Source organism: Lissotriton helveticus, chromosome 4_1 (genome assembly GCF_964261635.1).
Source record: "Lissotriton helveticus chromosome 4_1, aLisHel1.1, whole genome shotgun sequence".
Taxonomy (NCBI): Eukaryota; Metazoa; Chordata; class Amphibia; order Caudata; family Salamandridae; genus Lissotriton; species Lissotriton helveticus.
Window position 1 is genome coordinate 1,822,217,953 of NC_136063.1, and position 144,179 is coordinate 1,822,362,131.

Sequence of the window (144,179 nt, forward strand, 5' to 3'; positions counted from 1 at the left end):
CCTCGCTCGTGATTGTCAACTTCAAGTTGGCGATCGCGAGCGTGGAAACTGAACCTTCGGTGAGATTTCTCAATGCAGGCGGTCTCATTTCTCATTGTGAGTGGCCACGTATGCTCGCAAACGCTCTCGTTGAGAAACCGTCCATTCGCGTTGAGAAAGCTGGAGCTGGAGTAAAAATATACTAGAGGGGCAGAACGAAAGCAGCTCCCACTTGCGCTGTGCATGGTGACGTTCGCGATGATTGCAAAGTGCGGACAGAGTTTTTTTGCATTTCCTGCGAATGCCGCCCAGGCTTAATCTATACTCAAAATTCTTATAATCATCTCTAAAGATTTCTGCTAGCCTTTCCATAATAAGTATTTTCCAAAGTCGGGTGTGCCATTGGGCCAACACGGGTGCTGCTTTCTTCTACCAGGCAGCAGCAATTGCCTTTTTAGCCACCCGAAGCTAGCCCACATAATTGCCTGGTCTGCCTTTGACTGGTTTTCAAGTCCAGGATCGCTGAGCATCTCTGAGGCCCAGTAGTACTGTGGTCGGTATGGGGTACCCCAGCATGTCTTTTATTTGTGCTAAAATCTCCTCCCAGAATGGTTTAATGGTTGGACAATCCCACCAGATGGAATGGAAGTCCCTTAGCAATCTGCATTCCCTCCAACAGAGGTTGGAGGCCTCTGGGAATATCTTTTTAATTTTGTGGGGTAGAGATATCAATCGAAAAGTGTCTTGTGGTGAGCTTCCCTTAGGTCTAATGAGTGGTTGTTCTTAACAATGTCTTCCCACAGGTGTCTCCACTCTCCCTCTGTGATTTCCCTCCCTAGCATGTGATCCCAGAAGCTGATGTGTTGGGCCGTGGGGAGTGCAGTGTAGAGAGCAGGAGCCCGTATAGGAAGGAACTCACCCCTTTCATAGTTTCCACCCTCCGCACAAAATTGGCGTCAAGTCTCGTGTTACAGCCTCCCTGATCTGTCAGGCGCTGACTGGAGCCTGCCGTATCCAAAGCACCTACTATGACTGTCACGTATGCCCTGAACTACATCTCCCAGAATGCCTGGTGTGGGAGGAGCATCGTCTATAATACCCAGTAAGGTGTGGGCTGAGGTGCGCGTAATCTGCCGTTTGCATTTGGATTCCATAGCATCGAGTCTCACGCTGGTTGCGTGGAGGCTCTCTTTGTTCCTGATACCTAGCGGAGCGGTGTGCCTCTCACCGGTCTTTCCTTGCGCTCTGAGGAAGCGCTGATTTCTCCGCCTCTGGAGAGGCTTCTTTCAGGCGCTGCTGGAAGCGTCATTTCTCGGACTAAGGCACTCGGAAAGGAAGGGGTGTTTGTGTTTCTTTCCCGCCGGGGCTGGAAAATCCCTGTTTGTGTTGATTTCATCGCGCTGAAGGAAGCGCTAATTCAACACAGTGTTTTTGCCTTCAGCCTGGAACTTTCGGGAGGAAATCTTATCGGATTGATATTGGGATTGTTGTTTTGTTTACTTTTCCTAGCGCTGATGGAAGCGCTTCGTTTTCTGGAGACTTCCCTTCTCCTACAGTAAGCCGAACATTTCCTTTGTTCTCGTTTGGGAATAATCTGTGGTGACTGGTTGCTTGAGTGGGAGGTGGATTCCTCCTTAAATTCGTGCTGAAGGAAGCGCTTGCTGTTTAACTGTTTCTACACTCGAGGAGTTGCCTCTCCTCCCTATGGACCCTGAGTTTATTATTTTTTGCTTTACTTTGGCCTCATACTCCGAACTGGCGGAGCACCTTTCTTTGGGCTCGTTCAAATCTCATTCTTGGATGGGAAGGAAGCCCTATTTTGGGAGCTGTGTTTAAGTTGGATTTGGATGAGTGATTACTGGGTATGTATATTGTTAAACTACTTCCCATTTGTGAGTAAGAGCATGTACGTGGAGTGGAACATTAATCTTTGTGGTTTATTGTTGTAGGAAGGCCTTAAGTCAGAAGCTGGAGTCCCTACCTATTAGAAGTACTACTACAGGAGTTTACGGCCAGTGGAAAGGTACTAGTGAGTTCTAGTGAGACCTTATGAGAGTAGTAAGTTTTAAAAGGATATGTATTAAATCTGTATTCTTTTTTTGCAGGTCTCCCGCTTCCCACTGGTCCATTGCTCATCCATATTTTCCCTCGCCTGACTACCTCACTACTCTGAGTTGCTTTTTTCCAGAGTTGGGGAAGTCTGGAGGTGGACCCCTTTTGGCATCACACGGAAACAGAGGAGTGGCTTGACGCTGACATGATCAGTGGGTGCAGGGCGCAGTGTTTGAGTTGGAGATAGTGGAAGTGCTCGGGGGGAGGAGAGAAAGTCCAGCTGGCAGTACTCGAAAGGCAGAATGTTGTGGTTATGGAAAAGATCGGATAATACCAGGCAGCCCCTCTCCCTACAAGCGTCAAATGGTACCGGTCTAGCTGCTGGGAAGAAGTCCGGGTTGAAATGGGTCAGGGTGTAGGGAGAGGGAAACGTTGTCCAGCTTGCCCCCTATTGATGTTGTCCCATACCTTAAGATTAGTCCTGGTGGGGGTACTCAGTTATGCATTTTGAGGTCTATCCTTTCTTGTTTTCCAAAGTACATCCCATATCGTCCTTCCTACTATTGCCCTATCCATGTGGAGCCAATGTTTGACCGATTACCTCATGGACCATTCTGCAATTACCCGGTGTTGTGCTGCCTTATAATAGAGATCAAAGTCGGGCAAAGCACTACCCCCTCCCCGATGGTGCATCTTAGATGATTAAAAGACAGCCGCGCCCTACTGTTCTGCCAAACATAGTGGATGATGAGCGTGCATATTTGGGGAGGTAGTTTTGCTCTAAGTCTATCGGGAGGGCCTGGAACAGGTATAATATTTTTGGAAGTACTGTCATTTTAATTGAATGAAAGCGCCCTAGCCATGAAAAGTATAGTCAAGTCAAGTCAAGTAAAAAAATACTTTATTTCGGCTGTTCATCCATAAAAGCAAGATAAAAGATACATAAATCCAAAGTAACTTATAATTCGAACAAAATTACAAGCACGAGTAGAGCTGTAACAACCAAAGACCAGAATTAATGATATATAATGTTAGTATGCAATAATAGCAGCCGGACTCATGACAGGTATCTGACCAATCCTACAACACTTGCCGAAGAAACCAAGAGTACAATCTATTATACAAATATATAAAAGTGATAAAAATATCACTGGTGCTTCAATCCATATCTAAAAAAATACATATTAAAAAAATAAATAGATAGGGGGCGTGGCTTCGCGGGCTATGATGGTGGACGCAGCCTTCTAGAGCTCCCACCAGCCCGACATCCATCCGTCGATTTATCCTGGCTCCCGGACCCGACCTGCAGCTCACACCTGGGGTGATAGTACCGGACGGCGGGGGGCATCATCCGGTGCAGAGTGTGGCGTTCCCGGGCCCTCGGAAGCGGAGATAGTGGCAGAAGCGGCCTGCGGCCTAGTCCCGGCGAGTGCAGCCGGGGCCTCAATTTTGGCGCCTCCCGGACGGGAGATCTTCGTGCGGGCGGGTCGCACCAACGTATGCTCCTGGCCCGGAGGCCCTGATCGGCGGTGGAGCTGTGGGGGATACATCGGAGCTGTCCCTTGCTAAGCCTGTGACGGCCCGTGCAGCGGGGACGCCTGAAGAGAGCTGCGACCTACACAGAGACCGAGAGACCGGGGCCTCGAGTTTGGAGGCTCCCGGTTACGAGTAGTGGAGTCCGGTGGCGGCCTGGGTGGCGAAGTGGAGGGCCCGGCAGTGCTGTGACCCCCGGAGAGCGACCCTGCCCCATGAGCTTGGCATAGCGCTGCGGCGTTTCCTTGGCCCACGGGCCGGTAGACTGCCAGAAGATCCGGCAGGTGTGACACCCGAGCCCTGGGAGTCCCTGCAGCAGTGCTGATGGTGACGACGAGAGGGAAGTGAGTGATTCCCGGGGCCCATACTGTGCGTGTAGACGAAGGGGCAGGGGGGCTGTGACCCGCAGCTGCAGCGCCCAAGGGCTACCCAGTGCGATTGGACTGTGCAGTGAGGGGGCCCCCAGTAGTCCAGGGCAGGCAGCCGATCGCTGAGTGGCCTGGAGTGGAGCCACGAGGCCCCCCTGTAGAGCAGCGTCCAGACCAGGGGTTCTACAGCGAAGGGACAGGATCCGGCCGAGGCCACGGTGTGCACCTTGGACGGGAGGGCGGAATTGTATAAGGACCCGGGGTGCCCCTCAGCAAAAGACTACGACAGTGTTGGGGAGCTGTGAACCCGTGGGCAGGAGAGACCTTCGAGTGGTGTTACCTTGGTCATTATTGGTGGTGCGGGGTGTCTGCGCTGCGGCAACTTGCTACCACTTTGAAGACAGCTTCCCGGTGCGCCTCAGACATGACCAGGGGCGGAGGGGGCAGCGGGGCCGCCAAACAGGGGCCCATTGATAAATTCACCGAGCCGAGTGGGGGGCCCGGAGCATCTGGTGGCGGTCAAGGGACGGGGCCGGACAATGCAGCGCTCATGGCAGCGATTACTCAATCCAGGGACATGCTGGACGCCAAAATCGGAGCGGTTGGGGCAGACGTGACCCTGCTGTGCCAGGACCTGCGCAATGCGGTGACACGTATCACAGAGGCAGAATCCAGAATTTCGGTTGTGGAGGACGACGTGGGGGCCCTAAAGCAGAAACTGGCGGCAATGGAAAACATCCAAAAAGGCCTTGCGCTCCGAGTGGAGGATGCCGAAGGGCGGGCGCGCAGGAATAACCTTCCCTTTGTGGGCTTTCCCGAAGGATGTGAGAAAGGGAATATGGAACGCTTCTTGTCCCAGTGGCTGGAGAGCTGGCTCCCTCCGGTGCTTCTATCACGCTGTTTCGTGATAGAGCGCGCACATAGAGCCCTGACACAGAAGCCACCTGTGGGGGAGCGGCCGAGGCAGGTGATAGCAAAAATTCTGAATTTCCATGATAGAGACACTATTCTACGAGAAGCGAGGGCGAAGGACTCTCTTCTATTTGAGAATCAGAAGATCATGATCTTTCCGGACTATACTAGAATAGTGCAACAACAACGACACTCATTTCTAGCTGCCAAGGCGAAATTGCGAGGTCTGAAGATCCAATACTCCTTACTTTATCCGGCCCGCCTACGGGTGGTGTTCCAGTCGCGGACCCACTTCTTTGATACCCCGGAGGCGGTCTTTGAATGGATGGATGAGACAGTGATAGTCAGGCCGCATGCCCAGCCAGGCATGAACCCGGGTCAGTCTAGGGACCCATCGCAGGAGCGGGATGACCAGAGTGTCCGGGGCAAGAGGAACAGGAGATCTAGATCGCGGAAGCGCTCCTCTTCTCGCAGTGGAAAACAAGACGGCGCACCTACTGACTCTGCCCACTCCGGAACCGATAACTGAGGAACTTCAGGGGGGGGGCGAGTTTGTCTGCGGATATCACAGGCTCCCACTGGGAGGAGTTGCATAGCTGTGCCTTGCTGAGCTGACAATTGAACACTGCGCTTATGGCCGCCGCTCGCTTTATATACTGGTGATTGTGTGGGGTGGCGGGGTGGGGTTCGGGGTGCTATTATGCAGGGGCTCCTTGCCCCCTATGCGGGTGGGAGTTGGCGGGGGGGGGTTCTTTTGATTGAGTGGGTGGTTGGGATCCATTGGTAGGGTTGGCTTTGGGCGCTCTGTTTTGGGCCCAAGGTTGCCCATGCCACGACAGATACTTCAGAGTTCTATGAGGTATAGGGGTGGGGGGCAGGGGAAGGGGGATAGGGAGTTGAGGGGAATGTTCTGAGGGGGAGTGGGTGGGGGCGTTAGGGGTGGTTGGTGGGGGGTGCACGTGATTTCTAATGCCTTGCTACTGACTGTGCTGTGCGCCTGGGCCTGGTGCTGGGTGCTTTTGTGTTGTGTCCCATTGGATCATGGCTGATGCATCAATTCCGGGGCTCCCCAGGGAGTCCATGCGCATAAGGAGTTGAAATGTTAGAGGGATGCTGGATAAAATCAAGAGGGGGGCGATCTTGAGGTGGGGGAAGAGGGAGGCAGCAGATGTCTTACTGCTACAGGAGACGCACATGATGGGGACGAAAGTGCTTAGCCTGCAGAAATTTGGTTACCAACAGGTTTTCCACGCTGGGTTTTCCAGGGGCTCCAGGGGGGTCGCCATCTTGGTCCATTGCAGGTTGGCTTACATTCATGAGCGGCAGTGGATAGACCAGCAGGGCCGGTACGTTTTTGTTAAAGGAATGGTGGGTACGGAATCCGTTATGTTTGGGAGTATATATGCCCCTCCCCCTTTGCAGGGGTCCCTGGCTGAGAGGTTGTTTGCGGTGTGGGCGGACATCCCAGAGTCCCTAGCAGTGTTGGTAGGAGAGTGGAATGATGTGATGGATGTGTGCATGGACCGTCGGCGACCGCGGGAGACGCTGACTGCTGCTGCCCCTACCCGGCTGAGTGCGATGGTGGAAGGGTTGGGCTGGGTGGATGTTTGGCGACACATGCATGCTAAGGCCCGAGAATATACCTATGTTTCTGCTGTGCATGGTTCCTTCTCACGGCTGGACTATGTTTTTGTGCCCTGTGCGTGTCTGAGTAGAGTGCGGGAGGCGGGTATCCTGCCCAGGGGGTTGTCTGACCATTCCCCGGTGACCGTGGAGGTTGAATTGCATAGGAGGAGACAACCGTTCCGATGGAGGATGTCTTCGTGGCACCTTCAGCAACCTGACTATGTACAGCACATGCGGGGTGCGATAACCCATTATTGGCGAGAAAACCTAGTGGCGAACATGGACGTGACGGTGGTCTGGGAAGCCATGAAGCCCACTTTGAGGGGAATCGACATAGCGTGGTGCGCGGCGGCCCGTCGCCGACGTCGGGAGGCCATAGTTGCGGCAGCGGCGCAGGTGGAAATTCTGGAGCGGCGGTGTCAGGGAGAGGGAGATGATGTGGCGGTGCGGATTCTATAAGAAATTCCAACTCCAATTGGGGTCCCATTACAGGACTGCACTGGAGGCGGCGCGGGAACTAGGTCGGCTGCCAGCTGACTGGCTCCACGCTGAGGTTGTGGTATTTCTGAAGCCGGGTAGGCCCCCTGACCGACATGACTCGTACCGCCCTATATCTCTGCTCAATATCGAAGCTAAACTGCTGGCTAAGGCGTTGGCGAACCGCCTTCTCCCCTACGTAGCTGCTCTGGTCCACCCGGATCAGGCTGGCTTTATGCCGCATAGGGCAACGCGGCACAATATTAGACGGGCGCAGACGGCGGTGGACGCAATGGGGGCCACCGGGGAGCGGGCAGCCCTACTGTTGGCGGATATAGATAGGGCTTTTGAATCTATGAGTTGGACCTATTTATTTGCGCTCCTGCCTCATCTTAATTTAGGCCCGGTGTTTATCTCATACATCAAACTGCTATATACTGATATTACGGCGTACGTGCGTGTTTCCGGAGCGGTGTCGGAGAGGTTTCCAATCGGTCAGGGGACCCGTCAGGGGTGCCCGCTGTCCCCGTATTTATTTGCACTAGCCATGGAGCCCCTGGTCTCTTGGGTACGCATTGACGTGCAGCTACGGAGCTTCGTGTGGGATGGGGTACTCACCGACAGGATCGCGCTCTACGCGGACGACGTCCTCTTCTTCCTCACGGATTTAGATAGATCAGGGCCCCGAGTATTGGAAATCATGCGCATATTTGGCGAGGTGTCGGGCCTCTGTCTTAACCCGCGTAAGTCCACCCTATGGGTGCTGGGTGACGGGGCAGCTGCGGGCTCTTGGGCGTCGGCCTTGCAGGTGGCGGCCGGGGGCATGATGTATCTTGGAGTGTTCCTGTCGGAGTCCGCGGCGATCTCATGGGAGCGCAACGTGATACCGGTGTGGGAGAAGGTCCAGACAGATGTTAAAACATGGTCCCAGATGCCTCTTACCATATATGGTAGGTCCGCGATCTTTAAAATGGTCGCACTTCGGGCGTGGCTTAGCGGGCGAGCATGGCGGACGTGGCTGCCTAAGAGCTCCCGCCGGCCCGCCGTTTATCCTGGCATTATCCTGGCCCTGAACCCCAGAAAGTGCACCACATCCAGGGTAGTGTTGGCGGAGGACACCGGGAACCGTCCGGTGCGGGAGATACCGCGCCGAGACCACCTACGGCTGTGGGGCGAGTGACTGCAGCGAGCGGCCTGGTGCCCGCCGGACAGGCCGGGGCCTCGATTTTGGCATTCCCGACGGGGGGACCTGGCCCGGAGCCGGCGCTGCCGCTCCCAGACCGCGTTCCGGGGCTGTCTGCTACCGGCGGCTCACAGCGGAGTGCCCTGCCTGTCCTGACATTGCCGGTGGCGGGGGCCTGGGCCGGTGGGGGCCCTTGGAGGGGCGGCGGCCTACCTGGCCTTGCTGGAGCCGGGGCCTCGAGTTTGGCGACACCCGAGGACGTTCGCACTGGTGTCCGGACACTCTGCTGCTGTTGTCCCCCACTACTGGCTGGCGCATTACCCTCCGCTGGGACTGGCAGCGGCTCCGTTACCGGTGAGAACTGTGTCCTCCACTCTTGTTGACCGGCGCAGTGGGGGCTGCTGCGAAGAGTTGTGCCAGAGGGGGTCGCGACATACCTTGGACCCTTGACCAGTGATTATCCTCCCAGGGCTTGGCTGGACCTGCAAGTGGTGTGGACGCGGCGAAGGGGCCGGAGCGGCAGGGGTGGCCTGGTGGCCCGAGCGCGGTCGGGACCTTGATTTTCGCAACCTGGGCTGGCCACGATCCGGGGTCCCTTGCTCCTGACGACCTACAGTGGGATCCTCGGCCCTTCCTCGCTGCGACTGGAGGGGGTGTCGGAGGCTCTGCGGCCTGCCGGGCCTTGGTGCAGCCGGGACCTCTGGTTTGGTGGTCCCCACCCGGAGTCACCGGCCCGGATCCATTGCCCTATCCTGCTCCTGTAGTACCTGGGGCGGTGGCTGGAGAGCTGGTAGTTCGCACTGGGGTGGCCCATATCTGCGCCGTGCCAGGAGTACCGGTGGGCGCGAAGACTATTTCCTACACCTTGGCGGGGCAGCATTGCCTGGGGTGCAACCCGATCTGTGGGCCGGTGGTGAGGGACTCTCGGGCGGCCTGGTGTGTTCGAGACGCCTCGGCCGGGGCCTAGCTGGTGGACTATTGCGAGAAGCGGCCCTGATACAGGTGCGTGTCACTGCTCACGGCCGCCATGACGAGGGGCTCGGCTGCCACTAAGACAGGACCCATTGACAAGTTCACCGGCCATGGTGGAGGAGCCGGGGCGGCTAGTGGGAGTCACCCTGCTGGACCGGACAACGCGGCGTTGATGGCGGCCATTACACAGTCCCGCGACATGCTGGATGCGAAAATCGGCGCGGTGGGGGCCGATGTGATGCTGCTGCGTCAGGATCTTCGCAATGCAGTCGCCCGCATTACTGAAACTGAGACCAGGGTCACAGCAGTGGAGGGCGATGTTGGTGCCCTTCAGAAGAAGATTGCCGACATGGAACAGATCCAACGGGGCCTGGCGACTCGTGTGGAGGATGCCGAGGGGCGGGCGAGGCGAAACAACCTGCGCTTCGTTGGCTTTCCGGAGGACTGCGAGAATGGACCTATGGACGCCTTCCTGTCCCGGTGGCTGGAGAGCTGGCTACCTCCGGACTCCCTGTCGCGATGCTTCATAGTGGAGCGTGCCCACCGCGCCCTGACACAGAAGCCGCCAGTCGGGGAGCGGCCTCGCCCGATCATCGCCAGGCTCCTCAACTTCCACGACAGGGACGTCATCCTCCGGGAAGCGCGGTTGAAGGACACCCTGCTGTATGACAATCATAAAATAATGATCTTCCCGGACTATACCAAACTGGTCCACCAACAGCGGCACTCCTTCCTGGCTGCCAAGGCCAAGCTGCGTGGCCTAAAAATTCAATACTCGCTGCTCTACCCGGCCCGCCTTCGGGTGATTTTCAACTCCAAGACCATCTTCTTTGATACACCGGAGGCCGTCTTCAACTGGACCGATGAAACAGTCAGGATTCGACCTCACGTCCAACCGGGGCTGCACTCTGGATCATTGCGTAGCTCGTCTCAGGACAGGAGCAACCCGTCTGGCAAAGGAAAACGTCATCGCAAGTCCCGCTCCCGGCGGAGGTCCCTGTCCCGGGACCCCCTCTTGGGGGACACACAGCCTGATGCGGACCAATCTGATGGAGGCTCCTGATCGCCCGTCATGGGGACTGTCTGCTGGTTGCCTTCTTTATGTGACTATCCCTGGTGGAGGCTGAGCTGTGGTCGATGGGACATACATTGGCTGGTGCAGTATTGCTTTCTTCTTGGCGAATGCCGGGGCCGTCATGGGCTATAACCTTCTGGTGGTGCTATGCTTATGACTCTAATGTGTGTTTGTTGGGGTTCAGGGCACGTACTTTGGGCTGCCTCCTCCCGCTGGGACTGGGTGGTGGTTCTGGGTGTGTCTGATTAGTTAAAGGGGGGACTAGTTGGGATCCATTGGTATGGCTGGCTTTGGGTGCAGTGTTTTGGGCCTGATGTACCGTATACCGCGACAGGTACTTCATTGTTCTTTGAAGTATGGGGGTGGGGGTGGGGGGAACCTGGGTGTTTGGTTGCATGTGGGTTGGGTCGGGATCGGAGGGGTAGTAGGGCTTGGGGCTTCGGGATTTGTGGGGTCTGGGGTTCTGGTTCTGGGGGTGCACGTGGTCTCTGTGTGTTTTGCAACTGTGGGGTCTGGGAGGTGGGCCGGGGGTCGGGGAGTGTGGGGCTGGGAGCATTGTGATCATGGTTGATGTTCCTCACTTGGCGCCCAATGGCGCTTCCATGCGTGTCCTTAGCTGGAATGTACGGGGATTATTGGACAAGATTAAACGGGGAGCGGTGCTTCGATGGGCTAAGAGGGACTTGGCAGATGTGCTCCTTCTTCAAGAAACGCACATGCTAGGTAAAAAAGCCCTGAGCTTGCAGCGCTTTGGCTTCCATCAAGTGTTCCATGCCGGATTTACCAGGGGCTCCAGAGGTGTGGCCATTCTTATTCATAGACGGCTGGCGTATGTACATGAGCGTCAGTGGCTTGACCCCCAGGGCCGTTTTGTCTTTGTACAGGGGAAGGTCGGGGTGGAGCCGGTTGTATTTGGCTGTGTGTATGCCCCCCCCCCCTGCAGTGGGCCTTAGCTGAACGTTTGTTTGCTGTATGGGCCGAGCTCCCCCGCTCCATGGCTGTGATTGGCGGAGACTGGAACGATGTGATGGATGTGGCTTTGGACCGGCAGAGGAGGCCAGGAGTGGCACCTGTATCCTCCCCTACACGGTTGGGGGCTATGGTTGATGGTCTGGGCTGGGTGGATGTGTGGAGGCATTTGCATGCGGGACGGCGGGAGTACACCTTTGTCTCGGCTGTCCATGGCTCCCTTTCACGTTTGGACTGTGTGTTCGTCCCGAGGGCTTTCCTTGACAGAGTGAAGGGGGCAGCAATTCGGCCCCGCGGGCTCTCTGATCATTCCCCAGTGGCGGTACAAATTGACTTGTGCAAAGCACGCTCCCCCTTCCGATGGCGAATGTCCGCGTGGCATCTGCAGCGCCCTGATTATTCCCAACATTTGCGCAGCGCGATCGCCCATTATTGGCAGGACAACCTTACCGAAGGGATGGATGCGGTGACAGTTTGGGAGGCTATGAAACCCACCCTGCGGGGCACAGATATTGCTTGGTGTGCAGCTGCTCGCCGGACTCGACTGGGAGGCATTGCTGCGGCCGCGGAGCGGGTGGAGGAGCTCGAGGCTCGGCACGGCGAGGCACCCGATGATGTGGCACTGCGGCTACTCCTGCAGGCGCAACAGTCTTATTCCTCGGTCCTGTTGGATGAGGCTCGTCAGGCGTGGCTAGCCACCCGTAGTCGGGTCTACCAGTGGGGCGACAAGTCTTGCACCATGCTCCATAGGCTGTGCCAACAGAACCTACAGCCTCTTACGCTGCCGGGCCTTGTTGATGGTGCAGGAGTGGCAATCACAGATCCGGCGGCTCTTGCAACGAGTTTTGCGCGCTATTATGGGCACCAGTATGCCTCTCGGGAGACTCTCTCCCCTGCCATTATCGCAGACTATATTGCTTCGGTTCCCCCATCTGCTGTATCTGATGAGGTACGCGAGGCCCTAGACCTTCCCCTGTCGGCTGAGGAGCTGGGTGATGCACTGGGTCAGTTAAATGTAGGCAAGGCACCGGGGCCGAGCGGTTTCCCCAGCGAATTTTATAAGAAGTTCCATCTGCAGCTCGGGCCGCACTACTTGCGGGCCCTGGAAAAGGCACGAGAGCATGGCCGCCTCCCACCGGACTGGCGTCATGCCGAAATCGTGGTGTTTCTGAAGCCAGGTAGGCCCCCCGATCGCCATGACTCTTATCGCCCCATATCCCTCATCAACTTCGAGGCCAAGCTCCTGGCAAAGGCGCTGGCGAACCGTTTACTCCCACACATTTCGGCCCTTGTCCACCCAGATCAGGCGGGTTTTATGCCGCGCAGGGCAACGAGACACAATATACGACGGGCGCAGGCCGCGATACAGGCGATTGAGTCTTCGGAGGACCCGGCGGCGCTCCTGCTGGCTGATATTGATAGTGCCTTCGATTCGGTCAGCTGGACCTTTCTTTTTACCCTGTTGCCACTGCTGAATCTCGGCCCGGTGTTCCTCTCCTATATCAGGCTGCTCTACACTGAGATCACGGCCTCGGTGCGTATCTCGGGAACGACGTCTGCTCGTTTTCCGGTGTCCAGGGGCACGCGTCAGGGGTGTCCGCTCTCCCCTTACCTCTTCGCACTGGCCATGGAGCCGCTGGCCGCCAGGGTGCGCCGCGAAGAGCTCTACCGTGGCTTCGTCTGGGGTGCGGATCACTCGGACCGCATAGCCTTATATGCGGATGATGTGCTATTTTTCATGACCGACCTGCAGCGTACGGGTCCTCGTGTCCTGGAGTTGATGCAGGAGTTTGGTCGGGCATCGGGGCTCTTCCTTAACCCGCGCAAGTCGACCATGTGGGTGTTGGGGGGTGCCGCAGTGGACTGCCCGTGGGCTGCATCCCTTCAGATGGCAGTTGAAGGTGTGAAGTACCTGGGTGTCTTCCTCTCTGCCTCGCCTGCAGTGGCATGGGACCGGAACATTCTGCCTGTATGGGATCGGGTCCAACTGGACGTCAAGACATGGTCGCGCATGCCACTTAATATCTACGGCCGGTCGGCCATCTTCAAGATGGTGGCTTTGCCCCGTCTGCTATATCAACTGCAGAATCATCCCTTCCAGGTTGACCCGCAGTGGTTCCGTACTGTTGATTCGGTGCTGGGCCGGTTTCTGTGGGCTGGCGGTGCCGCCAGGGTGGCGCTGCGCACATGCTTCCTCTCTACCTACTGCGGCGGCTTGGCGGCCGCGGATATTTTATCTTACTATCAGGCCTCCCATCTCCTTGTACTCAACGAGTGGTGGTATGGCGACCGTAGTGACCCGGCTTATGCCCTTGAGCATTCCCTGATGGGTGGCGCCTCCCTTCACACCCTGTTGTACTCGGCTAGACGGAGGCGACTGCTTCCGCAAGTCACCCAAGTGGTCTTCACTGTCTGGCGGCGGGCCTTGCATCGGGTGGGCTGGTGGGGTCGGCTTACAGCCGAAACCCCGTTGTGGCGAAATGGTCTGTTACCGGCGCTGGCGTCTCTGTCCGGATTTGACGGCTGAGATGCGATTGGGATCTCGTCCCTAGGTCATGTCCTCTCTGGTACTACCCTGAAGTCCTTTCGGGAGCTTAGCTCCGAATTTAGCATGCCCAAGACCCAGTTTTTCCGCTACCTTCAATTCCGCCACGCACTTACCCCAAGTCTGGTGGGCCTGGAACAGCTCCCTGATTTTAGTCCTATCGAAGCTAAACTGTTTATGGGAGACCTGGGTGACAAGAAGGTCTCGCAGATATATCGCTCTCTGGTCACTCACTGTTCCCCTTCACTCGCAGCACTGCGGGCCTCTTGGGAGGCTGATGTAGGTCCACTGGATGATGACGACTGGCGTGAGGCCTTGGAATCTCCCCGAGGTGCTGCTATAGCCATCCGCCTTCGCTTCATCCAGTTCAAATACCTCCACCGGGCGTATTATACTAGACACCGTCTATGGCGGGCAGGCCTTGTCGCGTCTCCCGAATGTCTGCGGTGTGGTTCTGAAGAGGGCACCCTGTTTCATACAGTATGGTCCTGTGAGAGACTGACTCGATTCTGGGCTGGGGTGTGGGACTGCCTATCAGAGGTGTTGGGTTGGGACCTGCCCCGTACCCCCAGGCTGGGCCTTCTTCATGTTCTAGAGAATGTTGGAGGCAATATTTACAAGCGCCATTTGCTGTTGCTGGGGCTGGTGGTGGCGAAGAGAGACCTGGCGCAGGCCTGGAAGAGCGAGCGCGCCCCCCCCCCTCGGGGCTTGGAGGGCGGGACTGGATTTCCTCATGGGTCTAGAACAGCCTGTTTTTGAAGCCCGGGGATGTCCCCGCAAACATTACAAAATCTGGAAACGGTGGGCGGATTACCGGGGCCTGCTCCTTGACCCCCCTGTGGACATTGATGATGCATTACAGCTGGATGTGGATCCCGCACTCTAGGCCGCTGGCCGGCTCCACCTTTGTAGATTGTCCCAAGTTGCTGGACTGTGATCGCGTGCACTGGGTTAGGGTGGGATAAGGGGTGGGTAGCTGTGGGCGGGGCTGGTTGGTGTTTTTGGGATTGGGTGGGGGGGGTAGTTCAATGCCATTTACTGTATAACGATGGGTTCGATGCTGTACTAATGATATGTCTCTTTTTTATCTGTCTTTGACAGTCTCCTCCTGACTGTGGAGGGCTGTGTTGAGCTATGCTTGAACTCATAATAAAATTGGTTATGAAAAAAATGGTCGCACTTCCGCGCCTTTTATATCAGCTGCAGAATCATCCGCACCAGATCGCGTCTCAGTGGTTCCGGCAGGTCAATTCTGTCTTAGGCCGCTTTTTGTGGGCTGGGGGTGCGGCTAGGGTGGCGCTGCGTACCTGCTTCCTATCCACGTATTGTGGTGGTCTTGCTACGTCGGACTTACTGTCCTATTACCATGCCTCCCATTTGCTTGTACTGAATGAATGGTGGTACGGGGACGGTGGAGACCTGGCGTACGCTCTAGAGCGCTCGCTGATGGGGGACAATACGCTGCACACAATCCTATACTCGGCCAGATTGCGGAGGCGGTTGCCATGTGCCACACGAGTGGCTTTTGCGATTTGGCGACAAGCACTGCGTCGCATGGGCTGGTGGGGTAGATTGACGGCGGAGACCCCGTTGTGGAATAACGGGCGGCTCCCCGCGCTGGCCTCCCTAGTGGGGTTTGGCGGATGGGATTCTATCGGGATCTCTTCGCTTGGAAATGTTATGACCGGTGTAACTCTCAAGTCGTTCCAGGAGCTTAGGGACGAATTCCATATGCCCAAGACCCAATTTTTCAGGTACCTGCAGTTTCGCCACGCGCTCGCGCCTAGTCTAGTTGGTTTGGTGTCGCTGCCGGAATTCAGCCCGGTGGAAGCGAAAGTTTTCATGGGAGACCTCGAGGATAAGAAGGTCTCCCGTATCTACCAAACACTGGTCACTCACTGTTCCTCCTCCCTACTCCCGTTGAAGGAAACCTGGGAAAAGGATGTCTGACCCCTGGATGAGGATGACTGGAGGGAGGCCTTGGAGTCCCCGCGTGGGACCGCTATCGCGGTACGACTCCGATTGATCCAATTTAAATATTTGCATAGGGCTTACTATACACGGGAGCGGCTGTGGAAGGCGGGCCTGATTGCGTCCCCAGAGTACCTGCGATGTGGAGTTGAGAGGGGTACTCTGTTGCATACTGTATGGTCTTGTGCTGGCCTATCTAGGTTCTGGAATGGTGTATGGAACTGCCTGTCGGAGGTACTGGGATGGGATCTCCCCCGCACTCATCGCTTGGGCCTTCTCCATATACTCAAGGGTGTGGGAGGGAATATCTACAAACGTCACCTCTTGTTGCTGGGCTTGGTTGTGGCCAAGCGGGACTTGGCATGGAAGAATGAGTGAGCCCTCCCACTGGGCTAGACTATTTTATGGGGCTAGAGCGCCCAGTGTTTGAAGCCAGGGGATGCCCCCGCAAACACTACAAAATTTGGAAAAGGTGGGCCGACTATAGGGATTTGGCTCTGGAGCCTCCAGCGGAACCTGACGATGGTCCGGATTTCGACAATGGACTTCAGGCCTAGGGAGGCGCATGGCGCCTGGCATGATACCAACAGTTACTGGAGGCTTACTGTGATCACGTGCACTGGGTTAGGGAGGGATAAGGGGTGGGTAGAGGGGTTGTTGGGTGGCTGGGGGAGTTGGGGGGGGTCGTTCTTTTTTATTGATTGGGTTTACAAGATGCTGAGCCATGTGTTGATATTTGGCAGTGATCTCCTGACTGTGGAGAGCTGATGCCTTGACCTGATCAATCAATAAAATCTGTTGCGAAAAAAAATAGATAGAAAAGTGGGTTAAAATCAGCACATTAAAAGGAGTATAAGAACATGATTATTTTCATCTCATTCACTAGGTTATTGCTTGGTAATACAAAAGGGAGAATAGAGCCAATAGATGCCGGAAGATCATTTGATCCCCCGCTCTAATCCCTTGATGATTTTTCTGCGAGTACACCACATAGCAAATAGGAATTTTGAGGTTGTGACTACAAAAAGTGGTGAGGTTTCATATTTGAGTAGCCTAAAAACCTCATGATAATTTCTTAACCCTAGATTTCTACACAGCTGATAAACCCACCTCGATCTGGACCTATGGTAGGCAGGACAGAAGAGTATTACATGTAATTCTGTGTCCTCTGTCATAGCACAACCTGGACAGAGAGATTGGGTAGAGCCCTTCCATTTGGTTGTAAATGCACCCAATGGGAGGGTTCTAAATCTAAATTGGATAAATAGTTTTTTTTGCAAAGAACGGTTGGATATCGTCCAGAGATTTTTACAATTTATATTGCTGCTTAACGTCAAGGAACCTTGAAGTCAAGGAGCTAGAAGTCGTACTCCTGACTAGATGGGCAAATTTCAGTTCCTTCATAGCTGTTACTAGGGTTTTTTTCGGAGGGGTGGGGCAGAAATCCGCCGGATTCGACCATAAATTATCAAAGCCTAGAGAAAAACACATACTCCTAACATAGGATAACCAAGGTAAATTTTTGGCTCCCAATTTGCACAGTACATCCCTCAGTTCCTCCCTGTAGTTAATTAACTCTGGCGTACTCCATATATGGCGCCAGAAGAGGAGAGGACGAGAGGCAATGATATCAGAAATAGGACCGATGCCAAGGTCCATCCTAAGCGGAGTCAAGGGCGTGCTCTTTGGCAGCGCAAGCAGCTGTCTAAGGAAGGTGTTCTCTGTTGCCTGTAGTGTTTGAGATGAACAGTGGCCCCAAAGTTCAGCACCATAAAGAGATGCTCCCCTTGCTTGGATTTTATAAATTTCGGCAGGTGGCCCTATCACTTTTTGGGAGCACTTTTTAAATACTTTAAGGATGCCTCCCAAAGACTGAGTTAGCCTCAAATTTGCCTTCGTTATCAGGGATCTCCAGTCCATTGAGTCGTTTAGTGAGATGCCCAGGTAATCAAAGGTGGAGACACGCTCTAGCGGTCTTCCGTCCATTTGGGGGTGTGGGCAGTTCATTGTATTGGCGTGGAAAACCATATATTTGGGTTTTTTGATGTTGATCTCCAGGTTCCTTGGCCTACAGAATGAGTTTAAATCATCTATGGGGATGCAGCGTGTTTTGGATGAGTTTGAGAGGAGCAGCGTGTCGTCAGCAAACATTAGACCTGTTTGCCAGCCTTGGAGAATCTATGTCCTTTACGGTCAAAAGAGTGTCTATTAGACCGTTAAGGAAAAGTGAGAAGAGTGTAGGGGCCAACACACATCCCTGCCTAACCCCTTGCTCCACCGGGAATGGGTCGGTCAGTTCACCCTTTTTTCCAAATCTGACCCTGGCATACGTGCCCGAATGAAGTTGTTTTAAGATTTGGCAAAGATATGCCGGGCCCCCATGTCAAGTAACAAGCCCCATAACTGCTCTCGGTGGACCAAGTCAAATGCGGACTTAAGGTCCACAAAGGTGAGATAGAGACCTTTCCCACCCAAGGTAACAGTCTTCCAATAAATTAATTGAAGTCTGAAGATTTGGTCTATAGTCAATGTTCTGGCCCTAAATCCTACTTGTATGGGGGGTAAGAATGTCAGAGTCATCTATCCATTCCTGCAAGCACCCAGGAAGGACGCAAGCGAAAATCTTTTGGGTGACATCAATGAGGCTAATAGGCCGATAGTTTGCCGGGTCCAAGGGGGACCCTTTTTTGAAGATTGGGATAATCTCAGCACCGAGCCAGGTTGGCGGTAGCTCCATCCCTTGGAGAATTGCATTAAACAACAGCTGTAGGTAAGGGGCCCATACTCCTCGTTCAGATCTGAACAGGTCACCTGGGATCCTGTCCAGACCAGGTGCTTTGTTAGGGAGTAACTTATCCAGTGCCAAGTTTACTTCCAACAGTGTGCAAGGAGGTGGTGTCATGATCATGGGGATTTGTAAAACATCCTTTAGGCCCTCAAGTTCAAATGAGTTCTTGGACCTAGAATAAAGGATTTTAAAATGTGTTCTCCAAGTTTCGTTGGCCAAGTTGGGAGCGATGGCCATGTTACCTTCTGTATGGCCTGTCTTCACAAGGTTCCAAAAGGAACGCATATCTTTGCTATCTAAAGCTTTACGTATCGCTTCTCAGTTTTCAGTTTCCCAGGCTGCCTTCGCCTCACCCAGGATGGATTTGAAGCAAGACCTAGCTATCCTAGTGCCAGGGATATCCTTGTTCTCAACTCTAAGGAGAAGTGTTAGTTTAGCTTCTCTACAGGCCTTATTGAACCATGGATGGTTCGGTTTGGGGTCAGATCTACAGTTGTTGTCATGTGTGTAGAAAAAGTCCACCAGTTTAAGAAACATCTCATGATGGTTATTTTTTATTAGTGTCGGAGATTCTTGGACTTGGTGGTTTCTGGTAATATTAAAAACAAACTCAAGAAAAGGGAAGATCTCAGAGTACAAGGTAGCGAGTTTCTCATCCGAAGCCACCAGAGTACCCCAACGAACTCTTCTGCCTCCTGCGCTTGTAATTAAGGTTAGGGGAATTTGGGTGGAGTGCTCCTGGGGATTCCCAAGCTGGGGAATACACATATCCAGGACTAATGGATTGTGGTCGCTTTCACATCTCGGGTGAACAGCAAAGTCCTGGATTTTAGGTCAAAACTCAACATTGACCGGTATGTAATCAACAATAGAAGCCTGGCCTATTTTGTTAAAGGTTGGATTTCCTGGATTGTCTGCCGGCAGTCGTCCATTGCAGGCCCTTAGTGAGTGGACTAGAGTCAATGAAGTCAATTGAAGGATGAGGGGGGACCACCCCCTAGTCGGGTATGTATTGCCTATCGGGATTGACCAGACTGCATCTTCTTCACTGGTAATACTAGAACTCATACCGTTTAAGGGTTCAAAGTGGCAGTTAAAGTCCCTGCCAATGACTCGATTGACAGGAGCAGAAAATGAAGAAAGGAAATGGGACAGGGAATCTAAAGTCTGGGAGGTTTCCCCCATCTTAACAGGGCGCAAATACACATTTATAATGGCCATCTTATATTGGTCTTTAAATGGGAGTAGGATGCATAATATATCCGGTGAGCCAGTATCTAAAGTTTGTATGGTACACCCTAAATGGGTGGCAATCCAGATGCAAAGTCCACCCGATAGTCTGCCCCTTTGTCCCTGATGTGCTGGTTTGGAGTATGTTACAAAACCTATCCTATGGACTGGGATGGTGGCCCATGTTTCCTGAAAGAGGCATAGCCCATAGTTATCTACAAAGGTTCCCCAATCGGGATGGTCTAACTTAGAGGCTAAGCCTGCTATGTTCCAAGAGAGGAGTTTTAGATTGGATAGGTCGGGTCGATTTGCAGGCAGAGGGATAGGGTTGGCTGCCTCCTTCTCTAATAGCTGACTATGTGGCCCCTCATGCCTACGGAGAATTCCTGTGACATCCCCATGTATACTGGGCAAGTCTTCCAATCTGTTAGAATCTTCTGCAACCATAGTAGCAACCTCAAAGTAGCAAAGGCCTTGCGTGGATATTACACTTTCATTCTGAGGTGCTAAGTGAGTGTCTGTACCTCCAGTGCATTCTGCTTGAGGGTTTAGTCAATCGACAAGGTCCAGACCGCTATATCTATTGCATACTGGGATGTTGAAAAACGAGGGTGAGTCAAAACCCCATGGATAATGCGGCAGAGGGTCAGGCTTGGTTCGATGTTCCCATTTTTTGTAGACACCGCCCATTCTTTCAAGGAGTGGGATAGGGAGATACAAGTAAGCAAGGGGAAGTGACTTTATACCATTTATATCCCTTGTGTGTTCCCATTGTAGGATGTGGTGGACTGCCCCAGAGTCCCTAAAGTTAATCAATACACAATCCCCCTGAGTGTCTTTTTGCTTTGGTCCTATCCAGCTGACTCACCTAGTGAATAGGATTTCACTCTGGATTTGAGGGGGCAATGGTCTAAATTTATTGAGCCAAAAAATAACTTTATTTTTTAGTTCCGGGTATTGCTCAACTTTATATGGAGCTAATTCAGGGATTCCCGCGAGGATAACAGTATAGGGAGCTGATGCAGGAGCGAGGTCTATGCAAGGCAGAGTGGCTTTGGTAGATGGTCTATTTGGGTCTAAATTATTTTCATGTTCTCCTCTATCAGTACTCAGTGTCCTACCCTCTGCAGGCAAGACTAGGGGAGTTACCTCAGACAACTACCCATGGCTATCAGCCCCCTCCCTGTGTACCATTGATGTCCGCGAACGGGCTCCCCCTTTTGTCATTACAGGGTTAGTCACAGTGTGGGGCTCCGCTGGGAGGTTAGAATCTGTGTTAGCTTTTCCAGGAAGAATGGGCTGTTGGGTACTCTGTTGGTGGTTGGGGGCCAGTTCAGATGGCTTCTGTTTACCCAGGGTTTTAAAAAGGGTATCAATTTTGGTTCCCCAAAATTGTAAGCTTTTCTAGGAACTGTCTAAGGATTCCCAACTCACTATTTATGTGTGTTACCAGGTTCTCTCTAACTTCATTTAGAAGCGTGGGTGCCCATATCGGTGGCTCCAAATCTGGGTGACAGCTTCCATTTATAACTTTGTTCTGGGTCATTGTTATTGCTCTCGACGGAGAGCTCACATGCTTCCCACCCTTTTTTTGTTTTCTTTGCGGGCCTTTCCTGTTAGCCCCCCTCAGTGGTTTTGACAGAGGATACAGGATGAGTCCTTTCCGGGAGTTCTAACAAATCAGGGGTAGCAGACAAATCAGGTGACCAAGCTGGACTGAGGGTTCCTGATTCTAAGTCCAGTGAGGGGCATTGGATAGAGGGAGTTAGGGAGAGCCTGCGTTCTGTGCGTTCAATCTCACTAGAGACTGCACCCAGCACCTGCCGTAACATTTTATCAATGGCAGTCGGTTTCGGGTTGGGTGTACGCATCACGGCTTTCTGGCACGTGTTGGGCCTAGAGATTGGAGGTGGGCTCTCTCCCATGCTTTGGCTGAGCCGATTAGTCGACAGAAAGTGCACAAAAAATAATATACTATCTCCCAATTAGAGGCACAAACCACCAAAAGCTACCCAAGTATGCTCCCTCTACAGGGTTTTAGTACATGTCAAGACAGAGATCATTCAAGTGTCCCACCTAACTCAATTATGAAAATTTGTTAGAGGGGTGCCCAGTCCAGTCTCTTTCAGTCTCTGATGGGCGCGGACGGGCCCGTCCTTGGCCCGGGCTTGGCCCGGGCACGCCTGCGCGTGTCCCGCGCCGCGGGAGGTGCAGCGGTGATTTTAAGCGCCTCGGGGCGCTTAGGGGTGACGTCGTCTCTGTGCGCGCCCCAGGGGATGCTGGGTGATGTAGTCCCCGGTTGGTGCAGCGACCCTCGAGTGACCAGCACTTGCGGCGTGGAGGCAAAACAGTCCGCCAAGGTCAGTGAGCACTCAAACTTGTTTCCCTGCAGCGAGTTTGTTAGCAAAAGGAATGTTCCCCCTTAAAAGTATAGTGGTTTCCAGCGCTTGAGGTCTTGTTTTAACTGTAGAAGTATGTTCTAAAAAAACATAAATTACATGTTTTCGTAGTTCAAATTATTCTGTGACTGATTTGCAATTCACAGAAGGTACTTGCATCTGGCCTATTATCCGATCTTCTGATTTCGGAGCTGGCAAAGAACGGGCTCTTGGGTTAATTCCAGCAGATGTCTGTGCCTGTGTTTTCTTGGAAGCATGCTTTTGTCCCCACTGTTTTCAAAACGCCCACTGCAGGCTCTTCTACTCCAAGTAATTATAGCTCAGTCTCTGTGGTATCCTGCTGCTCAGCCGGGATGATTGCATGAGCGAATGTTGGGATGTTGAATGTTGGAGTGCCTGAGTCAGTTCGTGTATGGGCTGAGCCATCAGGGTGGCTGCTCCTGATTGGACTCAACTTCTTTCAGTATACTACATTTGGTACCAGGAGTGGGGTTTTCTACAGCCTGAAAAGATGAGGCTGAAGAAACAAGAACCTACAATCAAGCTAAAGGATTCTTTTTGAAACTTATAAGGAGCACTTCAGTTTAACTGGCACCAATGAGCCCCATCAGTGACCTTTCATCGGTCGTCCACAACTCAACCGTGCCAGTTACAATTTATGTCTACCTGCTCTTCCTGCCAACTACTTGCCTGCAGTTCCTGCTGCCTGCCATTCCAGCCATCTGACTACTAAAGGTGCCAATTCCTGCTGCCTGACCAGAGCTTTAATGGGACAAACAGCCTGATTCATCAAGCTGATTTGCGCTCGCAAAGGGCCAGATTCTGAGAATCTGGCCTTTTGCGAGTGCGATTTTTGCATTTGGGATTCATCATCCCAAATGCAAAAATCTCTATTACCGAAATCGCATATTTGCGAGGAATTGGATTTAAGGAATCTCTAATAGAGATTCCTTAAATGCAATTCATCAACCAATTAGAAATTGCGAAATTGCTATATTTGGTCGCAATTTACCACCAAGTCTGACTTGGTGGTAAATTGCGAAAATAGTGTAAAAAGCACTTTAGTGCATTTTTTTCTTTTGCATGTTACACACACACATGTCCTTTGGACATGTGTGTGCGCAACACCTGTTCAAATGTGCATTTAAGGGGTGCTACAGGGTGTCCTTTGGACACCCCTGGCACCCTTTAAATCGCTATCTTATTTGCGAGTAGCAAATTGCTAATCGCCAATAAGGAATACTCCCCATTCATTCCTATGGGCCTTTTGGCCCATAGGAATGAATGGGGAGTTATTCCTTATTTGCGAATAGCAATTTGCTACTCGCAAATAAGGAATGTGTAGGAATCGCTATTTATTTAGCAATTCCTACATGAATACCGTTTTGCGAGTCCTTAATAGCGATTCGCTATGAATCGCTATTAGGGGCTCGCAAAACGGGTGAATGATGAATCAGGCTGAAAGAGACCAAGAACAGGGGTATGAGGACGAGATCCGGTCAGTGTTTTTTTCATCCTGTTGAGCTTGAGACAACTTTATTTTACAAACTCCTCCTGTCTGCTAACGTGCTGTCTGCAGTTCTTGTGACATCCGTTGCCCTCACTATTGTGGTTTCTTTCTGAGGTTACGGAGCAGGTTGCACAGTGCACAGAATGGGGGAAGAAAATCTGAACTGGTACTTTCAATACCAGCGAAGGAAATCTGAAACAGGAGAAGGTAATCTTCACCGTTTCCTGACTCCTGTCTTCTACCCTTAATTGGAGATTTTACAGAAACTACATCGTCTGTTGCAGTTATCAGGTACTTTTAATTGCATGGGGGACTGTTACCAATGCTTTGGACATTCGCTGTGAGTAAACAGCCATTTTCTTTACATATTTTCACTTTTCCTTCATGTGTGAGCTCTTTTGGCAGTTTAACCGCCATCTACCACATATTCAAAAGTCTCGAGCACACACAGAGCCTGCTCGCGCTCTTACCGTCATTCCTGCTATTTTACGGGTCCTGCTTCATTTCTTTGTGACATCTCCAGCAATTAGAGCTGCGTGGTTACCTCTGGACCCCTGCATGCATCTATGTGCTTGGAGCCACCCTGCCATAATCATGGTTCATGCCTACATCTTGTGTTGCTAGATACCACAAGCTCTGCGGCAATGTTTCCCCTGCATTCCTGTTTCCTTGCCAACCAAGTGTTTTTGCCAACCAAGATACTTTCTTCTGATGTGGCCGGAACGTCGTTGGATTCAATGGATTACTTGTCTCTTCCTTCTTCTGGTTTCTACGTGCCACCATCTTTGCATTTCCAAGCACTCTCTACTTCTTGGCTTCTTCATTCTTTTAAGTCTCGGAGCCGGCATTTGACTATGGATTATATAGACATAATCTAACAGTGCCACATAGAGGTCATCCAGCACCAAGGCACCTGTTTATTACACAATGTCTTCAACAACTTTAAATGTGAATGCTGTTTTTTTTTTTCTTCTCCTCTACATGTCTTTGTTGGTCATCGATCCACCAATGTATAGCAAGGTATTGTGCCATTCCGTTTAACCCCTTGCATGCTGTCGCGATTCTGCGCCTGTGCGGCACATTCCGATCACGGGTGCGGTCATGATGGCCGGGAGCCGTCATCAGCACACGAGCACTCCATGACGGCACCCGGCCGTCATCAGCATGCAAGGGGTTAATGCATCAACTGCACACTACGATGACTACGGTGACCACTTTATTTGTTTTATCTTATTTTTAGGTCTCGTAGAGAGACCTTTTCCGAACGATCCACTTTTTTATGATGAGGATTCTCAATAGTTCACGTGAAATCACGTGACCACAAGCTCCTTCGTGCACGAGCTTGCATTTCCCCACAGGCTTCCCCCTGCCAGCAGCATTTGCCACATCAAAGGCTTCAGCTGCCCCGCCCCCCTGCCGTCACTTATTCACGGCCGCGCCTCGCATTTCCCCACAGGCTTCCCTCCAGCAGCATTTGCCACATCAAAGGCTTCAGCTGCCCCGCCACCCCCCTTCACTTATTCACGGCCACAGGCCGTGCCTTGTTTTCCTTCTTCTTCTCCCAAATAAGGGGGTGCTAATTTTATCAGCAACAAGTAAGTAATCGAGACTATCGGCCTTGCGTTGTCTTCAGTTTACATATTTTCATTTCCAAACCCCTGTGGCCAAATATAAGGTACAGGGAATAACAGCAGGGTTGAGTCATATATTTTGTAATGAAAGTTTCTAGAAAGCAGTATGGAACCTCGTCAGTTCGTCCCGTGATTCACCAGTGTTTTGGCTAAGGTAACAGTATCCCATTTGTTCTTGTCGAGCTCCGGGAAGATTACGACCGGTCAACCTCTTGAAATAACTAACTATGTCATTTCTACGGCTCGAGCAGGGTACATCTGTGTGAATATCTGGAGCCAAAAAGCGTTTTCCAAGAAATGTGGTTATATAAAATGACGCTATTTTCCCTTTCAGAGTCGGGGTGAGGTAGCATGACTTTTATAACACTAGCGGTGCAATGAGACAGTGTTTGACTATTTACAAATGTTTTCCATTTACTTATAAAGAGACGTTGCATAGTATTTTTTTGCAAGGTATGAAAGACGGTATGCATTTGTTCTTGCCGCAGGCAATGTTTGTATTAATTTCATCAGTTTAACATGGCACTAAGGAGTTCACTTTCTCATTTATTATAAGTTTTAACACCACTATTTGTGCAAAGGTAAATTATGATTGTACCTTCGCTTGATAGCGGCTATTGTGAACTCCTTAGTGCCATGTTAAACTGATGTGCCAGCATTTGTAAAATAAAATAGCAGGGTATCCTGTCTTTACCAAAATGAAAAGCACACGTTGTGTGAAAGTTACCATCTAAAAAAAAAAATGTCTGGAGGAATAATACTGGAGTCGCTTTATATTGTTGTCGTCGCAGGTGGGTTTGGGGCTTGTAAGAACACGTCCTTCCGCGTGGTGTGTCTGCTTTCAAAACATTAGTTGTAGTCCGCGAGCTCTGGGAAAAAGACATCCATCTCTAGGCGCGATCTTCGCCCGAGGCCTCTGCGTGTTTTCACACAGGACTGCATGTCCCGAGTGTAGGCGTCGTTTCAGATAACCAGTGTTCCTGGATCCCCTCAAGGCCATTCTTTGGGTGGCTGCATTGGCCCCATGTTTGAAATGTTTCATTTCAAAGCAGAGGCAGGGAGAATCCTCCATAGCTGTTTCATCGGCTTTTTCGTGGTTAAGACCTGATTATGAGTGGCAGAGTGCACAGGACCGTAATTTATTTATTTTTATTTATTTTAACGTTTTGTAGAGCGCCTGGTGACCCGAGGGCATCCCCGCGCTGTAATGATATTGATATCCAGATGGGCAGGGGAGAAGAAGAGGAAGAGAGGGGGAAGTTATTTTGGGAATAGAAGTGTTTTCAGTTTTTTTCTGAAAGTAAGATAGCTGGGTTCCAGTCTGAGGGTACGGGGGAGTGAATTCCATCCTGTGGAAGCTTTCACAGAGAAGCGTCGGCCTCCGGTGCGAGTCTTTTTTTAAATTTGGGGATGTTGGCAAGGTGTTCATTCTCGGACCGCAGGGATCTGGGAGCTATATACGGGGTTACCAGGTTGCTGAGAATCGGAGGGCCAGCTCCATTAATCAGTTTGAAGGCCGTGCACATGGCTTTAAATTCTACCCTTTGGCGAACCGGGAGCCAGTGGAGGGCTTTGATGGCGGGTTTAGCCGACACTCTGGAGGGCAGGTTCATGAGTAGTCGGGCTGCCGCGTTCTGTGTTCGCTGCATTTTAGTCAGGGTGGCCTCTGGGGCTCCCAGGTAAACCATGTTACTGTAGTCCAACCGTGACAGTATTAGCCCTTGGACCAAGAGTTTCCTGGAGGCGGGAGGGAGTAGGGGGAGAATCTTGCGGGTGGTACGCATAAGCCCGAAGCAGGTTCCTGCAGTTTTGGCCGCTTGTGTTTTCATTGAGAGCTCGGGTTCTAGCCAGACTCCTAGGGTTTTAATTTCTTTTTTCGGGGTAGGAATTTCCCCGAGTACGTCTGGCCAGGCTGCTGGGGGGATGGTCACCCATTGCTTCCCCATGAGCACCCCAGGACGAGTGGCTCATTTATGTTTGGTGATGCTATAAAATGTATTTACAGTGAGTAAAGAATATGACCTCTGCAGGAAACAATTTTTTTGTTAATGGGAACAGATGTTGAGCTCACACGTTTCAGTCTGACAGGTAGAACGGTTGTTCTTTCTACCACATCACAGCCAAGTGGAAAGCTTTGAAAATAAAATGAGATTTTAGTTATTTCACCAGTACACACCTTTTGCCTCTGAGACTCTCGGGTCACAGATTTAAAAGTGTAGGCGCGAAATATTCAAAGTCTGTTCTCAAGAGTTTAGAAGACCGCATGTTAAAAGAATGTCATACAGCTTTAAACAACACATAGTAAGGCTAAAGTGATGCTTACTTAATATATTCGTTTTCTTTTGTACTTTTTTTTAACACGATTTACTGGAGTAGTTCACAACACATAGTTTAACCCTTTCCTCTGGGAGTAGATAACTCTGTGTGTATACAGCCAATGGCATCTAAAAACGTGACAGTTCAGGCAGACATCTTGTAGAGCTAGCATATACAATCTATTATCGAACTTGCGACACTGGGACCCCTCTACACTGGCGTCATGCTTTCAGATTCTTGGAAAGCACTTGCCTTGTCCTTAGTCCGATAAGATTCAGCAAAGGTTATTCAGAAATGTTCTGTAATGTTTGACGCATGGTACCACGCTGCTTCTAGCACGTGACCCTGCCCCTCACGTGTGCAATGACTCAGCATCCAGCACTTAATTCTTTAACCCGCCCAGGTCTGTGCATTGACGTCCGTCAATAAAACTGGCTTACTGGATTTGAGGCTTTCTCTTCTGTCATAGGGCTCTGGGCACTTGTCAGTCACCGTGGTATGGGTGGGCAGGGCCTCTCGAGTCTCTATTTCGCTCCAGCCAGGAAGAATCAGTTAGTCTGGCCATGATGCCTGAGCCGATACTCGAACCTGGTTCTCCATCTTGAAGGTAGGCTGCTCTGGCCATTATCCCACACCTGACCGCTGCTCAGTGAACTGTTTACTTCCTGCACTGGCTTCTTGAAAGGCTTACAGCTGCAGTTTCAATTACCATGCTCTTTGCTTCTGTGTTTATTAAGCTTCTGCCACCACAATCTCCTCGTGCTGACCCCTCAGCCAACAGTTGTTTTTTGCGCCTTTGACGCCACTTAATATCCCTGTGCCACCCCTCACCAAGCCACCCCCTCATACCGCTCACCACACTGCTTATTTAAAATTATATTTCTTTGCAGTGTTATATAGCACCAACTTGACCCGAAGGGATCAGAGCGCTTTATATGATCACCAGTTACATTACAGATGGACACTTCCTTTTTCAGGTACAGGGAGATTAGGTGATTTGCACACAATCACAGGATGCTTGAGCCAACGCTGAGATTCGAACATGGTTCCCCAGCTTCACTGTCAGCTGCTTTGGCTGTTACGCCACATCCGGCCGCTGCTCCCTCCTCTCCTGTTCCTCCCTCTTTCCTCCTCCTCATGTGGTCACTCAATCTAGGCACACCTCCCTCATCATTTGCCAATGCTTGTTGTTATTTGGCAAACAGTGGACACACACAATATTTCTAAAAAGTGATAATATAGTATTCAATGCAGCTATGAGCCTTAAAGCAACAGCCTAAGAAAGTATAAGCACAACAATGTTTTTACAGTCTGAAATAACGAATGCTTTTTTATTTCACGGGCACATTTGAGTAAATGCAGGTTTTTGATTATCCCAAGAGTAAGAGGATGTACTGCGGCAGGCGCAAGCGGCTGTCTAAGCATGCACTCGTGCACTAGGACCAGTGTATGCCACATTTGTTGGCACTTCGTCCGGAGCACATTGTTGCTAACGCCCCCCCTACCACAACACTGCTTTTTTATATATATTTTTCTGCAAAATTAGAACCCACACACACTCTGCACCCTCACACACTCTGCACCCTCACACACACTGCACCCTCACACACTGCACCCTCACACACTGCACCCACACACTACACCCCCACACACTCTGCACCCTCACACACTCTACAATGGAACATACACTCCAAATACCACTCGGTGACACATAATTACACTCCACATAATAACACTGCACTCAATGCAACATACACTTCAAATATCACTCAATGCCACATAATTACACAGCACTCAATGCAACAAACACTCCAAATACCACTCAGTGCCACATAATTACACGCCACACAATTACACTCTACTGAATACAACATAACCTCCCCATAATACCACTCAGTGCCACATAATTATATGCAACATAATTACACTGCACTCAATGCTACATACACACCAAATACCACTCAGTGCCAGATAATTACACACCACATAATTACACTCTACTGAATGCAACACACACTCCACACAATACCACTCAGTGCCACATAATTATACTGCACTTATTGCAACATACACTCCAAACAACACCACTCAATGCCATATAATTACACACCACAAAATTACACTCTACTGAATACAACATACACTCCTCGTAATACCACTCAGTGCCACATAATTACACTCAACATAATTACACTATACTCAGTGCACCATAAAGACACTTTATCTGTCTATCTATCGCCCTCACTCTATCTGTCTATCTATCTATCGCACTCATTGTATCACTCTATCTATCGATCGCCCTCACTCTATCTATCTATTGCATCACCACAGCATCACTCAGCACCACCACAGCATCACTCAGGGGCACCACAACATCACTATGCGCTACCACAGCATCACTGAACACCACAGCATTACTCGTAGCCACCACAACATCACTGAGCTCCACCACAGCATCAATCTGTGCAACCATTCAACAACAACTGGTTCAAATCTGTTCTCTCAATGTTTCAAGCTTTATTACAAATGTCACAAAAAGAGGTTAATATTTCACTTCTGTTCTTGGATTTTCGTCACAATAAAATACAATGAACATAATCTTCACAAAAGTTATTTACAAAAGCTATTGCCATTATAAATTACAGTAACTTTTAGTTAAGTATTAATGATTAAAAAAATTAAAAGCCATTGTTATTTGTAATATCAATACATGTAAGTCACGTAAATACGACACATATTGCATTACAAATGCTATAGGTGTCACATTTGCGAGAGTTATAACTATTGGCATTGTAAATGACAAAGCTATTAATTTCGCAATTTTCAAAAACAAAACCTAAATAAAAAATGTGTCATTTACAATACCAATAGCTCTAACTTTCCTAATACGAGACCTATTGCATTGCAAATGCTTGTTTTATTATTGACAATGCTCATATTTTTATATGCTTCTAGGTCATTCTACAATTACATTAATCATTTATCATTTTTCTTAATGGTTAATGTGGCTAGTTAATGCCATATTTTTCACATGAATTTGGTTGCCTCCTCTTAAAGCTAAAGTGCACAATTTTTTTTTACATATTGCATGTACTGTGTGGCATTATCCATACACGTATTGTATTTTACTTTGTACTGGTTTCTATGCATTGGATTTTATAGTGTGGTAGCTTCTTCGCCACACCTAGTTCTCTTTGAAATTTACATTGTCATGTGGCTTGCACCCACATCTACTCTTCAGAAAATTAGATTTTTTTGTTATGTGGCCTGCACCCACATCATCTATTACGTACATTTTGCATTGTTCTGTGTGCTTTGTTCACACTTTCATGTGGTAAACCCACATTTTTGTGCATGTTGCATTTTACATTTTAACGTTGTGCTGTGTGGGTCCCTCCCATATATTCTTCTCTTTTACTTTACCGTACGTTGTTTTATGTGGTTCATCCACATATATTACACATGTTGCATTTTACAAATTTACCTTGTGCTTTGTGGGTCCCTCCCACACCTTCCCCCCCAACCCACTTTTGGGGAAGTTCTATAGTGTAGCTCACCTCTCCATTTCCACCCTTTCCCGCCTTTGTGAGCTTAACACCTGTTTATTTAATGTGTTTCATACCACTGCTGTAGTCTGCTTGTCTGAACGACAGCCATAATTTCCCTATGCTTTTGCTTTACTTGTTCTAGCTACAGCTGTCTTCCACTCTTTCACTGTTCTCTTGCTTCTGTGTTTCATTCTCTCCTTCTCTCCTTCACCTTTTTGCTTAAGCCCTTGTATATTTTTGTGTTTGCCTGGCCAGCTTTCATATCTTTGTACTTGGGTATGTTTGTTATTTATGTGAGGGAGGATGTTGGGTTGTCTTTCTGTGAGATAGGGTGTTGGTGCGTTAGTTATCGTTTTCTTTTCATCTTTTCTTGTTTGCATTTCCTATGTAGCCATCTTTCATTTCCATGCTTTCTTCCAGTGTATTTTCTTCTCTATTTTCTTGCTTATTTTCTGATGTATTTCAATACGTCCTTATTTTCCATTATAAAGGTGGGAGATATGTGGTATCCTGCTGCTCAGCCAGAATGATTGCATGAGAGAATGTTGGGATGTGGAACGTTGGAGTGCCTGAGTCAGTTGGTGTGTGGGCTGAGCAGCAGGATGGCTGCTCCTGGTGGGGCTCTTTCCATGTAACCTGCTACTGAAATAAAACTTCATGGAAAATTACTTGGACTCGACTTCTTTCAGTGTACTACAGTCTCCCTCCATCTTGCTCCAATGAAAGTATTGTAGAAACAGGTACATTCTGCAATAGCCTCCCTTGTGGAATCCAGTTCGATCCCTGAACCCCTAGCTGGGCCTTCGAACACTCAGAACAAAGTGACCATGGATTGAGCTGGTCGATGAACTGCAGTGTATTCTGGGTGGTGACAGCAGTAAGGCTCCTATTCTTCACACCATCTTCCACTGAGTCTGGATGATTCAACGAAATGAGCATGGCATCTGTGGTCCTGGACGTATTTACAGTGTAGAAAACAAGTGGTTAGACAGCAACCTGTTACTCCGCATCTAGTCCTGTAAAGCAAGGCGTGGGTTTTTGTTAAGCCCCACCCTGTTTAACATATAGAAGACCCCTTTGGCCTGTCTGCTCTGATCATACGGGTGCTCAGTGCAAGACCACTCTTACATGCAGCGGGTTGTGCTTTATAAACATTATTAGCATAACATTGTCTAACATTTGCCAGCATTCACAAGGCTACCGATTGTGTAATAATCCTTAACTTTTGCCATCCATTTAATTAATCTTTGGTCATGGAGATGGAAGATCAGCTGCCATACATAGGTCATGACTAAAGGGTGTAGGGTGGGGGGTGGGGCGGTGGGGAAGTGGGGCAGCTCTAAGGTGGGGTTTGGTTTGGGATCAGCACAATATGAGTTAGCACGATTTGTGAGGGGTAGAAACGAGGAACAAGTTGAATATCTGAAGGCAAAATGTTTGTATTTGCAAAACGGTGGTCGAATGAGTGTGGTAAGAGCAAATTTAAGCCCTGAGAGATTTAAAGATGGAAGGAGGATAAGGATTCTTCGTAAGGAGAGGGGGAATTTTAAACCATGAGTTTACGAATTGCAACAGTTAACATCTGTGTTTTAAATGATGAAAATCAGATGCATAAGGCGGCAATTTGGTTTAAATCTTTACGTATAGATTTTCTTTGTGTTCAAGAGACACATATGGAAGGCAGTGGAGCTCGCATCTTGGAACAATTAGGATACAAACTGATGGTGTATACGACACAGGGCTCCCGCACTAGAGGGGTGGCAATCCTCACCCGGAGGAGTGATGTAAAGGTTTTAAGAAAGTCCGCTGACCAATGGGGCCGATGGGTGATGGTTGAATACTCGTTAGGAGGTAATAAATGTACATTATGGTCTCTTTATGGATCAACATGTGATGACCCGGAAATGCTAGAATTTCTAGATTCTAATTTAGCAATGTGGCTCACTCCAAGGATAATTTGCAGGGACTTTATTATCAATGGTCTGGGGGTACAGTGGGGCATCTCAGGAAGCAGATATTTTTGTAGGAAAAGAAGGGTAGGTGTTGCGCTAACAAATCTAGCCATCAATAATGGTTTAACTGATGTATATGCAAAACCTACAGATCCTGGTATTACCCTTTTCTAATCGCACTACTTAAGGCTATTTCAAGATTAGACTATTTTTTTTGTTTCTCACTAGTTTATCTCTAACGTTTAAGATTGAGAGGTACCCTCGGATAATGTCGGACCACAATCCATTAGTTCTTACTGTCAGCTTTTCTGGGGAGGATAGGCAAATCCGGGGGTGGACTTTCGAACGGAGGCTGTTATATGATCCAGAATATGTTTTACACATGAAGGGGTGGATTAAAGAATTTTGGGATTTTAATCGTGGGAGCACAGATGCGGGAATAGTCTGGGTCACTTTTAAAGCGGGGGTCAGAGGGGAAACCACAAGTTATAGTTTGCACCGTTAAGAAGAAGGAGTTACAGCGGGAGGTGGCGATTAGAGATAAGCTAATTAAGCTAGAAGAGGCACTGGCTACTGCTATTAGTACGGGAGGGCCGACTGAAGACATAATACTTCAGATATCTATAAATAAGGCTGAGGCTGCTGGTGAACGCATTGCTGTTAAAGCTGCAGAAATTTATTTGGCAAAAAGGGAGCACTGCCACGAATATAGCGAGCGGGTGGGGCATACTCTGGCCGTAAGAGTTAGACAAAAAACGGCGGCTGGCAAGATATCGGAAATCTTTGATGTTAATAGGAGGATTATAAATGACGTTCAGGCTTTTTTTACCAACATCTTCATTTATCATCAGTTGGCCGATGCAATGTGGTGAAGATGATGTTTTTGCCAAAAATTCTTTATCTGGTTAGGGCAATTCTGGAATTTGAAAAAAATTGGTTTGTTATTTTGGAAAGTATAGTTAGTCGATTTATATGGGCGCACGGGAAAACCAGGTGGGCTCTCTGGTTTATGACCTTACCACGGGAGCGAGGGAGGTTTTCACTTCCTGATTTTCGAAGTTATTATTGGGCTGCAGCTCTCCAATAAATGGGTATATTGTTTGGTACATCTTCTGGGGATTCGGAAGGGGAAACAGAGCTTCCTGATGTATATAAGTTGCTACTGAGGGAGCATGCCGAGAATTGTTTTTTAAATTTACGGAGCCCAGCTACTATAAAAGGACAACATTTAAGACTCTTGCAGCCGCCTTTAAGATTTGGGTGCCATTAAATAGAAAGATTGGTTTGGGGAGACTTAATCACTACACCCAGCTTTACAAAAATCCCACGCTCCAGGAAATCTTCTCAGATGAGGTCATGGCTGTCTGGTCAATGAAGGGGGTCCGGGTGGCGGGGGACCTAATATTGAATGAAGGGTTCCGTAAGTTTGGGGATATTCAGTTGGAGTTTGGGTTGGAAAGGGGTAACTTTTTAAAATACTTACAGTTACGCAGTTTTTTTGGTTAAAAGGTGGGGGGGTTAATGGGATTAGCAGAATTCAAATTTTAGATATTATCAGGGGCAATACCAAGGGCACCATCAGGCTACTGTATGCAGAACTGATAGCATTAAAGCAGGATGATCTAGCTAAGCACGAGAACAAATGGGTGGAACGTGGGGGGGCCACACCAGAGAGGCTCTTAGAGTCTCTAGAATTAGCTCAGACAGTTTTGTGCTCTGCTGGACTTCAAGCTCAACATTTTAAAACTGTTTTTGCGTTATACTATACCCTGGCGAGAATAGAGCAGCGGGGTCAGCTAGCAGGGATTACCTACCCGCGGTGTGGTGCTTCAGCTGCAGATCTCGTCCACATGTTCGCATCCTGCCCACATCTTTAAAATTTGCTAGAGTCCATTACAAAATTTTTAGATCTGCCACTTGGGCTGAAAGTTAAATTAACCCCTGTTCTGGTTTTATCGGGAATCTGCAGTAACGAACGGGAAGATATGGTTTATCAATTTCTTTTTATGGTTATGGCTGTATTACGGATTAGTATCACTTCTGCTTGGCTTGACCCTTCACCCCCCACCTTTCAACAATGGCTCTCACACTTACTTTCAATATATACAATGGAAAGAGCTATCTATGAGTGGGGCGGTGTATCTGGGCCCCCCTATCAAGATGGAAAGATCCACAGGAAATGTAATAATCCAGGTTTATAAATTGAGTCGGAAGGGATGATCTATTCACGGTGGTTTTAGCTCAAATGTTCTTTTTTGAACTTAAATTAGTGCTTCTGCTCGATATATGGCTTCTTTCTGTTTAAAATGTTTCTTTTTCTGTGCTCCATAATCACTTTATGTTAAATTCTGTCTGCTCATTAAGAGGTTTTGTTCTAACCCCCATACCATGAATTTGTTTATGAACTGGTGCTGATCTCCAGTCAAAACTGAATAAATACATTTAAAAAAAAAAAAAAATCTTTGGTCATTTAGTCCTGGCCTCAAGCCCTGTGGGGATGATGTCATTCATACTTGCTCAATCGGCAAAATGCTGTTAGCAAGATCTCCTATTTTTTCCCCCCTATAACTGCACAGCAGTCTCAATGCTATTGGTTTTCTACTTCAGGTCTGCATGGATAAACCTCAGAAGGGTATAGTTTCACGCTCTCCCCCTCTTTCAAGCCTACTTTTTCTAGGGTGTACTTACCTCTACTCTTGTGCCTTTTGCTATATGTAAAAAAAAGTCATCCTTTTAGTTTCCTTTCTCTGTTATAATCCTCTGTGAAGGTGAGGTGGATACAAGAGGGTTTTGTGTGTAACAGCAATGGGGATTCACCTGTTGAGTACATCCTGGAAGTCCGTTTTGAGCATCGCAGCAAGTGCTGCCAGCCGCAGATCAAAGCTGCCATCAGGGGACCACAATCACCAGAGTCCCAAGCGCCAGTGGGAGGCGCCAATGCTTTGTTTCGCACCAGGAGGCGCTCATAAGGTCCCGCGGGCTCCCGCAGTGCAGGACTTGCGCTGGCGTGCCCGGGCCAAGGGCAGGCCCATCTGCACCCGGCCAAGTCTGGAGAAGGCTGGGCAATTTCCTTAACAAAGCTAACACAAGATACTTGGACTTTGGCCCTCAATCCCCAGGTACTGTGGCACTTGTGAGTCGTTCATTTCTACTATAACTGGTGTCCGTGGCATTGCCCAATCTTGCGCCCACATGAGCAAACGTAAGGAAGTTGTGGGGACTTTGGATGCTTTTATTATCGGGGCAGAATCTATGCTCAGTCTTGAGATCGAACTGACTGAGATGTGACTCTCTCTAGGACCTCTACCCTTGACAAGGTGCTCTTCCCTAGGCCCAACCGACCCGGGTGAGGCTTCACAATCTTGCTGCCCTCTCACCACACAAGACCAGCTGCAGTCTTCTCCTGTAATTTATTCTTTTATTTTTTTTTAAATATGTTTATTGCGGAACACATAGAAGACATGATCAGGTAGAACCTCTGGGAAGCACTGAGAGGTGAAATTAGCCACATGCAACATTCAGGATAGTACACAGCCACGTGGCCCACATCCCGGAGGCCGGGCGGCGTAAAGTCGGTAAATGCCACAAATATAACCATAGTCGTTTGCATACAGTACACGTGCATCTCCAGTATCCGCTGGTTTTCATGTATTCCCCCTCCTACGTCCTCCATGGAGCCCTACTCCCATCCTTCTGGATAGATACATTTTTCAATAGAAACACAGTCTAACACAGAACAACAAACAAACCCCCCCCCATACGTGGCATCAGTAATAGAGTACGTGCAAAAGTCAGGTTATCTACTCAAGGCCCGATAAGGTGCAGACATCACATTTAGAAGCAATCCTCTGGGAATCAAGACAAATCACAGGGTTATATTATAGGGAACATTAGTGCGCGCCCAGCAGGGCATTACTCCGGAATAGGGCCCTCCATCTCGCCTCCCACCACATCCTCCTCGGATCCAGACCCCTCAGGGGTGAACAATTCGGCACTAGTGGCATCCGAGTCATCATCGGGCAACCCCTCTGCACACATCATCCTCCAAGCTAGTAAGTCTTCCTGAAGCCTTTCATCGCGGCGCGTGCGCTGCATATGTGTCTCCTCAGCCAGGGACCACTCTCTAGCATCCCTAAGCCACAGGGATACCTCGGGGGCCCTCTGCCCCATCCAAGTAATGGCCATGCGCGGCCTTGCTAACACCAGTAACAACTGTAGAAACTTGTAAGACAAATTCCTCTTTTTGGGCTTGGGTACCAGGGCCAAGAGACAATGAAGCGGGTCCAGGGCAATCCGGAGGCTCGTAACACAGCCAATATGGTCCACCACCTCACTCCAAAAGCTACCGACCTGCGGGCACTCCCAAGCCAAATGGAAGAATCCAGCTCTCTCCGCCCCACACCTAGGCAGTTGTCCCGCCTATCCGCCGAGATGTGATTCAGGGAGACCAGGGTCATGTAGGTGCGATGCACAAAATTAAAGTGGATCAACTTGAACCGTGCATTACATGAGACTTTCCGGGTCAGGAGCCCAATACGTTTGCGCTGTCCCGGCTCCAGAGCCATCCCCAGGTCCACCTCCCAGGCTGCCCAGGACGGCGCGATCGGCGGGGCCGAATCCCGTCGCATGGCTGAGTACAATAAAGAGATCAGCTGCTTTCCTCTACCACACGAAAGGAGGATGTTGAGGGTGTGAGTCAGTGGAGGCGCCTCTGGGAACTGGGGCTAGGTCGTCCTTGCCACCTCCTGGAGTCCCCTGTAGTGCAGGTATTGTCCCCTGTTCAGGTCAAAGGCTTCCGTGGCACGCTCAAAAGACACGAAGGAGTCATCTGGATAGAGGTCTGCCAGAGTCTCACATCCGTCGTCCCGCCATTCCCGGAAGGACACATTCTCCTCCATCCACAGCACCGGGGCCAAGATCCTCACCGGCAGCTCCCTATGAAAGGGGGCCCGCCGCAAAACTTTCTCCACAAATCGCTTCCAGACTCCCGCTGCGTGACTCACCACATAGGGCAGGGCCTCGTTTGCTCCCCTTCCCTGCATCAAAGCCACTCGTAAAGCCTTCTCGTCTGCTCTGCCCGCCAGTAGCTGCAGCTCCCAGTTATCTGTATCTGCGAACCACCTCGCGGCTGGCAGGAGCTGTGCTGCATAATAATAGAGGTCAAACCTCTTGGCCTCCAGGCCTCCCTCCTCCCAACACCGGACCACAGTATGCAGGGCAACTCTACTACGCCCGCCCGCCCAGAGTAGAGATGTGAGCAGCGAGTTGAGCGTGCGAAATATTCACGGAGGGAGCGGGGATAGGGTATTTTGCAGGACGTACAACATGCTAGGCAACATCACCATCTTAGCAACCGCTAACCGCCCCATAAGGGAGAGAGGAAGCGTATTCCAGAAGGACACAGACTGGTGCAGAGAGCGGAGCACCCGTTCAGCGTTGCGGGCCAGCAGGTGTTCATCTGACGAAGCCACTTGAATGCCCAGATATCGGAATGCCCGGATCGGCAGCACATCCCGCCAGCGAGAAAATCAAGGACTTCCCAGGGTTAATGCGCAGCCCGGAGGTCGCGCCAAAGCGGTCCAGCAACCGCATCAAAGCGGGAAGCGAGTCGCTCGGGGAGGTCAAATAGAACAGAGCGTCATCCGCATAGAGGGAGATCACGTTCACGGTATCGCCCACCCTAATGCCCCATTGCGCCATCTCAGCTTGAATGGAGACCGCCAAGGGTTCTATTGCCAGGGCAAATAGGAGCAGCGACAGGGGGGCACCCCTGATGAGTGCCCCTCCCCAAGGACCACTCCTCGGAGCGGGCCGAACCAAGCCGAACTCTAGCCCGGGGCACCCCGTAGAGCACTCGGATCCAATTGCAGAACACTGGCCCTAGCATTGCCATCTGGAGCACCTCCAAGAGAACCCCCAGCTGACCGTGTCAAAGGCCTTAGCCAGGTCAATTGATACCAGTATGTGGGGATCCCCCCTCCCACGCACCTCGTGGAGGATATGGTTCAGACGCTGCAAGTTCATTGCAGTGTTACGACCAGGTATAAACCCACACTGGTACTGATGGACCAAGTGTGCCATGTGTGGGGCTAGGCGAGTGGCCAATAGTCTGGTGAGGATCTTAACGTCTGTATTGATCAGAGTGATAGGCCGGAACGCCGCGGGATCGCAACTGTCTCCGCCCGGTTTCAAGATTATACAGACCTCCCCCTGATTCATGGTGGGCAGAAGAACGCCAGACCCCAGGGCCTCATTATAAACCTGTAAGAGGAGGGGGGGCAGGACATCGCCAAATGAATGGTAGAATTCAGGCGGGAAACCGTCTCCGCCCGGCGCCTTAGCCCGCGGCAGGGCTGCCAACGCAACATTGACCTCCCGGAGCGTCAACGCCGCATCCATTTCTCGGCCGCCTCCTCCGAGAGGGCCTGGAAAGCCAATCCCTGGAGGTAAGGCCGAAAGGAGGCCTCTGTGATCGAGGGGTCAGCCGCATACACAGTCTGCAGGTGGGAGCGGAGGATCTCAAGAATATCAGACTCCGAGTGCACCATACCACCAGCTGGAGCCCATAGGGCAACTATCCGCTCCGGTGCGAATTCACGCCGAAGAATCCAGGCCAGCAGTCGACCAGACTTGTCCCCCTCATGGTGGAGACGCTGTCTATATTGGCCCAAAGTATATTTATCGAGACGGGTAAGAATGTCATGAACAGACACCTGGGCCGCCCTTTCCGCCGCCCGGTCCGAGACGCCAGGATCCGGTAGAGTCTGACAGCACCGGAGTATATCCTCTGCATCCCATAAGTCACAGAGCAATTGCTTCCGGACCCCATATGTAAGGCCCATACAGGCACCGCGTACCACCGCTTTCATGGCCTCCCATTTGGTGGAGTAGGGCAAATCACCACCCTCCCAGTTCAAATCTATATAATCCGTCAGGACATGGTCCTTCCCCACCTGGTCCTGCAGAATGTCCGTTGGCATGCGCCAAGTGCGGGGACGCGCAGCCTGGTCAGCCCATTGCACCATGCACGTCAATGGAGCATGATCCGACAGAAAACGAGCTTGGTGGGTTACCGTCAATGAGAGAGACGCGGCAATATTGGCCACAAGGACGCGGTCCAACCTACTATGGGTGTCATGCGTCGGGGTATAACAAGTATATAGCCTCTGAGTGGGGTGGCCCGTACTCCACACATCCACAGCCCCCAGATTATGCATTACTTCCCTGAGGCGCGCCGTCATGCGCGGCTTCGTGCCAGAACGCAATTAAAATCCCCAAGCCAGAGGAAGGGAGCATCTAGGTCCGAGACAATGAGTTCCTGAAGGTGGGAGAAAAAACCAGGGTCATCGATATTTGGTGCATAAGAATTTAAGAGCAGGAAATCCCTACCATCCAGCTTGATCCGCAGCAGCAGGTACCTGCCTTCAATGTCCGCCTCAACATATTGAACGGCACAGGGAACCCCAGGTGCCACCCAAATTAGGACCCCCCTGGCATAAGTAGAGAAGGAGGAATGGAACATCTGGCCCCTCCATTTCTTGGACAGCCGCTGGGCACCCTCCTCATCTAGGTGGGTCTCTTGGAGACACGCAACAGAGGCCCCATGTCGCTTGAGGAAGGAAAGGACCCTGTGTCTCTTGGTGTAAGTACCCAATCCGCGCACGTTCCAGGTTAAGAATTTAAAACCCATAGTCGGTGATTGCACCCAACCGGGCCATATAATACATACACTGTGATCCGCCATCCCCGGGCCCAAACATTATCTAGGCCGGAAGATCCAGCCCGCCTGACCAGCCACACATAAACCTGAATCACAGTACACTTAATGCCAGCAACAATGCCCGCACCCATTCCAACCCACCCCTCGAAAACCCTCGATCCCAGAACCCCCAAAACATCTCCCCCACCCCCACCCACGAGCAAGATGACAGCAACAACAAAAATGCTACCCTGCCCTCCCCCTGCCGGTGCCAGAACGTACACAGCCACCCCGTTCGAACCACACAACATACACCCACAAACAACCAACCAACACCACCCCCCCCCCCCCTTCCAGCTCCCCATGGGACCCAGACTTGCAGGACAGTCCCTAGGCATGTCTACTGGTATCAGCCCCAGGTCGGGCTCTTCTCCATTCAAACATATACGGTCCCCATCTCGCATACCTCTTTCAATAGGATGCAAGTCCTTCGCTCCACCCAGCCATCCAAGGGCAAATAGTACAGGTCACAAGCATCTCCCACAGACCAGAGACCTAACAAGAGGCCCCCTAAAGCGGAGGACAACAGTCCATAAACTAGACAGTACCTCAAGCCGGAGCCTTCTCCGGCAGTGGCTCGGAAAGGCCAGTCTACGGGATCACGGGAGCCGTAGAGTCTGTACCTGGCACAGTGTCCTGCAGGGTGTCCGGAACCAAGATTTCCTCAGGGGCGGACGCGCCGGGGGACTCCGGACTAGCCACCACCAATGAAGGTCCCAAAAGCAGAGCACCATCTTCTCCCACTGTGACTCGAGGCTCCTCTGAGCCCCCCGATCTAGACCGGCGTCTTCTCCTTCCTCGACGTCGTCGCTGAGGACGGGTCCCCCACGTCTCACGGGGCCCTCCACGCTCACCCAGGGGCAGGTCGTCACCCCTTATCTCCAGCCACTCCCACACCTCCGCCAGGGATTCAAAGATGTGCGCCCGGCCCTGTGAGATCACCTTGAGCTTGGCCGGATACAACAGCATATATTGGAGCTTCATCTCCCGGAACTTTTGCTTAACTCCCAGGTAGGACTTCCGTTGCTCCTGTACCTGTTGAGTGTAGTCAGGATGAATGGATACGCGATATAGTGAGAGTCTCCGCCTCCCTTGCTGCCTTCAAGATGCAGTCCCGGTCTTTATAGTTCAGGATCTTTGCAATCAGCGCCCTTGGGGGTTCACCCGGGCGCGGAGGGGGGACCAGGGCCCTATGTGGAGAAGTGTGGCTCACTGGTTAGAGGAGGCAGACCCTGAAGCAAAGGTCAGACCCGGGACCAGGATTCAATTCCCGACGCGGCAGGGTCTTGAGCCCAAATGTCCACGGACTCGATAATTCTCACTTCGGTGCCTACTTGAATCACGGGTTTGCACTCTGCAACTCTGGGCAATAGCTTGCTTAATCTCCACTACGCCCCCCCCGCGGCGGGATGCCTGGCTTTCACCTTGGGGATGCCCAGTACGGGTTATCTCACAGGGAAAAAGCCAGGACGGGTTCCCATGAGGTGCGTGACCGTCTTCAGTAGGGAGGCCACCTCCCCCTGTAGTTGGGTAATATTACCCTCAGCATCTGAGACCTTATCCGCCACTTTTCGGAGATCCGTCCGCAGTAGATTGACATCTATCGATACAGTCTCTATCTGCCTCTCCAGCGCCGAATGGGAGCCCTGTATAGCCTTCAATATCTCTGCCCGGGAAGGCTCCACCGGCCCATCCGCGCTCTCCTCCTGACCCGTCTGGCGCGTAATCCGTTGCGATGGCAGCCGCGGGGTAGTATACTGCATAATGGTGTTGGGCTCGGTGGACCACGACATCCTATCCTTGTGCGTTGCCATCAGGTAAAAAGTCACATCAACCCCTCCAGTGGATCGTCAAGGATCTCACTCAACCACCGCCGCCCAGGTACCTGCCTCTAGGTCGCTCCTCAAATCACAATGCCAGACGCCAAATCTCAGCTCCAGGCTGCGGCAATACGGGGGGTGCCCGGGCAGGCCAGTATCACCAGTGTTCCAAGCAAGTCCACTCAGCCTCAACCAGGGGCGCAGGGCCGCCTTCTCCCACCAGGGCAGCAGCGACTGTAGGGGCAACAGTCCGCCGCCGCAGAAAGCACCCAAGAGAGGATTGTGGCCCGCAGGATGGTGGGCAGCAATAGCCAGCAGCACACACGTTCTCCGCCGGTCAGGCAGTGGGGCCTGGGGCAATCAGGCCAGCGTAGGAGGCAGGCTCCTCGTGGTGAGCGGGGTTCCCAAATGGCTATCACTCACTCCTATATCCACGGGCGCGATCTAACAACCCCCTAGGGCGCTCTCCAACAATGCGCCTATGATGGTGGTCCAGCACGGGGCAGCGGGCCTCCGGGTGACAAGTCTGTGCGCTGCAGGGAACGACCGCCTCGGTGTAGGGGCAAGATGGCGGCTCAGTGGGGGAGGGGCGCAGATCCGATCGCGTGTGCCTCTTAATGTCTCGTACTCCCCGGCCGCCTCAGGCTCCAGGCCAGCTCCCCAGGGCCCCAGAGGACAAAGGAGATCTCCCCCGAGGGCCGCTCACCCGGCGGGAGGCTCCCGCTCCGATGCGGCGCCTGGGGGAGGGGCGGCCGCCGCGTTTCTCCTCCTCGGAATCAGGACGGGCCCGGGCAGCAGAGGCCGTCCGCAGGTCCACCAGCCGCACACGATCGCCTCCAAGGCGGAGCCCCAGATGGCAGCGAGCTCCGCCGTCCCTCGATCAGCCTCTCGATCACCCGGGAGTGCCACAGGGCCGGTCCGCCCCCGCAACACCGCTCCGGCGCAGGCCGCAGACCCCGGCCTCACGTAGTCAGAGGTCCAGCCCTCAGAGCGCCCGTACCGCCTCAGGGGCAACTCGCGGATGTCTGTCGGTGGTTTTCCGGGAAGGGGGCCGCCCAATATGAGAGGAGCTTCCGGCCCCCGAATCAGGTAAAAAAACAGCCCAGGTAGGATATATATGAAGGATATCTGGGTCCTCATGACGGGAGCAGGCGGAGCTCACGTCCTGTCGGCCATGCTGCTTGGCCACGCCCCCCCTGTAATTTATTCTTCCCCTGCATCTACACTTGTACCTGATGTGGAAGTTTCCCTTTCGAATCCTGTAACCAGGACCAGTGTAGCCACCAGGACATGGACACGGGCTTTTAACCCGTTCGATGCATCGGAAGGCCCCTGGCCTATCACGGTGGGCGTGTGCCGCACCGTGGCGGAATTTCGCCGCGGTAAAAGGGTTAAGCCCCACACCGAGGTAAAGATGAAAGAGCGACCAGTGAGACGAAGAAGGGGTGGGGGCATACAAAAATCTAAACAACAGAAAGGGATCAAAAATTCTGGGGTGGTACAAACCTGTGCAATTAGTACACAAACTGACACTGCTTTTGCTTTTTCTATACCCATATGTAATACTTTGGGGGGGGGGTGTAGCCCTGGACACTGCTTGGGAGACTGTTCTGGGTGTTGCTCTTGCACGGTTTAAGGAACTACTAGACAACAGCCTTGTTCCACTCTTGGGGCGCTTGAAACATTTGGATTCTGTAATGTGTAAACTGGCTGGCGAAAAAGATACATTGCAGCCTGCTATTTTTTTCAGGGTATGGTTTGGGCCCAGATGTTTTTCAATACCTGCAGGCGAGCATAGACCCCAGAGGGAGGCATCTTCAAACATCCGCGAGGAAGTTACTGGAACAGATGTCTGCATCACTGAGTCAGCATTAACTACTGTTCCCCATCAAGTAGTGTCTGATGTTTGCCAGAGTCAAGCTCGAGGGCTTCTTCCTGGTCCCAGTGGTCCCAACATTCCAAAAGGCTCATATGATGCTATCTCCCCCACGATGGACCCAAATGCTAAAGCGCCTGCCCAAACAGTGACTGGGGCGGTTGGGGCCGGAAGGGTCCAACAGGGGTCCAATTAGGGGCTAGTAGCGAAGGTATTGGAGCCGTGTTGAATCCGACCATTAATTTACCCCTAGCTGCACTTCCATTCATTCCATGTCATTATATTAACCGGAGTGCCTGTGAATAAAGCCTGCCAGAAGGAAACACAGTTAGACTTAAGGGACAAGTGTTTATTCTGGCTGGCTAGACATGAGCAGTTTTCCTATGACCGAGCGGGAGAGAGTTCGTAGGGTTGACTGGGTGGACACGAGACCCAAAACAATACAAGGCGACTGTATTGTTATTAACTTTAGTAACCCCCAGACTGCTAGTTTTTTGGCTAGCCATATCCTTCGCCCCCAAATGTGATCCCTACAGGAGCCAGGGCCCAAACTTTGGACTATTCTTATCCACACAGTCGTAATCACCACAGGGCCACTAACATCTGAGCCCCAGTCACCAGGCCCTTAGGGCAATTAATAGTGGCTCCCTACAACAGACCTCTCTTATTTAACATCCTAGTGTCTAATAGGTACAAGGCTCTGGAGGAGGTGGATTGACTGGTTTGGAATGGTGAATTGGATCTGAATAGTGAGCACAGGAGTCAAAGTAGGGAACCAAGGGGTCCTAATAGTGGGCAGATGGTCCAGGCTATACCGTGTGGTGCTAGGGAGGAACCAGGGATCCTGCTTACTGACTTCCAGCAGGGGAATCCACTGTTGGTTGTGCACGATTCCCCACTCTCTGGCACATCAGGCAGTGGCTCGCCTGGGGAAGGAGTGGAAGCTGCCCCTCTGGTTCAGCATGAGAGTACCTTAAGCTCAGATCCTAATAGCCATCTTCCCTCTGGTGAACACTCTATTTCTGACCACAAGTTGAGGATTCTATCCTGGAACATTGCCGGGTTAAAAAACAAACTGGACTCCCCAGATTGGCGGCTCTTTGTGGGTACCCATGGTGTTTGCATGTTTCAGGAAACCTGGGTGAGGGATGGCCTTGTGAGGACGGGGTAAGCAATTTTTAACAACCTCTGGGGGCCTCAGCACCTGGGTTGCCACATACTTGGACTGCTCATTGGACCACTTGAATACCCAGTCTAATGACATCCAGTGCACTATACTTACCTTTCCACCAGGCCTCAAAATTGCCTTTATTAATATTTACTCCCGCCCTGTAAGTATTTGCTACGAATCACAGACCTTTGAGCAATTGAACGCCTTCATCAGTACCGTTCCACCGAATATAAGATTGGTTGTGGGCGGTGACTTTAACTGCCAGTCGAGCCCCTTGTTGTCGCTTCTGTTACAAATTGTAGTGCTGAGGATCGGTTATGGTTAATTCCCGACCCTCAGATTCATGCAATCAAGGCTTGGACACCGCTGGCACTCCAGATCAATGCTGTTACACTAACTTGTTCTTTGAGAGCTTGCAATGGCCATACTAAGTCAGACAGATCAGGGAAGACAACCTTTACTAGACCTGGACACTTTCTCTGCTGGACTATATTCTAGTTGAAGCAAGATCATGGAAATGGGTGGTTGATTTCGCTGTCCCACCACGGCAGGACAGCGAACATAATGCCCTGAGATTGGAGCTACAGCTCCCAAGCAATTCTATGGATACCAGCACCCCCGTAGCTAGCAATCTAATTCTCGCTAATAATAGGAGGAGAACACCTACGGGGGAAACTCAATATTCTTGCCTGGAATGTGCGTGGCTTGCTTAGTAAAGTTAAACGAGGGGCAGTGCTCCATCAGGCAAAGTGGTATGCAGCAGATGTCCTATTGCTCCAGGAAAAACACCTCCTGGGCACGAAGGCCCCTTGCCTAGCCCGGTGTGGATACTCCACAGTTTATCATTCGGGCTTTACACGGGGGCACAGGGGACTGCCATTCTCATTCACCGGTGGGTGCCACTCCAAATCACACGACATTGTCTTGATCTAGGGGGTTGATACACAGTGGTCTCGGGTACCTTGGCCGGAGAACACATTACACTGGGTAGCATGTACGGCCCTCCGCCTCTTGGTCAGACGTTTATAGATAAAATAACGCAGCTTTGGGGGGACCTCCCGGGTGGCCTTATGGTATTGGGTGGCGATTGGAATGATATTATGGGTCCATTGGATAGGTGGCGAGCCCGACAACCTGATACACCCCCGCTACATAACCAAATTGAATGTACTCGCACATACTCTGGAATGTGTGGACACGTGGCGTGCCTTACACCCGACGGACGCTGGATTTTCATACGCGTCATCGGTTCACCCCACTCTTTCACGTCTAGATTATTTATTCCTTCCACATAGGTATATGCACAGGGTGGCACATACATCCATTCTGCCCTATGGCCTATCGGACCACTCGCCGATCCAACTTAAATTGCGACTGCTAACAGGGCCCCCTATAGGTGGCGTATGTCCCCCTGGCTGCTCCGTGATGAGGCATACAGGAAGATGCTAAGTCAGAAAATTACCGATTTCTTCAGATACAATGTCGGATTATGCCAGTCCTCAGTTGTTTTATGAGAAGCGTTAGGGTCAAAATTCTGGGTGCAGATATAAACTACCGCACCGGGGAAAAGCGTTGCGGCTTGGTCCAGGTATATGACCTGGAGACCAGACAGGAATAACTCCAATCCCTTGTGGTGGAAGGCTCTGACACTGCGGCCCGCAGGAATCTGCTTCATGTTCAACAAATGCTCCATCAAGCCCACACGGACTGTGCCAAGGACGCCTAGCTGGCCAACCAGCATAGGATCTACCAATAGGGCGATAAGTCTAGCCAAATGCTTCATAGGCTCTGCCAGACTAGGGTGGCCCCGACGCAGGTATCTCTTCTGCGGTCCCCCGCGGGGGTTGCCTGTGCATCCCCCGAGGCGGTTGTTCTGGCATTCGCTGATTTTTACATGGCTATGTATGAAGCACGGGAGGTTATCTCCAAAACCCTCATAGATGCCTTTTTAGTGGACATCCCTCCCCACCGCCTATCGGATGAGCAGCGTGATGCCCTGGAGGAGCCTATTTCGTTGGAAGAACTGCAGTCGGCTCTCTCCAACATCCACCCTGGCCGTGCGCCGGGCCTGAACGGGTTCCCATGTGACTTCCTGAGACCTCATCTGGAGACTCTGGGGCCTCATTTGCTCGAGGTGATTCATGACACCTCGGAGCAGTATATTCTCCCTCTGAATTGGAGACATGCAGAGGTCGTAGTAATTTCTAAAACCGGGCAGCCCGCCGGACGACCCGAGTTCCTTTTGCCCCATTTCATTGCTAAATTTTGAGCCCAAACTGCTGGGGGAAATCCTGGCGGACCGCCTCCGTACCTGTATACAGGAGCTGGTACACTGGTACACCCTGACCAGTCAGGCTTCATGCCACAGCGCTCTACCAGACATAATATCAGACGAGCTCATTACACGGTGGCGGAGGCTCACCGTCTCGGACGTTCTGAACCAGCCGCCCTGTTGGCCGATATCGAAAAGGCGTTCGATTCATTAAGCTGGATGTACCTTATTAAGTTCTTGGAGGCGGTTAACTTGGGCCCCCAATTCCGGGCCTATGTGCAATTGCTTTATACGCACCTCACTGCATCGGTCCGAGTGGCTGGCCATTGCTCAGCCGCCTTTCCCATTCGGAGAGGCACATGGAAGGGTTGTCCGCTCTCCTCACTGCTGTTCGCACTGGCTATTGAGCCTCTGGCGGTGTGGGTCCGCCTGGACTCTGGCCTATGGGGTTTGGATTGGTCTCCAGAGTGCTCGGATAGGATAGCGCTTTACACGGACGATGCCCTCTTTTTTATGTTGGATCCATGGGTCTCCGGGCCCCGGGTACTGCAGATTCTGAGGGCCTCTGGGGAGACCTCCGGCCTCTGCACTAACTCATCCAAAGCCATTTTGTTTCCAATTTGTGGGGACCAGTGATCCCAAGTTTAGGCCTTGCAGTTTGTGGTTGTTGAGTCAGGCTTCCGGTACCTTGAGGTAGTTATTACAAGGTGCGCAACCGAAGCTTGGTCACGGTATATCGCGCCGTTACTGCCTACAGTTCGGATGAGATGACGGTGTGGTCCCAACTCTCTCTCTCATTATATGGTATATCAGCCATTTTTAAAATGGTGTCTTTGCCTCGCCTGCTCTATAAGCTGCAAATGTACCCCTTTCCAATCCCCCATCCTGGTTTCGTCAAATTAATGCATTACTCAATAGGTTTCTCTGGGGAGGTGGAGCGGTTTGGGTGGCGCTTGGGACCTTTATCTAATCTACCTATTGCGGGGGATAGCGGCGGCAGATGTACAGGCGTATTTTCAGGCATCGCATCTCCTGGTGATAAATGACTGGTGGTATTGCTGTGTAGCGACTCTTCCTGGCCGAAACTCCGTTACTCCACTTTTTGTATAGCTCCTCGTCTCTGACAGAACTCCCCCCCGGCATGTAGGACGGCCATTCAGATCTGGAGGCGAGCGGTCCGACAGATGGGATGGTGGGTCAAACTCACTGGTGCTATGCCTCTTTGGCGCTGCACACACCTCTGGACAGTCGCGCCTCTGGCGGGTTTCCGCAGGTGGGATGACATTGGGATTTCTGTGTTGGTAGACGTAATGCAGGGGTCCACATTCAAATCCTTTCAGCAGCTACAGGCTGATTTTGGCATCCATAAAACGCAATTTCACAGATATTTGCAACTAAGACACGCTATATCCCCTTTGAAAAGGGGCCTCACGAGTCTCCCGGAGTTCCACCCTTTGGAGGGCCGGCTGCTCATGGGGGATCTAGGTGCCCACAAGATCTGTCAAATCTATCAAACACTGACCACACACTCCACGACCACTTTACACCGGACTCGGACGGCGTGCGAAGCAGATGTGCCCACATTGACGAATGATGACTGGGCCGAAGCACTGGCTAGCCCCCGGTACTCTGCTGTCTCCACCTGCTATCGACTGATCCAGTTCAAATATCTTCACAGGGTTTACTTTACACGTTTACGCCTTTACAAGATGGGGGCTATTCAGTCCCCTATGTGCCTCGGATGTGATTCAGAGGAGGGGTTGTCTCTCCACACGGTGTGGACCTGTGTGGCACTACAACACTTCTGGTCGGGCATAAGGTCCTGTTTGGGGAGGGTGCTGGCATGGTGCATTCCTGCAGGCCCCCGATTGATACTCCTACACAGTACCGAGGACATTGGGGGGAACAGATATAAAAGGCATTTATTGTTTTTAGGGCTTGCACTAGCTAAACGCGACATTGCACAACACTGGAAGGCAACACTCCCACCCAGTATAGGTACTTGGAAGAAAGCAATGGATAGGTGTCTGTCTGCTGAAGTTGCAGTATTTCAAGCTAGGGGATGTCCGCAAAAACACAAGAAGATCTGGTCCAGATGGGCCACGTATCGCGGCATAGACCTGTCACTTCTGGAGTCATTGGCTTCCCATGACCCAATAGATAGGTTGGTTGTGAGCAATTCACCGATATAGGATAATGGTGTTGTGGAGAGGTAAAGGAGCAAGACTACACTACGTTTGTATAATGTTGTATAAATGCTGTATGGTGCGTGGTTGGGGGTGGGGGGAGGAGGTTTAGGGTCTCCTGTTCTGCAGACTTCATTGGGGATGTTATACGGTGCCTTGCTAGTGTATATATTGTATCTTCACATGCTTTGATGCTTACTGGGCTTGCCCATATGGTACCTTGAAAAATCAATACAATTTGTTGTTAAAAAAATAATAATAGGAGGAGAATTAGATGGGGGACACTAAAGCAGTCTCCGGATAAGATAGCTGAATTATTCGCTCTGACAATTAAGCCCATCCAGGAAATGGGGTAGATTGCTGGGGAAATGAATTCTTCCTAACATAATGATAGAATAGAGGTGCTGCACACAGAACTAACAACTAGTCTGACTAATATATATTTACTAAGCATGGGCGAAATCTGCGAAATCGCGGTCCGCGAAATCGTGCGAAAGCGAATTCAAGATCCGTATAATTCGTGCGAAATTGCAAATTTTTGTTTTTTGGCGTGATAGCGGGGCTTTTTGCGTGTTCGCGGGGCTTTTTGCGTGTTCGCGGGCCGCTTGCATGGCGAAGTTACCCATACGGTCGTGTATGGGCACAGCACCCTCTGGTTCATCACTGCCACCCTCTGGTTCATCACTGCCACCCTCTGGTTCATCACTGCCACCCTCTGGTTCATCACAGCACCCTCTGGTTCACCACTGACACCCTCTGGTTCACCACTGCCACCCTCTGGTTCACCACTGCCACCCTCTGGTTCACCACTGCCACTCTCTGGTTCATCACTGCCACCCTCTGGTTCACTCCTGCCACCCTCCGGTTCAGCACTCACTATTGCCACACTCTGGTTCATCACAGCACCCTCTGGTTCACCCCTGCTGCCACCCTCTGGTTCAGCACTCACCACTGCCACCCTCTGGTTCATCACAGCACCCTCTGGTTCACCACTGCCACCCTCTGGTTCACCACTACCACCCTCTTGTTCATCACTGCCACCCTCTGGTTCATTACTGCCACCCTCTGGTTCGCCACTGCCACCCTCAGGATCATCACTGCCACCCTCTGGTTCATCACTGCCACCCTCTGGTTCACCACTGCCACCCTCTGGTTCACCACTGCCACCCTCTGGTTCACCACTGCTACCCTCTGGTTCATCACAGCACCCTCTGGTTCATCACTGCCACCCTATGGTTCACCCCTGCCAGCCTCAGGTTCAGCACTCACAACTGCCACCCTCTGGTTCATCACAGCACCCTCCGGTTCACCCCTGCTGCCACCCTCTGGTTCAGCACTCACCACTGCCACCCTCTGGTTCATCACAGCACCCTCTGGTTCACCACTGTCACCCTCTGGTTCACCACTACCACCCTCTGGTTCACCCCTGCCACCCTCAGGTTCAGCACTCACTACTGCCACCCTCTGGTTCATCACAGCACCCTCTGGTTCACCCCTGCTGCTACCCTCTGGTTCACCACTGCCACCCTCTGGTTCACCACAGCCACCCTCTGGTTCATCACAGCACCCTCTGGTTCACCACTGTCATCCACTGGTTCACCACTACCACCCTCTTGTTCACCACTGCCACCCTCTGGTTCATCACTGCCACCCTCTGGTTCATCACTGCCACCCTCTGGTTTACCACTGCTACCCTCTGGTTCACCACTGCCACCCTCTGGTTCATCACAGCACCCTCTGGTTCACCACTGTCACCCTCTGGTTCACCACTACCACCCTCTTGTTCACCACTGCCACCCTCTGGTTCATCACTGCCACCCTCTGGTTCACCCCTGCCACCCTCAGGTTCAGCACTCACTACTGCCACCCTCTGGTTCGCCATTGCCCCCTCAGGATCATCACTGCCACCCTCTGGTTGGTTCATCACTGCCGCCCTTTGGTTCATCACTGCCACCCTTTGGTTCACCACTGCCACCCTCTGGTTCATCACAGCACCCTCTGGTTCACCACTGACACCCTCTGGTTCACCCCTGCCACCCTCAGGTTCAGCACTCACGACTGCCACCCTCTGGTTCATCACAGCACCCTCTGGTTCACCCCTGCTGCCATCCTCTGGTTCAGCACTCACCACTGTCACCCTCTGGTTCATCACAGCACCCTCTGGTTCACCACTGTTACCCTCTGGTTCACCACTACCACCCTCTTGTTCACCACTGCCACCCTCTGGTTCATCGCTGCCACCCTCTGGTTCACCACTGACACCCTCTGGTTCACCCCTGCCACCCTCAGGTTCAGCACTCACCACTGCCACCGTCTGGTTCATCACAGCACCCTCTGGTTCACCCCTGCTGCCACCCTCTGGTTCAGCACTCACCACTGCCACCCTCTGGTTCATCACAGCACCCTCTGGTTCACCACTGCCACCCTCTGGATCATCACTGTCCCCCTCTGGTTCGTCACATCACCCTCTGGTTCAACAGTGCCACCCTCTGGTTCACCACTACCACCTTCTTGTTCACCACTGTAGATTATGGGGGGAAAGCACACCTGCCCAGCCTCAACTGAGATGAATTAATTTGGGGCTGGTTAATGTGTCACTGAATTTGTGCTTCAAGTCTGGCACCTGCTTCCTTAGCTGTAAGTGCTTCCTGTTGCAGTTATTTTTTTTTACAGGAGCATTGTGCCATACTTGTAACTATTCTCCGACCCTGCTTTGAGGGTCAGAGCAGGGTCAGAGAATAGTTGAAAGTAGGCAACTGAACTCTGGAGGGGCCCCTCAGGAAGCACTACAGGGAATGGTTACAAATTAGCTTGATCTTTTGCACCTGCTAAGTGCTTTCAGATTTCCAAAATTCGTTTTTCTGCCATTTCGCGAGATTTGGGGGACGCGAATTCATGCGAAATTGAACTTGCAATCCGCAAATTCGTGCGAATTTGCTGATTTCTTTTTTTTTCGTGTTTGCGCGTTTTTTTGGTTATTCGCGGACCGCTTGCAGCGCACCGACCCCGAGGTTGCCCATGCGGTCGTGTATGGGCGCGGCCATCTTGTTTGCGTGACATGTTTCCATTTCCCGGCGCTAGTTGCATGCTCGCGTCGTATGCGGCGCGCAATTACGTGTTCGTGGGCGTTTTTGCGGGGGAAATATCGCGCTAACTTACCCACGCGGTCCTCTATGGGCGCGGCCATCTTGTTTTTTATTCACTGCTATGGTTTTGGGCATGCTACCTTTCTATCCATCTTACATCTTTGTAATCCTATGTTTTTCTGAACTTTTTTTTGTTTTTTTTTGCTTATTATCTCTCTCTTCAATTTCCTACATCTATATTTTGTGTTTTTTAACTTTTTGTTACTTTATTACCTACTTTATTTTTTCGCTCTCTCTCTTATTTTTTTCACACCTATTCTTCTTTCCTTCTTCTTGTGCCCAGGACCATGGCTAAGGGAGGCGACAAGGGCAAGGGGAAGGGCCCAGCACCCCGTACCCGGCTCCCTTGCGGGCATTTGAGGGGGGAGGAAGTCCAGGCCAGGGAAATCTTCTCTGCGGTGGAGGTGGCCACCTTGATGGTTTTTGTCCAAGTCCACCTCCCTAAGACCGTGGCAGCAGGTGGGCGGATTGCTTCCGGTTACGGCCTCCGGGAGCATCACCAGCTGTGGGAGAAGGTGTGCCGGCACATGTATAAGGAGTCTAAGGTCCGGCGCACCTACCAGCAAGTGACGCACCGGTGGAGTGACATCTTGGACCGGGAGCATGACATGCTCGACCTGCTCGGTGTGGAGATCCCTGGCCTTGGTAAGTAGCTATTTAATAACTACTTTTTTTCCTTCCGCTCTGTTATATTGCTAATCTATTTTTTTCCTGAAGAGTACGAATGCTGCTGATTCGATAACATTGCAGGTAAATTAATGTTTAAATAGCTTCTGTCATTCCAGGTGCTCGCCTGGTTATTGGCGTTGCTACTATGCTTACTTGTTTGTTTGTTAGTGACCCAGCCCCCGGACGTAACAACAACAATTGCCATCGAAAATTTAAGCATTCCAACTGTAAAACAACCTCAGTTAACAATGCAATCGGCGGCTCGCTCTCCCGCGCCAAAACATTATACAGAACAGAAAACTATCTCACACTATTTCTCGAAAACGGTGTTGGGTCCCAAAGAGAACCAATTTGCAACAGAGCATTACCAACCAAGACCCCATACTCTAGTCCCAGCGGACCCAACAGCACAGCAGGCGGTCTGTGATATCGAGAGTGTAAAGCCGCCGTTTGGCCTAAATCAGAGCACCCCAGACAGACTACCCAAGAGAAACAACCAACTCCGCTTTTCAAACCGGAATGGGAGGTCAGAAACTACCTATTCGGTGGGCTTAATAAAGCACACACTAATACCGCATTACAGTTCAAGGGGGAACCATGACATCTTAAACCGGAGTGCAATCCTAAAACTCACCACCTCTTTCGAGACGCTAAAACATGTGGATACAACTCACATACACAGCATTGAATTCAAAATAATTCCCAACACAAATGGGAAAGAAATGACAGTAGTAACATGGCAGGACCCCAAAATTGCCGACGAAGTGTGGCGATACAGAGAAGAGCTTGCCAACTGGGGAATTGAATTACAATTAGTGCCGCCGGAAAGATACCCTGGCCCACTAGCCGCCCGTATGGATAAAAGATCTAAACCAGAAGGCGGAATTCTCCGGGGGGCCGTTGGCGGTATGGCCACCAATAAGGAGGAATGGGCCAATTTACGAATCCTCCATTACGGCCAGACAGGGGGACCCAATGAAAGCCGGAAAATTCTACCCCCAACACAAAATCCATTGGTGGCAGGGAGGAAAGAGGCATGAAAACAGACCTTAAAAGCCTGTTCTTGGAACGTCAATGGCCTAAGGGGCAAAACAAACGAAGCTGAACTAATGTCATTTCTAAAAACTTTCGACATCCTATTATTACAAGAAACCTGGCTAATGGCATCGCAGCAAATAGATGGCTTCAATGAAACCCAACTATTAGCAACTAAAAGTGGCCTATCGGGTAGGGCCGCCGGAGGTCTATCAATCTACCTGTCTACCAGCATCGCTTGGTCATTTGTTAATATCCACACAGGCCAACAATGGATACAGTGTATTAAAACAGATCTGACGCAAGACCCCGGCAAAGGCCTACAAGGGCTCAAGACCTCTCGCCAATGATAATCTTTAACATCTATATTCACCCAGACTCCATGATCAAAGTGGAGAAAATCCTGACCCAAAAGCCCTCATTAAATCCATGCAATCTATCTTCCCGCAGGCCGGGATAGTCGTGTCAGGTGATTTGAACATGTTCTTGTTACAAAGGGACCATATTCTAACCAGGTCTCAAAACAAATGGAAAGGCGGATCAATCCCAAGCCTTGTCACTAATCATCGAAAAAAGGATAAAATCGGCCAACAGTGCGCCTTGATGTTCGCAGAGGTGGGAATGATCGCTTTGAATGGCCGTTTCCCACAAGACCAACCAGCAGCTTCCACCAGAATTGTAAAACAAGCTCACTCAGTTCTGGACTATACCATTGTGGAATTATCGGTCTTGCAATCCATCGTAAATTATAAAATCATCTATAGAACGGAGAGCGACCATAGTGTACAAGCATTTGAACTCAGTCTCCAACATAAAAGGGCCGCAGCATACGAAGTCTTGACCGAACCCCCAAGCCTGTACAATCTCAAGAGACTTGTGTGGAACGGCAATAACATCAAAGAGATAATGATGCACATTTACAACGCCCAAACTGATGCGACTGGAGACGACCCACCATCACCCGTGGACAACTGGGAAAGCCTGATCACAACATTAATAGAAAAATTTGGCAACAAACCTCCCAGCCATCAATCGATCTTGGGCAACGCCCCTCAAGTGTCCCTGGGACGCATAGCATGCAACAAAAGGACTCTAAACCAAGAAATCAGAAAAATACAAGCGACAGCTAAGATAACAGGTGAAGACATAACCAATCAAATATACAAACTAAGGCAAAATTACAAAAAAAAAAAGTATGGTTAGAAAAATCAAAACACCAAACTGGCATCTGGCAATCACTATTAGCATTCAGCAAATCCAACAATAGTGTTACATTTTGGGCAGAAATAAACAAAGTCGCAAATGGAGCTGCTCAGGTCTCCAACGCCTACATACTTGAGGGCGATTGGATACAGTACTTAGAACACACACAATGCAATAACACGCTTGCATGGAGTACAACCCCCCCAGACCCCACACCCAAAAAACAACCAAGATGTGGATCCACAGTTCGAGGTAAACTGGATAACGCCGTCATTGGTCGAAAAAATACTAAAAAACCTAAGACCAAAAGGCGCACCTGGACCGAATGGCTTACCGAATGCCTTGTTTAAACAAGATCGTCAGTACTGGGCGGAACATCTCACCCCCCTATACAACATTGCTTTTCAGTCTGAAAGTATTCCCCAATCATGGAGAGGCAGCATCCTCCATCCAATCTTTAAGGCAGGCTCAAGATCTGATCCAGCTAATTATCGCCTCATAGCGCTCATCGATGTCGAGGCCAAAATCTATGCCTCGAATTTGTTGACGGCCTTAGAAGACTGGGTATGTACGAAAAAAATCCTCCCGATCACTCAGACAGGTGTCAGGCCTGGAACTAACACCCTATGTAACCTGCTGGCGTTAAACCTCTTGGTCGACAAAGCAAGGGAGAAAACTACCAAGCTGTACACGTGTTTTGTCGACTTAAAAGCAGCGTTCCACACAGTCCCGAGGGAGGCCTTATGGCAAAAAATGGCCACTTGGGAGATACAAACAAAGCTGTTGCGGGCAATTACCAACCTATATTCATCCACCTGGGTAAGAATAAAACTAGGGAACGGAGAAAGAATAACTAGAAAAATACCCACCCATGTTGGCCTCAAGCAGGGTTGTGTATTGGCACCAACGCTGTTTAACATCTTCACAGCGGACCTGGATAAGAGCATCGCGGAGACAGAAACTGATCCACCAAAGCTAGCCCAGCACAAAATTAGGAGCATACAGTACGCAGATGACATCGTACTGTGCAGCAAGACCCCGATGGGCCTCCAACGCTCCATCACAAAGCTCCATGATGGAGGAGCCAAGATGGCGGACGGGACGGACATGTAAGCTCCCGGCTCCGCAAGCCATCTGCTTTCGCATCGATATCCTGACATTTATCCTCGCCTACACCGTGCTGAAACGGTGACATGAACGCGCTGTTGCTGATTGCGTTCTTTTGAAGTCTCCACCGGCTGTTTTGGTGCAGAATTCGCAGCGTTTGCCAACCTCCGATGCGGCTCGTGAGACCGGTGCTGATCGCCGCCGCTGGACGCTACGGGACGGAGCTGGTAGGACGAGCTGGGGAGATGCTGTTGGCTGAGGGAGCGTGACCGGTCGCGGCAGTGGACGGAGTAGACCCTTTCCAGTGTAGTGGGACTCTCTCTGCCTACGGAGTGTGTGTTTGCGAGACTGGAGCCCTTCACACGGCGCTTCCATCCACTACGCTGCTCGAGCGCTGGACGGACTCCATCTTGGGGCGCCTCCTCGGCCGCGGTCCGCCCTGCATTCATCAACGGCGAGAAGACTCTCTTTTTGCGCGGCCCCACTGATTGGGGGTCGCGTTTCCATTGGTGGTTCTGACGCTAGTTTTTCTTTGTAACGAAATTGCCCCCCTTCCTCAAATGTGGACTCACTGACGGGGTGATAATGGCGCCTGCCTTTCCCGACGGAGAGATGGCTGCTTCCCTATCCCTAATATGTGATGTCCTGCCTGTCCCCGAGACGGAGGCTGCTCTGAGTGCATCGCCGCGCGGTGCGGACCGGCTAACGTCGCAGAGCGACCTGACTTATGGGGATATCCTGGTTGCCCTTACAGACCTGGGGGCAACATGGTGGCGAACCATCCGAGAGCTGATATGGAAGATTGAGAGAGCTTCGTCTGGCATTACGCGACCGGAGCTGGCTGACCCCCTGCTGCCTCTAACTACTTCTGGAACGGATACAAGGTTGCAGCATGAGAGGGCGGAGGAGCGTTGTGTCCCTGGCAGTAATTTCGGGTGTTTACTTATCGGTGAGGCTATGGTTACAGTGTTTCCTTCCACTTCGAGATCTGTGACTTTGCCTGCGCACTTGCTACCGAGGCTCCGTTTATCGACCGTCCAGTTGATAACCCCCCTCGTTGTTTCTGCCTCTGGAGCCTCTTTCCTACAATGGTGGTGTGTGTGTCATCCTGCGATGGAAGTGGAGTTTATCGGTTTGGACGCTGACATTGTGGTGGACTGGGGACGCTCATTGACTCCTCCTCTGCTTCTTCTTTGTCGAGATCGGCCATCTTGCTCCTTTGTTCTGCCTGAGGAGTGCTTGCGGCGAGGGCCATGTCTGAAGGGATTTTGTCGTTCTGGCCAGGGCTGAAGGTGTTTTCCTCGTTGGCTTTGCTTGATCGGCTGGCGGAGACCAGGATTGAACTGCGTTTTGCTATGTTAATTGCGTTGATTGTGCTGATTTTCCCCACTTAATTTTTAATTGCTACGTCCTGTTCTTTACTCTTGTGGATGGGGCGCCGGGTCTTGTGTTGGCCCGGGATCTGGGTATAACTGATTCTGACCCTCTTTTGGTTCTATGTCATTCGCATTTATGTACACGGCGTAGTAGTTTTATACAGCTGGGGAGTCCGGGAGATCTGATTTTGAGTGGGCTCCTACCCACCTTCCTTTTTCCGGGAGTAGTGGATTAGTTTATTCTTTTCCTACTCCCTATATCTCAAGTGTGAGGGTTTTTCTCTCCTTTTTCTTTCCACTTTTCTTTTTCCTTCTTTCTTTTTCTTGGTCTATATTTCGGGTTCTTTAATGGGCGACAGACACTTTACTGGTGGGGGGGTAGGCCGTAGCCTCCGCATTGGTGTAGGGTGGGGGGTGGGATTTAGTTTTCTTTATTTAGTTTCTATGGGCCTTAATTTTTCTATCCTTCTGCGCTTTCTTACCCTGTTTCTGTTCTGGGTCCACGATAGGGGTTAGTAGGTAGGGGATGGCGCTGTAGGTGGTGCGTACATGCTGGCGGATTATCCTGTTGTTTTACTTTGTACCGCCTTTTTGCCCGAGGTGTTACCTTTTATTGTGGTTTCCAGTGATGATGCAGCATGCCCATGTCGAGAAGTTATTATACGGACTCAGTTCTCCTTAATTCTTATGCTTTATTGATTTCTATTTCGAACGAAAAAACTTTAAAAATTAACCTTATATGCTCCTTTTCCTCGGAGACGTGATCCTATACAGTGTAACGTCCATTGATTGTTGCTATGTTACCTGATGCCGCTGAGGAACTACATTGTTTGCAATTGTGCTTCGACAGTATTGTGGCCAGCCTGATGGTTGTGGGCCCGTATTTGTTCTGATATTCATGCAAAATAAAGGTTTTAAAAAACAAAACAAAAAAAACAAAAAAAACAAAGCTCCATGATTACATCAGCGCACAGGGCCTGCAAATCAATCTAAAAAAACAAAGATCGTCTGCTTCGCCCGGCGATTGGGGAAGAAACCCTTCAAATTGCACATTTCAGGCAATACCATAGAGAAGTCTGCCTCGTACAAATATCTGAGCATAGTGGTCGACTCCAGATGGACCCTGAAAGACCACCAATTGCACAGAAAGGCTCAGGCAAACAAACTACGTTTTGCACTAAACCTACTGAAAATAAAATTGAATTGCCCCTCTAACTCGCACCTGTTGAAGGTAATAGCTGCCAAGTTTCTACCATCTCTAACTTACGGGTCGGAATTGTACAGGTGTAAGGATGCAAACTTCTTGAATACGCAACAGTCAGAGCTGTTCAAACACATTTTCCACATCCGAGGTTTGTATCCCAATCGCAGATTCGCCTGGAATTTGGTCTAACAAATCAGCACCAAGTCAGACAAGCGGCCATTTTAAAAACATGTTGGAAACTGAGAGCAGCTCAAGAAGACACGCTCATGGGTCTGTGTTGGATGGAGATGAATCACCAGAGAAAATCAAAAAATGACTGGAACACAGTACGCATGAATGCCCTGTCAGAACTCAACCTGGAAAAGGCATGGAACACAAACCAAACCATCGCGGCTTTTAAAAAAGTGACTAACGGAGCCGCAAAGCAAAGATCATGGCTATTAGACAAAGCAACAACAGTGAACAAAAAACACGGGTGGATGGTGTTGGCCACGTATGGGAAAATGGAGCCTCAACCTTACTTAGTCAACCATATATCCACGGCCGCCCAAAAGACTCTTCTCAAACTACGGCTGGGTACTTCCACCTTAAAAGAACATACACCAGCATGGAAGCAATCATGGTCGACCACTGACTGCAAACTATGTGGGCAAAAGGAAGAATCATTGTTGCATATATTGTGCATCTGTCCCTCTCTGAAAAATCTGAGACGTTACTTTCTCCTTCACGCATTCCGTTTTTTAAAAATTAGATCATGTCGCTCGGCTGTCATGCTAGCATTGAACAGTCAACAATTGCAGACAGCCTGCAGAGCTGCAAGATTCTGTCAAAAGTCACTGCAGCTAATACAAATTAGTGAGAAACACGATACTAAAGGTCTGAAGCCGGATGCGTGAAGTGTAACGAACCGATCCACCGAACCCCCTTTTACCTCTCACAATCATTTCAATTATATGGATACTTCAAAAGCTTTCCTTTTAATCATTTGAGACTTTGTACTCTTTTTAAATCATGTGTTTTATGTTACAATATTGTAAAGGTTTTAATTAACTAAATACAATAAAATTGTCTTTGTTCTGCTTACTTGTTTGCAACTTTTTAGTCATTTGAGAGCATTACTGCGTAATGCTAGAGACAGTAGACTCAAGTCTAGTTCTTCTTTGTACTCCTGCTGCTGCCACTTTGAAGAGATAGTGGTGGATTGATACGTTGAGTATATTATTTATTACTTGTTATAGGACATTTGTTAGTGGTCTGCAATCATGATGACGGACTGTGTCTGTCACGCGACGTCTCGTGCTGCTGAGTGATGGCAGTCGTAGTAGAACCTTTTTGTTGTTGATGTAGTTAGTGAATTACATAACTTTCCTATTACACGGTCTGCGAATCCTGCAATACTGTACTACTATCTTCCTAGTTGTCCAGATCAGATGCAATTGATGTTAATTTGTTTCCCCGACATAATTTTTATATTGAGTACAAAGAAATCAAATATTTCCCAAAAAACAATCATCCATGTTGTGTTTCTTTATTTCATGATCTCCAGGACCTCCCAGGGGCAAGGCGCCGGCGGCGACAGAGACTCCGGTGGCAGAAGGTGGAGAGGCTCAGTCCCTTCCAGGCTCTTCTGCTGGCCCCAGTAAGTTGTTCTATTGTTAAATTAATACTTATACTTCCCTAACTTTTACAGCTCCTATTCATTACAAACTGGTTCCTAATAATTCTATGTTTTACAAAATAGTCTTTGATCTTCTTCTAATGTAGACTACTTTCTACATTCTTTTTTTTTTTTTAAGTTTCAAAAACCTTTATTCACGTAGTAAGCAGATCACACGACATACAGCCTACAACCCAGAGGCCGGCAGCATATCATAGGTAACAAGGCATCATCATCTGAGCACATCATACACAGCCAATAAGCCGACACCCCGGAGGTCCGGCGGCAGTTAAGTAACATGTTAAGGTAGTATCTCCAGGTTATCCACCGCTTCGGCGGTCTGAGCCCGCCTTACTGCCCAAGCATATAAGTGTTTAATGTTTAGTCAACAATCGCTGCGCCTACCCATCTGAGATGCAGGCCTAAGCTAAAGTCCGATACACAAAAAGACAAACTCTAGCCCCAACAGCCCTCACCCACTTAACTCGCCAGGTAGTAGCCTCTCTATCCCACTATCTTGGAAGTATAGGAACTTACCGCCCCACCTATCACAACTCAGGAGCCAACCCGTTTCCACTCTATATACTGTCTATCAAAAAACAAGCAAGTCAGCGCAGTGCTGCTCTCCCTTCATCTCCACGTCTCTAAATATACACTAGGTTAAATCCCATGGCCCTGCCACCGCCCTCCCTACAGACATTCGTCCGTTCTTTCCATGTTCCACCTAAACTCACTCTTAAGTTCATATAACCACCTCTTTTAAACCCGCCCAATCTCTTCTACGATCAGTCCCTGTCTATTATTACCTCACTCTGTGGTGTCCCCTCCCGGTCCCCCGTGTGCACTCCCTGTCCAACAGTCCCCCCACCCCGAGATAGCTCCTCACTATCCCCAGTGTGCAAGTATGTCTGGTACAGACTCCAAAAATTCTTAGGGCGGCTCGTAGGTACAACATATCTCTTGCCCATCTCCTCTTAGATGGCAACGGTCCCCTCATCCAACGTATAGCAACCACCCGCCTGGCTATTAAGAAGCCCATATCTGCCAGTCGTCGCAGTGCAACCGGAAGTGGCTTGGAGTAACCCAGCAACGCCAGCGCAGGGTTAGCCGGCATCTCAATCTCTAATATCACGCTCATTTCCGAGAACACCTCTTTCCAAAAGTTGTTAACGCCAGGACAGCTCCACGCCATATGCATGAAGTCTGTTTCCTGTGCATGGCAACGCTCACATTCAGCCGAACCCCGAAGCCCATATCTATGAAGTCTCTCTGGTGTGTAATATACACGCTGCAAGTATTTGAAATGTATCAGCCTATGCCTTCCATTGAGAGACAGCTTCCTCGTGTTTGTGCAACAATAGTTCCACATTGCGTCATCTATTGGTATTTGTAAATCGCGCTGCCACTCCATTCTAGCCTTCGAGTCATGCTGTTCCTTTTGTTGCCGTCCTATCTTAAGTAAGTTTGTGACTAGTTTGCGAGGGGTCGCAGTTCTAATCACGTATGTGAGTTCCCGGATTTCCGGTGGTTCTGTGAGATCTGCACCCAAGAGCTCCAGCAGCGCGTTGCGCACCCTGTGAAACTGAAAGCGTAATAGCAGTGTAGCTTCAACGCCCGGGGAAAGGACCTGCTCCCATGTTTTTACCACCCCGTCTGTAAACAGGTCCTCCATCTTTGCAATTCCTAGTTTATGCAATGCATCTATGACACCCTTTTCTTTCAGCGGGGCAAGCCACACCGCCCACTCTATCAGCATATGTGGGGAGTATAGCAGCTCGCAGTTCCTGTCCCGTAGCAGTGCATGCCACGCGTGATTCGTGGTCTTAATCGAGTCTAGCTTACCAACACTGCGATCAGCTGGATAAAACACAGTGGCCGGCAAGGGAGCCGGGTCTGCAAACAAGCGCTCTAGAATCACATGGGGTATATCAGAATTCCCGTGTATCCACGTGTGTAGGTGCGCTGCCTGGGCAACTCTGTAGTATTTCTCCAAGTCCGGTGCACCCAGCCCTCCCATCTCGTAGGGAAGTATTAAAACTTTCCACTGGACTCTGGGCTGTTTACCGCCCCAGGGAAGTTTAATTAGAACCTGGGTCAGGCTTTTGAAAAAGGCCTTGGATAGGACCACTGGGATAGTGTTAAACAGGAATAGGAATCTAGGTAATACTACAATCTTCATGATGGCAATTCGTCCCATTAAGGACAGAGGTAGCTTGCACCATGCATCCACATCGTCGACCAACTTCATAAATGCAACCCCATAATTTTCCCGTATCAAAACGTCGGGGTCCGTATGGAGCTGAATTCCTAAATACCTGACCGGTTCCGTCGTCCACTGTAACGGGTATTCCACATCAAATTGTGATGTCACGGGTGTTAATGGAAACGCAACCGATTTGTGCCAGTTCACCTTCAGCCCTGAACGAGCCCCAAATCTTACTACTCCTCTGAGCACTGAAGAGAGGTTCGTTTCCGGGTTTCGGACATATAACAGCGTGTCATCTGCGTATGTAGAGATACCAATTTGGTATGTTGGAAAGTTTACTCCCTCAAACCTATGGTATTCCCTAATTGCGCACGCCAGTGGTTCTGCCACCAGCCCATACAGTAAGGGCGAAAGGGGACAGCCCTGCCTAGTTCTTCTACTTATCTCAAAAGCTTCCGTAACACGATCACCCATTCGCAGTCTCGCTGTGGGTTTGTAGTATAGTGCCCGATCATCTGCAAAAAAGGTTCCCCCAGTCCCAATTTGCGAAGTACTCTCAGCATGAAGGGCCACTCCACAGAGTCGAAAGCCTTCTCCATGTCGAGGAAAATCGCTAACGCTTTGTTCTCCTGCCTTACGTGTTGCATGGTCCCTAGCACTGTTCGTATATTATAAGTGAGGTTTCTGGCAGGTATAAATCCTGCTTGATCCGGTGCAACCATTCCCGGGATGAGCAACGCCAGGCGCGTGGGCAATACTTTCGCGTACAATTTAGCATCAACATTTATCAGGGAAAGCGGTCTATAAGAGCTACAGGCATTCGAAGGTTTCCCAGGCTTCAGTATAGTGACAAGGAGTAAGGAGTGCCTCCCTCATAGATCTGGGCATTCTACCTTCCACATAGATGTCGTCAAACAGAGTAGATAGATGTGGAACTAGAATATCCTTAAAGGCCTAATAAAAACCAACCGTCAGGCCATCCGCTCCCGGCGCGCTACCAGATCGCATCCCTTCCAGCGCTTCCATAATCTCATCTTTTTGTATGGGCATCATCAAGAATTCTCTTTGGGAGTCAGTCAGCAGGGGCATTTTAATGTAGCTAAGGTAGTCATCTATTTCCTCTTCCACTCGAGAGGATCTGGACCTGTAGAGTCCTGTATAGAAGTCTGGGAATTCCTCGAGAATTCTCGGTTCCCCTGTGAGTGTCCCCTGAGGTCGCCTTTCGTTCCGCATTATTCTAGCCAGCAGAGAGCCGGGCCGGTCTCCCTCGCCATATGTGCTTGCAGTGGCGTACTTGCCCATGTGTTGCACTTCCCTGTCTGCCTCCTCATTATATTCAGTGATTAGCGTCTTAATCTGCTCTGCAGTGTCAGCCGCGGGATCACCCTGCTGTTGTTGTTCCAGGGTCAATAGTTGTGCTTCCAGATGTTTCAGTCTTTGCCTTCTCGCCTTGAGAACACTAGAGTGTTTGGACATTGCTATACCGCGGATATACACTTTAAATGTATCCTACACTGTCTGAAAACTATCAACTGACCCCGTATTGATTTAAAAAAAACTATCTATATTCTCTGCCAGTTCACCTCTAAATACGTTATCCAGTAAGGAGTATGGGGGAAAGCGCCACATAAATGGGGGGATTCTCTTTATCGGTGTCTCCAAGACTAGGAGCAGTGGGGAGTGGTCTGACAGGGTACGCGGTAGTATCGTACACCCCTTAATGTGCTTGACACTAGACCGGGATGTCAGCCAGTAGTCTATCCGTGTATGTGTATCATGGTAGGCTGAATAGTGCGTATATCCGCCCTTCGTCGTGTTTCTATGTCTCCAGATATCAACCATGTCTAGTTTAACAAGTTCCGCTTTCATATGCAAGGCCGCAGCCGCCGGTCGTCTGGGTGGCCCCGCGGACCTGTCCAACCCCGGGTCAAACACTAAATTAAAATCACCCACCCAAATCATACTGGAGCTGACATAAGGCCGGCAATGCGTGGCCAGATCATCATAAAACTCTGGGGAGTTGTAGTTGGGACCATAAACATTAACCATTATAAGGTCGTGTCCCTTGCCTACACACCTGACAATCAAGTACCGGCCTTCTGAGTCAGCCTTGATCATGGACAACTGCAATTTGGATCTAGGGTTCACCCAGACAAGCACTCCCTTGGAATGTGTGGTAAACCCCGCAGCCACACTGTTACCCACCAGCCCCTTAGCCGATAACATCTTGCTTGTAGTAGGGAGGTGCGTTTCTTGAATAAGTGCAACGTCTATGTGGTGTCTGTGCAAATACGTTAGTACCTTCCTGAGCTTGCGATAATCGGTGAGGCCTCTCGCATTCCACGTCAACACTCTCAGAGACTCAGTGGCACCCTCTTCAGTCATACCACTACAATCAGTCATCTCCAAAGTGAGGTACAGTTGTCATCTTTAGGGAGTCTCCGGCTCCTTAGGGCCGCACCCGAGTGGGCATCAGCTAGCAGGACTATTCTTCGAGAATTGGAACTAAGAGGCACATCGTCTGGCACAACAAACAACTTCCCCTTCCCCGAAACAAAACACCCCCACCACCCTCTTCCTTCCCTCCCACAGCAGACCACCCCCAACCTGGCCTGGCAGCTCCCACTCTCTCCCCCCTCCTCCCCCCACCAAAACCATTCTGAGCAACCCCAAATCTGGCCACCCTAAGGACCAGTAGAGCCAAAAGCGCCAGGGCAGGCAGATGCCAGAAAAAAACTCATAACAGTACGGCAATACAGTGTACCTTGCATTCGTTTCAGCACCAATGCCCCCTCAGTGTCTACCAACGTGAGGCGAAGTATGTGCTCAGCGAGTGTCTTAAGGGCATTTCCCGTTGTCCCCCCCCCCCTCCACGGCACCCCCAGCAATATCAATGTTCCATAACCATATACATTATGAGGTAAGGTAAAAACGACGTCTGCAACTAGACTATAAATGTCCCCAGATCGCCTCCTGGCGCATATATAGTGTAAAGATCTCACCCAACCATGGCACCGTAGTCCAGTCGCAGGCTCCGTCATGTCCCGGTGCAGCGCAGCACCGCTCACCGGATCCTTGCGCAGCGAGGACTCAATATTACAACTCTCCCCAGCCTCCCTCAAGTCCAGTATTAAATTAACCTGGGTGTCACTAGTTCAATTATTCCTGTTCATCTAGATGACTGTTCTCATCCTGCTCCTCACTGGGACTTCTCGGGCTATTCCTCCGCTCCTTGGACCACACTTTCAAGGATTTTTGCAGTTCTCTAGGGTCCGTGAAAAAGTGTGAATGTCCTTGTCTATTTATCCTTAGTTTCGCCGGATACAACATAGCATAGTCTAAGCCAAGTTCCCTGAGTTGCTTCTTATATGGGGCGAAATGTCGACGCTCCTCCTGAACTTTCGCAGTGAAATCCGGGTACAAGGAGACATCCATACATTCAAACTGTAGCTTCCCCTTGTCTCTCGCGATCCGCAACGCCGTATCTCGGTCCCTGTAGTTCAGCAATTTCGCTATTATCGGTCTCGGAGGTGCCCCTGCGCGCGGTCGAGGCCCCAACGTTCGATGAGCTCTCTCCACAATAAACATCGGCGAGAAGACGTCATCTGCGAGGAGAGTGACCAAGAGTTTTTCTACAAAGAGTTCCATCTTCCCAGTTTGCGTCGTCTCTGCAATTCCCGTGATGCGTATGTTGGAGCGCCTCGAGCGGGCCTCCAAGTCCTCTGATTTATCCTGTATTACTTGAAGTAGTCTAGTGAACTGTTTGCGGTCTTTGTCCTATTCAGTCTGCGCTTCCTCCACTTTGGTGAGTCATCTCTCAGACATGTCGAGCCGCTCCGCATGTTTGTCCACCCGCTCTGCCATGCGATCCATGCGGTACGTGAGGGCATCAATCTTTGAACCAATAGACGTCATGCTGTCTTGCAGTCCTTTCTCCATCGACACCAGCATGTTCTTTATATCCGCATACAATGAGCCCTCGGGGCCTCTGTCCCTCAGTGGTACCTCAGGTGCCGGAGATTCCGGGGCCTTACTTCTCCGTTGGTCGAATGTTAACTTGGACTGTGTTTTGTCGCCTTTGCCCATGATGGTCAGTCCAGTTCCGAGACGACTCGCCTCCCAACACGTGGACAGTGATGTTTACTACAGGGATACTCCAGTGACCTATTCCGCGCAGACAGGCTCTGCGCCACAGTGTATTTTCCACTCCACAGCGCCCTCTGGGACCAGTCGCTAGTGGACACAGCGCCCCAGGTCACAGTGTGGGACAGTGCAGGCCAAAGAGCGCTTTACCGTATCTCGAGGGTGTGTAGGCCACAACGCTGCTCCCCTTTCGGTCCACCGCTGCTCGAGCGCTGTCAAGGTCGCCCCAACAGGGATCCGGTGCAGCTCCTCCAGGGGTTAATATACAGCCAATTGCCTACGCTGGTTTAGACCTGCTGCTGCAGCTCCAGAGCAGCATTCCCCAGTCCGCCAGTAGCCAGATACTCCCTATGGTTGTCACCTGTGGCAGTGGCCACCGAGAGCCCTCAGCAAAGTCTCCTCTCGCTCATCTGGTGGGGTCAGGCAATAGGGCAGATACAGTCTTAGTGGGCAACCTGGACCGTTTTGCACTCCGGAGCGACTCTCAATGCAGGACACCTGGCTAACACTCTAGCCACGGGAAGCCCCTCCTGCCTATGAGCTCGCAGGTGTTGCGCTAGGCGGGCAGGCAAGTGCCGTCGAGATGACGCTGGTGCTTTGACTTTTGCAGCGTTGTTACGGTTCGCGCCGTCCGTCCCCTGGCCGCTCGGTGCCGGAGGGGGGGGGAGGTGAGGGAAGGCCCCCCTGTGCCACTGCTGGCGGCAAAGCCGTGGCTGAAATATCGCCGGCCGTTCGACTGCCGCAATCTCCCCCAGTCAGCCCCCTCGCCCTCAATCTCTTATCAGCTTCGTACCCCTCAGGAGCTGATTGTCAAGGCTCGTTCTGCCTCGCAGCGCAGACTGTGCAGGGGGGGTGAGGGGGTACAGTCCCAGCAAACCGGCCCCCAAGAGTGTATCCTAAGCCCCGGCGGCGGCCCCCCCGGATGCACAGGCCAACCCCGGTGAAGTTCAATCAGCGTTTGGAGGTGAAGATCGGGTTTCCCCTCTCTGCCGTGAGTCCGATGCCGGTCGGCTCCAGGATACTGGGACGCAGCTCTGAGTCTCGCCGCACCCCGGGGCCGTTAGACGTTGCTCTCGCTCTCTTCAAGCGTTTCCCTGGGCTGCCTCACCTCCGATCTCATTTGCGCCCTTTCCGCCTCGCCAATCAAGTACGGGCTCCGGGGGCGTTCCAGTGTTCTCGGAGCGACGGCTCCCTCACCAGCCGCATGCAGCGTCACGTACGCCGGCCAGTTATCCAGGCGAGGCCGCGGCCATGGGCCCAGTCCGCCAGAGAGCACGCACGCGGCCCAACTCCTCCGTAGCTCTTCGATTCACAGCAGGCGGCGTCCCCCAGCTTCCTCGCTGCTTCCGGAGAGTGCGCCCCTTACTTTAGGAGTATTTAATCTCCATTGGTCAAGGATATTTTACAGGATTTTTATGGCATTGGTGCGGAGCTCTGCTACCACGCGTCTTACATCGGCGCCGGCAAGCTCCACCCCCACTACTTTCTACATTCTTATCCTGCCTCTACCATCACTCTCTGTGCTACTACTATTTACAATTATGAGTCGGTCTGTGTAGGTAGCTAAGCTTGCCCATTTGGCAATCGGTGTGAAACAAAACTCTGATACAGCAATAGCTCTAGGCACTGAGTGCAGTCCTCTGGGTTGCCCTTGCTGTCTATTCCAGTCTTCTTAATGTAAGTGCTTTGACAATTTCCAACAACAAAATGTCATTGTTTACACCAAGTAACAGGTAGCAGTTGCCTTTTTGATTTGAGAGGAGCACATCCCATACCGCTAGTGTTTCAGGGACTATTTTGCACACAAAGAAGTATGCATCTAATCAAAGAGAAAGGATCACTTGTCCTGCATAACATGGGGTATGCGGGGATGGTTCTTACTAGTCCCAATAAAAAACCCTCATACACGTGTTGGAAATGTTTTCGATGTTTTAGCGGTATATCTTGGTTCTCCGCTATCCCTCACACGTGTTCGCATAATCATGGGGTTTAGTGGTTTATGCGACCTCCATCCAGGAGGTATTACCCTTGTTAAAAACAGTAGTGATCAGAAATCGTGATTGTGACGTGAAGTAGTGAAATCATAATGAAAATAACAATAAAAAAGCTCTCTAAACCAGACAATTATTTTAATGGTTCTGATCTTTAGAGGCCCAATTTAAAATTCAAAGTGAGTGAATAAGAGCTATTAGGACTCTTTCACAATAATAACGTGGTATAGGTCGACATGTTTCAGCCCTCCAGTCGCCAAAAGGTCAATGGGGCTTTCATCAGGACCACAGTGCTCAAGTGAATAGAGACCTCTCACGTCTCTATATGTAATGAAAGAATTCAATAGAACATATCGTTGCGTTGTTCTTTGACAGGGTCAGAGAGTACCTGTAAGATTAAAAAGACAAACTAGACAAGGGAAGGGTATGGGAATAAACATTTAAGACTAGTTGACTGGTATTCAAACACCAGGAACTTATTTTTCGCACAATGGCTATGCAACTAAAAAATGGCAATACTTTGAAACTGACCGCCCTAAATCTCGATAGGGTCAACTCTCACACATTGGCAAAAAATGCTATTCCATAAGTAGTATTGGCCTAATTCAGTTGGTTGTGTGGCCCATCACGCATCATGTTGAAATAAAACGAATGTAGCATTTAAAACTAATAAGCAAGCGTTGGGGTTCTGTCTATCTTTCAGTTTGTCTGTATGTAATCAACTGCGTGGTTATATCAAACTAATTAGGCAATGACATGCTCATATCGCCGGATTCGGCTTGTTACACCCATCTATTCATTCCTTGCACATACCTTGTCTCGTGGTTGTAATAAACCTCAACGGGATCCAGCCGGGGAGGAACGCTACGACAACAAGTAGTTGTTTAGTGGCTGGTTTTGAAACAAAACAAAAGGTACATTACGGTTATCGCCGCTACCTCTGTCACTCCATTACGCTGCTTGTGCTGACTCTGCTGACTCTGCCGATTCTGGTCCCGGAACCAGGAAGTCCTTCCGGAGACCAGTTTAAGTTAAAGAGTATGGCACAGGGACAGAAAACAGACTCGATTCTAATTCGTAGTCTGTTTTTTACCAAAATTCCTTCGTACAGTTCAATCAATCAATCAATCATACCATTTGTATAGCGCACTACTCACCCGGGAGGGTCTCAAGGCGCTTAGGGGAAGGGGTATGCTACTGCTCGAACAGCCAGGTCTTGAGTTGTCCCCTGAAGTCGAGATGGTCCTGGGTCAGCCGAAGGTGGATGGGGAGGGAGTTCCATGTCTTGGCAGCCAGGTAAGAGAAGGATCTTCCTCCGGCGGTGGCTCTTCGGATGCGTGGTACGGCTGCGAGGGCGAGGCTGGTGGACCGTAGCTGGCAGGTGGGCGTGTAGAAGGTCATGCGGTCGTTGAGGTACTTGGGGCCCAGGTCGTGGAGAGACTTGTGTGCGTGGGTGAGGAGCCGGAACGTGATCCTCTTGTCGACGGGGAGCCAGTGCAGGTTCCTCAGGTGGCTGGAGATGTGGCTGCGTCGGGGGACATCCAGGATGAGTCGGGCCGAGGCGTTCTGGATGCGCTGGAGTCTTTTCTGTAGCTTGGCTGTGGTTCCGGCATAGAGGGCATTTCCGTAGTCCAGTCGGCTGGTGACGAGTGCCTGGGTGACTGTCTTACTGGTCTCGGTCGGGATCCAGCGCAAGATCTTGCGAAGCATACGCAGGGTGTTGAAGCACGATGAGGAGACGGCGTTGACTTGTCTGGTCATCGAGAGGGAGGAGTCCAGGATGAAGCCCAGGTTGCGTGCGTGGTCGGTTGGCTTGGGTGCGGTGCCCAGGGCTGGGGGCCACCAGGAGTCGTCCCAGGCGGAGGGCGAAGATCCCAGGATGAGGACTTCCGTCTTGTCCGAGTTCAGTTTCAGGCGGCTGTCCTTCATCCACTCGGCGACGTCTTTCATCCCTTCGTGTAGGCAGGTTCTGGCGGTGTCGGGGTCTCTGGTGAGGGAGAGGATCAGCTGGGTGTCGTCGGCGTAGGAGATGATGTTGTGCTGGCGTGCGATGGCTGCAAGAGGTCTCATGTAGACGTTGAACAGGGTGGGGCTGAGTGAAGATCCTTGCGGAACGCCGCAGATTACTTCGGTGGCCTCGGAGCGAAACGGGGGGAGGCGGACTCTTTGTGTTCTTCCGGCGAGGAACGAGATGATCCACTCCAGTGCCTTCTCTTGGATACCGATATTGCTGAGGCGCTGGACTAGGGTGCGGTGGCAGACAGTGTCGAACGCAGCGGAGAGGTCCAGGAGGATGAGGGCCACTGTTTCCCCCTTGTCGAGCAGGGTCCGGATGTCGTCGGTGGCTGCGATGAGGGCGGTCTCGGTGCTGTGGTTGGCTCTGAAGCCGGACTGCGAGGGGTCGAGGGTTCTGTTCGTCTCGAGGAAGGCGGCCAGCTGTCTGTTGACGATCTTCTCGATGACTTTAGCAGGAAAAGGGAGGAGCGAGATGGGGCGGAAGTTTTTGAGGTAGGTGGGGTCCGCTGTTGGTTTCTTCAGGAGGGCGCTGAGCTTGGCGTGCTTCCAGCTCTCCGGGAAGGTGGCGGTGTTGAAAAGTATTTGGGCAAGATATCATTTGATGTCTAATTTTTGACAGTGCCCAAACTAAATTTCGAGTGAGAGAAATTGGCAATAAGTGATTTTAAAAGTTATTTTAGGCAGATAGTATCGATTGGGTTACAGCCACATCATTAGGGAGACAGTGATATTAGAATTAAAGTATTTTGATTAAAGAGGTTTGAGGCAGTAAATCAAGAGTTGTCTCTCATGCAAAGATGATTTTTAACAGTGGTGTCCTCACTTTATTGTAGCCATTCATCTATAAATGGTACCCCAAGGTATGTTATCATTTAATCCGTTCTGATCTGTGCCAAGTCTATGGACCCACCTCTGTTCCTTTTCGAAGAGGATTCTCTCAGCATTGTGGTCTTTGTGTAACAAGGTTTCCAAAATGACCCACTTGAGGTCGTTTGTGTGTTGTGCCTCCAGGAAATGATTCGACATTTTCGTCGTCATCTTCTTACATTTAACGTTGCTTCGGTGTTCGCACAGACGTTGTTTTATCTTCCTGCAGGTCATTCCTATATAGCGTTTATCACAGGGGCAGGTAATCATGTATATGACATGACTTGTGTTACAATTCGTGTGTTGTGCCAATCGCCATTTGAAGTTAGGTAAAAGCTGTATCTCTTTTGTAATCTTTGTGAGATGGCAGACCGAGCACGATCCGCATGGATAATGACCTGTTACTGGACTATTATCCCACGGTGAATTTGTGATTGCAAGTGGTTTTCTCGGAGGTGGTCTAGTGTGGACCAGTATATCTTTTAAATTGCGTGTGCGTTTATTCGCAAATCTTGGTTTTGGCCACTGTATGTTAGCTGATGTTAATATCCTCCAGTTCTTATTTACAATCTTTTTCAGTCTGTTACTGGCTGGGCCATAAGTTGTGACACAAGTGGTGATATCTGGGTTTTGCTCTCGTTGGGTAGTCTCCAGAAGGTAGATGTAAATGTAAATTGATACTTGTATAGCGCACTACTCACCCGCAAGGGTCTCAAGGCGCTTGTACGAATACCGCTGTGGAACCCATCCTGGCTTTCCCTGTGAGGTGTCCACTCCTGGGCACCCCCAAGGTGGAGGCCAGGCATCCTTAGCGTTGTGGGGGGCGTTGTGGAGATTAAGCAAGCTATTGCCCAGAGTTGCAGAGTGGGACCCATGATTAGACTAGGCACCGAGGCGAGAATTATCAGGTCCGAGGAAATTGAGCCCAAGACCCTCCGAGGTGGGAATTGAACCCTGGTCCCGGGCTAGACCTCTGCATCAGGGTCTGCCGCTCTAACCATTGAGCCACACTTCTCCACCTCTCTATGCTGATTCCTAGCTCTTTTTCTACAGTTCTCAACAATTCTTTTAGGGTAGTGCCTTTCTACCAGTTTGGCTCTCAGGTCATCCGCTTGTTGTTTAAATTCTGTTAATTTACTGCAATTCCTGCGGAGCCTGAGGAATTGGCTATAAGGGAGATTTTCTCTTAATGGTCTTGGGTGGTAACTCTGGAAAGAAAGTAGACTATTTTTTGACGTTGGTTTGTAGTATGTCTTTGTTTGTAAAGACTGTCCCTCTGCATAGATAGTGATGTCCAGAAAGTCTAATTGTTTTTTATCAGCAGTGTAGGTGAACTTCAACCACTCATCACACGTATTGATCCAGGTATGGAAATCAATGAGGCTCTGCAAATCACCTTTCCAAATCAAAATGACATTGTCAATATAACAACGCCAAAATAGTATCTGTTCCTGGTAGGGATTAATGGGATTGTTGACGTAATTCTCTTCAAAAATACTCACATATAATCCTGCTATGCTCGGCGCAAATGTACTTCCCATGGACGTTCCATGGCATTGTTGGAACATGGTGTCATTATATTTAAAGAAATTCTCAGTGAGAGCCATCCTACAGCATTCTAGCACAAAATGTCTAGGTGTTTTGTGGTCCCAGTTAATGTTATAGTCTATCGTTTCTAGGGTCTCCAGTGTCTTTTCTTGAGGTAAACTCGTGTAGAGACTCTCTACATCGAGTCCTAATAGGATCATTTCCTCTTCAGAGTAGTTAAATTCTTTCAGAAGGTTCAGGAGATCTCTTGTGTCCTTCAGATATGTAGGGGTTTTCTGAACGAGTGGTTTTAAGTACTGATCCGCAAATTGCGATAGAGGTTCCAACACCGAACCGATACCTGACACGATAGGCCTTCCAGGGGGTGGTGTGCGGGGCTTATGTATCTTCGGCAAAGAATAGAAATATGGTATTCGTGGGTTAGAAGTCTCAAGAAATTCTGCTTCCTTTTTAGAGATCCAGTCATTCGTCTCAGCCTCGTTTACCATCAGTGATATTGTCCTTTGTAATCTAGGTGTTGGGTCGAGACTTATTTCTTTGTAGAATTTCTGATCCGAAAGGAGGTCTAAACATTGTTGGTTGTAGCCGTCTTTGGTGAGGATAACTACCCCTCCTCCCTTGTCTGCTTGTTTGATAATGATGTTTTCGCCATTTTTCAACTCGTTCATTGCTATCCGTTCTGATCTGGACAGGTTTTGGAAAGGTTTACTGGTGTTATCTTTTAGGCCGTCAATTACTTTCATGATGGCATTTTCGAAAGTCAGTATCTCAATCGGTACTTGAGTGTTGAGAGGGCAGAAAGTGGACTTTTTCCGTAGAGTCGTGTCCCCATCTGTAGGTTGGGAAGTCTGGTTGCTAAAGAAGGCTTTTAATTTCAACTTCCTACAAAATTCTGCAACCTCACATTTCATCTTGAAAGTGTCTAAGTTCGGCGTAGGGACATATCCAAGTTCTTTATTGAGAACTTCTTCTTGGTCTTTGGTTAAGACCTTATCTGTCAGGTTCACGACGAGGGTGTTATGTTCGTTCCTGTTTTGCCTCTGGTCACACTCCTGGTTTGTACTTGGCGTGCTTAATCTTGCCAGGTTACTCCTCTTTGTTTTGGACCCTGACTGTTCTGGCCTCTCCCTAAAAAAGGTTGTGGTCCTTGTTGGTAATTACTTCCCATTGGTTGTTGCATTTGATGGGTCATTTGTGGGGGATCCTGAAAATACGGGTCTACCCAACCTTGAAAATGAGGATTGAAGGGCGGAAATGGGAACATGGGGGGATTGACCTGATAGTTGGGCGTCCGCCAATAGTTGCGGCCGCGACGGTTACCTCGTCTGTTGCGATTTCTTCCTCTTTGATTACTTGTGAAGTCATCACCACTCCAATCAGAGCCATCAGTGGACGACCCACTGTTTGATCCATCGTTAGACACGTTGTCATTTGGATTGAAATCTTTATGGCTGTAGGGGTGGATCTTTTCCAATGAAAATTTCTTTCGCTAGTTTTTGTAGTTTCTGCTGTGTCAGAAATTCTTGAGATTCACTCATTTCCTTATTGATTTCTTTCAGTCTTTGTTTGTATACAGTAACATGGACCATGTTGTTCAATTTTGTCTCGATGATTTTAATCTTTATGGTCAGTTCATCTGTTATCTTGGTCGCTGTTTTAATTATTAGTACTAGATAATCTCTAGTACATTTCCAAGAAATCGCTGACCAATCTTTACGGAATGCTAGGTCCTTGAGGAAGATGCGGGGTGCATTTGTTACCCATAGACCTTTGGGCGCTGCGTTCACTCTAAGCTATTCTGTCATTATTATGCCGTGTACTGCAGTCCTTACTTGTTCTTTCTTTAACTCTGAAAGTTCATCCCATTCTTTATTGTTCGCCAATGTTTGTGAGAGGTCCCTGTCTAAAAGTAATGGTGGTCGAGCGAGTATTTCTTCTATTTCTGCTGTTGAATAACTCAATCCAAGGTTGTCTGTCATGTTGAGATTCCTTCCTGTACAGAAGGGGATTTACCATGCGCAACCAATGTCTCCCACAGCTGCACGCTGCTAATATTCAAAATCAGTGATGGGGGAGAATAGGAATACCTGATCCTGTAGTACTGAAAATCCAAACTCGTGTAACCATTCAGACGCAAGAATAAAACTTCATCGTATCACGACAGATTTAGTATCAAAAGACCGAGAATGGCGAGTACATTATGTACAAACATTTTCGTCGCATTCGAAGGTTGCTTTCACCTCGAAATCATCACTTATACCCTGAACCCTTGGCTTCCATTTTGTATACGGCAGCCATTTTGTATGTTGCCCTTCACATAGGCTTAATCCAATATCATAAGGACAAGCACTCCTCGATTGACTTTTTCGTGACCTGGGCAGGTTGAAACCATCGCCCCAGGCCAACCCATTTGGTCAGTTCCTCTCCCAGTGGCCGGTCAAGATAGCATCTAGGCGCACCCGGCCATAAAACCCTTTCATCACATCCTCACCCTGCCGAATCTTGCCCACACCTGACCCCGCTCCTTCTTTCATACTTGTTTTATGATGAGAACATGCTCATTTTATTGGGGAACACCGATATCTGATTGAAATACCGGACCTTGCCGAGTAATTTATTATGTATCAGACAAACGAAATGTGAGCCTGTCATCATAACTCTGTTACTTATTTGTGGTCGAAATATGTGAATAGTATCCTGAAAATCTAGGAATGTTTGCCTGAAGCTTATTATTTTGTATAAGAAGAGAAGCCTGACTTCGTGATTTGAAGCAGTCTCCTGAGAACATACTTCCATGTGTTGTACTTCTAGGACACTTGTTACCTTGGTTGCAGCCAATAAAACCGATCTTTGACTTCACCTAGAAGACTCTGAGTTTCTGTGGTCTGAATCAGGAAAAGGACTCGAGGTCTTTGGGTGTGTATTCCCTGACACCGCTGGGTTACCGGTTAAGCACCGGTTCTGAAAAACCCAGTACCTCAGTTGGCGCCCAACGTTTGGGGCGATTCCAGCGGTACCGGTCCAGCCAGAGGTTCGTGAGGAGCTTCGTGTGAAAATTCCGGAGGAAGGCCGCCACTTCAGCGACCCCTGCATGTCGACGTGGTCCGAAGGTCTTTGCTGCGAGGTTCCCCGCTTCCCGACGGCTACAAAGGACTGCTGCCCTGGCTATCGCCCTGATTTGGACCCTTGAAGTTTGGTAGAGCGAAACACTAAGACGAGCCTTCTAGTGACGTCATCGACATTTCAGTTAAGTATAAGTGGAGCGTCTCCCAGTCCTTAGTTGATCTTAGTCTTGGGTATCCTTTGGGAAAGTTTTGTGTTGGTACTTGCAAGCACCAAAACCGAAGGACTCGTGTTTTCACGAGAAAATATCGTAATCGATAATCCTTCGACGTTTGGAACTAGACTAGAGAGCAGAGATGCCTAATCTTAGACTTGGAAATTTGTTTTGTCTCAGTGGTAATAATAGGGACTCCCGATTGGAGGACTCATGTCCGGTTCCTCCGGTTGGAACTCCAACTTATGAGTTATATGTGAAACATGGGGTAGGCCCCATCACATATAACGAAGTATGGATTAAATACACCAGAAAAGATGGTGTTTTAAAATGGCCCCAACATGGTAGCTTCGACACGGAAATCCTAGATAACCTCGAAGTTACACTTTTCAAAAAGAAAGCCCGGCCGGCGATGTTTGACTCTTTCCGCCTATGGCGTAAAGAGGCCAGACAAAAAGAAATTAAATTGGAGAAGAAAAATAAGAGAGAAGGGAATATTTCAGTAATACAAGCTGCTATGCGGTTTAAAGACAAAGAAGAGGTACAGATGAGTGAGCAGTTGCACAGGCAACGTAAAATGGCAACAGATAAATGCTATCCAGTTTTGCCGTCTCTTCAGCAAGAGACAGCTAAAGAACGTGAAAAAGGCCCATTAATGTCGCATTTATTAAGTTCACCACCCCCCTATGCACAAACAGCCACGGCGCCTCCGCAACCCTTAGTTGCGCCGCCCATGACTGTTATGCCTGCCCTTCTACAGCACCCACCAGCTGTTCTTCAGCTGGCTTCCGCTCCTCCGGTGCAGCCTCCTCAAGGCACACTGGCTACATCTACTTCGCTTACACCTTCTATGACTTTGCCTAGTGCATCTTCGATCTCTCATAATGCTCCCTCTGCTATTACCTCTACTTCAGCCTTATCTCACACTGTTTTTCCACCCGTTCCTCCCTCACTTTCACCTTCCGTTTGGCATAAAATGGCCAGCATTGTCACTAACATTCCTTCACCCCTTTTTCAGTCGCCTAAAACGACCCCTAACACGGAACGAAGACAGTTGCGAAGTCAACTGCCTGACTACCAAGAGAGAGATGTATTGAATCGTTTAGCTCGTAAATGGATCATAGATACTGCAAAGTATGACGTGAATCTATCATGAAAGTCTTCCTTCAGTGGGAAGCACCGACGCAGAGATATGTTTTTGAACAAATGTGTGTTTTTCTCAGTGAGGATTTGGAAGATAATGATTTAGAAAGTAACCCGCAGGAGTTGTCATGTACGGTTCAAGTTTGGGGAAGGAATGATCGTAGGTCCCGATGTCCAAAAAGCGGTTGAGATGTTGTTGTCTTATCGGAGTAAAGGGAACACTTCTGGTTCACAGTCTGAGCGCGATACACCTAGGAAAAAGGCACAACAGTATCCCATGAGAGAAGTTCCCCCGCAATGGAGGGAGGGTGACACATCTGTTGAACCTCCTATTCCGCCACACTTTCAGCGTGTATGGGTACATGTCCCATGGAAGAGAGCTGAAGTTTTAGCACTTAAACAGACATTACCAGATCCGCGTAAGAATCTTGCTGGGTATTACAAAGAATTGTCGCAGACTGCTGGGTCATGTATAATGAACTTAGCCGATATCGATATGTTATTTGGGAACGTTGTTCCACAGCCTTTATGGAGTAAGATTCGCCATTCAGATCATGATCAGGAATTAGGCGATTCATGGGCCAATATCGCTGCTGTAGATGCCCGACAAGTTGGTGGTGCTAAACCTGAGCCATTAATAGCAGAACTTCCTGGTAAAATAGTTGATTACATGAAAACGATAATGCCTGCAATACGTGTGAATTGGGATAAGTTATCTGCATGTAAACAGAAGAAAGACGAGACGGTCTCAGATTTCTTCACCAGGTTCGAAGAAACGTTTGTCGATCATAGTGGCCAAGACATGACCACAGAAGGTGGTCAGCGATTATTTGTCGATAAGTTCGTGCACAATCTGCTTCCAGAATTGTGTAAAAAGTTCAAAGATTCGGAGAGTTCTTGGGCTGTTTCCTCTTCAGCACAGATATTAGCAACTGCGCAATATTACGAGAATAGAGACAAAGACGAGAAAGATAGAGTAGAAAAGAAAACGAAAGAATTGAAGACTAAGGTTTTACTGCAGCAGGCCTATCCGCCACGTGGTGGTGGTAATGGCCAGAATAACGGTGCTCAGAACACCTATCAGAATAACTATCGGCAGCCACAACAGTATCAAGGGAACTCACAAAGAGTCGAGTATAATCAGCCACGTGTCAATATAGGTCCCAACCAGTGTTCATATTGCAAGGAGGAAGGTCATTTCAAGTATAGTTGCCCTATCTTGTTACAACGTGCGAACGGTGTTTCGAACGCAAGAGGTAGAGGCGTTCAGCAAGCACCTAGAGGTAGAGGACGTGGAAACGTCCCCCAGAATGCGCAGTCTCTTCCACCACAGAATTCTATGAATAAATTCGATCAGCAGAACAACGCATCTGGTAGAACAGCTCAGTACTATACAGATAATTACTATACAGAAGGCGAGCAATGGAGCAGTAATGATTGCTAGGACAGCCATAGACAAAGAGAGGGAGTTGTTTCAGTTCCAGTAGATCAGAATGGACCTTACGTTGAGGTGATTACATTAGGTGTGTCAGAGCCTTTTCTGTTGGATACTGGTGCTACAAAGAGTTCTATTATGCACTCCAAACTCCTTGGTGCACCTTTGTCTGGCGAAATGAACGTTTCTGTAGGTTTTTCTGGCGCCCCAGTTAGAAATCCGATTTCTGACCCTTTGTCTCTTTCTGTTGGTCCTTGCGAATTCGAAGCACACCTCATTCTGACAACAGGTTGTGGTGAAAACTTGCTAGGATTGGATTTGTTAAAAAGATTGTATGCGACTTTGTACTGTTCTCCTTCAGGGGTGCAACTTACTTTAGGTAAGAAAGTGGTTTCTCCCATGTATTTGTCGAGGGACAAACTTCCAGCAGAATTGTCGTTTCTTCCAGACATTCTTTGGGCCGCTGGCCCTAATGATGTAGGCCTTTTAGAAATTCCACCATATGTTGTAACATTGAAAGCCAATGTTAAAATGCCACGAATTCCACAATATAGGATTTCTAGTGAGGGTGAAAAAGCTTTGCTAGCAATCGTTTACGAATTAATTGCAAAGGATGTGATTGAAGAAACACGAGGAAATGTTTGCAATAGTCCTGTTCTGCCTGTTTTAAAACGGACTGACCCCTCTCAGCCACCTGTGTACAGATTCGTGATTGACCTTAGAGAGGTGAATAAAATAGTTATGCCACAATTCCCAGTTGTCCCCGACATTACCACATTATTGACTATGATTCCAGCATCTGCCTCTTGGTTTTCCGTGATTGACCTGAAGAATGCTTTCTTCAGCATTCCGATTGCTGAAGAAAGCAGGGATATTTTTTACTTCAGTTTAGGAGGTCGCAGCTTCCGCTTTAAGCGCGCTCCTCAGGGCTACTGTGAAAGTCCATCAATATACAGTCAAGCTCTAAAAACACAGCTTGATACGATTGTTTTACCTGAAGGTGCTACTCTTGTACAGTATGTGGATGATTTACTCATTGCTGCAGACACTGAGGAAATTTGTAAAAAGGCCACGCTGTCATTATTGCGTCATCTGTGTGATCTTCATCACAAGGTGTCACTTTCCAAACTGCAATATTGCCGACAAGAAGTGACCTACCTAGGTCATCTCTTATCGAAGGAGGGAAGGAAACTGACCCCAGAAAGAATTCAGGCAATAGCGAAATTGAATGTGCCAAGAACACAGAGAGAAGTGCGTGCTTTCTTGGGCATTACATCGTACTGTAGACAGTGGATTCCAAATTTTTCGTTACTGGCCAAACCCTTGGTGGCATTAACGTGTAAAAATACACCCAATCCCGTTCCTTGGTCTGATGAGTGTCAGAACAGTTTTTCTGAATTACGCACAACATTATGTTCGGCTCCTGTGTTAGGTACCCCCAACTACAGTAAGCCTTTCACATTGTATGTCCACGAGAAGGAGGGCTCTGCATTGTCTGTGTTGACTCAGCTATTTGGAGATAGGCAGCGCCCATGCGCCTATTTCTCGTCAACTTTGGACCCGGTAGCTAGAGCATTGCCAAGTTGTTTAAGAGCCACAGCAGCAGCAGCCGTTTCTATTCGACAGTCTGCTGGTCTAGTAATGAATAATACACTAATCGTGATGGTCCCACATGCAGTAGACACATTGTTAAATAGAACCAAGACACAGCACTTAACCAGTGCTCGATTGTCAGGGTACGAACTGACTTTGCTAGCAAGTCATGTGCACATTCAAAAGTGCAACACCCTTAACCCAGCCACGTTGTTACCATTCATAGAATAATCAGATGCTTCAGAACAGCATGATTGTCTTTATAGAACAGAGGAAGAGACGAAAGGAAGACTAGACCTCTTCGACACTCCTCTTGCTGAATGTGATGGTACATTGTGGGTGGATGGTTCATGTTTCAAGCTTCCGAATGGCGATACGACTGCAGCATATGCTGTCACGACTTTGCACACGATCGTTGAAGCTATACGCATCCCACACAATTCAGCTCAGGCAGCGGAGCTAATTGCACTCACGAGAGCATGTGTGTTGTCGAAAGGAATGAAAGTAACTGTCTACACCGACAGCCAGTACGCGTTCGGCGTGGCCCATAGTTTTGGACGATTGTGGAAAGAACGTGGATTTCTGACTTCGCATGGAACTAAAATTAAGCATGGTCAGTTGATAAATGAGCTTCTAGAATCACTGACTTTGCCCTTACAAGTAGCGATTGTGAAATGTAGCGCTCACAAGAAAGTGACTGATGATGTTGGTCGTGGAAATGCGTTCGCTGATAAAACGGCTAAAGAAACTGCGAAGAATGTGATGAGCCGAATGTATGTTGCAGGACCTGCAAGATGGGTTGGTGACATAGGAATGTGTGAAGACACGATAGAGAGTGTGAAGTCCATTCAAGCCGAAGCCACAGAGAAAGAGTTAAGTACGTGGAGAGAAAGTTCGGGTAGAATGGATGCGAGTGGTTGCTGGATTGAATTGTCAGAGCATCAGAGGTGGTTGTTACCCGATGCGTACGTGCTTGCAGTAGTCACAATGGCCCATGGTATGGCTCATATCAGCGTGAAAGGGATTTGCAAGTTGCTGGCTCCAGTATGGGAGAATTCAGGGATTCCCAAGTGTGCAGAAAACGTGGTCAAGAATTGCATGGTGTGTCTGCAACACAATCCTGGTAGGGGAACCCCAACTCCAGCTGGTCATTTTGCACCTCCTACGTATCCGTTAGAGGTTTTGCAGCTAGATTTCATCCATATGGAAAGGTGCAACAGTTTAAAATATGTGCTCGTTGTTGTTTGTGCCTTCTCGAGATGGATAGAAGCATACCCCCTGAAAGACAATACTGCCCTGTCCACAGCGAAAGCCCTTGTGAAAGAGTACGTCCCTAGATTCGGAATGCCTAGAATGGTCTGGTCTGATAATGGGAGTGAATTTGTGGGTTGTGTGATGAAGAGAGTGTGTGAAGGACTAGGTATCCGGCAGAAGTTCCACGCTGCAAATCACCCCCAATCAGCTGGATTAGTAGAATGCTACAACGGCACTCTTAAGTTAAAATTGGCCAAAATACAAGCGAGCACAGGTCTTAAATGGCCTGACGCTCTACCCTTAGCACTCCTATCCACCAGAATGACTGTGCATTCGCGAGTGAAACTCAGCCCCTACTAAATTATTTTCGGCCGCCCGGCCAACGTATGGGGAGTGCCTAGGCCCAAAAAGTTTAGCGAGCTCGAGCACCCCGTTCTACTTGACTATCTATATGAATTGACGGCTAAATTGCGTGTTTTACATCAACAGGTCAACGACACCCTGCCTCCGGTCTCTGAGACTCCGGGACACAGCATGGACCCTGGATCCTGGGTACTGGTGCGAAACTTCCAGAGGACCAGAAACGACCAGCCCAGGTGGACAGGGCCACACCTTGTCCTTCTCTCTACAAGATCGGCAGTGCGAGTGGAAGGGAAAAAGGCCTGGATCCACGGGGTCCACTGCAAGAAGGTCCCTCTTCCTCTGCCATATGACCAGTGGGTCCAGGAAGGTGTCGGCGACTCAGAAACAGACACAGTACCTCGGTTCATACCTTTCAGTGATGCACAAGTAAAAGGAACTAACTCTGAGCGCGAAAACAAGAACATTCTTCAAGAAGGTGTGCCACCGTCAAAACGATTGAACACTTCAGAGCCTGAACTGTTGTTCCAGGACAACACAGTACCGGGAAGACAAAGATACGATTTGAGACCAAGAAATATGAACTAATAAATTAAACTTCTTTTTCCACTTTAAAGCAAAAACCTATGGACTAATAAAGAATTATTTTTCCCTCCAAGTACTATTTTTGAAAAGGCTGCTCCTCCATCAGAAGAAAACGTGCTCATTTTTGTTTTTCGAACCGCCATCCGGGTTCCGCTGCTAGGGCCGCGGTTGCCTAAAAAGTCTTTTGGGTGCAGCTAACGACGTTAGGTCGGGAGTTCTGGTTGGTCTAAGGGAGTTGCCCTGGACTGACAGAAGCATCTTTTAGCAGAATCAACCTACCACCGTGGGCAGCACTCTAGAAAGGATGGAGTTTTCTGAAATGGAAAGGCCTGCCAAACAAATGAACTCTAGACGCCAGTTGTGTACAGTGGCGACAAGGAAAAGTATTTTAATAGTATGCATTTTTATGATATCCAGTGTGATGATATTTCTGATAGGATTCTCTTTTCATGTAACACTCGCACCACCTGCATCCCCTACACCTCCTCCTACTACTGTTTCCCCTCATTCTTTCCACTCCCTTCCTGGCCATGAATCCCATAGGAGATTAGAATTCATTAATAATTCCTTCATTCAGCTCCTGCACCAGCACCAGTTAGTAATGAACACAACTAATTGTTGGGTATGTGGACTTATGCCTCACAAGACGGATAAAGGTATCCCTTATCTAGTTCTACCTTTCAGTCATAATGGTTCTGCGTGGGCATACAGAACGATGTTCATATATGCACGAGAAATCCAACCCCTACGTTCTGTAAAAGACAACCTCAAGACTAGCGCCCTAGTAAAAGGCATAGTTGACATGATTAAGGAAGTAACTTCTTATGAAAATACCCCTAATGACGAGATACTTGCATATGTAGGTTGGAACGTGACCGGATATGGAGCTACTTTAAGTGAGAAACAGCAAGCGAAGAAATCTTCCCCGATCTGGATTGTACCCCATCAAGGTAACTTGTGTCTGCAAGGCATTGGCAGGAATCCCAGAGCTCAGTTAGGGAGAAGTATCTGTACAGAAACATATATTTTTGGGTCTCAGACTTCCCCAGCGTTTTTAGCAGCTAAGGGTACTTATTTCATCTGTCATGATAGAGCCTATACATGGTTGCCCCCTGACTTCTCGGGCTCATGTTTCGTTTCGTTCCTGTTACCTCCCACCTACACAGCAGCGGCGGATTACCACAGGACAAGGGTAGTTAGAGGTGTCTTGAGTGAAGAGGACACTGCAGGTCAAGAATTTGGTGACTTTGCAAAGGGTTTTCTGCCGTTCTGGGGATCCATGGCTAACAGCAGGAACATAAGACAATTGACAAGGGTAGTTGAGTCCACCGTGATTGAAACTGCTGGTGCCCTTAGTAACTTGACTGCTGAGCTCCAGTCGGATCGTCTTATGACCCTTCAGAACAGGGTCGCCTTAGATGTCATCCTTGCAGACCGAGGTGGGGTATGCAGATTGATCCAATCTAGTTGCTGCATTTTTATCCCAGATAACGCTCCAACAGTGTACCAAGCCATCTCCAAACTGCATAAGTTTTCCGAATCTATTCATATGGATAAAGGAGATTGACCGTTAATGGGGTGGTTCTGGGAACTAATATCCAGCTGGGGATGGAAAATCCTGATGGTCATTGGGATGGTCTTAGCCATCCTTTTCCTGTTCTGTCTGTTTGTGAAGTGTGCTACTGCAATATGTGGCCTTTGTGTCACATCATGTATAAGGAAACCTGTATCAAGAGACGAGCTAAGTACTAGGATGATGTTACAGCAACATCTCAATGACTTCAGGAATATCGACCTAAAATCAGATTAACATGAGAGTAGGTTAAATTGCCTATGTAAGGGCAAAAGGAGGGTTTGTAGTACTGAAAATCCAAACTCGTGTAACCATTCAGACGCAAGAATAAAACTTCATCGTATCACGACAGATTTAGTATCAAAAGACCGAGAATGGCGAGTACATTATGTACAAACATTTTCGTCGCATTCGAAGGTTGCTTTCACCTCGAAATCATCACTTATACCCTGAACCCTTGGCTTCCATTTTGTATACGGCAGCCATTTTGTATGTTGCCCTTCACATAGGCTTAATCCAATATCATAAGGACAAGCACTCCTCGATTGACTTTTTCGTGACCTGGGCAGGTTGAAACCATCGCCCCGGGCCAACCCATTTGGTCAGTTCCTCTCCCAGTGGCCGGTCAAGATAGCATCTAGGCGCACCCGGCCATAAAACCCTTTCATCACATCCTCACCCTGCCGAATCTTGCCCACACCTGACCCCGCTCCTTCTTCCCTACTTGTTTTATGATGAGAACATGCTCATTTTATTGGGGAACACCGATATCTGATTGAAATACCGGACCTTGCCGAGTAATTTATTATGTATCAGACAAACGAAATGTGAGCTTGTCATCATAACTCTGTTACTTATTTGTGGTCGAAATATGTGAATAGTATCCTGAAAATCTAGGAATGTTTGCCTGAAGCTTATTATTTTGTATAAGAAGAGAAGCCTGACTTCGTGATTTGAAGCAGTCTCCTGAGAACATACTTCCATGTGTTGTACTTCTAGGACACTTGTTACCTTGGTTGCAGCCAATAAAACCGATCTTTGACTTCACCTAGAAGACTCTGAGTTTCTGTGGTCTGAATCAGGAAAAGGACTCGAGGTCTTTGGGTGTGTATTCCCTGACACCGCTGGGTTACCGGTTAAGCACCGGTTCTGAAAAACCCAGTACCTCAATCCAATCAGTTTCCTATAATGATAATACTTCTAATCAAAGAGAAAGGATCACTTGTCCTGCATAACATGGGGTATGCGGGGATGGTTCTTACTAGTCCCAATAAAAAAACCCTCATACACGTGTTGGACATTTTTTCGATGTTTTAGCGGTATATCTTGGTTCTCCGCTATCCCTCACACGTGTTCGCATAATCATGGGGTTTAGTGGTTTATGCGACCTCCATCCAGGAGGTATTACCCTTGTTAAAAACAGTAGTGATCAGAAATCGTGATTGTGACGTGAAGTAGTGAAATCATAATGAAAATAACAATAAAAAAGCTCTCTAAACCAGACAATTATTTTAATGGTTCTGCTCTTTAGAGGCCCAATTTAAAATTCAAAGTGAGTGAATAAGAGCTATTAGGACTCTTTCACAATAATAACGTGGTATAGGTCGACATGTTTCAGCCCTCCAGTCGCCAAAAGGTCGATGGGGCTTTCATCATATATACTTTAATTCTAATATCACTGTCTCCCTAATGATGTGGATGTAACCCAATCGATACTATCTGCCTAAAGTAACTTTTAAAATCACTTATTGCCAATTTCTCTCACTTGAAATTTAGTTTGGGAGTTTGGGCACTGTCAAAAATTAGACATCAAATGATATCTTGCCCAAATACTTTTGAACTGTACGAAGGAATTTTGGTAAAAAACAGACTACGAATTAGAATCGAGTCTGTTTTCTGTCCCTGTGCCATTGACTTTAACTTAAACTGGTCTCCGGAAGGACTTCCTGGTTCCGGGACCAGAATCGGCAGAGTCAGCACAAGCAGCGTAATGGAGTGACAGAGGTAGCGGCGCTACAGCGATAACCGTAATGTACCTTTTTGTTTTGTTTCAAAACCAGCCACTAAACAACTACTTGTTGTCGTAGTGTTCCTCCCTGACCCGGCTGGATCCCGTTGAGGTTTATTACAACCACGAGATAAGGTATGTGCAAGGAATGAATAGATGGGTGTAACAAGCCGAATCCGGCGATATGAGCATGTCATTGCCTAATTAGTTTGATATAACCACGCAGTTGATTACATACAGACAAACTGAAAGATAGACAGAACCCCAACGCTTGCTTATTAGTTTTAAATGCTACATTCGTTTTATTCCAACATGATGCGTGATGGGCCACACAACCAACTGAATTAGGCCAATACTAGTTATGGAATAGCATTTTTTGCCAATGTGTGAGAGTTGACCCTATCGAGATTTAGGGCGGTCAGTTTCAAAGTATTGCCATTTTTGAGTTGCATAGCCATTGTGCGAAAAAGAAGTTCCTGGTGTTTGAATACCAGTCAACTAGTCTTAAATGTTTATTACCATACCCTTCCCTTGTCTAGTTTGTCTTTTTAATCTTACAGGTACTCTCTGACCCTGTCAAAGAACAACGCAACAATATGTTCTATTGAATTCTTTCATTACATATAGAGACGTGAGAGGTCTCTATTCACTTGAGCACTGTGGTCCTGATGAAAGCCCCATCGACCTTTTGGCGACTGGAGGGCTGAAACATGTCGACCTATACCACGTTATTATTGTGAAAGAGTCCTAATAGCTCTTATTCACTCACTTTGAATTTTAAATTGGGCCTCTAAAGATCAGAACCATTAAAATAATTGTCTGGTTTAGAGAGCTTTTTTATTGTTATTTTCATTAGGATTTCACTACTTCACGTCACAATCACGATTTCTGATCACTACTGTTTTTAACAAGGGTAATACTGCCTGGATGGAGGTCGCATAAACCACTAAACCCCATGACTATGAGAACACGTGTGAGGGATAGCGGAGAACCAAGATATACATCTAAAACATCGAAAAAAATTCCAACACGTGTATGAGGATTTTTTATTGGGACTAGTAAGAACCATCCCCGCATACCCCATGTTATGCAGGACAAGTGATCCTTTCTCTTTGATTAGAAGTATTATCATTATAGGAAACTGATTGGATTACGTATTCCTATTCTCCCCCATCACTGATTTTGCACAAAGAAGTATGGACAAGATAAATAGGACATTGTTGATGATAGGTGCAGTTCGACTTTCGACATACCTCAGTCCGAACAGAAGTTGAACCCTCAATCCCCTGACCGACTATCTAGAATGTCTGACCAATGATTTTACGACCCAGAAGAAGACTACCTCCGAGTCCCGGTCTATCTGAGTCACTGAAACATGACTGCCAAGTGCAGTAGTGCAAACCTTTCCGCTCACTCACTCGTAAACAAAAACCACACAGTGTTTGTTAGTTTTAAAGTTTTATTTTTAATTAAGAAATTAAAACATTATTTCTTTATTTTTAATAGCGTAGTATTCTGATGGATGAAGATGACGTTAAAGTTTAAACAACTTTCCTATGAATGAAATTAGTATGACTCAAACTTATTAATAGTTAACAGACACGTGAAATTATTAGAATAACTGTGTGGGAGCCCCCACATTCTTTAAAGTACTTAAAGTACTTCTGGTGATGACTTAGTAGTAGTTGGTGAATCGTCTGGCAGAAGGTCAATGGAATCTTCTTTCTGTAATGAGAAAAATGGTGCACGTTAAGCAAGCATTCATCAGTTGTCATAAGAAGAAGTGTAGCATTTAATGGAATATGCATATAAAAGGTTAACACCCTCCCCAAAACCGTTAATTTTTTTCAATCCCAGTAATAAAAAATGTGTTATGTAACATTTTCTTCCATTACGAGACAAAATAGGGGGTTGTGTATGGCATCTGAAAATATGACATGTTTTTCCTAGATGTCACAACATCTGATGCGGCACAGATGACCACCAGTGCCGGGGCCAGCAGTGCGGAGGGATCCACTCTGGATGCGGCGGTGCCAGCAGGAAGAGCTGGGGGGGAAGACTCAGCGGCTGCGGATGGTGGTAAGTTAATATACTCCTTAACTATTGAAATTTTTTTGAGTAGGTTCGCAAAGGAATGTATGATGTACTGTACAATAGTACACAGTACACTAGTATAAGTACACTGTACTGTCAAGAACATATACTAATTTAGAACACTTTTTGGGCTATCACAGAGAAGACAGTCAACCTTGACTTTTAATAGCATTAGCGGCGGTACTTCTCTGGTAACCAATGGCCCCCTCTATTTCACTTCAACTCAGCTGGAAATTTTTTATTGTGAAGCCAAGTCATAGCAGATGTAGTTTAGGGATGTGAAGAACGAAAAGTTAAAGAAGGGTGAAACGAAGGATGAGCGAGTCTTAATATTTATGACTGTAAAGAATGGTTTTGTTGAATGCAATTCAACATAAGAAGACGGTGGTTTCCAAAATATAATGAAAAGGGTGTTAGTTGGTTGTTGACAAAAATACATTTTGGTACATTTGAGACATTAAGAAGAATCATAGACGTACTTTGGAAGCCTGGATGTTATCTTCTTTATCCTCCTCGTCGATAGCAGAGGTGTATGATGTAGTAGAGCAGACGCTGAGTGGATGAAGTATGGCCAGTGGCAGTGCCACCCCTATAGAAAAGTAAGACATTCCTATCCCCACCTGCATGTACTGCTTAAAGTACTGCGAGTCTGCATCATCATGGCCTGAGTCTGTATTTCTTGGGTGAAAGCTGAGTGAGCTGCTATTATGGCGGCTACCACAAGTTCACGTACCAGTAATTTCTTTTGCAAAACAAGAGAAAAAAAGTAAAAAAGACCTTTTAATTTCAAATTTGTTTTATTGGTTTTAAGAGCAAGAAAGACAGGCGATGCAAAACAGTAGGTGTACTGTAGGCATATATAGCGAGCGAGGGGGCGTGGCTTGGCTGCTGAGGAAAATGGACGGGTGAGCGCTGAGCTCCGTGGCGGCCTCCCCTAATTATCCTGTCAAATCTCATCCGGGTGACCCTGGGCCCTGTGATTCCCTGCATCCCCTCCCGCGAGCAGGGTGGCTTGAACGGCGGTGGCGGAGTCGGCCTGGCACCGGTGTGGGGCAGCGCCGCGCCTGAGACATCACGGACGGCGCCGGCCATTTTCGGCAGCCTGGTTGCTCGGCCGCATCCCCGGCCTCGATTTATCAGGAGGCCGATCTGCGGTGGGGGCCGGCCGGCCGCCGGCTGGCGAGAGGGACGGAGCCCAGAACTTGCAGGCGGTTGCAGCGGCGGAGCCTGGACTATCTGCATAGCGGCGCACTGGCGAGGCCGATTCAGCAAGGACTGGAGGTGAGGGGGCTGGAGGCATCCTAAAGCTCCGAGGGCCTACCGGACACCTAACGCGGGACGCGGGATTGGGAAGAGCCCGAGCCTGCGCCACCTTCCCGAGGGGTGCTCAGCCGAAGCTGGACAATTGCTGCCTGAGGCCGGGGGGGCCCGGTCACTGCAGAGAGGCTTGACGGAACGGCGCCGCGGACCCCCGAGGCGGCCTGATCGTTTGGGGCCCTGCTGGCTGCGATTGGCGAGGGGTGCTGGGGCGCGCTTTGGGAGCCCACGGACGTGGCGGGGTCCGCACCCCAGGGGCGGCCATCTCCGGGCGTGCTGCTCCCAGGCCCCCTCGTGGCTGGAACTCTGACTACCCACCCCCGACGCTGAACGGTGGTGGCCGCGCTACATGCCGCCTGCCGGGCACGTCACCACTGTCCCTGGAAGGGCGGCTCACCTGAGAGGGCTCCCCGTGGCTGCTGACCTGGGCTGAGAAGCGCGCTGGCCTAGCGCTGGTGGGGGGCCGCCGGCCTTTGGAGCCCGTGGAGCCGAGGCGCGTGTGGCGCGAGGAGTGTCCCCCTGAACTTGCGGCCTTGTGGGTGCTGACCGACCGGCGCAGCGTGCCTCCTGAACGGACCTACTTGGGGGAAAGCACCAAACCCAATATCGGGGAGAGACGAGACCGGACGCCTTCATGGGGAAGCGCCCGAAGCCTCCCCCGGGCGCTGCTGAGGGGCCTGCGGACAACCGGGCCCCCACGCCGGACACTGGTTCGACGACGGGCCTACCGCAGGGCCAACTGGAGCAGATCTTGAAGGCCATCACCGACACCAGGGAGGCTTTGCAGCGCAACATCGGTCAGGTATCTACGAGTCTGGGTCTTCTACGAGCGGACCACGGGAAACTGGCGGACCGGGTCAAGAGGGCTGAGGGCCGGATGGACGCCCTGGAACCCACGGCTAAAGCGACGGAGGCCTTGATGGGGGAGCTGCAGCAAAGGGTCCAATTGCTGGAACAGAGGGCGGAGGATGCCGAAGGACGCAACCGCCGCAATAATGTACGCGTGGTGGGCCTGCCTGAAAAGATTGAAGGGGCGGACATGCTGGGCTATCTAGAGTTGTGGCTACGGGACGTGGTGGTCCCGGAGGGTTTGTCGCCGTTCTACACTCTGGAACGTGCTCATCGAGTACCGGCTCGGCCCCCAGCCGAGGGCCGGCCTCCTCGACCGGTGGTGGCACGCCTGCTGCACTACAGGGATCGTGATCTCATCCTGCAAAAGGCACGAGCGCTGGGGCCTTACAAGGTGGACAACGCCCAGGTTTCCATTTATCCGGATTATTTCTTGGAGGTGCAGAGACAGCGATCCACCTTTCTGGCGGTCAAGAAGGCCCTTCGAGAAGAGGGTATCCGCTACTCTCTCTTATTCCCGGCCCGATTGCGGATCATGTTGGATGGTCAAACTTACTTCTACGATTCTCCCGACGCAGTGTGGGACTGGCTGGAGTTGTACAGGACCGGCGCGGATGCACATCGGATGACAGGGGAGCAGAGGAGAGCGACACCGAGACCTAGACGGAACAGGAGGCCCAAGAGACGACCGCCGAACACTCGAACACCCTCTGTCTCACAGACTGAGCTGGAGCGCAGGGATGCTCTCCGGGCAGTCTCTGCCATCTCCGAGACAGTGGGTTCGACATCTGCAGTGGAATCGGGCTCCCGAGGGGGCACTGATGAGGCGGTGTCGGAGGAGTCGGGGACGGGGGGCCCGTGCTGCCCCATGTCACTCCTGGAACTGCTGATGACTTGCTGGACGAATGATCCTAATGCCCCCTGAAGTGGTATTGTATAAGCTGATGTATCCCTGGTTTGGGTTTGGGGCGAGGACATGTCGTCTGAGTAGGAGAAGACCTGGTGTTGGGCGACTATTTTATTCAGTGGCTCCTGCCTTGATTAGGGTGGGGGTGCGGGGTGCCCTGGGCACGATGGGGAGAGCTGTTTGGGGATATGTGTTGCTTGCGGTCCATTGGAAATAGCGACGAGCCGCCCCCCCTCTCTCACACCTATTGTGAGACTCTGGTAGTTACCAGGGACTGTTCCTTTTGGGATTTCGGCATTTGGATGGGTTTCTACTGTTTGGGGCCTATTCTGGGGAGGGGTGGGAAGCGGGACTGTTGGGTGGTGTTAGGGTTCTGGTTTTGGGGCGTGGTCAGTGTGCGTGCGATTCTTTCTGTATTCGGAACTGTACTGGTTGCTTTGAATGGGGACTGTGCCTGAACTGAAGTGTGTGACCTGGAATGTGAGGGGATTGAATTCCATGCTGAAACGTCATAAAGTCCATGCCTATCTTGTCCGCAGGGGGATCCAGGTTTCCTTCTTGCAGGAAACCCACATCGACCAGACGGAGGGGCGGGCTCTGCAGCGCAGATGGCGGGGTCAATTGTTTTACACAGTGTTCTCGGCCTTTGCGAGGGGGGTCTTGATCTGGGTACGGGCAGGGGTTCCCTTCCAACCTTTGGTAACAGTGGTCGACACTGAGGGGAGATTTGTGGCTGTTCAGGGCCGCTTAGATGGGAGGGACGTGACGCTTTGCAGCATCTATGCCCCAAATGTGGAACAGCCTGCCTTCTTTGCGCACTTGTCTGGGAAACTGGCGACTGTCCTGGCCGGCACGGTCCTACTAGGGGGGATTTTAACTCTGTACTAGACGTCAATTTAGATAGATCTCACCCACCTCTGGCGGAGGCGGCAGCTCATAGACTAGCGAAGAGTAGGAGAGAGTGGCAAAGTAGCTGGGGCCTGGTCGATGCATGGCGGACCCAGCACCCCACAGAGAGGGATTTCTCCTTTTATTCCCCTCCACACGATCTGCATGTTCGTCTTGACAGCATTCTCTGCTCACCGGATGCCCAAAGCCAGGTTCGCCATAGCGAATGCTTGGCCAGGACGATATCCGACCATAACCCTTGCTTAGTGGTGGTCCAGTGGATGAGGCGACGTCAAGCTATCCCGACATGGCGGTTGGAATCCTTTGGCGCTGGAGGACCCAGCGTTTAAGGCTGATGTACGCGTCGGTGTGGAAAACTATTTTGATGCTAATGCGGGCACGGCTTCCAGTAGGGCGCTGGAGTGGGACGCCTTTAAGCGGTGATTCGGGGCGTCTGCATATCGGCTACCGCGGGAGTCCGTAAGACCCTCCTGCAAGATGTTGTACGAAGCGAGGACCACTTGCGCGATGAGGAACGGCGCAGCCACGCGAATCCGGAAGCTCTTGGGGCAGTATCGGCCGCACGGGAGGAAGTGGCATCAGCAATGGAAAAGCTGCGCTGCTTTGATTATAAGGAGTTCCTTGTTCGGGCTCATGCTGAGCGTGACAAGGTGGGCTCACTACTAGCGTGGTTGGCCGGCCCTGGGACCCGTGGCACCCCGATTGTGGCGCTGGTCGCCCCGGAGGGACACATGGTCTATACGCAAACGGAGATCAATGATCAATTCCTCACGTACTATGCGCGCTTATATAGGAGCAGGATGCCGAATACCCCGGTTGAGCTGGAGGAATTCCTGTCAGCAGCACAGCTGCCCCGGCTCGACCCGGAACACGCGAACCATCTGGGCGGAGATATCTCTGCAGGAGAGATTAGAGTGGCCATCGGTCACAAGGCCCGCCACAAGACCCCTGGCACGGATGGGCTACCGATAGAATTTTATGCGGCCTACGCGGACGTACTGATCCCGCGACTGCAGACGGTTTATCGGGAGGCCTGGGACACCGGGATCTTGCCGGCGTCCACTCGTGAGGCGTTGGTGATACCCCTCTTGAAGCGGGACGGCGATGCGAGTTGCCGCTTGGCCTACCGCCCACTCTCTATGCTCACGACGGACTATAAGGTCCTGAGTAAGATCCTTGCGACGCGGCTTCTGGCCCACATGCGCACCTTGGTTCACTGCGATCAGGCGGGCTTTATTCCCCAGCGCACCACCGCCACCTGTGTGCGCCGGCTGCTTCGGATCATGGGGGGTGAGGCCGCTGCACAGCCGGGTGCCGCTGTCCTCTCGATTGACATCGAGAAAGCATTGACAGTGTTGAGTGGCCATACCTGCTCCGTGTGCTGGAGGCCTTTGGCCTGGGCGAGCGCTTTGTAAAGTGGACCGCCCTTCTCTACGCCGCGGCTACTGCCCGAGTCAAGACGGGGGCCACCATCTCTGCCCCTTATGCAGTAGGTCGAGGGACCCGACAGGGATGCTCCCTGTCCCCCCTGTTATTTGCGCTCGCTATCGAGCCACTGGCAGCTCACGCCCGCATGGGTCGAGCGTATGCCGGCCTTCCACTGAGAGCCGACACCCACTATATCTCCCTCTATGCGGACGACTGTTTGCTGTTTCTGGCGGACACGGGCGACTCCCTGCGTGGAGCCGAGCGATTGCTGTCGGATTTTGGCCGTCTCTCAGGACTGAGCGTCAACTGGGGGAAGTCTTGCCTTTTCCCGCTGACGCCGGGGCGGATGACTCTCAACCGGAGGGTGAGTTACGATGGGAATACCATTGCCTCCCTTATCTGGGTACGCACAACTACCACTCGCCGTTGGCCCTCTTAGAGGGTAACATCAACAGAGCAATTCGGAGCTTGCAGGGATGCATGGGATTCTGGCGGACGCTGCCGCTTTCGGTCGCGGGACGAGTGGCGTTATTAAAGATGGTGGCACTTCCGCGATTGCTATATCTGTTTCGCACTTTGCCGATCTGGATCCCTGCGTCGGTCTTTAACAGACTCCGCTCCATAACCTCTGTGTTCATCTGGGGGTCGGGCAGACGACGAGTTGCACTAGCGACGCTGATGCGCCCCAGGGCGGACGGGGGATTAGCGTCGCCGGACTTTGAGTGGTACGACTTGGCGGCGCAACTGCAGTGGCTCACCCAAGCGGTGGCTTTGGAATTTCGAGGTCCAGAGGAAGTAGCGGGCAGACTATTCCCGAGACACGTCCTCTCTTTTATAATCTTGGGCCAGAAATTGGACCTTGCTCGGCTAACAATGGAGGAGCGTACGATGCGTAGCTGCTGGCTTCGTTGCCACAGGCGCGCCAGTGCCACTCACTCTTATGCCCCCGAGATCCCGTTAGGGATGTGCACGGCCTTCCCACATGGTGGCGACTGATCCGCACTGGCGACATGGGAGGAGCTTGGCTTGCAAATGATTGGCGATCTTTACAAAGACGGATCGCTGCTGACGTTCCAGGAGCTGCGGGACACCTACGATCTCCCGAGAGGTGACTACCTGCTACATGCCTCGTTAGTAGCCGGTATTCGCCGACACTGGAAGAGTGGACTTGCCGAACCGCCGACCTCGGAGGGCTGCCAGTATGTGGTTGCGGCTGCTGGCACTTACAAGGCCGTCACATGCCTTTACAGGAAGTTGTCGACGGCCACATTGCGGCCCCTGGATGGGCTGAGAGCCAAATGGGAAGGGGATATTGGGCGCCCAATTCCTGAGTCGACATGGCCCCAACTCTTGCGGCGGGCATGGAAGGGCACTAGGAATGCCAGGTTCCAGCTGGTCCAGTTTTTCACCCTGCACCGAGCGTACTTAACACCGGTTAAGATCTCGCAATATTTTGAGGGTGCATCTTCGCTCTGTCCTAGATGTAGGACACCGGAAGCAGACTTCGCGCACATGCTATGGACCTGCAGTACACTGGTTGGTTACTGGGAAGCAGTAATATCTTGCCTGAATGCTGGCAGATTGAAGCTGAAATGGGCGTTTGCCTATTGTTGTGGTTCCCTCACACCCCTCGCACTCGCGTTACCAGTAAATTTTACGATTTGGGCCTGATACTCGCCAAACGGGAGATCACCATGCACTGGAAATCTAGCCAGGGGCCCAGCTACTTGCGTTGGAAGACCACTCTGGAGCGATGGGCGAAAGCAGAGAGCGTTTTGCGGCTGCGACAGGCCAGGAACCTAGATAATGACAAGGCTCTGGAGGTGGCTAAAGCGTGGGAGGCCCTGGTTGTTGAGCTCCAGCAGCCTGAGAGCGAACTGAGCGAAGATGAGGGAGGAATAACATAGTAGGGGCACTGTTTTAGGGAACACCTCACTTCCAGCGAGACACACACGATTCACGAACGATAGCAGGGGATCTGAGAAATCGGATTCCCCATTGACGTGCGCTATTAACCCCTTGTTACGACCCTTGCAATGGGAATGACCATGTTGACACTGGAATGACGGTAGAGGGAGGAATGCAGCACACTGACCAGGGGGGAGGGAAAGGGGAGGACTAGGTTTGGGGGAATGTTCTATACCAAAGGTGTCTTGCCCGAAATGTACGATTCTCCTGATTTATTGGCTAGCGTCATCCTAGCTTTTCTTTTCTGCACTGTTATAATTTTGTGCTTGACCACCAATAAAAATTGTTTTTGCAAAAAAAATATAGCGAGCGAGACAGACAGGCAAGTCTTCTCTATGAATCTTCAAGGAAGCAAATAAACCATGCCTACATGGAGATGCGTTGCCGACACTTTGGTGAAGGCGCCATGTAAGAAAGTCAATCGAACAGAACAGTAAGAAGAACCCAACCCCCCACCCTTTACCCAACTTTACCACCCTCCCCCCACCCCGACCAGTATGTAGTTTGTCCGGAGCCTCTATCATAGCACATTCAGAGTGGTGTGTTTCAAGGTGTTCAAGTTCGTGGTGGATCTCGTGGTGGTTCCGTGAGCCGCAGAATGCGGAGATATTTCGGGCATGTGATTTCGTGAAATTCTCTGGATAAGAGGGACAGGAGCGGTTGCCAGACCTTCTGGAATGAGTTAGCCGTGTGTGTGAGCGCGGCCTGGATACGTTCCATGCCTAACGTGAACCACAGTTTATGCAGCCAGCCAGTGTGGGTGGGTATGGTGGTGGATCCCCAGAGTGACAGGATGTGTTGTGACGCTGCCTGTACGGCAATGCCCATCTGTTTGCCACGAGGAGACCTTAAGGGAAATGTGAGTGCGTTGGGCAGCCCTAGGATTGTGTATGCAGGAAAGTGCGGGATTTCAGTTTCAAATGTGGAATCGATATCATCTAAAACCACTTTCCAGTACCCTTGCAGAGCGCGGCATTCCCACAGAAGGTGGGTCAGAGTGCCCTTTTCACCGCAGCCCCTCCAACACAGCGCGCTTCGAAGAGGATTGCTTTGATTGAGTCTTGCCGGGGTAAGATGCCAGTAGATGGCCAGTTTCACCGCCGATTCCCTGGCACTAGTATTACGAGTGGTGTGTGCAGCTCTGTAGTGTATAAACCCCCACTCCTTGGGTGATAATGCCCTTCTGAGTTCTGATTCCCAGCGTTTCTGTCCCGCCGTCTTAACTGGGCCAGCCACGGGGGATAACATCTTGTAAAGTTCTGAGCTAAGGTGCCTATCCGAGTCTTTCGTCATCAGCCATTTCTCAAATGGCGTCATTTGCCGAGCAACTAGGGGAGCGCAGTCCGGGTTCAAGAGCCAGTGGCGGAGTTGGAAGTATTGGAACATGTGAGGTTTGGTTACTCCGTAGCCTCGCGTGATATCGACGAGTGGGAGAAAACCCTCCAAGTCGAAGAGCTGGCCGGCCGAACGGCAGTCCTTACCACGCCATTGTAGAAAGGCACGAGGATCAGTGCCCGGCGGGAATTCTGGATTGTCGAAGGGCGGAGTGAGCGGGGAGGGGAAAGTCGTCAGGCCTCGCCTGACCGCCACCATGTCCCAGGTCTTCATGATGGTGCGTGTGATGGGGGAGCGGAGGAGGTATCGTGGTCTATGCTGGCGGGCAAGGAATGGGATCTTCCACAGTGATGTCTGAGCCATCGCCCTGCCTTGAAATAGCCATCTCTTTTCGGACTCAGGCCTGTACCACTCCACCAAGTAGCGGAGTTGTGAGGCTTGAAAATATTGCAGGAGATTAGGGATCCCGAGGCCCCCCTCATCAACACCTCTGTGCGCCACCTGTTTATGCAGCCTTGCGCGTTTCTTTTCCCAGATGAACTGATGGAGGGCATTTTGTAGATCAGCAAGCGCACCCGGCGGCGGTAGTACTGGGAGGGTCTGGAAGATATACAAGATTTTAGGTAAGGCTGACATCTTTACTGCTGCTATGCGGCCTAGCAAGGAGAGGGGTTGTTTCGACCATTGCGTGAGGTCGGCTCGGATTTGGGAAGTAAGTGTTTTATAAGTAAGGGTCACCGTTGAGTCCGTGGAGGAGGTAAGAGTGATCCCCAGGTATGGGAGCTGCGTGGAAGTTTGTAGGTCGCAACCAAAGTCAGGCGTTGGGGTGTGAGGGTCGGCATTGCAGCCCAGGGATAAAATCAGGGATTTCCCCCGGTTGATTTTGAAGCCAGACACCGCTCCAAAGCTCTCCAGTTCTTCCAGGAAAGCAGGTATAGAGCTGGACGGTCGGTCTAGAGCAGCGATAATATCATCGGCATAAAGCCCCACTACGTGAGGTCCATGGCCGAAGGAGACTCCGCTAATGCGAGGATTGTCTCGGATTTTCTGCACCAGGGGTTCCACGTACAGGGCGAACAGAAGGGGCGAAAGAGGGCACCCTTGACGCGTGCCCCGTTGTATGTCGAAGAGGTCCGATTTAAGGCCGCCCGATCTGACCCGGGCCATAGGGTGGTGGTAGCAGCTTGCGATCCAGGCTTGAAATCGGTCGCCCAGCTGGTATCGCTGCAGGACCTTCTGCAAGTAGGTCCAATCGACTTGGTCGAATGCCTTCTCCGCATCGATAGCCAGTAGCTCCGAGTTTTGAAAGTGAGTTTTATCCACGAGGTGCAGTAGTCGTTTAGTATTATCGCTGCATTGGCGGTTTGGGACAAAGCCCGATTGGTCCGGTTCGAGGATACCCGGCAGGCAAGGGCCCAAGCGGGCCGCTAATACCCCCGTGAATAGTTTCAAATCTAAGTTAAGTAGGGAGATGGGGCGGAACAATGTGTCGGGGGTTTGCCCGGCTTGGGCAGTACCACTATGTCAGCCGCCAGCATGTCCGGTGGTATGGAGCTCCGACCCTCGAAAGAATTAAACAACCTCGCGAGTATTGGAGCTATGACCTGGCCGAAGAGTTTGTAAAAGCCTGATGAAAAGCCATCAGGTCCTGCGGATTTGAGCGGGCGGAGGCGTGAGATGGCGGCTAGGACTTCGTCAGGGCGAATAGGAGCGTCTAGGGCCTCTGCGTTTGCTGGACACAGCGGTGTGATGTCCGCCGATTGCAAGTACGCGTCGACGGCGGCTGGCGATACTTTATCCTCGCTATACAGGGAGGCGTAAAAGGAGCGGAAGGCGGTAGCAACCTGTGCATCTTCGGTAAGGGTATCACCGGAGTTGTCCAGGAGAGTGGTGATTTTTGAGCGTTGAGTCTTGGCTTTTAGGGCGCTGGCCAGAAGGCGCCCGGTGCGGTTGCCTCCTACGTAGTACGTATGGCGGAGCCGAAGAGCGGCAAATTCCGCTCTGTCAGTGTCGAGGCTGGCCAGTTGAGCCCTGGCGGCTTTCAGCTGACGCCAAATTCTCGGGCGCAGGTGCGACTATGAACCCTTTCTAGTTCAGCTACTTGTGCTGTGAGGTCAGCCCTCTTGTCTTTGCGAATCTTGGCGTCAGCAGCTGTGATAGCGATCAGTTCCCCCTGATTACGGCTTTTAAGGCTCCCCAAAGGGTCGACACCGAGACTGCGGAGGTATCATTAGTGGCGAGGTAGTCCGAAATGCATTTATGAATTTGTTTAATAACGGCCGGTCTTTGCAAAAGGGGTTCATTGAGCCTCCATGAGCCAGGGGTGCGTGGTGACTTGGGCATACTGAGTGTCAGTTCCACCGCATCGTGGTCCGAGAGGGCCGCTGGGACAATGGAAACCTCGGTGACGTGAGAGACCAGTTCTGAAGAGCCCAAGAAGTGATCTAGGCGCGCGTATGTGTGGTGTACATGGGAATAGAAGGTGAAGCGCGCTGTGTTGGGGTGCGCCGTCCTCCGGAGATCTAGAAGACCCCTCTCCTGCAGCCAGGACCCGCCCGCCTCTGATAGCGCGCCGGTATCTCCATAGCGGTGCCCAGACCTATCCTTATTCGTGTCCATGACTAAATTGAGGTCCCCCCCAATGAGCAGCTGAGAATGAGGTGACTGTAGTGTTTCGGAGAGTGCAGTTTTCAGGAATGGTTCCTGACCTGTGTTGGGTGCGTAGATGGAGCCTATCGTCAGTGTTCTATTCCCTACAAGGAAGGTGTAGGCCAGGAGGCGTCCCTTAATTTCTCCTACTTTGGCCCCCACCCGGCCCCGGAAACGCCGGGACACGAGAACGGCCACCCCTGCTTTCTTAGATGGAAGAGAAGAGAAGTATTGCTGAGGAAAAGCCCGGGAGCGCAACCTGTGCCAATCTTTAGTCAGGAGGTGGGTTTCCTGCAATAAGCAGATGTCAGCCTCTGAGTGTTCTAGGTAGGAGATGACTGCCCTTCTCTTAATCGAATTGTTGAGGCCTTTTACATTGAGAGACAATATCTTGAGTGTATCAGTCATCATGGGAGAATATGAAGATATCCGAGTTTAGCAGCGTAGGTCGCGGTTGCGCATAGTAAGCTATAGTTAACACCTGGAACCTGTAGAAGTCCCTTGGCATACTGGTCCCCGCCCTCGTTCCCCACACCGCCCTGCCTGCAACACTGTTCCCCCCCACTCCCCCCTACCCAACCATCCCCGATGAACCTCCCCGACCCCAACAGAGTGAACCTCCCCAGTCCCAACAGAGCCCCCCTCCACCCCCTCATTCACCCCCCAACCTCCCCAGAACAAACCCCAAAACTAGAACTATTCATAGTCTCAGGCCTATTCGTGCCTGACACAGGTCCGTAGAAAGTCAATGGAAAGGGTACCATGGTAGCGGCCGAATCGGCGGCCCCCCGACCTGTTGCCCCAGTATGAAAAAAAAAAACCCAGGATAACATTGCCTTACAGATCGGTTGCAGTGTTGTCCGCCACTTCTTGCACAGCTGCCTCTCGTTCTTGAGCGACTGTGGCCGGGTCCGGTTTCGGGATGGATCTCGGGGATCGCCTCCGTCCCACTGTCTGCCAGCCGTCCCCTGTTCGCCGTGAGGAGTCATCTTGCGATCTGTGTGGGGATGTTTCTCTAGATCCGGGCACTTCCGGCAGTTCAATGTTTAGTAGAGCACAAGTGTCGCGGAGGGACTTGAGTTGATGAAGCGAGCCTTTCCATTTAAAGATCAGGCGGAACGGGTGACCCCAGGAGTAGGGTATACCATTGTCTCTCAAGAAGTTCGTTGCTATCCGGAAGGATTTACGTTTCTGCAGAGTGATGGCGGAGAGGTCTTGGAAAAGAGCTACTGGTTCATCCCGGTAACGGATAGGCTGTGCCCTTCGGGCCTCTCGTAGAATGCGTTCCTTTAGGGGAAAGTCCGGGAGGAAGGCTAAGATGTCCGGTGGTGGAGCTGGCGCTCGGCGCGCCAGGCCAACTCTATGTGCTCTGTCGATTCGTATCACAAAGTCCTGAGGCTCACCCAAGATCTCCCGAAACAGCTCTTGTAAATATTCGACCAGATTGTTCTTCTCAGATTTCAACGGGACTCCACGGACCCGTATGTTCCGCCGGGAGCGGTTCTCAAGGTCTTCGGAGTGCGATTGTAAGTCCACCTGTTGGTCGTGAAGTCGAAGAATCTCCTGCTGCAGCCTTTCCACCTCCATGCTGCGGGATTGGTCTGCCTCCTCCACCGACGCCACCCGCTCGCCCAGGCCGTCCAAGTCTCGACGTAGTTCCCGCTGCTCCCCTGCTAGTTCCTGTTTCAAGGTTTGAAAGTCCTCCCTCAGAGTGTTGAAGAGGGAGGCTAGGAAGGCCTTAGTGATGGGGGCAGTTTCATCCTCTTGTCCCTGGGGGCTTGCCGGAGGCTTCGGGGACACCACTGTCTGGGCCTTCTCCCCCTTCGGTGCGTTTTTGTGTAGAAGATCCACGATATTCCGAGTCCCTTTGCGACTGGAGTGAGCCATGTCGTCGAAGCAAGGGCCTCGTAGAGCCGGTCCGAGGGAGCAATAGGGACGTGGTTGGCGCTCCGTCGATATAAGGTGCAGAGTCTGTTAGGTCCGGTGGGCTCTCCAGTGCCGTCGTATGGAAAGCGCCGGGGGTGGGGTGCGGCTCTCCATTAGCGGGATGTCCAGAGGTCTGCAGGCAGTAGGTCAGGCCTGGTGTTATGTCCGTAGGGGAGTTCCTGCGGGGCGGGTGGGCGTACTTGATGAGACGTGCAGGCTTCCTCGGGTGTCAGGGCCGGGTCCCCGCCGCTAGTGTAGCAGGATCAAAGCGGGCAGCGCCAGTCCTCGGGTGGTGGGGCACCTATGACTGTCCGGAGGCAGGGGGCTCCGTCAGTGGGGGCGTTCAGCGCGATGCAGCACTCGCGGGCGCCAAGGACGCCAGTCCCCTCCAGTTGCTTATAAGCAGGCCCAAAGCCGGGGAGTCGGGTAGCAGGCCGGCCGCTCACCGCGCGCCGTTCTCATGGGCACAGTCGGGCCATCCAAAGCCCCCGGGGGTAGGCGCTCTTACCATGTGCGTAGTGGCTGGGCAGGGCAGCGCCGGGGCGCACGCAGGTGTATCCTCGTCGATCGGCAAGGGGGGCGTGAATGGCAGAGCAGGTTCTCATGAGGCTTGAATCCCAGCAGCGGGCCCGCGTGGCCCCGAGTCCAAAGCAAGCTGGAGGCTGTGGGCATGGAAGGTGGCGTGGGAGGCCTCGGGTGTAAGCGCCGCCCAGGCGTGCCCGCCAGTGCATACAGGAGCCGCCTGGAGCCACCCGGTCCACCGCGGCCCGCCGCCGCAGAGCCAGGCCCCGTGCCGGGGCCTCAGGTGTGGCGCCGTCCCAGCGGGAGAGCCGGCAGCGGCGGGTGGCGTTCCGGCCCTGGAGCAAATTCCTCCGTCGGTGCACGGCCTCAGGTGGAAGGGTCGGAGCCGTTTGCGGGCTGTCGGCTTCGAGAGGTGAGGTGTGGCAGCTCCAATCAGACCCGCCTCCGCAGGAAGGGGTCCCGTCCGCCCTCAGTATAGGCCCGGAGCCGGGGCCTAAAGTAGCGGGGGACCCGCTGGAGCTACGCGCGATCCCCGGATGCACAGATCGCTCAGCGCCGATCGCGCCACCACAGCAGGGGTCCGGCTGCCTCTCACCGCTTCCGGCGAGTCGGTGTCGCCAGTCCGCGGACTGCTCCTCCTTCGCAGGCTCCGCCGGGTAGCTTCAGCTCCGCGCCGCCATTGCGCTGATCCCGCAGGCGGTGGTCGCAGTGGGGTGTAGGTGTACGCCGCTGTGCTGAAACGTGGCCAGGAGCGTGTCGCGATGGGGTACAACCCAATGATGTAAGTTCGAGCAGGTTTTGGGGGAATTGCAGCAACTTACGCCGTGCTATGGGGCATAGGGCCGGGGAGCCACACGAAGCACGTCCGTTCAGGCCGCCATCGTAGCCACGCCCCCAAAAAGTCCTTTTTTTAGTACTCTCTGACTATGTATGTAGTAGTGAGTCCACCTATAGTGCTGCTAGTAGAATTCCTGAAACTCAGTGTCACAGGCTTACAAAGACGGCGGAAAGATACATGCCAAAATGTTATACTGTGTTTGCTACTTGCTGGTGTTACTGAGTGTCAACCTTCCGTTGAATTATTTTGACTTTATGTTAAAGACTATTGGCTACAGTATTTTTCTTTCTTTCTTCATAGATGCTACTCCCAAAAAGCTCACCCGTAAGGAGATGGCTGTCCGGGCCAGGGCCCGTAAGCCGGAGGCTATTTGTGCCGAGTATCGGCAGTTGTGGGCTCGGGAGCATGAGGAGACATCAACATCTCCATCCTCCTCCACTGCCCCCGGGTCCACCAGCTAGAAGCCTCCAGCCAAACGGAGCCGTGGCCCGACAGCCTCCCGCCGCCGCCGCACAGCAGCAACAACACCAGCGCCCCCCCCCCCCGATCCTGGATGATTTGTGTGCGCCGACTATGAAAAAGAGTGGACTACCTGGAGCGGTAGGCCGGAAAACATCAGCGCCAGCTCCGGGACCTCCGCAAAGAGCAGCGGGACATGAAGCAACAGCTTGCCAAACTACGCCACCGGAGGAAGTGACTGTCCCTTGCCCCTTTTTTAAAGACTGTTGGGGGGTGGGAATTGGGGGTTTGGGAAAGGGGACTTTTGGACTTTTGGACATTGGTTGGGGTTAGGCAGGGCGGTGAGTTGGGTTAATTTATTTTATTTTTTGACTACCTCTATATATTTCTTAATAATAATTTTTCATACCAAAACATAGTATACGCGTTCATATTATTTTGTGTGGGGGTGGGCGGTGGTTACTGGACGTTTGGTTTCTTCCAACTTACCAGCATGAATGAAACATCTAGTCCTGAAATGTACCAAAGTGCCAGTAACCGAGTTAGTGAATTCAGTAGCCCTACTAGTAAATTTACTAGTAGTACTGGCAATCTCTGCTCTCCTCCCAGTCCTAGCCTATTATTCTACCTCTCCAAAATGCTTATCTTACCTGTGATTCGTGTTTGAGAATCGGGGTAGCCCCAGGGCTGGCTGCATTGCAAATGGTGATTAAGGTTGGTTGTTGACTTGAATCCTCGACGGATGCAATATCATTGTTGTGCTGGTAGCAGTAGTGGTACACACTTGCAGTATCACCATATGAAAAAAAAGAGAAAATTAAACATTGAGTGGCCTGAGCGTAGCATTAGAAACAGTACAATAGATAGTACGGTACAGAACAGTGCCCTAAATTGTAGCCTAAGCAGTGCCAACGTAAGGTAAGCATTAAGCATTAGATTGTTCACGTCGTGTAGGAGGAGGATGTTCTTATCAATCCACGATGGCGCACATGAACTTCTGGTTGCTTTGACCTTATACTCCCCAGCAAGTGTGTGGAATTTATTGTTGTTGTCAGTCACACCTCAATGAAATACCACACAGCCCGGGGGTAGAGGGTTAGGGTTTGAAAATTGGATGGGAATGGGGTTTTTTGGGAAAGTTTGGTAGAGAGGAATAAAAACACAGTATGGACAGTCAAACAACAAATGAAGAGAAACAAATCTTTGGATTTGAAGATATTGATAAATCTTTAAAGGGACATAAAGGAAGTGCACTACTGCATGCCAGAAGTTGTTTACTAAATGGATGGTTAGCTTACTGAAAAGTAGTACTACTATTTACTGCAACTTACTAGTAACTACGAAGAAACAAGTTGACAGTACAGGGCTGCAGTCATTACGCAATTTCACTTGCCTCTCTGCCCTCAGAGAGAATAAACACTTAGAACATTAAATTAGTGTTAAACATAGCAAAGATGTATCAAATAGCTGGAGGGATGAATTTGAAGCAGAGATCAAACAAACGCACAGAGTCACACTCGTAGAAGTAAGTTCAAGTTCACAAGAATATCATTTAAAAGATAAGGAGAATTTTGGATACTGTTACTGTTTTTTGTAGTTGTCCCGTTGAATTTGTGAAGTTGATGTATCCAGCCATTCCTCTTATTCGCGGTACTCCTTCATTCCATCGGATGCTCTGTCGATCAATCTTGGTGACCAGACACACTGTCCACTGCCTGCCTGATGCGGATTTGCGGATCGCTAATTGTAAGCCTGAGTAGTACATCGATGGCACAGGGTAAAAGCCTGCCTGTAATTGATGATGGAAAAACACAACAGTAAGTGTTAAAGACACCTCGGAGAAAAAAATATATAAGGCACGCTGTGTAGTGCAAAAATTATACTATCACTTTCAGAGATGACAATCCCCAAAATCTAGAACACCCCACATTACCCTCCCAAAAACCTGCAGAATACTGCTGCTACCTCGCAGAGGCCTAATTTCAAATCGTGCCAAAACGCACTCAGAAAGTATGCCCAAAACCCCCCTTTCCCACCATGGATTTTCTTCAAACCACTTGCAATCAAAATTAGACATTCCAACAAGTGTTCCAAGACCCCACCCAGTCGTAAAAATCTAGAACCCCCGCCCAAACACATGAAATACAATACTGCTAACCCTAACGAGCCCTAAGTTAAGAATAGTGGCAACCGCTTTCTTTAACTAGGCCAAATCCCCCCTTTCCCACCATGGATTTTCTTCAAACCACTTGCAACCAAAATTACACATTCCCACAAGTGCTCTAAGACCCCAGAATCCAGTTGCAAAAATCTTTCAATTCTGTCCAAACGCGCTGTGTAGCTAGGCCATAACTCCCGTTTTCCACCATGGATTTCCTGAAAAATAAATGCAATCAAAATTAGACTGTGCCAGCAGTGCTCCCAGACCCGAAACCCCACCCCCAAACACCAGGAACCCCCCCAAACAGCACCCCAAAGACAAGCAAGTGAGCAAAACCGCAAAAACTTTTTCACCTCCGATTTTCTCCAAAACACTTTTATCCGGTATTAGAAATTCACAGCAATGCCCCTAGACCCGTCAGCCCAGGCGAAAACAAGTAGAACACCCCCAAACAGCCAAAAAGCAAAAATACCATAATGTGGACTTAGAAATTTTTAGGCACATTTCCAAAATCACTCCGTGCGCGCTCTGCAGCTAGGCCCTAACTCCCCTTTGCCACCATGGATTTTCTTCAAACCACTTGCAATCAAAACTACCCATACCCAGCGTTGCTCCAAGACCCCCCAACCCACCCCCAAACACCAGTAACTCCCCCAAACAGCACCCCAAAAACAGGCAAGTGAGCAAAAACGGAAACACTTTTTCACCTCCGATTTTCTCCAAACCACTTTTATCCGGTATTAGACCTTCCCAGCAATGCCCCCAGACCCGTCAACCCAGGCGGAAACAAGTAGAAGACCCCCAAACAGCCAAAAAGCAAAAATACAAAAATGGGGACAGAAATTTTTAGGCAAATTTCCATAATCACTCCGTGCGCGCTCTGCAGCTAGGCCCTTACTCCCCTTTGCCACCATGGATTTGCTTCAAACCTCTTGCAATCAAAAGTATTCATACCCAGTGTTGCTCCAAGACCCCAAAACCCACCCCCAAACACTAGGAACCCCCCCAAGCAGGCCCCCTAAAACACGAAAGTGAGCAAAAACTCTGTAAAGTGACAAACTTTTTCACCACGTATTTTATCCAAACCACTTTTATCCGGTATTAGACCTTCCCAGCAATGCCCCCAGACCCGTCAACCCAGGCGGAAAAAAGTAGAAGACCCCCAAACATGCAAAAAGCAAACCCGGAAAAACTCACACAGAAATATTTAGGCCTCATTCCAAAATCACTCCAAGCGCGCTGTGCAGCTAGGCCATAACTCCCGTTTTCCACCATGGATTTCCTGAAAAACAAATGCAATCAAAATTAGACTGTGCCAGCAGTGCTCCTAGACCCCCAAACCCACCCCCAAACACCAGGAACCCCCCCAAATAGCACCCCAAAGACAAGCAAGTGAGCAAAAACGCAAAAACTTTTTCACCTCCGATTTTCTCCAAAACACTTTTATCCGGTATTAGACATTCACAGCAATGCCCCCAGACCCGTCAACCCAGGCGAAAACAAGTCGAACACCCCAAACAGCCAAAAAGCAAAAATACAAAAATGGAGACTTAGAAATTTTTAGGCAAATTTCCATAATCACTCCGTGCGCGCTCTGCAGCTAGGCCCTAACTCCCCTTTGCCACCATGGATTTGCTTCAAACCTCTTGCAATCAAAAGTATCCATACCCAGCGTTGCTCCAAGACCCCAAAACCCACCCACCCCCAAACACCAGGAAGCCCCCCAAACCGGCCCCCAAAAACACAAAAGAGAGCGAAAACTCTAAAAAGTGAAAAACTTTTTCACCATGTATTTTATCCAAAACACTTTTATCCGGTATTAGACCTTCCCAGCAATGCCCCCAGACCCGTCAACCCAGGCGGAAACAAGTAGAAGACCCCCAAACAGCCAAAAAGCAAAACCTTAAAAAGTGAGACTTAGCAAATTTCGGGCCAACCTGGAATTCAGTCCAAATGCGCTGTGCAGCTAGGCCCTAACTCCCCTTTTCCACCACGGATTTCCTGAAAAACAAATGCAATCAACATTAGACTGTGCCAGCAGAGCTCCCAGACCCCCCGACCCAGCACCGCAAATCTATTACACCCCCAAAGAAACCCCCAAAAACCTGCAATACTGGTATATTCAAAACATGGCAAATTGCGCTGTTCACAAAAAACAAACAGCAATTGGTTTCAACAGAGACAGACAGCCATTGCTGTCCACTGCATGCCATCTTCTCATTATTCATTACCTGTTCTACTTTTTGTCCGCATCTTCTTCGGAAAGTGAGGGCCCACAGGGCAGCCTCTCCTGTAAATTTCAGAAGTAGGTCTGTCAACAATCAGCAAGCATGTAGTCAGTCAGTTATTTCAGTCCCACTTGAGGGGACTCGTCTACGAAGACAAAGTTTGTTTTTTCTCCATAATCCATCCATCTGCTTTGACGGAAATGGATAGGGGGAGTCTGGAGGAGGAGGATAGAGGAGCATGATTGAGTTGTGAACTTGTGAACATCTGAATGCAGACTGCGGTGCCTTCAAATCAATAAGGAAAATAAGATGAAGACAGTGCTGATGATGGACTTGTTGTGATTAGGTGATTAGTGTTTTGTTGTGGTAAAAGTATCAAAACAAAGAAAGACACACAGGAATAAAAGTGAATAAGTACGGAAAATTTTCAGGCCTCGGTGTCAGGGAAGCAGAGCTCGTCCTCCAAGTCTACGAATTGAGACGGGAGTAGGTCTGGTGACCGAGAAGAACTTCCGTTGGCGTCACCTAAGTCGGTGTCCTCTTCTTCCTGCGTGCATTCACGTATTTTGTAATCGGGTGGTATGAAGTGCTGATTCATCTTGATTATTGTTAACCTCTCCACATTTTTGGGCAAAAGGCAGGTCCTTTTTGAAGTAACAATGGCACCAGCAGCACTGAAAACACGTTCAGAAGACACGCTTGCGAGTGGGCAAAACAAATAATTTAGAGCCAGGTTGGTGATCAGTCGCCATACAAAGCTTTTCTTATACCAATATTCCAATGGGTTCTCATTATGACAGACCTCTGTTGGGTCATCCAGAAAGGCCTGCACCACCGACTCAAGGTTCTCCAGGGTTGATCCACTTTGCGTACCATCTGCGACCTTTTCATCAGTGGACCGAGCAAACCCTTGCTGAGTTAGCCAATCCCCTTCCGACAATATTTGTTTGCGGCCTGGTGCAGGTGAGGATGATGATATGGTTGCTGGTGTCGTTAACGGCTGTGAAGGAAAGTGACTCCCTTCGGCCACGGATTGAGAAGTGGAACTTGACCCCGGATGGCCTGCTGATTCAGTTGTACTTGTGCTGCCTCCTTGAAGGTTCTGCCGGTCTTTTTTGAACCGAGTGGCTGACAAAGCTAGCCAATGTTTGTACTTTGAAACATCTGCTTCATCAAAAGGAATGAATGCTTTGCTACCCACTGCCTTTTTGTACCGTGGATCCAGAATAGTGGCACAAATGTAATGTTGTTCTGTATGTATCTTTGTAAGCCTTGCATTGCAAAGTAGGCTCCTTAATAACTTCTCCGCCAAATCATATGCTTCTCGCTTTTCACCATCATCTCGGAACGTTGAAGAGACCTCCTTCAGTTGGTGCTCTAGCATGCGCAACAATGGGATAGCTTTGCTCAAAGAACAGTCCTGCCTGCTGACTTCACGCGTGAAGAGCTCAAAAGGATGAAGCATGTCTGTCAGGCTTGCAATTAGCTTCCATTCCTCCAACTCTAGGCTCATCTCTTTTTGAGTATAACCCAGTTTATAGACATACTCATTTATTACCTCCCACTGCTCAGACAGACGCTCAAGCATGTAAAAGGTTGAGTTCCAACGTGTTGCCACCTCCTGGATTAGTCCTTTGACTGGCAGTTTACGTTCATATTGAAGGCTCCTCAGCTGCTTCCGGGCCTTAAAAGAATGGCTGAAATGTGTGCAGATTCTTCGGCAGATGGTCAGTAATTTGACGACTGGCGCTTCTGTTTTCAAGAAGGCTTGCACCACGATGTTAATACTGTGCGCCAAACACGGCACTCTGAAATAGCCACCTTGATCCATGGCCTTAACTATATTACTGCCATTATCCGTGGAAACATAACCAACTGTGCGATTTCTTGGATGCAGCCATTCATTGACCTTCCTGTTAAACTCCTCCAAAAGGTTAGGTGCAGTGTGAGATTTCTCCATGGCAAACATGCCTACCATTGCATGTTTGCGAGTAGCTCGAAAAACTTCCTCCGTGTCAACATCTTTGTGTTTTAACTGTTTTTCGACCCCTGCAAAAGAGACCCACTGTGCAGTGATGCACATGTAATCAAGGGCTTGGCAACTGGTCCACATGTCTGTTGTCATGTGGATAGTGTGAACAGCACTCTTCAGAATAGCTGCGCCAATCACCTCCAGCACATCTTGATGTAGTGCTGGAACAGCAACCCTTGCAAAATAGGACCGGCTAGGAACCTTCCATTTAGGGCAGACTGTTGCCACAATTCACGAAAACCCACCCCTTCCATGAAAGAAAAAGGGAGAAGGTCCATCGCTAGCATTTTAGCCAGCTTTACGTTATACAGACGTACTGTTGGGTTGTTGCGTTCAAATGGCGCATCCGACCAAAACATGCTGCTAATGGTGGGCTGGACCGTTTTACGTGATGATGATGATGATGATGATGATGCAGACTTCAAACCAGTTAGGATTATTGATTTAGTTTTTTGCATTGGTGTCTGTCCCAGACTCTTAGTGTGCCTCATACATGTTGCAGGGGTAGAGGGTGTGGGCGCTACCACTGCAGTGCTCCTGCCAGGGGTACTGGGTGTACCAGAAAAAATGTCTTTCACTTCTTCCCTTCCCCCTGCACGATCAGCCTCTCGTCATCATCAGATGCAATATCAAGGGATACATTTGGATTTGTTTTTGTTTTGGCTTCCTCGATCTCACTTAGGTGCTTATACCACTGGATAGGGTGGTGTTGTTTGAGATGACCTCTCTGGCCTCCGGTACCATAGTTGGTACCAAGCTTACCCCGACTAACTGATACTTTACAAATCGAACAAACGGCCATGTTTTCTGCCTTTTTGCTAACAGTAAAGAAGTCCCAAACTGGGGACTGGAGATGTCTGTTGGCGGTGGAGGTGCTACTTTGACTTTCAATGCCAGATGAAGTGGAGGATGGGCGTGGCTGAATTTGTTTCAGTTGTTCACTTACAGCACCAATACTTGAGGTAATGGAGGTCGAGCTGGATGGAGGTCCCTGCCGGCCCTTCTGACGAGAAAATATGGAAGCTGTAGGTCGTTTTGATGTTGTAGTTAACTGCGTTGGTGGTTGTACCAGTGCAACGCCGCCCACATCCCGCTCAGCAGCCATTCGGGATAGGGTCAAAATTACTGTCTGCTGCATGCCCGCTGGGGCTGGAGTGACGTCTGTGATGACTGAGTCGTCATCAGACTGTACATCAGCAGCAGAAGACACCACTTCTTGTTCGTCGTCATCACCTATAAGTCGAAGCCTTGCGGGAACCTTCCTTTTAGGCTTAGCTACCTTTGTCGGCTCATGGCGTGCCTCACTGTCAGACTGCATTGCTGGGTTCCAATCACGATCAAGGTCATCAGAATGAAGGGGCTTGAAGAAGAACTTGTAGTAGTATTAGTAGCAGCCCACCTTGACCTTTTTCTTGCTGGGGATCTGGAAGACAATGGATCATCCTCAGGAGGACTGGCTTCCTCGGATGATACCTCCACTTGAATATCAATTTCCTGATGTGCCCCTACTTCTGGAGGAATAAGCGTTGTAGGCAGTTGTGCCGCTTCAGGAACCTCTAGTTGCACCTCTCCATGCACCTCTACTTGCGCCGCTCCTTGTGCATGTACTTGCGCCTCTCCTTGCCCATGTACTTGCGCCTTTCCTTGCCCATGTACTTGCGCCTCTCCTTAACCATGTACTTGCGCCTCTCCTTGCCCATGTACTTGCCCCTCTCCTTTTGTCCATGTACTTGCGCCTCTCCTTGTCCATGTACTTGCGCCTCTCCTTGCCCATGTACAGCGCTTGTACTAGTTGCACTTGTGGTTGTCGTTGCGGCTGTGGTTGTTGAACACTCGTCAGCTGAGTTACACCCGGCGTTGATTGGATGGTACTTTCTTGTGATGAGCCACATCACTGGTCGATGGTGATTGAACAACCAAAGTGGCTGCCTTTGCGGCACTCATGGGCTTGGGCCTAACTTGGCATGGTGGCACTGAGCCCAATGAAGCGGAGGTGCTGCTTCCAGCTTGGTCCCCGGCGGACACCGCTGCTGCTGTAGGCATAGTTTTTTTTCCCCCAAAAAAGGTGTCGGTAGGCACACCAGTCTCCTTGGTAGGTGGTGACACTTGCTTCTTCTGCTCCTTCTTACTGGCAGTGGCACTGGCAACTTTCTTCGCTGAGGCGCTACGGCCACCTTTCTTTGGGCCCATCTTCTTCAGATGTCAGAACAGCAGGCCGCAGTTGCAGAGTTGTCTTGTCTGTGGCCACACGTGATGTCGTGTGATGTTGTGCTGCACACACCGCTGCAGGACTTCTTCCTGGCACTGGTGGTTCTCTTGTGCACCTAAACGCAATGGAAGACAGAGGAACATCAGTTATACACCCCAAAAAGTAAAAAAACACATAAATCACCACAATCCCATGCCATCAATGATGTTTAAATTCAAGACACCCCACAGAAATAGAAGGCCCATGCACCACTGAGTACTCCTGGGCATAATGGATGAAAGCAAGACAAACTGGGTGCAGGCCTGAGCACACTGCCTGGCTTCAAAATGGCCCCTTGACCCCCACCACATGGCCAGGCCCTGCCTGGACCAGGCCTCAAAATGGCCCCCACCCACATGGCCAGTCCCCAACAACACCCCAAAAAATCGAAAAACACATAAAAATCACCACAATCCCATTCCATCCATGCCCTCAATGATGTTTAAATTCACGACACCCCACAGAAAGACTTGGCCCATGCACCACTGAGTACCCCGGGCATAATGGTTGAAAGCAAGGCAAACTGGGTGCAGGCCTGAGCACACTGCCTGCCTTAAAAATGGCCACTTTACCCCCAGCACATGGCCAGGCCCTGCCCGTACCAGGCCTCAAAATGGCCCCCACCCACATGGCCAGGCCCCAATACCACCCCAAAAAGTCGAAAAGCACACAAAAATCACCCCAATCCAATGCCATCCATGTCCTCAAGGATGTTTAAATTCAAGACACCCCACAGAAAGACTTGGTCCATGCACCACTCAGTACCCCTGGGCATAAAATGGATGAAAGCAAAGCAAACTGGGTGCAGGCCTGAGCACACTGCCTGGCTTCAAAATGGCCCCTTGACCGCCACCACATGGCCAGGCCCTGCCTGGACCAGGCCTCAAAATGGCCCCCACCCACATGGTCAGGCCCCAACAACACCCCAAAAAGTCGAAAAACACACAAAAATGACCCCAATCCAATGCCATCAATGCCCTCAAAGGTGTTTAAAATCAAGACACCCCACAGAAAGACTTGGTCCATGCACCACTCAGTACCCCTGGGCATAAAATGGATGAAAGCAAGACAAACTGGGTGCAGGCCTGAGCACACTGCCTGGCTTCAAAATGGCCCCTTGACCCCAACCACATGGCCTGGCCCTGCCTGGACCAGGCCTCAAAATGGCCCCCATCCACATGGCCAAGCCCCAACAACACCCCAAAAAGTCGAAAAACACACAAAAATCACCACAATCCAATGCCATCCATGCCCTCAAGGATGTTTCAATTCAAGACACCCCACAGAAAGAGTAGGCCAATGCACCACTGAGTACCCCTGGGCATAATGGGTGAAAGCTAGGCAAAATGGGTGCAGGCCTGAGCACACTGCCTGCCTTCAAAATGGCCCCTTGACCCCCAGCACATGGCCAGGCCCTGCCTGTACCAGCCCTCAAAATGGCCCCCACCCACATGGGCAGTCCCCAACACCCCAAAAAAATCGAAAAACACATAAAATCATCACAATCCCATGCCATCCATGCAATCAATGATGTTTAAATTCAAGACACCCCACAGAAAGACTTGGTCCATGCACCACTCACTACCCCTGGGCCTACTGGCTAGTGAGGCTTTACAGGCACCCCAAAATTAAAAAAAACAACAACATATAACAGTGAGCTAAAATTCCATGACATAAATGAGAATTAAGTTAAAAAAAATCAGAGAAACAGTTGTATCATGCACCCATGACTAACCCTGGGCCTACTGGATACTGTGGCTAGCTACCCACCACAATATATATTTTGTTAAAGTTGTGAAAAAAGTTTTAGAACTGGAGTTGCCTCAACTGCAATGCCCCAAACAAACAACACCAACTCACTTGTAAAATCTCAAGTCCAAAAGTGATCCAAACTCCAAAGTCGAAAAAGTCCTCAAATACAAAAATCCACCAGCAGCAAGAAAAAGTAATCCTTCCAGCTACACAGCCAAATGAAAAGTGACCAGGACATGGACAAAGCACTGGGCGGAGCCTGCTGGACAGGAACAGGAAGTTGGAGACTCTGGGGCACTTCCTTCCTCCCACCACACCCCAAAAAATGGACTCCTGCACCAAAAAGTACAGCCAAATGTCAATCTGAGGAGTTATTCTGATCAAAATCATCATTTTCACAAGGTTTATGCTTCCTGCGGTGGATTTCTTGTGCAGAATTGCAATTTTTGCAATTTCGGGAACGCAAGCTGTTCAAACCTCCCGCCGGAAGTCAGCTGCGCGCCGTCGCGGGCATTTATGACGTACTCGCGTTGTCAAACTCTCGCCGTGCAAGATGGCAAGCCGCGATTACGTAATTGCGTTCGAAAAACTCTCGCGCGATCACGCAGAAAGATCGAAAATGGTGCACCACACGCAAAACCGGGAGAAAAACAACTCGGCAGGCTAAGAGTCAACGCCGCGTGCGTGATATTGTATTTTTCAAGCGCGACCAACCAAGCAAAATAATTCGTAGCTTGCGAATTTGCGGATTATTGGGCAATTTCGCGTGATTCGCGGATCGCGAAATCGTCAAATATCCGCAAATTCGCCCACGAAACGGATTTTACGCCCACGCTTAATATTTACCCCCTAGTACACTCCAAAGCAGGGTTTTAAACCCACTTGGTACAATGATACCTGTCGTAAGGCAAAGAGAGGTCTCCTTGATGCCATCAAAAGTAGTGATAGACAACTGATCTAGCAAATGAAGTGCTGCTATAGAGACTGCATTAAACAAGAAAAGAAGGCCTGGAAGACAGATAGATAGAACGACATCAGACTAGCTCTCTCAAATAGAGACATGAAGTAGTTCTGGTCACTAGTGTGCTCAGATAGTAAAGAAGGCCAGACAGCTTTAGAGCCCAACATCGCAGCAGCGGCATGGAAGTCTCACTACCAAACCTTATATTCTATGGAAACAGACACTGACCCAGAACCTTGCAACCCTTTATCAATCCCTGTGACGGCAGCTTACGAGGAGCAAGGGATCACCCTAGCTGAAGTCCTAAATGCAAGAAGGAAGTTACCTTCTGGTAAAGCACTGGGTTTAGAAAAGATTCCAGGGGACTTATTTAAGAAATAACCAACAATATGGGGTCCCTACCTCTGGGTAGTTTTTAATGCTATCCTGCGCAGTATGGCGATCCCGGGTATTTGCCTGGGGGCAGAAATGTACCGTTTTCAAAAAGGGCTCACCTATTTTACTGACCAACTATAGGCCGATCAGTCTGATCGATGTCTCACAGAAACTGTTTGCTAGGGTTCGCCTCGATCGCCTTCAAGTGTGGATGAAGAAGTGTAAAATCATGAGTCCCTACCAGGCAGGGTTTAGGAAAAACATCTCCACCATTGACCAAATTCTAAGGCTACAGCTACCATACTGGAAGACGGTATCAATGGAGGGTGGCAGCCTCTATCTGATTTTTGTCGACCTGAAAACTGCCTTTGATTTAGTACCGAGATACATTTTTGGAGGTTTTCAAACAATTAGGAATCCCCCCTTATCTCTTGACATTGATCATGAGACTGCATGTGGACAATTATGCCCAAGTAAGGTACAGGAAATTTGGGGAATTAACCCCTCGCTTTGAAGTCAACAGAGGAGTAAGCAGGGGTGTGTGCTTGCCCCAACCCTCTTTTTCCTTTTCATTAACGCTCTGGTAGCCCACCTAAACAACGATGTGGACAATGACGCCCCATGTTGGCGCACAGCAAGGTGCCTGCTATGATGTTTATGGACGACACCTTGCTCCTCTCCAAGTCACTAATGGGCATCCAGGGGGTTCTTGATAGCTTTGTAACATTCTGTGCAATCAGGGGGCTGGAGATCAACACTCTCAGAACCAAATTTATGGTTTTCAATCCATCCAAAACCACTCTCCCCAACCCCTCTCTAAATGGTACCCTGCTAGAACGGGTGATCGTCTTTGACTATCTTGGCGTCACACTGTCTGAAAAGTTTGATTGGGGCCCACAGCTAGCCAAAGTACGTCTCAAACTTGCCCAGATGGTAGATGGAGTATTAAGAACTTACAGGAGTGTAGTATGCTGCTGCTCAGCCAGAATGATTGCTTGATGGAATGTTAGTGTTTGGAATGTGTGCGTGCGTGAATCAGTTGGATGAAGAGCTGAGCAGCAGCATACTACACTCCTGTACTCTCCCCAGGCACACAAACATGTAGAGGTCTTCTCCATGAAGACGGAAGCAGGGCAGAGGAGACTCTGGCCAGTGGACGAAACACTGGTCACAGAATCACAAATCTCCACTCTTTCACAAGACAGAGCAGGTTACTAAGGTCACCAATTCAGATTATCTTCCCTCAATCTGGGCTCTGTGTGATCCACTGTGCAACCAGATCTAGGCCTTCATACCCCGGTTCAGGTAGACAGAAACGTTTGTTCAATAGGGCACTCACAAGGTGGCAGAATAGTATGCCAAGGCAGCAGTAAAGTCAAGCAGGCAGTAGAAGTGAAAATCAAGCAGAGACTGGCACATCTGGTGTAGAGGGCGACCGGTGGGAGGTCACTAGTGGGGCTCAGGTGCCAGTAATCTTTGAAATGTTCAGCTTAAATATGTATAGAATTCTTTACCTTGAGCGTGGGCTGCAGGTTTCTACCGCTTCCTGAAGTTGAACAGTGGCTTGACGCTTGAAGTTGGTTATTTCCCAGACTGAAGACCCCACTCCTGGTACCAAAATGTAGCATTGAAGAAAGGACGCTTCAAGCCAGGTAGTTTACCATGTAGATTTATTGAGGTGGTAAACTTGGATACAGGGAGGTAAAGTCTGGAGTCTAAGTAGGAGCCCCACTAGGAGCAGCCTCCTTGCTGCTCAGCCCTTCATCCAACTGATTCACGCACGCACACATTCCAAACACTAACATTCCATCAAGAACTCATTCTGGCTGAGCAGCAGCATACTACAAGGAGCTCCTCTTGCAAACAGGCTGCCACGGTGGCTGAGATTTATAAAGTGCACATCAGGAGCGCTGTAATTTATGGGGCAAAGCTTTGGGGGCATTGCCCCACTGGTGGTTTGCCTAAAATCAGGAATAACCTCATGATGCAGTTGTTGGGTCTTCATCCAATTACTCCTCTTATCCCCTTACGCGTGGACCTTGATATTAGACTCATAGCAGGGGAGATTGGCCTCCAACCACTAATATTCTTGTGTAGATTGTGGGCCACCCTGGAACTCACAGACTATCAGTTAGAATTTAAAGAGATTCTGGGTCTTCCGGGTGTAGGCAATCTGCCATGGCTTGCCCCTGTAAGGGACACATGCTACAAGCGAGGTCTTCCAAATCTTTGGAATAACCAGGAAGTAGCGTGCCAGGCCACCCCGCTCCTTGTATTAGTCAGAGCATACAGATCACTCAAATTTGCCGATATTCAGGGTAATGCCCAACTGGGACGTTTAACAGCTGACTTTTAAACATCAAAGCAGAGTATCATTTTGAGCACTTTTTGGACGCCGTCCAGCCTATTTGGCAAGGAAACTGTATTTCCAGTTCAGGACAGGTACCTTGCTGCTTCGTACCTTTACGAAAAAAATGGTCAAAAGCCTCCCCCCTGGTATGCCCTGGATGCAACTGCACCAACAAGACCGATATCCATATTTTATTTTTTGTCCTGGGTATAAATTTGCTAGAAGGCGATGACTAGTCCCACTTTGCAGGAACTTGGGGTTTAGGCAGTTCGCGGAGGCTTTTAGACTACTGCGAACGGACATCCACCCACCCATAGTCTTTGCTGTTTCCTGTTTTTTGAATTCTATGTGGCACCATCGGAGGTCAGTGCTAAATTTAGTTTTGTAACCAAAAAAAGTCTCCTCACAGACATTATTTTGTCATTTTTTAGTCATCTTATTCATTTTAATATTTTAAAACATTTTTAATCAGTTCCCAACCCATTATATTTTAAATATTGATATTACTGAACAAATCGAATCTAGAAGCTGCTAACTCGACAAGGGGTAACCAGTGCTTGCTGATTAGCAGCATCCATAATCTACTAATCTCTATTTTCATGATAAATTTCTCAGAGTTTTTAATCGAGCTTTGCTTCCATTTTATGTTTGCATTTTGTCTGTTTTATGTATTATTGTTTGTATTGTCCACTTTTCAAGGTCTTAGAGACGGAAATAAAGTTTGATGTAAGGGAATGAAAGGAAGTGAGATACCGAAGAGACTCTCTCCATTTGCCTGCAGATCCAGAATCGAAATATGAATGGGAAGTGCCGGCCATGACTGTGGCCAAAACAGGCTCCGGTGTCTACAGGGGGTGGGCAGGGGGGGGCCTTTCTGCCAGCCCCCACCTCCATCCACTGTGTCTAGAGTCCAGCTACGGCAGTCCCGGCTCCAAAATGAATCCCAGATGCTCCCTGGTCACCAGTTTTCTCCGGTATCACCCTGCATGCCAGGGCACAAGTCCTAAAAAAAAAGAAGTGGGGGGACGTTCCAAGTTTGGTGGTGTCACCAGAAGTGACGTCACGACAGGAAGTGACATCAAAAAATTTAGTCCCCTCTAATTAACAAAGGTTACAAGGCGATGGGGGCAGGTTCAAAGGGCAAAGTAGAATGTTTACGTTGGAATTCGTCACCGTATTGACACTCAAAGGAGCGAGGAAATTAAAGCTGCGCTTGTTCGCTGCGTATTCATTGCCCACAGTAAATTTGACGGTCTCCATCTGAAATGCGTGAATACATACTGACCTTTTCTAATATACGGCACGAGCGCCCATCTGTCATACTGAACGGCTCCATCAACGTGAAACAACTTAAAGTGCTCTGTTCACCCTCTCGCGACAATAGGAGGTGAGGTTTAGTGAGTGCTGAGCGCGCGCAGGTGCAGACTCGGGTACCGGCTCTATCTTTTGGGCAAGGGGGACAGCATCCACCCAGTAAAGACCCAGTAAAATAAGTGGTGGGACGTCGTCCACCAACGTGGTAGCCCGACTCGAGCCTTGCTGCGTGCTTCGTGTCATGCAGGGGGCAGGCCACTCCGTTCTTTCTTTTACTCATGGCCAACGCCCACAATGAAAGTGTTGGGGGAGAAAGTGCATTGCACTCCTGTGCTTCCGCAGTTCCACAGCCGCTTCTGTTTCTGATCCTAATTCTGGACCTCCAGGGCCTCAAGATGGCTGGGTGCAGCACAGGCGAGTGAGGATCTGGATAACTAGCCTGAGCTGCTTCAAGGGGGCCAGTCGGCCCCATCAGCTTTTTAAACAGGAAACAGAAAGGGCGTTTCTAGCTTAGTATATCAGCAAGTTACCTCGCAGTGTGGACCAGCTTACCTATCATCAAAATCAGTCTGTGTAACACTCAAGGAAGTAGCGAGACATTTCGCAGTGACCTCTTACTGCAGGCGCTTATGTGGCATATTCCAACCAGTACACATACAAACAATGTGGCACATGTTTTGAAAAAATATAAACACAATTAACTGATCAAAGCAATTTCATTTTAAAGGCTTATGACTGACCATAACAGGGTGTTGCTGTTGTGTCTCTCAGCCATATAAAAGAAACAACGGTTCCTGTGGCTAATATGAATAATTCTAGCAATAGAGGCGCTCAATGGCGATATGTAAGGTACAGTAATGTCAGAGGGCAAGGAACCACCCACACAGAAGGTTGCTATAACAAAATTTATAGTCTTATGTACATTTTTTACAATTCAGAATAAAGTAACATTTGTGCATTGTGTCACCATGTGAACTGAAACCTAAATGTGAATCATAAGTGATCTATTATATACAAAGTTTCCATGAGTTCTAAGAACGACCATTTATACATCCATATTTGACAGTATTAGTATACAATGATACACGCTGGGTAGTGGCTCGTTCTTTTGTGCTTGTCGATGGCGTTTTGACCCCTCTGTGGATAAGGGATCTCTTCAGGACTACGGATGCAGGGACATCTATAATGAAATAATGAAAGCATAAGGCCCATGGACCTGCGCTAATGCAAGAGTTTACTGGAAAAGGGGTTAAATTCAAAGGTAGTACCTGACTTTGTAAATGCGCAGCCTTGGTGAAAGTGTGCCACCATGGAAAGTGAAATAAAAGTGACTCACATGAGCACCCGGCCGGGTTCTGTCATGATGGGGTAAACAGAAGGAGAGAGTCACTCTAATGTATCTTAGCCCGGGATGCGCTGTGCTGGTGACGGAGTGGTTCCGTCACGGCGTGGTCGACCCGCCTACGCGGCTTCAATTCCGCGCCTGCGCTGCCGTTTTATTGAGCGGGCGGGGCCGTGATCGAACCACTCCGTCACACGCACAGCGCACTCGTGGCTCGTGATAGAGTGGTTCCTTCACGAGCATGGGGGCACCGCGCGGCTCCCCCTATCCCCCAGCACCGTGGCGGAATTACCGCCGCGGCCAAGGCGTTAAAGCATGCTCCATTTACATATATTAGGCAGGAATACTACTTACCTCTATGTGAGGCAAGGCGTGCACTGTAGATAATGTTGGGCTAATCGTTCCTGTTATAGCACGCTACAGCCGTAGTGGTGCTAGTGCTACCTGGATTTGGTCAGTTGCAATGAACTGTGGCGCCTAAAAGAAATGCGGGCGAGGGGTTGGTTACAATGCGGGTAAATAAGACGGATGGGGTCAGAGGGAGGGGAGGTGCTCGAACTGGCTCTTACCCGGATCGTAATGTGTCCGATACGATCTCTCTGGTTCTTTGTAAAAGCCGCATGTCGACTTCAACCTGCTGCTTCCGTAGGCTTCTCGGTTCAATGACAGAGAGAGGGTGGAAATTCAGATGTTAAATCATAGTTTTCCCGCCGTGGAGCTAGTCAGGATGCCAGGCCTGGGTAGGGAATTGTTGCATCACCGTTCCATCCGGTAATCGGTGACCGTTAATAGTGGAAATGGAAAACAGACCTCTGCGAGTACGCGGGGGACTGTTACACGTGTGGCACTTATCCATTATGATTGGGAGTATGGGTTATTATTACGGGAGGACTGCACATAGTCGCAAGGTATGATCGTGCTGTACTTGTGTAATTATCATAAAAAACATAAAAGGCAATACTGCCCGTGTTGTCCACATGTTGACATATATCTGAGAGAACAGCTCATTGATACTAGTTGTGATCATACTGTATTTGCCATAAACAATCATTGCCTATGTTGCCAACCTTGTTCCTCACGTTTTTACATTTAAACGGTTCACTGATTTTGGTGTACTGACACACAATTGCTATGTATGGCTTATGTGATAACGGGCACTTTCACATTGTTGCACTGTCTAATTTCTAATAGTACGGTAGTGGGAACGCTAATGCAGAAGAGCGAACAAATTGAGTTTAGTGCACAGTAATTGCCAGTGCATGTTTATGCGATTACTAAATACAATTCTATTGGTTGGTAGGATAGAGAAAGGGACATTTGTACAATACATTCTAGGTTGTGGGTACATTTAGCACGAACATACAGTGTGACAGTGTTCTATGATAATGTGGCACGTGAAGATGCCAAGGCATGCCTTTGGATAGTACATGTACAATTTCATAGGGTGACCGAGTGACAAGAAGGAACATTTACACAATAATTACATGCTCATGTATAGTGTGTGGCCTAAAGTACAGCTGCAGTTTGATACAAGTAAGTGTTCCATGGTACTAAGGCACGTGAGGCTGCTAAGGCAGGCCCATGGATAGAGCGAGCTGGCTCTAAAGTGATGGGTCGGGCAGGTGTGGGTCTCATGTATTGAACATGAATACAGGAACTGACTTACAGTGGTATCATGTGTCTATTAGTGAAGTGTGGTGACGTAGCCTCTCCACTCTTCAGCAAAGTTCAGACCTCCTTCAATGGCGTTGACCTTGTCTATCCACTGGCATTCCATTCATTGGAGTATGTTAGTTATGTCGCCCCCTCTCTGTGGTAGGGTCGCAATGTCAATTATTTGCCATCTCGTCTGCAGTGTGATTTTTGTCACTAAAGTGAGATACCAATGGGGCATTTGGTACAGACCTCCAGATGCAACTCCGATGTTGGCTAATCCGTGCTTTGATAGGTTGTTGTGAATGGCCTATGTATGGAAGTCAACACGGACACCAGATGCCGTACAACACATTTTGGGTGTTAAAGTTTGTGACATTTTCTATGTTGTACTTCACAGTGCCGAGCTCAAAAGTAGTGGTGTTGAATGTGAAATCGCAAAAGACGCAACCTCCACATTTATAATGCCCCTTTATCTTTGGTAGGCCCCATGCGTTGATCAATGTGTTACTAGAGGTCGTTCTTCTATCTGTTGCAGATCGCACAAGATGGTATTTTATATTCTTTCCGCTTTTGTATGCAAAGAGAGTTTCCTCTATTGTAGGATCTATGCTTCTGATTATATTCCAGTTTTTTGTAATAAGATTACACACCTGGTTGATGTGGGTACCAAATGTGGTGACACACACTATCTTTTCCATCTTGGGTTTCTCTTTGGTTTTAAGGAGTTCCTCCCTCGGGCAGTGCCACGCATGTTTGAGTGATCTCTTGACTAGTATGTTGGGGTAGTCTCTTGTAAATAGTTTAACTCTAAGTATTTCAGCTTCCCTCATAGTCTGCTTTGTATGTGCAATTACGTCGTATCCTCAGAAACTGGCCAAAGGGAAGGCTGTCTCTTAAGGCACGGTGATGGTGACTGCGATATAATAACAGTGTGTTTCTTTCTGTAGTTTATCTGTGGAGTGAAGTATAGAGGACTCCCTTGTCATGATTGATGTTTAGGTCTAAAAATGCTATGATGGAGTCATTTAATGTTAACATGAATCTGTCTGCACGGTATTCAAATTTGTGACAAAATCATTGAACTCCGTGTGTGTTCCCGTCCAAATAAGGAAGAGGTCGTCTATATACCGCTTCGAACACTTAATGTTTGAGCGGTATATGTTGTCCTCATTTAAGGCAAACGTGTGCTCGACGTGGTCCATAAAGATGTTGGCCAGATTAGGTGCAAAAATTGCTCCCATGCTGGTTCCGGGGCACTGTTGGTAGTAGTTGCATCCCGAAATGAAGTAGTTGCTTTGTAGGGCAATTCTCAGTAGTCTGGTGATAAAGCTGGTGGGTACTCGCACTGGACTAGGTCTACTCTCCAAGAGTCTTTCTGTGACTTCTATGCATTCTTTTGGGGGTATATTCGTGTATAAAGAACTAATGTCTAGGGTGGCCAACAGGTCAGTGCCATGGTTAAAGGGAATCCCATCTACTAGGTTACTCATATACATAGTGTCACGCACATATGTATCTTGTAATGGGACGAAATCTTTTATGAAATAGTCTATGAAATAGTCAACGTAAGAGCCGATGGGTTCCAGAATGGAACCACATCCTGATAGAATAGGGGACCCGGAGGATTGGTAGTGCTTTTGTGAATTTTGGGGATGGTATAGAGTACTGGAGTCTAGGGTTATCTGTATTTAGAAATTCAAATTCTTTTTTGGAGATATATCCCTCTTCTTTGGCTTAAGTGGTGACATGTAATATCTCATTACGGATTTCTGTGAGGGGGTTGGAAGTCAGTCTTTTGTAATGTCTTTCCTCACTTTTTTGTTTTTGGATTTCTGTCTCATAACTGACCCGATCCTGTACTACAATTCCCTCGCCTGTTTCCGCCGGCTTTAGTATTATAGAATCATCATTTTTTTAGAGCTTTAAGAGCCTGACGTTCTTCTAGTGTAATGTTGTATGGGACAGTTCGTCATTGTTTTCAAGTTGTCTATGCCTTGTAGTATCAATCTTTCAAATGTCACTATTTCTGGTGGCATCATGCCATTTGTCGGGTAAAAAGTGGATGGGGTTCTGAGACCTGTCAGTGAGTCTTGTTTGAACGGTTCTTTGTCTCTAAAGAATTGTCTGAGCCTGATTTTTCTGAAAAATTGAAACATTTCTGTCTTAAGGTAAATAAATTAGTCCTCTCTGTGATGACATAGGACAGTCCCTTGCTTAAGAGTGGGATCTCTGCTGATGACAGAATATGATTCAATACATTGAAAATGGGGATAGTCTTTGGCTGGGTCATGTCAGTGTTTAGTATGGTTGTGTACCCCATTGATAGTGTTTCCTGGTTGTCTGCCTTTCTCCTGGGTACTGATACCATGTTTTGGCTTTTGCTTTCCCTCCTCGGTTTAAAAAAGGCTGACCTGGGTGATTGTCTGTGCGGCTGGGTCCTGCTTGTGCGTCTGAGTCGTCAGAACCACCAGAAGATTCAGAGAATGTCGCTGGTTGGTTTCTTCTGAATCGGCCCCACGTGTTCTGTCTGTTCTGATTGCCAATGGTCATGTAGTAATCTTCCCTTAGGTACGGATATGCTCTTTCTTTTGAGAAATTCTTAATATTTTTGCAGACTTTGTATGCCTTTTTCTTAAGTTCAAACGAGTTGAATTCCTCAATTGTCTTGTTTAATTTATCTAGCAGTGTTTTAGCCTCTGTTACAGATCACTACCTAGCAGTTCTTTCTCTAACTCTTCAATTTCTTTCAATTCAGCTTTGGCGTGCTCTAATGCTGTTTCAACCCCTAGCACCATCCCGTGGCGCGAGCAGGTGGTGAAAATGTTGCTGAATTTGCCTTTGCACTTGGGGTCTTCTCTAAAGATACCGGGGACATTCCTGATTTGAAGCCCTTGTGGTATAATGCCAGCTTTCAAATACTCCGTCAGCATCCGAGCATGAAGCTCAGTTCTGATGTGCTTCTTTTTGGCCTTTTCCAATTTCTCCAGTAGTAGCTGCCGGGGGTTAGTATTTCTGTTGGGTTTGCAGAAAAAAGGATGGTCCACTTGTTATTTTTGCGATATAGTCCTCTGTGTAAGGGGAGCCTCGTCCACTGACATTATAGCATTTCTTTTAGGCACCACAGTTCATTGCAACTGACCAAATCCAGGGAGCTCTAGCACCGCTACGGCTGTAGCGTGCTATAACAGGAGCCATTAGCCCAACATTATCTACAGTGCACGCCTTGCCTCACATAGAGGTAAGTAGTATTCCTGCCTAATATATCCAAATGGAGCATGCTTTCAGATACATTAGAGTGACCCTCTCCTTCTCCCCATCATGAGAAAACCCAGCCGTGTGCTCATGTGAGTGACTTTTATTTCACTTTCCACAGTGGCACACTTTCACCAAGGCTGCGCATTTACAAAGTCAGGTACTACCTTTGAATTGAACCCCTTTTCCAGTAAACTCTTGCAATAGCGCAGGTACATGGGCCTTATGCTTTCATTATTTAATTATAGATATCCCTGCATCCTTAGTCCGGAAGAGATCCCTCATCCACAAAGGGGTCGAAACGCCGTCGACAAGCACAAAAGAACGAGCCACTACCCAGCGTGTATCATTGTCTACTAATGCTGTCAAATATGGATGTATAAATGGTCGTTCTTACAACTCATGGAAACCTTGTATATAATAGATCACGTTATGATTCACATTTAGGTACCATTTCACATGGGGACACAATGCACAAATGTTACTTTATTCTGAATTGTAAAAAATTTACATAAGACTATACATTTTGTTATAGCAACCTTGTGTGTGGGTGGTTCCTTGCCCTCTAACATTACTGTACCTTACATATCGCCATTGAGCGTCTCTATTGCTAGAATTATTCATATTAGCCACAGAACCATTGTTTCTTTTATATATCCAGTACCCTGGTTCCGTTATGAGTAGGGTTTCCCCCTGTCTTTTCCCGTGTCCATCAGTCAGGCATAACATTCAAAGACGGAAGTCAGGCACGAGAGTGGTGTTGCAGCCAGTCCCCAAAGGGAAGGTCACAAGATTGGAGAAGCCAGTAACCAAGAAGAAACTGCAGGCATAAACACAAAGAGATTGGGCAGGAACTTAAGCTGGACTAAAGCTCCCTTCGCCAAGCAGGCCTCGATGAGGCCCATCAGTGCTCCCCCCCCCACCCTCCTGAGAAACAAATGAACCCCATTCTTCGCCATATCCCCCTATACCCCTCCCCCCTCTTGTGAAGTATTTCTGGTATGATCCTAGATTGCCCGGTCTGCAGGGGCCAGCCAGTAAAAAAGTTTGCAAGATGTATCGCGTGTTCGTAGCCCAAGGGGTGGAACTTGAGGCACCCCACCCTAGAGGTGGCCACACAAGCCCTTTCGGAGCTTTACACTGGGGAAATACCAGGACCAGATGGTTTCCCCATAGAATAGTTCCAGGACTTGGACAATCTTTTCTTGGAGGCAATAGCCTGAAGATAGTTTCCCTCCTCCCTGCAGAGCTTAATCTAGCTACTATAGTGTTGAAACACAAACAATGAAAATTATCAGATCGCTGCCCCTCAATATCACTAATCAACACAAAGCTGAAGCTCTTTGCAAAAATCCTTGCCCACCGGCTCCTCTTGGTGCTTCCCTCCCTCAACCATCCAGACCAGTGCAGCTTTTTGACCTCCCACAGCATCAGACATTGCATTCTGTGCCTTTACCTAGTGCTGGCCCACAGACACAAACTTCAAGCGCCAGATATACTTTTTTTAGTTGACATTGAAAAAGCTTTCAATACGTGACTGGTCCTATCTTGATGCAGTGCTGGCAAAAACAGGATTTGGTTCCTGATTCAGATGTTCTGTGGGACTGGTATACTCCTCACCAGCAGCTTAGATGTGTGTGAATGGGGTTCTGTCGGATCCCTTTCCGATCCGAAGGGCAACAAGGCAGGGGTGTCCTCTATCTCCCCTTTTTTTTGCCCTGGCTAGTATTATTTGATGTGATGCCCAGCTCCAAGGATGGCATGGGCAGATGATGACCAGATAAAAAAAAACACACAGACTATGTGCTCACATATCTAACCCACCCGTGCATTAAGTGTTCTCAAACTGTTCGGCAAAGTTTCTGGTCCACAGTTCAACTGGTCTAAATCTCTCCTGATCCTAGTTTGAGCTGAATCCAATGTGGAGAATCGGAGAACCAATATCCTGATGAGATGGCTCAGCTTCCTGTAATTGGGAGTCTCAGCTGCTAGTGGCATATATGAAGGATTATTTCCAGTGCTGAGAACCCCTCTACCTCTCAATACTAGGATGCATAGCCCCCTTTAAGATTAAGATACAATCTCGCTTCTTATATGCCCTTCAGAATTTCCCCCTCACAATCTCAGACACTTGGTTTTGAGACATCTCGGCATCTATTCGATCCTTCATACTGTGCGGTCGCCGTCCCTGAATTGCACTTGACAAATGCTGTCAACTGACATGATGGGGGCTAGGCATGGCTGACAATAGGCTTTACTACTGTGCCTCAGCCTCTCATCTCCTAGTGATTAATAATTGGGTTAATGGGGGCTTTGCAGCTGAGCTTGCACTCCTGAGCCTCAACAAGTTATACATGTGTTCTATGGTGGTCCAATAATGCATAATGTCCCAGCCTAGACTAGAAAGATCCCCAAACATGGAGACGGGCAAATTGGCTGCTGGGCTGTGAACAGGAAACCAACGTAGCAAACACTGCTCTGGAGGGGAACCTTGCTTTGGCACTCTGCCCAACTGGAAGGGTTTGAAAAATGGGACAGGGTCAGGGTCTCATAGCTAAGGGATGTTTGGAACGGATCAGCAAAGTCCTTCCAAGAACTACAAGCTCAATTCTCACTATCTACCACACAATTTCATAGATGCCACCAACATATGCATGCATTCGCTGCACATGTTACTCCTTTGCAAGACACCCTCAGTTTAGTCGCATAAAGTCCAAGAACCCTAATGGGGCGACTAGGTATGGGAGGGATCCCGCAAATTTACAAATCACTGATCCATAATGCCCCTTACAAGTTCTCCACCGTCAAGCACAAATGGGAGGAGCGGGTGGGAGCTTTGGATGATGCAGAATGGAGGGATGCTCGAATGCCCCACTTTCCCTGGACCTTTGTCATGGCTCCGTTTAATAAAATTCAACTTCCTCCATGCTACATATTACAAGTGGCACCGGTTGTGGATTGCTTGGACCATCCCGAATTCTGGTTTCGATGTGTGGATAAAGAAGCTGATTTCCATCATGACGTTTTGACATGATCCCATATAGTTTCATACTGGCGATCTATCAAGCTGGATCTGTCAGAGGTGCTCTTCTCCGACCTTCCCTTCCAGATTTGACTCCCAGTGGCGTCTCTTGGTGTACTGGAAGGTGTCCAAAATACATGAGCTGAACTGACAGTAAAAGGTATAGACTCACTACTGGCAAAGAGGAACATAGCATGTTGCTGGAACCACTTTCACCATTCTAAGATCTTGGACTGGCGGTTGGCGATGGACTGGTGCACCAAGATGGATGAGCTGATATGCAGAGCCAGAGACTGCCTTGCAAACATCAGAAGATATAGGGGTCATGGTGGGAACTAGGGACCGCCTCGTAAACAGAAGAAGATATAGGGGTCTTAGTGACAATTCTCTGGGCTGACGGATCCCACTGGAGACTTTTGCTGCCTTTTTTATGTTTTGCCAGTCGCTGAGGAAATATAATTTGATGTGTTTGTAGGAAGGTGATACCAGATCCTGGTGGTTTAATATGGAACTGTTACATGCTATACAAAACTCAACATTGGTTGTATAAAAAAAAGTATATGCAGGAAAAAGATGGCATCTAGGAGAAAGTTGATGCAAGCACCAGGGAAGAGGACAAGCAGCGCTTTCCACATAGGAGCATATCAGGATCTATATATAGATGTTCCATAAAAAATGTACAGGAACCCAGATAGGAGGACAATGAGAAGGAAGGAGCCCAGCTGTTATTCGACAGCTCCTTAAAAAGAGAAAAAACTGTACACAGCCAACAGGAACAGTGACTCAACCCACCAGCAGGAGTAAATGGAATTCGTTCCCCCTTACAGAGGTTTTTCTCGTGGGACACACCGACTTGCACCACCTCTTAGTGACACACAGTTTGTGTGCATCCTGATGGCCTCCTTCCTGTGGGAGAGTAGGATCTGCTTCCTATGGTTAGCCCCACTTTTTGCTGTGTTTCACTGGTTTATCGACTTTAGTCTGGCTGTAGCCCTGCTAATCAGGACCACAGCCTAGCTGTTTTCCCTCTAAATCGATTACCTGTATATTAGGTACACTCCAGATTGGTTACTGGGTTACCCTTGTGAGTCCCTAGTATATGGTACCTTAGGTACCAAGGGCACAGGTACCCCAGAGGCCTACCAAGGGCTGAAGCATGTATTATGCCACCCCTGGGAAGCCTTCCAAAATGGCACCACAGGTCTGCACTTGCAGCCTGGGTAAGGTGATGTAAGCACCCTTGACTTAGTGTGTGTGTGTATATATATATTCACTGAAAAAACCATAGGTTATAGACCATATATAGTTAGGAATTAACATTTACAAAACCTTATTTTACTCACACAAAACCATTGAAATTCCATATATAGTTAGTTGCACTAACTATATATCGCGCACCCGCAATCCACTGCTGATGATGTCACATATTACATCATTCATGACATGGTCAGTGACATCACTGATGACATCTCATTTGACATTACTGATCACATCACTGATGACATAATTCATGTGATAATACGATGAACCTCTTCAGACTCTAAAATAACCTTAGATACACTCAGTGTAAACAGACACTCACAGACTGTCACTCATCCATGAAGTTACACACACACCTAGTCAGTCATGCAAAGAATCAATCACACCTCCATTTTCTCAACTATACAGTTATACACACCTTACTTATTCAAACACATATTTACACTCTTATACAATCCCGGATACAAGTTCACAATGATCCATACAGCCACTCACACATTCACTGGCTCTTATGCACAGTTATTTATATATGTCAACTCTCACATGTACTGTGTTTTACATATGTACTTACTTTGACATGTAGCACTGAGATATCCATTCACTCACCAATACACTCATGCACACAGTCAACCGCCCATACAGCTGTTTCCACATGCACTTTTGAACCCATACATCTAGTGAATCAACTGCTCACACATCTATGCACAGAGTCATACACCTCCCAGCCACCCACCCACACACACACTCAGTCTCCCATACAAATACTTGGGCAACCAATCAATAACCCATATAGTTACTCATATAGCTACTGATCAACACATGCAGCAGTTTACAGAACAAAAGATATAATGATGCACAAATTAAGACAGTTTAGTCACTAACCCATGCACTCAGTGAGACACATTTAATCACTCACTCATACAGTCAGTCATGCACCTACTAAATCCTTCATCCAGACACTTATAAATCCACTCATTCTTCAATATGTAAGACATATTTTAACTTTACAGAAACATACAGTCACTGGATGTTGTCATCAGTGATGTCATCAGTGATGTCACTGACCATGTCATGAATGATGTAATATGTGACATCATCAGCAGTTGATTGCGGGTGCGCGATATATAGTTAGTGCAACTAACTATATATGGAATTTCAATGGTTTTGTGTGAGTAAAATAAGGTTTTGTAAATACTAATTCCTAACTATATATGGTCTATAACCTATGGTTTTTTCAGTGAATTTTCAAGGTTTTGTAAATGCTAATTCCTAACTATATATGGTCTACAACCTATGGTTTTTTCAGTGAATTTCAATGGTTTTTTAAAAGCTAATATCTATATCTGTAAAATATATTCTTTATTACGTGACGTATCACGTAGCCACGTGAGACGCCTCATGACGCGTCGCATAACCGTGACGTATCGGCTCTGCAGCGCAAACAAAACCGGTAACGTAAGCGCGCCGGAGCACGCTTACAGATATATATATTTTTTTTAACCTTAATTAGACAAAATCCACACGTGCACATATCTTGAGGCCTTGCAAAGGCACATCAAACAAACAGTCCCTACAATTTTTCAAAGTTTTCTTGATAATCTATTCCATTAAATTTTTTTTTTACTGTTTCTCTTGTTATGCTTACCGGGACGCTACCCGGTACGCGAACCGGACGCTCCAAAAACACAAGATGACGGACTCCCGTTACGCTGCCTGTTAGCTTCCCGGTTCGCGTACCGGGACGCGCCTCTATGGCAAAAAATCGCAAAAAATTTTTTTTGCCCCGCGGGGCACTTTAATATCCCCCTCATCAATCCTAGGGGGTCAGGAGGGGTCTACCTTGCCCCCTTTCCTTCATTTCCCCCTTCGTTTTTCACCGCATCTTGTCTCTCGATCCTACCGAGAGACAAGATGGCGGCCGCTCCGGACTGTTTAGAATGTTGACAGACACCAGAGAGCCAATCAGCTTCGCGAAGTTCCGTTACGCGTCAGGTACGCGAACCAGGGCGCTGCCCGGAGCGCGCTTACAGATATATATATTTTTTTGAACATTAATTTCTCAAAATCCACTGGAACACATATATTGAGACCTAGCAAAGGCACATCGGGCTACCAGTCCCTACAATTTTGCCAAGTTTCGTGGAAATCCATTCAGCCGTTTGAGCTAAAAGTGAGGCCAACCGCCCTATGGAAAATTGCATGGGAAAAACGCGTTTTGGGCCCCCCCTTTTTTTTTGGCCCCCCCCTTGACGAAACCCCCCCAAATGTTTAGGGGCTGCTCAGAAACAAAATGTGCCATGTTCCTGAAAATTTCTGCCAATTCCGTCCTCAAACGCCAAAGTTATTCGACATAGAATTTTCAATAATCCCATAGAGAAAAAATCCTAACTATATATACCTACTGGCGACCGCCAGTAGGTAATGTGTATATATATATATATATATATATATATATATATCATCCGCAAATTGCCCTGAAGCATTGGGAGAGAACACACCATGCTCCGCCCTCCGGCTGTATCATGCAGCCCGCTTGTTACCTCCGTATTATTAGTGCCAGTGCCGACGCGTTTCAGGGATTGCACCCCTTCTTCATGGGCAAACAAAAAGCACGCCTGAAACCTGCATCCTTCTTTTTCCAACTTTATTAAGCGTCATCCCCGCCTCCTGGGGGCGTGTTTTCGTTGCACTGTCCCTCAGTGCATTCTGGGGGATGAAGTTGAGATGCATGTATTCTCATCTTTAAGTAAGTTCAGGCATGGTTTTCACATATGTTTAAAATTATTCCTCACGGTAGGGTTCAGGCAGGCTTACTCCGCATATTGAGCATGTTGCTGAAATTGTCCTGAACGGCTGCCCGGCCGTGGGGAGGAGAACCATCGGTAGCTGGAGAAGACGCTCATCACCAGCTACAGGAGGCTGTTGTTCGAACTGTTCAGGATAATTTCAGCAACATGCTCAATATGCGGAGTAAGCCTGCCTGAACCCTACCGTGACTCACTTAGAGGAATAATTTTAAACATATGTGAAAACCATGCTTGAACTTACTTAAAGATGAGAATACATGCATCTCAACTTCATCCCCCAGAATGCACCGAGGGACAGTGCAACGAAAACACGCCCCCAGGAGGCGGGGATGACGCTTAATAAAGTTGGAAAATGAAGGATGCAGGTTTCAGGCGTGCTTTTTGTTTGCCCATGAAGAAGGGGTGCAAGCCGTGAAACGCGTCGGCACTGGCACTAATAATACGGAGGTAACAAGCGGGCTGCATGATACAGCCAGAGGGCGGAGCATGGTGTGTTCTCTCCCAATGCTTCAGGGCAATTTGCGGATGATCTTTACACACACGGCTGCCCGGCCGTGGGGAGGAGAACCATCGGTAGCTGGAGAAGACGCTCATCACCAGCTACAGGAGCAAGTTGTTCGAACTGTTCAGGATAATTTCAGCAACATGCTCAATATGCGGAGTAAGCCTGCCTGAACCCTACCGTGACTCACTTAGAGGAATAATTTTAAACATATGTGAAAACCATGCTTGAACTTACTTAAAGATGAGAATACATGCATCTCAACTTCATCCCCCAGAATGCACCGAGGGACAGTGCAACGAAAACACGCCCCCAGGAGGCGGGGATGACGCTTAATAAAGTTGGAAAATGAAGGATGCAGGTTTCAGGCGTGCTTTTTGTTTGCCCATGAAGAAGGGGTACAAGCCCTGAAACGCGTCGGCACTGGCACTAATAATACGGAGGTAACAAGCGGGCTGCATGATACAGCCGGAGGGCGGAGCATGGTGTGTTCTCTCCCAATGCTTCAGGGCAATTTGCGGATGATCTTTACACACACGGCTGCCCGGCCGTGGGGAGGAGAACCATCGGTAGCTGGAGAAGACGCTCATCACCAGCTACAGGAGGCTGTTGTTCGAACTGTTCAGGACAATTTCAGCAACATGCTCAATATGCAGAGTAAGCCTGCCTGAACCCTACCGTGACTCACTTAGAGGAATAATTTTAAACATATGTGAAAACCATGCCTGAACTTACTTAAAGATGAGGAGAATACATGCATCTCAACTTCATCCCCCAGAATGCACCGAGGGACAGTGCAACGAAAACACGCCCCCAGGAGGCGGGGATGACGCTTAATAAAGTTGGAAAATGAAGGATGCAGGTTTCAGGCGTGCTTTTTGTTTGCCCATGAAGAAGGGGTGCAAGCCCTGAAACGCGTCGGCACTGGCACTAATAATACGGAGGTAACAAGCGGGCTGCATGATACAGCCGGAGGGCGGAGCATGGTGTGTTCTCTCCCAATGCTTCAGGGCAATTTGCGGATGATATATATACATATATATATATATATATATATATATATGTATATATATATATATATATATATATAAAACCTATAAGTCACTCCTATGGCAGGCCTTGACAAACCTGAAGGTAGAGTGCTTGGTTTTGTGAGAGAGGGTGCCCAAGCATGAGCTGAACCCCTCTGCAGCTTACGGAAATCCCTTCCTTATAGCTGTTAAATGATACAGCCATACCATATCCTCTTAAGTGCATTATAACCTCGCGGTAAATGCTAACTTTGGAATGGCTGCATCAATACATGTCGTGTTTGGTGTCAAACACCTTGGAATCCTACCCCACCGCCAGAACTGGCGGTGGGGGTAGAATTCCACCCTTCTAGAGGGAGAAGACATGTACACACTTACTTACCCGGTAAATGTTTAAGAGAGCCTCAGCATCACAAAATGGATGCTGCTGCCACAGACATAAGTCTGACCTCCTGCTGCTGGATGCAACTCCGGCAGGGGAGGCCTGGACAATAGGGTTCCTGTCCAGGGAGGTGCCAGCACCTCCCCAGACAGGCTTTAGTGTATTGGGGCAGGGTGGGTTGCATTCAGTGAATGCTGTTCAGACAGTGCCCGGGGCACACAAGGTGTCCCTGTGCATTTCCCAGTTCAAACCGGTTGCTGGGGCACTCAGCCCCACCTCTGGCACGAAACTGGACAAAGGGGAAGGGGTGTAACCACCCCCTCCCCAGGTCCTCGAATAGGTGGGACCCTAGAGTTAGTCCATCCCCTAAAGTTAGTATAAGTATAGGAACCCAGTCACTAGGACTTTAGATTACCCTGGACGAAACTCTGAAACAGAAATCTTGGACCTTCGACATTCCATATCGACTGGAAGACGGAAGAAATCTCCCTTGGGGTCAAGAAGTGATTCCCCTGTTCAAACAAGCACCAAGGAAGCATCTTGCCGGTCTGCATTGTCAAGGCTCCCAACGGATCCCGATGAATCTGCGACACAGGACACGGACTTCCAGACATCTCTGAGGCGGACACGAGTCCCCAGCAAAGCTGAGACATGTAGCTATCACAAGAGAAGGGGGACCGGAACTCCTGGACATCCTGCACATTTGCTAGTTCATCGACTTCCCGTGCTTTCCCGAAGTTGTGCATTGGGCTACTTGTTGTCCAAGCCCTGAGCACCTTTTGCATCGAAGATTGTAGGCAGACACTCGACGAGTGTTCCGTGGGCCCGCTTTCAGCATTTCAGCTCGAGGTGCCTTCCCGATCCCTAGTCTGTAGACTGGTGGGTCCCCATGAAGGACAATCCTTTGTTTTTTGGGCTTCCCTGGTTGCTCCAGACGTGCCCTGACTCCCCTCTAAAGGGTGAGTCCCTCAGACCTTGCTGGTCTGCTCCAAAGCCAATCTTGTCATCTTGCGTGGGTTACTGTTGCTGGGTCCAATCCGGATACCGATGCTGCAGCACTCGACATCCGACGTGGGACAGCTCAAATCCAGCTCCTGGTTGTCGTTGACGCCTCCTGGACCTCGTGGCTGGAGAGTCAAGCTTCACCTGCATCACTTGAAAACACCCGACATCGGCTGGAATCTTCTTGTCGCCTTCCTGGTCACTGGCTAGTGACCCAGACTCTGTCCCCTCTGCTTTCAGTTTATTCAGATCTCCGATCCACCCTTGCAGCTCTCCATTGGAAACGATGACGAAACCCGACACGAAAAGACACCTATGCACCCAGCTTCCCTGGGTGAGGTAACACAAGTACTTCGGTGCTCCCGTGGGTCTTGACTCTCGAAGTGTCTAGTTCTGAAGGGGTTTTACCGTAGTCCACTCTTAAGTGTCCTTAAACTCTAAAATTGTAACTTTAACTTTCTCCATAGAAGTCAATGGTGATTTGCGGCTGTGTTTAGACACTGCGCGCGTCCCCCGTGGGTCGCCAGCGTCCCTACCGTGGGTGGTTCCTGGTTGCCCCAGTAGTTCTACAGGCCCTAGGCCTTGTCCATGCTTACAGCGGTACTTATACCACTTTCTTAGTATATGGTTTGTGAGGCCCTGAGGGCAAACCGTATACTGTGCTCATTTACTGTGTGCTATTTAAGTTCTTGAATTGTACTTTTGCCTCTAGCCTCATAAAGAGACTAGAGGGGTGTGTTTAGAATAAATACATATATTTTATGTATGTACCTGGTGTGGTTCTCCTTTCATTTGATCATTCAAGGGATTATAGACTGGTAAAACAAGCTGCTTTACATTCGTTCAAGATTTAGCCGGAAGGCTGCTCTCCACAGCTACCACTAGGATAGCTTTCTATAAAGGTTGTCGGTTGTCTTAAAACTACCATCAATAAGGGTCGTTTGGACTGGTGCAAGGTGCCCACTAGAATAGTGGACATCATATGCCAGGCCAACTTCTAACACTTCCCACACACCCATTGCTCCCGGGGGCATTTTGGGTCATGAAGTCTCAGATGAGATGCAGGCATCGATCAACGCAGGGACACCAGATGCATTACACTTCGCAATTGTGAGGCATTGAGCTATGGAGGTTTCAAGAGTGCACCCATATTTACTTTTGGAGGATTAATAGTTTATCCACAAGGAAAGTTTTATGTAGTACATCAACAGTACATGCAAGCAATATTGACTGGCAGTTACGATAGTCTATGGTTGCAGTTGTCAGCAATTTCAGTTAATAAGAATTACCCTTCTTCCTTGATTAGTATTTAACCTATGACCATGTGGGGAATGTCTATGTCTCAGATCCCTGTAAGTACACAGAACTGGATTCAGTGAGTATCCCAGTGTAGGCTATTCACATGCAGGACGATCTTTAAGTCCTTATTACAGGATTTAGAGTATAGACTTTTTTAATTAAAAAAAGAAGTGTAATACAAGTGAACCAGCTGTTTCTAACAGCAAAATGACCTAAATCATCAAACTGAACATTTAGAAAAAACCTAACATTTCTCATTCTATTGAAACAAGTCTCCATAAAAAAAAAATCACATTTAGTTACCTCTAGCACGTGGCAATCTTTAATCTATTTTCTGGCTTGGTACTCTGGGTACACGCTCAGACAGAAATGTAATCACTGGTGTTTCTTGTGAACTTCATCGCAATTGCTAAATCGGCATCTTTTCTGTCTCCAATTGACAATATCGTGTGCTGGGAAGTTCAGTGAAACAGGGTTGTACACTGGTATACCAGGGATCCCGTGACATCCAAGGACTACAGGATAGACTTGGCATGCCAAAGGCATACACCAAGGCACTTATGGCATGCACAGCATTTTTTGTTTGAAAAATGTTCATTAGAATTGAAACAGTCCTTCACAATAGCTAGGACTTTTTAAATTCCATTCTGACCAGCAAAAATGCAAATGGAAGCTACAAAGCAACTCCACTAATGCTGGTGTTAGAAATGGGGTTGGGGACTTTCAGCAATAGAGTCGCAGGCTATTCCTTGGGTAAAGTAAAAATCACACTGGAACTTCCACTCAGGGGTGCGCACAGAAGCTCCTCCACCAATTTTTTTTTACAGTTTTAAAAACAAAGTGCTCAGGGAAGTTTCCACACAAGGTACTTCCAGGCAATTAAGCATCTTGCAGGTTTTCTTTTTTAAAAAGGTTAAGAACAGCCCAGTCCTTCTCCAGGCAGGGGCTGCCACTGTAGTTAATCCTACCTCACACACATCAGGGGTAGCACTCCTCACACAGCTTCTCCAGCTCTCCTTCCAAGAAGGTTCTTTAAATCCAGCAAGGATCTTACTCTGAAGTCGTTTATCTCCTTTAGACTTCCAACAGGAGGCAGGCACAGAAGCCCTTGAAGAGTCTTCACAAACAGGATACCACAGCAGGGCAAAAAGAGTCAGTCCTTTGCAGCCACCACAGACAGAAGCAGCAACTGCAGGCCAACCCACCCCTCAACTAGAAAAGGCAGCGCTCATCACACAAACCTTCAGCTCTTCTTGGCAGGGCCCTCTTGTTGTTTATTGAAGTACTCTAAAGTCCTGGGGTTTATGGTCCAATACTTATACCTGTCTTGTCATTGTTCTCTTTGCTTCAGAGTCTATGAGCTCAGTCCAAATCAGTTCTATCCCCCCATGTCCAGCATGACCACAGGGGGTGGAGACAGCATTGTGCAAAGTGGATACAGCCTATTCAGGTACTAGTGAAACTCCTCCCACCACTCTATATGCAGACCAGGTCTATTCAGAATAGCGATGAGTCACCCAGGGAAGGCAGGACACACCTCAACCTCCCTTATGACGGTCTAGAGTAAAAGCACATCCCCAGCTCATTTCACTCCAAAACCAGACGCTGAATACACCGCCAGAGGCACACAGAATGGTAAAGCAAGAAATGGCACCCTTTCTAAAAGTGGCATTTTCAAACGCACCATTTAAAAACCACCTTCACTACTTTACCTTAGACTTCCAACAGGAGGCAGGCACACAAGCCTTTGGCAGTGAAGGGAAGGAGAGAGATGGGCCGGTCGTTTTTCAGGTTCGTCGGGTCAGCCGTGGGCTTCTTGAGGAGGGGTTTGACCTCCGCCCGCTTCCAGCCGTCTGGGAAGCTGCCGGATTCGAAAGAGGCGTTGATGATTAGTTCTAGTTCAGCTGCGATGGCGGCGGCGGCCCTGTGGTAGATGTGCTGTGGGAAGTGGTACCTAGGGGCTCCTGAGTGGGTGTTGTTCATGGTCGCTGTGGTGAGCTCGAGGGTGGCAGGATTCCAGGTTGTGATGGTCGGATCTTTGTCGGAGGTGGTGGTGGAGGGTGAGGGGGGGTGTTCGGCATCAGTTCGCTGAAGTTGTAGTAGAGGGTCTTGATTTTCAGATGGAAGTAGGAGCTGAGCTTGTTGCAGAGTTCTTGGGGTGGTGTGACGTCTCCGGCTTCGCTGGGGGGGTTGGTGAATTGCTGGATGACGTTGAAGAGTTCTTTAGCTTTGGTGTGGATTTTTTTCTTGATGAAAGTCCGTTTAGTCTCTTATGCGCTGGTGGTATTCCTTCAGGACGCTCCGGTAGCTGTCCTGGTCTTCCATGGTTTTCCAGTTTTGCCAGGTTTTCTCGAGGCGTCTGCAGGAGCGCCTGGCTTCTTGGAGTTCTGTGGTGAACCAGGTGCCTTTCAGGGGCGTTGTTTGCTGGGGTGGTGAAGGGATGCGAGCTTGTCGGCGCAGCTGAAGATCCAGCAGTGAAATTCCTTGGCTGCAGAGTTGGCGTCGGTCTTGACGTAGGGAGGGTCTAGGAGGAGGGTGGTGTGAAGGTGCTCCTCTGTGATCTAGCTCCAGTTCCTTCGTGGCAGACGAGGGTGGGGTTTGGGTCCGGTGGTGGTGTTGAAGGTGAAGTGTATGCAGTGGTGGTCCGTCCAGAGGGGCTGTGTGGTGTGTGACTGAAGCGTATGTTATTCCCTCCTGCGAAGATGGGGTTGAGGGAGTGTCCTGCTCTGTGCGTGGGGGTGGTGATGAGCTGCTTCAGTCCGAGGTTGTCGAGGAGGGTGGTGGAGTCAGGGTCGCTGCGGTTGTTGAGGTGGAAATTCAGGTCTCCGAGTAGGATGTAGTCTGTGGAGGTGAGGGCATGGGGTTTGACAAAGTCAGTGATTGCTGTTGTAGCCAGGGAGCAGGGTCTCGGAGGATCTGTAGGCAAGGTTGCTGAGGAGCTTGGTCATGGGGGAGGTATGGATCTGGAAGTGGTTGTGTTCTGTGTTGGAGTGGAGAGTCGACGGGAGGACCTGTGTGCGACGGCGAGGCCTCCCTCTGGGCAGTGGGGGTGGTCCCTTCTCTGGATCCTGTATCCGTCGGGGATGGCGGTGGCTATGTCAGGGCCGCTTGCCCAGGTTTCAGTCAAGAAGGCGACGTCGGGCGAGAGATTGTCGAGCAGGTCCCAGATTTCAACGGCGTGTATGTGCAGGGAGCGTACGTTGAGGAGGATGCATGTCAGGGTTTCAGTGGTGCGGGTGTCCATAGAGTCTTCGGCGGTCATGGGGTCGCTGTTGATGGTGAAGGATCGTCGGCAGTGTCTGCAGGAGAACTGTCCTTGAATGGTGTTCGGTGTGGCTCTTAGTCAGTTGTGTCTTTCGTGGGTTCAGTGTGTGGAGGGCGTCTTCGTATCAGCAGGTTCCAGAGGTCCAGGGTTCCTGGCGCTGGCCGCGCGCAGACGAGCTTGCCTTCGGCGCTCCTTTGGCATGCCAGCGGCGCGACCGCGCAGCGACTGCCATAAGTAGGGGAGGGGGCAGGACTAGAGGAGGGAGACGGGAGCAGGGGTTGTATCAGGTGAGGGGCCCCAGGGGCAGCAGCAGCAGGAAAACCGGCGCTGTGCCGGTTGCAGTAAAATAATTTTAAGGAACTGGGGAATAAAATAAATACATAAGCGCCGGAGGAAAAGGCAGCTTTTAAAAAAAACGGGGAATAGATTAAATAATTAAAGAAGAGTCGGAGGAAAAGGCAGCCAGCGGACTAGGGAGGGAGCACCTCTGCTCTCCTCTGAGTGGGAACGGACTGCAGGCGTGAACCCTACTCCTGGGAGGCACTCAGGACTCTGGCGATGCGGCGTAGAATGCGGAGCTGCTGGGAGAGTGCTAACCTAGACTGAGGTCAAGGTCCCTAACCGATTAACCTTTATGTTACCCCTTTTATATTTTATAATACATTTATGACAAAATAGAGTTATAGTGTTCAATTGTTGCTCAATGTTTACATCAAATGAGGTATTCAAATCTCACGCTAAGCTAAATGTATCCTAAATCCTAACAACAATGCTTAAGTGGCTAGTATCTCCATCAGTCAACAAAGGGAATTAGATTATGTGGTTGCAAACCTATCCGTATTACTGACTAGCCTTTCCAAATCCCCCAGAGTAAATGAACTAAACAAGACAGCCAAATATTGATACAATTGTAGCAAATACATTGATGCAGTTGGACATGATGAGCATAAAAGTATTTGGTCAAGCATTACTTTTTGACAAAACCATGGAGGGAAAAAGATCAATCAATTTGGGTGCCCGTGTGGAGCACATACGTATGTGCAGTAGCTTTTGGATTTTACCTTAAAAAAAACACCAGGTGCTTCACGGTGGGCTGTGCCCCCACTATGTTATTCTTTGCCAGAAGGGTACTTTTTGGACTTTTTCGGCAGGGCGTCGACCCCACAACGTTTGATAAGCATTGGCAAAGTCAATAGGTCTTAACAGTGAGAAAACATAACCATGTAATCCTGTTGCCTTCAATATGAATGGTTCTGTCTACATGTATATCACAACATGCACTAAAATATCACTTAATCAGATTTGGATATTTTTTTTATATTAATCTAAAGTGTGCATAGACCATAACAGGTGTGCTATGTTTCATGATCCTTGCAGGCGTAGATGCCATTTTCTTCGAGGCAATACATGTGCATATTTTCTGCATTTAATACTAAAGCATAGACTCACTTTCAATGTTGGCAAACAAGTGTGATTTTTGGAAAATAGGAATTCAGCAGTATGCTTATGTATCTTGATCTTTTTATGGACTTCTTGCATTCTCTCCGTGAGAAGATCAGTGCCCCCTAGTTTCGTTGAAGTAATAGTTTCTGTCATGTGTTTATGCTCCATAGGCTTGTACTGAGAGGAAGGTGTATAAAAAACATCCAAAATGGCATGCATTTTTGCATTATATGCCCCAACTGGCCTTTTGAGTGAGAGCTCTGGTCGGTTGACAAATACTGCCTTGTTAGTTGCTGTGCTGCAAGCTATTTTTGCATTAAACACCTGTTAAGACATTTAGGCCTCCTGACGTGTTGTGTTTTATTTTAACTGCAAAAACAACAAGTGATGGACTGAATGTGGATCAATGTCACACACTCCCCCAGTCAAAAGATCTGGGCCCAAATCCATCGTTTTTTTGCACTCCACACCACCCTGGGTTAGACAATGGCAATATGCAAATCAGCTCTGACCCTGTTGCCCCATGGGAACAGTCCAGTCCGAACTACAAAAGCCATGTCCTTCCCAGAACGGAATCAAGCATCCGAGGACCGGACCGGTTTCGAGGTAACACCTCTCTTCAGCCCGGCTAGCTTGACTCCAAGTGGTGTGGAGTGCCTGGGACCCACGTCTGGGCATCCCCAGCGCACTTAGGGCGGCAATTGCAAAAACAACAAGTGATGGAGTGTTTTATTTTAACAGCACCTAAATCAATTGGCTTTGCCACTGCTTTTTTCTGCAAGTTAGCTACTGCAGATGTGTGCACATCTGTGGCGGCCATCTTTTAATGGATTTTAAAAACATTACAAACACAAATGTATTCAGAGATTGCTGACAAGGATGCATAAGTATCAGCAGAGACATACCCATAAAAAATTGTGGGTTAAAAAAATACAAAACCAATTTTTCATGCCTGTATTTGGAACAGTAAAAAAAAAAGAGGCGCATCTGCTGCGACCATCTTAGAATTACTTATTTTTGCACAGTACAAATCCATTTCTTGGGCTCCATCCAGCAAGCATGTGCATATGTATTTGTGGGTGGCCATCTTAAAATAGGTGAAAGCAACAAGTGGGCAGTGGCAAGGTGCAGAGGAGTGGTAGTTGTGGGGGTACATAATGTAATAACCAGAGGGATGCAGAAGGGATAAGGAAGCAATGCAAGAGCTGGGTAGGAAAAGTAACATGAACAACATAGGGGGCAGTGGCAAAGTGAAGGGGGTGCAGCACAAGGCGAGGGAGCAAGAAAACACATGCACTCCCATAGAGTTCTTAGAGGAAAAGAAACAAAAAAAGTTCCCTGAAAGCAAGGAACGTAAGTAGAACAAGGATACACATCAACCAATCATAACACAGAAACCGAAATGATCCCGTGTGGGACAAAAAAAAAGGAAGAAAGGCATTGAATCAAAAGGAGGCAACTCAAACAACAAAACCATCCAATCACGGGCAAAGGGTTAACCCAAGCTGACTCTCTGTATGTTGAAAACAACAGGTCTGGCCAAAAGATAGCTACAGCTGTCTGTAAGGATTAGTTACTTACCTGTAATCCTAGTTCTCTTCCAGGGGTATACTCATTAAAGTCATAAGCACTGAATTATCTCCGCCCATGAGCGGGAACCCGGAACACATAACAATATACATATATATGTGTAAATATATCAAAAAGTACATAGTACTAAAATAATTATACACAAATACATGTATAATAACCATAATATGCAGCCTAACATATACACA

The 144,179-nt window shown here is 49.3% G+C and overlaps 1 long non-coding RNA gene across 2 annotated transcripts; it reads left to right on the forward strand.

Moving 5' to 3' along the window:
• The first annotated feature begins 28,011 nt into the window (after positions 1 to 28,011).
• On the forward strand, positions 28,012 to 89,595 carry LOC144827694 (uncharacterized). 2 transcript variants are annotated; one of them, XR_013610309.1, is made up of 3 exons: positions 28,012 to 28,143; positions 61,407 to 61,499; positions 89,467 to 89,595. It is a non-coding gene; the product is annotated as an uncharacterized LOC144827694 (long non-coding RNA). The 2 variants fall into 2 exon arrangements; XR_013610310.1 differs by lacking the exon at positions 89,467 to 89,595 and adding an exon at positions 83,480 to 86,562.
• The last annotated feature ends 54,584 nt before the right edge of the window (positions 89,596 to 144,179 follow it).